The following is a 126,596-nucleotide window of genomic DNA, read 5'->3' as shown; positions in this document are numbered from 1 at the left end:
GAATCCCTCTAGGCAAAACCTTAAGTTACAAAAAGAGACAAAAACAGGGATATACATTCCATCCAGCACAGCTTATTTTACCAGCCATGAAACAAAAGGAAATCAAATGCATTTCTAGCTAGATTACTTACTAACAGTTGTAAGGCTGCATTCCTGATCTGTTCCCAGCAAAACCATCCCACAGACAGACGAACCCTTTGTTCCCCACCTCCAGATTTGAAAGTATCTTGTCTCCTCATTGGTCATTTTGATCAGGTGCCAGTGAGGTTATCTTAGCTTCTTCACCCTTTACAGGTGAAAGGGTTTTGCCTCTGGCCAGGAGGGATTTTATAGCACTGTATACAGAAAGGTAGTTACCCTTCCCTTTATATTTATGACCCTTCCCTTTATATTTATGACACAGCCGTTGACGATACACAGCAAGGCCCAGCTAACCCGCCTGCATGGCACATCAGGAGTAGGTGGCCCAGTGTGACAGGGGCTTTAATCATGCCCGTCCAGCAGAACTCAGTGAGTGACGACGGGTAACTGCTCCTCCTTGCCCAAGGCTCTCACCAGGCCCCACATGGCTCCATGCTATCCTGCTTCTCTTCAATGTCTATGTGACACCACAGGGAGAGATCCTGAGAAGCCAAGGGCTTAGCTGCCAACGGGATGCTGATGACACTCAACTCGATGGCTCATTCTCCGCCGCTCCTCAAATGTCAGACTGCCTTGGGGAGCCTGGCTAGTGGCTGGAGAGCCGATGGCTCAAGCAGAAGCCAGGCAAGACCGAAGTGATGCTGGCTGGAGAGGGGAAAAGCTGGGCAGAGCTGGCTCCACCTTCCACTGAAGGCACACAGTCCCCACTGGTTAAAGTGGTTGTGACGCTCTCCTGAGGTCACCTCCCTTGGCATGAAGCAGGCTTGTCTGTGCCTGCTGTGGACCATCTCCCTGAAACCACAGCCTCTGGGAGCACAAGCATTGCCTCGTTCTCTGTACGGGTAGCAACAGGCCCCCACCAGCCCCCAAGTCCTTGGAGCGTCTCTGTCCTTTCTCCACTGGACACTCACGGAACTGCCAGGCCTGCTGTTCCCAACGGAGCAGGACACACCAGCTTCTAAGGTCCAAGTCAGCACCAGCACCTTGCCTCACAGCACAGCACTGAGATAGACGGATAGTGAAAAGAAGAACAGGTTTATTGTCAAAGACTGGAGAGCCAAGGGATAGTGAACGAGGATATAGGAAACAAATGGCTACATGCGAAACGAAATCAGACCATGCTTTCAAGACACCAGACTTAACTAACAAGTCACGCTCTTGTCTAAAGAAGCTTATCGCACCCAAAGGTCTCTCCAGTGTTCTCAGCCAAGCCTGGCTGAGACCCCTTTCTCCTTAAGCAAAATTACTGCCCTTTTACTTCCTCGGTGAAGGCTGCCTCGGTCTCCCTTTTGTCTCCCCAAATATATTCAAGCAAACCGTTGATGTACGCTCCACGAAGGGCTTCCCCCCAGCTGCTTATCTCATCCTGTTAGTTTCTTTTTGAAGTCCTCACGCTCCTTCATTTGCAGTCAGTTCAAGCTGGTGATAAGGGGCCCCACTGCGAACCAGACAATAGTCAATTTACATGTAAACAGGTAGATGGATGGACATCTCCCGTGTGACAGAAAACCTGTTTGTCACCTCTGCTGCTGACCTTGATGCAGACTTTAAGAATATTTTCGGTATACGTCCGCAACTCCTTACATAGTATCTGTGCGTATCTTTCACAATAGTATTGATGACCAGCGTGACACCGGCTTTCATTAGAGGTGTCACAAGACATTCCTTGGTGCACCAGAATGTACACAGCAGACTCAGGAGATTCCAGCACCCCCTTGCCTGTTGGCATAAAGGGGTGCTTAGGCCACCGTCATGCAAATCCTCGGGTTCCTATTGAACTCCTCACTATACTTGTATGACCAGGTAGTTTCAGTCTCCAAAATGCCTCCTTTCACCTCCAGATCTCTAGGAAACCTTGTCCCTTCCTCCTAGAGAAGGTCCTGGCCACAGCAGTCCATGCATGTGTCCGATCCAGGCTGGACCACTGTAATTCACTGTTTCTGCCGCTGAACGTGAAGAAGATGCAAAGGGTCCAGCCGGTACATGGCTGCCCACCTTCGTCCTGGCTCAGGCTGCTGCGAGCATGTTAGGCCTGTGCTCCAGTCCTTCCCCTAGCTCCTGCTCAGCTTCCGACCCCTGTTAAATTCTTTGGTCCTAATCTTCAAAGCAACTAATGGCTAAAGCCCCCCAATGTTGCTTGATGAAGCACCCTGGCAGCTGCGCTCCTCTGGAACATTGCAGGCCACAGAGTCTAGGACGAAGCACATGACAGCTGGGGCCAAAGCATCCTCTGTCGCGGGGTTCAGGCTGTGGAACAGACTTCCAGAGATCGGGCACATCCCAAGTGCGGCCATACTTAGGAAACCCTGCAAAACCCCTCTCTCTTTGACAAGCCTTCCCTCTGGGACCCTTCCAAGATTGAGCACCCCCTTTCCCTCAAAAATCCCAACCAAGACCATAAGAAAATGGGTGAAATCTAAAATACCCTTAACCCACAGCCCTACCCCCCGCCCCCGCAGAGTTTAGGCCCCTGTGATGGGCTTACCGCTTGGATCCACTCTATTTCTGGGTGGGCCCTTTCAATTTTCTGGCCCCAGCTCCACCTGGCTTGGCTGCCAGCCTTTCCAGATCAAAAATGACTTAAAACTCAAACCTGGATACCAAAGGTCCTTCTGCCCCATGTTCCTCCTCGGTGGGGTGGCCTTTGACTCCGCCTCCCCAGCCTGGACAGGAGAACCCAGGTCGTCCCTTTCCATCTCAGTGAGAGTAGGGGGGCTTACGTAGGCTGCTCGTCCTCCAGGGGTTTGGTCTGACCAGGTGGGGGATTGACTGGAGGGGAGCCCCTCCCCTGCTCCCCCCCCCCCCGACTTCACTACAAGGTTCCTGGCTCCGGGGTCTTAAAGAAACAGTCACCTCTTCTTGCTGAGTCTCATTTCTAACCCAGGACCACTTCTCTCTCTGCATCTGCCCCTGCTCTCCCCAGAGTTTTTGTATGGTGGGGGCAACTTGGAAGGGAATAACTGGGACCCCATCCAGCCCAGTTCCTCTTTCCTTAAAGGGATAGTGGGGGCAGGGGCAGAAGAGCCAGAGACTCCACAAAGACCACTCAGGACTTTGCTGTTGCTAGTCATTTTACATGGACGTCGCCCAGATGCTATGGGGATGGGCAGCAGTATCATACCCTAAGAGAGAGCCAGAAAGAGATTTCCTGAGTCCCAGTCTAGTGCCGTAACCACAGGGCAGAACCATCCATCACGGCCTCGGGTGTAATCTCAAAGCCATCCCACAAATTCCTTTGACTGGGTTGGGAGCGCTCTTGCTTCTCTGTTAGCAGCTCATCGATGAAGGCCGACAATGAGGACTCGTCCTTAACGCTGCCCCAGTGAGGCATTGCTTGGCAAGCGTTACACTGCAGAGTCATTCAGAGAAGATCCAAAGGGATGCTACTGTAGCACATTCTGCCCAAGAAGTAACCCACACATCCTGGTACTCAGACACTGTCCGCCTGGGCTGAGATGCCAGGGGACTAAACATCCAGCACAGACCTGCATGAGTTTAACTAATTGATGTTTTCAGTGTTGTTGTAGCCAGGTCAGCCCCAGGATATTACAGAGACAAGGTGGGCCAGGTAAAGCTTTTATTGGACCAGCTTCTGTGGGGGAGAGAGAAGAGCTCTGTGTAAGCTCGAAAGCTTGTCTCTTCCACCCACAGAAGCTGGTCCAATAGCAGATATTACCTCCCCCACCTTGTACCTCTGAGTCTAACTAAATCAGTTTTAAAACAGCTTTAGCTAAACCGATGTGAGCATGGGCAAGGCCTGAGGGGCTTGTTGGAAAGCGAGGATCCACCCGAAAGAGCACTTCCAGCGGGGTGGGTTTACAATGAACAAATCCTGCCAGGCAAACGTGATCATTTCCCGGCAGAGATTCTGCGCCGTTCGTGGATGAAGGGACAGCAGCAGATCTGGATTTTGGAGAAGTGTTGGAGGAAGCATCCTGGAACCCCCCGGGAAAGCTGCATTCAGATTGGCTTGTCAGGTGGGCAACAAGCTGGCTGAGGGATCCCAAGCAAAGGCTAATGATGAGTGGAGCTGGCTGGGTGGGAAGAGTATTCAGTGGGGTTATAATTAAATACTAGCTTCTGGCCAGCATCGGAGACAGGACACTGGACTAGCTGGACCTTGGGGCTGATCCAACCAGGCAATGCCCGTGTTCCTGTCTATTGCTAAATTGGAGGGAGGTGCCGGCTAGATCCCAGGTCCATGGGTTTGGGAAAGGTTGAGAGCCACTGAGCTGGACAGTGCAAACAGAAGGCTAAGGCATGGGGTAGCAGTAGGAATAAATAAAGTAGTGAGTGACCCCCCCCACCATCTCAGAATTCCTCTTTCCTGCCACTCCGACAATCCCAGCATTCCCTTGGCTCTGTGCAAACTTCAACCCACGTCCCAACTCAGCATTCAGGCAGCAGCCGCTGTTGATTATTTTCGGCCACCATCGCACCCTGTAATTCAATGGCCTCTCCAGCCAACTCGATTTAGCTTGGTTTCCTGATCTGATTTCCTGCTCTGAAGTCTTCTTTCTCCTCCTCTTTGGACTGGATGAACGACACCTGTGAGACCATGCTGTTGTCTTGACAGGGCAAGGGGTCAGTAACGAACAGAGCCACATTCCGGGTTCTTCCTTTAAACAAACAAACCCTCACCGCCTGCCTCACTCACGTAAAGAGAGTCGACGTGCTGCGCAGGGCAAAAAATCACCCAGAACATTTAGTGCTTCTTTAAAAAGCAAACAGAACACTGAGAGCAGCATTATTCATGACATCTGGAGCACAAGAAAATGGAATTTTAATTAAAAACTCATGGGTTGGCTGCTATAAATACATCGTCTTGCTGTAAGTTATTCACCCACCAGAAACCAAGGGACTGATCCTGGGCTCAGTGAACCGAATGGGATTCTATCCATTGACGTCAATGGGACCTGATCTAAAACCCATTGAAGCCAATGGAAAGACTCTCATTCATTTCAGGGAAGTGCTGGTCTTACTCTAAACCCAGGCACAGGTACATCTTTGTCACAACTCCCACTGAGGACTTCACTATCCGGAGAGCTAGAGGGGACAGTTTCTCTCTGAGAGTGATTGACAACCTCTGTTCAACTTGATGACTCGTTAACTCTGAAGTCTAATGATCACAGTGGGGGAGAGTCTGTGGTGTTCTGTTTTTGTTTTGTGTGAGCCTGTGTTTTTCTTGACAGGAGCTTAGACTGGAAGGTTATGACAGATACAAAGGTAGCAGTGGTAGTGACCCAAGGAATGGAAGAGACAAAGAAGATGACCAGAGGTGGAAGCTACAAGATGTACATTATCCTGGAGTGGGTACCCAAAAAGAGCTTCGTTTGTATGAAGTGCCACCTGATAGAGCTGGTGGAAGAGAAGATCCGAGGTTTGAAGATGCAGGTGGAAATGAGGTTGAGTTTCAAAGGGGATTCGAGTGGAGGATGGAGAGAAGGTGAGAGAAGGCTGAAGGGAAAAGTCAAGACTTGGAGGTACAAGCTGGACTGCAGAACCGTGAGGGTAGGCTGCTGGGTGAAGAAAGTGGCCAGTGGAAGCATGTGACTACGAGAACCAGGCAGAGGACAAGACCTGTGAGTGAAGGACGAATACAGCTCAGGAATAGGTTTGCTGAGCTGGAGAATGAAGAAAGGGCACAGCAAGCTGTAACTGAAGGTGGGAGGGCCAGGAAGAAGAGAAGAGTGGCTAGTCCTGTAAGAAGAGGGGGAAAGTCAATGGAGATAGCTACATTTGGAGCCCAGGAGGATAGAGGATGACTCACAGAAGATGGCAAGGGAGAACAAAAGACAAGAAGACTTGCAGCCAGAAACAACAGGAGGAAGGCCGGAGAATCGCACCACCATCACAATGAGGCAGGTCTATGTGACTGAGGACTCCCGCCTGAGAAGGATGGACAGGCCTGTCACCAGAGCTGCTGGTGTGCTGTCTGAGAAGAGCTAAGATACGGGATGTGAACCTGAGGCTGAAGAGGATCCTAATGGGAGCAGGAAAAAAATCCGCTGGTTGTCCTTCACGTGGGAACAAACGATCCTGCTAGATTCTCGCTGGAACACATCAAGGGAGACTGTGGCAGGCTGGGGAGATACTTAAAGAAATGGAGGCTCAGGTGATCGTCAGTGGGATTCTACCTGTCCCTGGAGGAGGATAATGAAGGCGAGACAAGATTATGATGCTCAACAGATGGCTCGGGCAGTGGTGCTTTCAGGAGAGCTTTGGGATGTTTGACCACTGGGAGGCATTCACGGACAGAGAACTGTTCCCTTGGGATGGACTCCACCTGAGTAGGGAGGGAAATCGACTTCTGGGATGTTGGCGCAACTGATTAAAAGAGCTTAAAACGAGGAACTCGGGGGAGATGGCTGGGAGATGCTCATGTAATCTCCACGCCTGATTCTAATAGAGAGCCGGAGGCAAATCAAGTAAGAGAGGGCACAGCAATGGAGAAAGGACCAGCGGAGGGTAGGAGAATGGACAAGAGGAAAGGTAGCGCTGATACCAGTGACACTAACAGTCTGGTGGGTGATACTGGCAGTAGAATGACTGGACCCGATCGGGGAGGAGTCTGGGCAAAGCCGAGCAGAAACAACGAAGACGTCTGCGCACCAATGCAAGGAGTCCGGGTAGCAACATGGGGGAGCTCGAATTCCTGGTGCAGGAAGTGAACCCAGATATTTTAGGGATAACAGAAACAAGGTGGAACTGTAGTCACGACTGGCGTGCAGGGATTGAAGGGTACGTGCTGTTCAGGAAAGACAGAACTCCAGGTAAAGGTGGCGGAGCAGCAGTGTATATTAATGATGCGGCAGACTGCAAAGAAATGGGACGTGATGGAATGGGTAAAACAGAATCCGTTTGGGTCCGAATCACTTGGGGAAGAAGGCCACCGGAGGCTGCACTGGACACTGCTCGGGATCTGCTACAGTGCTTTCAATTTTACTAATTTAGGCCAGAGGAGCAGCACTCGCGGACCAGGACCCTGTTGTGGTAGGAGCTGTATAAACACAGAACAAAAGGACCGTGGGCAGCGGGTATCAGAGGCCAGGGAGGCTAAACCTCCCATAACCCAGGCGTGGCCCCACCTATGCTCCACCCCAAGGCCACCCCTCTCCCCCGAAGCCAATGGAGGTTCAGCTCTGGCCAGCAGCGGGCCGGGATGACTCGGGGCTGGCCGGTGGCCTGGGGGTTGGGCTGGCTGGCGCAGCTGGGGTGGGCTGGCCAGCGGCCCAGGGGCTGGGCTGGTTTGGCCACAGCTCCTCCTGCCATGGTGGAGGGCTCCAGGTTCTGGAAAGCGAGGGGGGCGGAAGGGGAAGGGCCTTGGGCGGAAGGGGAGAGGCCAGCAGGCTTGCTTCTCCGAAGAGGTGGTTTATGCACCAGCCATGAAAAGGACAGTTCCTGCCTGTGACACCCTGAAATCTCAATATTCACCACTGTCATGTAATTAGGTTATGTTCTGTACAAAGTCTGCCTTGTGAGGTGTCATTCTAAAAGTCTTGATCTGCTTGAGGGCCTGGCTCAGCAGCACATGGTGGGGGAGCCCAGGCTGGTGGAATGGGCAGTCTCAGTGGTACCCCAGTACATCAGGTGGCATCCCGGAGGTGGGCAACCTGTCACACTGCCCTAAAAAGCTTCTAGTCTAAGTACTCTGTTTTTAAAGGGTTACTGGAGGGGTATAATAAATAATTTTGATATTTTATAGCACATTCCATCCAAGGAGCTTAAAGCACCTACTGCTGAGATGTACTAAGCACAGACGGTAGTGCTGTCAGCACTCTACCATTTAACCTACTTATTTGGTAGCAGTAGTAGGTTGTTATCCCCCATGTGGCCCAGCCACTAGAGAGGAACATAACACACCCATAGCCAGCTGGTGTCCCTTCCAGGCCAGAGTTAAGGAGACCCTGTGTGGTGACATTAGGCAGTTCAGGTTGTGAGAAGCCAGAAAGAACCACAGGGTCAATCTGGGTTCAGTGCCTCAGCAAAGACTCCCTTGTAAATTCATTCCAGCCACGTCTTGTCTTTGCACCTGCAGCTCACCCTGCAGTCAGTGGCAGCTGCCGGTGCTCAGCGCCTCTCCAGATTTATCCCATTCCTGAATTAATTGAAATGTACGAGTTGACAAATTCAGGCACCGGTTCCCATCTGAGTTCACATGTTCTGCTCTGAAGCAGGCAGAGCAAGGACGGGACCATGGTTATCTCCCCTCCTAGACCTGTGCGCTGATTCCCAGAAAGTGCTGAGGACCTGCTCGCTGTAAACCAGGCCCCTAGCAGGTATCTCAGGCTGGGCACTTCCAACCCGTGGCTGCCAAAATTACTGGCCCCCTTTGAGACTCTCGGCCACGGCCTCAGCACTGACACCCTTGGATCCGGCATCACATATTGCAAGGCCTTGTGGGCTACACGCTGGTTTGGGGAGGCCCAGCGACGCTGCTTGTGTTTTGCTGGTCCCCAGCTCTGACCTCTGAGCTTTCAGATCACATCCTACGATAACCAGTCAGGGTGCTTGGAGAGGAGAAAATGTTAATACGTTTCTCTGCTCTGGACAGTGGCTCCCAGCCACGGGCCTCAGCAGTACCAGTAGAAGATTAAAGCCGATTTCCATGTAATGATTTCCCCTGTGTTTGCATCTGCAAATCATTCGAGCTGCTGCTCCAGCTGCCGGGTGGCCCAGTGGCCATGGGTGCATGCAGCAGACTTTTAAGTGGAGCTAGCTGGTTCATTCATGAGCAGGTGCTGGGGACTGCAAGAGGGGTGGGGCTCCCTTTCATGCCACCCCGAGGGCCGCCCTGTGCTAACGCTAACGGCTTTCCCCCAGGCTTCACAGAGCAATCCTGGCCTGCCAAGGCCACTGGGGAGAAAAGAACAAATCGCTGTCACCAGATGGGGCTTTGCAGAGATTCAGGCGGGTTGGAAGAGAGCAGAACTGGGGTTTCTCAGGCAGCGTTCAGACCCAGGGGCCAGATCTTCAGCTGGTGAAAATCAGCATAGCCCCCCTGGTGCCCCTGCCTGAGGCTCTCAACCCAGGAGTGCAGCGAATGCGTAGGCTAATGCAGCAGCTGATATGTCCAGGATACGGACCCTGGACTTCAGGAAAGCAGACTTCGACTCCCTCAGGGAACGGATGGCCAGGATCCCCTGGGGGACTAACTTGAAGGGGAAAGGAGTCCAGGAGAGCTGGCTGTATTTCAAGGAATCCCTGTTGAGGTTACAGGGACAAACCATCCCGATGAGTCGAAAGAATAGTAAATATGGCAGGCGACCAGCTTGGCTTAATAGTGAAATCCTAGCGGATCTTAAACATAAAAAAGAAGCTTACAAGAAGTGTAAGGTTGGACATATGACCAGGGAAGAGTATAAAAATATTGCTCGGGCATGTAGGAATGATATCAGGAGGGCCAAATCGCACCTGGAGCTGCAGCTAGCAAGAGATGTCAAGAGTAACAAGAAGAGTTTCTTCAGGTATGTTGGCAACAAGAAGAAAGCCAAGGAATGTGTGGGCCCCTTACTGAATGAGGGAGGCAACCTAGTGACAGAGGATGTGGAAAAAGCTAATGTACTCAATGCTTTTTTTGCCTCTGTCTTCACTAACAAGGTCAGCTCCCAGACTGCTGCGCTGGGCATCACAAAATGGGGAAGAGATGGCCAGCCCTCTGTGGAGATAGAGGTGGTTAGGGACTATTTAGAAAAGTTGGACGTGCACAAGTCCATGGGGCCGGACGAGTTGCATCCGAGAGTGCTAAAGGAATTGGCGGCTGTGATTGCAGAGCCATTGGCCATTATCTTTGAAAACTCGTGGCGAACCGGGGAAGTCCCGGATGACTGGAAAAAGGCTAATGTAGTGCCAATCTTTAAAAAAGGGAAGAAGGAGGATCCTGGGAACTACAGGCCAGTCAGCCTCACCTCAGTCCCTGGAAAAATCATGGAGCAGGTCCTCAAAGAATCAATCCTGAAGCACTTGCATGAGAGGAAGGTGATCAGGAACAGCCAGCATGGATTCACCAAGGGAAGGTCATGCCTGACTAATCTAATTGCCTTTTATGATGAGATTACTGGTTCTGTGGATGAAGGGAAAGCAGTGGATGTATTGTTTCTTGACTTTAGCAAAGCTTTTGACACGGTCTCCCACAGTATTCTTGTCAGCAAGTTAAGGAAGTATGGGCTGGATGAATGCACTACAAGGTGGGTAGAAAGCTGGCTAGATTGTCGGGCTCAACGGGTAGTGATCAATGGCTCCGTGTCTAGTTGGCAGCCGGTATCAAGTGGAGTGCCCCAAGGGTCGGTCCTGGGGCCGGTTTTGTTCAATATCTTCATAAATGATCTGGAGGATGGTGTGGATTGCACTCTCAGCAAATTTGCGGATGATACTAAACTGGGAGGAGTGGTAGATACGCTGGAGGGGAGGGATAGGATACAGAAGGACCTAGACAAATTGGAGGATTGGGCCAAAAGAAATCTGATGAGGTTCAATAAGGATAAGTGCAGGGTCCTGCACTTAGGATGGAAGAATCCAATGCACCGCTACAGACTAGGGACCGAATGGCTAGGCAGCAGTTCTGCGGAAAAGGACCTAGGGGTGACAGTGGACGAGAAGCTGGATATGAGTCAGCAGTGTGCCCTTGTTGCCAAGAAGGCCAATGGCATTTTGGGATGTATAAGTAGGGGCATAGCGAGCAGATCGAGGGACGTGATCGTTCCCCTCTATTCAACATTGGTGAGGCCTCATCTGGAGTACTGTGTCCAGTTTTGGGCCCCACACTACAAGAAGGATGTGGATAAATTGGAGAGAGTCCAGCGAAGGGCAACAAAAATGATTAGGGTCTGGAACACATGACTTATGAGGAGAGGCTGAGGGAGCTGGGATTGTTTAGCCTGCAGAAGAGAAGAATGAGGGGGGATTTGATAACTGCTTTCAACTACCTGAAAGGGGGTTCCAAAGAGGATGGCTCTAGACTGTTCTCAATGGTAGCAGATGACAGAACGAGGAGCAATGGTCTCAAGTTGCAGTGGGGGAGGTTTAGGTTGGATATTCGGAAAAACTTTTTCACTAGGAGCGTGGTGAAACACTGGAATGCGTTACCTAGGGAGGTGGTAGAATCTCCTTCCTTAGAGGTTTTTAAGGTCAGGCTTGACAAAGCCCTGGCTGGGATGATTTAACTGGGAATTGGTCCTGCTTTGAGCAGGGGGTTGGACTAGATGACCTTCTGGGGTCCCTTCCAACCCTGATATTCTATGATTCTATGATTCTATGTGACCAGCCGTCACTGGCGCACAGCCTTGGACTCTAGAACACATCGCACTGAATGTTGTCGGGGTTCCTGACCCCTCCGGGTTCCTGACCAGGGCTGGGGAGCCCCCAGAGAACAGACTGCCCCCAGGCATACCCTGAGCAAGGCGTGGGGAGCTGAACCAGGGCCGCGGGGCTGCCAGTGCAGACAGGTTCAGTGACGGCTCAGCCCTTACCCAATGCCCTCCCTTGGGTCTGTGCTCTCTGGATCCATTTTGGGTGCACACGAGTCCCAGACTCCACCCCAGGCCTGCGTGCTCCCGGCGGATCCATCCAGACACCTGAGCAGTTGCTCTCCCTGGTGCTACGGACGCATTCAACTTCTCCGGTAAAGAGCAGCAGCACTGGACGTAAAACTCCCAGGCTAATGTGTGCTCTGGGCTGGGTAACCAGGGAGCCTAGACACAGCTGTTCTCATCTCCCAGGGGAATTGCTTGACACCAGCCTGGCTGCCTCCCCAAAGCACTCCCTACTGGAACAGCTGACAGAGCAGAAGAGGAGCCTTGCCCTGGGGAACTGCAGTAGCCCGTTCCTACCATCCTTTTCTCGGCCAACTTACCTCTAGTCTAGCCTTTACCTTCAGTGGAACCAAACAGGCCAGATCAAAGGGCTTCAAAGGCCGTTACGTACCTACGCACAAGTTAGACATCTATGTACCTTCGAGGATCTGGGCCACAGCTCCTCTCAAGGGAAGGCACGCATGTCCTTTAAGAATGAGGCATGCTCGGAGCTGTCTCTCTAGGGTATAAAGCCCAGCCTTTGGTGGAGGAAAGGCTTGAAGTGAGTGGCTGACTTGTTCTTCTCACTTGGGATGGCAGCTGCCTCTTTGCCAGGAGCTCCAGGTTCCTTCGTGTTCGTGCTGCCTTCATCTTCTGCCCTTCATGGGACCTGCTCAGCAGGAATCTCCTCTGTGAGACACAGCTGTGCGGGGGTCAGAGTTCAGATGCCATGGTGATGAGGGCCACCGTAGTACCCGGAGAGCAAGAGACTGCCAGGGTGCTGGCATTCCTGCTGAAGAGTTTAAGCCCAGTTCTAGCTAGAGCACACCTGTGGGAGCGAGCGAGAGCACTGCTGGGAATCCCTGCCCTGCAAAATAGCATTCGCAGGTGCTCCGGAGTCCTTGAGCCAGACAGCACCCGAGGGTGATGTTAACGTGACACTCACAATGGTGGGGAGACCTGGAAAGTCACCTGCTTTGCCTGGTCTCTGGGGTGTTTTGCAAAGTTCACGTGCAAGCCTGCTGCGTGTGCGAGCTTTCCGAAGAGTGCTCCTGCTTCTAAAAACGAACCCGCACATCCTTACAGCGTGCGCTGCCGGCCCTCGTGGGAAGAGGCTGTCCTCAACGTTGTCCAGGGGAACAGATGTGCTGCTCGGCCTGCCACATCCAACTGTTCATAAAAGTCAGCTGAGGTTTGGAGCCGAACTGGGATTGTTGAGGTTGAGAGAACCATGCGCAGGGGTCTGCAGGGCTCCTGGGAAAGGCCCGGGTTGGCATGACAATGAGGCAAAGGGGAGGAAAGGGTTATCGCTGAAATTACCGAAACGTGTTTCAATTGGTTAATGCTAATAGGATGAGGCAGACAGTGCTTTTTGGACATTGTTTATCGGCAAGACAAGTAGACTGGAAGGAGTGAGCGTCACCCTCACGGGCGCCACCCCAGCCTCCCCTGGGACCCTGGGATTCACCATGGCACTATGGGGCCTTCATCATCCTGGTCTGAAAGGCACCCTGGGAGGGAAGCAGATGACATTGCCACAGGCTCCAGCTAAATCCCAAACCCCTGGGATGCGAGATTTGGGTTCCTGCAGTCAGCCCCTCCCTCGTGTATTATTTTCCTTCCCCGCTTTTTTCCCGTCTCTCTCTTCTTGCCTTCCATGTAACAAGAATCTGGCTCATCCCGCCAAGACAACTCCACCTTTTGCAGCAGCCCGTGACCAGCCAGGCCGCTAAAGGCAATGCCTTAAACAGCCCAACCGTGGTCCGCATTTACCAGGTCTTGGCGTAGCTGGCGTGGCCATGTCCTGTGCCCATGTGTCCCCAGCAGCGAGATTGTAAGTGAGAGTGACAGACACTGCATCTTCTATCTTTTCTTTTCTTTTCTTTTCTTTTCTTTTCTTTTCTTTTCTTTTCTTTTCTTTTCTTTCACTCTTTGGGTGTGTTTGTCTTAAGAGCAGCGGATCAAACTTCAGCAAGCTCAGCTTCAGACCATCTCAACTCCCTTCTTGTTTTTTCCTGACAAAGGACAGGTAATACCATCTAAAAGGCTGTGACTTTTCCTATTTAAAAACAAAACATTTCTCTACGCTTGGGCTCCCAAGAAGTGAAATGTTTCCAAAACACGCTGGAGATTTTAAAGGCAGGAGGGGAAGCAGGATTCGGGTCACTGTGACCCCTGGGCAGGAGAAGTCAAAACTTCGACCAGAGCAGTCCCTCTCGCAGGGACAGTGGCATTGTGGGATTGTTGCTGGAGGACTCTTTGTGCCAGTGCAAATAATTCAGCATCCACACAAGCACAGTGCTTGCCAGCAGAGGGCTTATGCCATGCTTGGAACTGTTTTAACTTCACTGGCAGAAGTTCGGGGTTTTGGCAGCAGGCCTGAAAACAGAGTGTAGGAGAACCAGTAGGAGAACACTTCAATCTCCCTGGTCAGTCAATAACAGACCTAAAAGTGGCAATTCTTCAACCAAAAAACTTCAAAAACAGACTCCAGTGAGAAACTACAGAACTGGAATTAATTTGAAAACTGGACACCATCAAATTGGGCCTGAATAAAGACTGGGAGTGGATGAGTCACTACAAAAACTAATTTCCCCCTGCTGATACTCACCCCTTCTTGTCAACTGTTTGAAATGGCCCACCTTGATTACACTGGCCTCATTAGCAGTACAAAAGTGATTTACACCCCTTCTTGTCAACTGCTGAAAATAGCCCCCTTCCACCTTAATTGGATTGACTCGTTAGCACTGACCCCACACTTGGTAAGGCAACTCCCATCTTTTCATATGCTGTGTATTTATACCTGCTACTGTATTTTCCACTCCATGCATCTGATGAAGTGGGTTCCAGCCCACGAAAGCTTATGCCCAAATAAATTGGTTAGTCCCTAAGGTGGCACAAGGATGCCTCGTTGTTTTTGCTGATACAGACTAACACAGCTACCCCTCTGAAACCTGTTTTCAGAAAGAAATTTGGGTTTTCAAATACATAAATAATTGGGTAAGAAGCATCTGCTTTCTGAAGAAAATTTTGATATTTCAGCTGCAAACCAATATATTTTGATAGGGAGAGGATGGCACGGTGCCTGTTGGTCGTTGTAGTTTGGTTACCTCCTGTCCCATTCTCCTCTATGTGCCAGGCTCCCCAGCCAGACTACATCTTCCATAAGCCACTATGGCCAGGGAGTCCCAGGATGAACCATCACCCCTCTTGAAGAGATGTATTATGGGAGATGTAGTCCAACTACAGAGCCAAGCCCATAGAGGAGAATGGGCGCATGAGACCACTGACCTACAAATCCCGTGAGGCACTGTGGCAAACCGAAATATTTTGGCATGTGGATGAAATAGTTCAGCTTTCACATTTCCAATGAAAATCAAATTTTTGTGCGGGAGAGAACTCACTTTTTTGACAAGCTTTGCTAGTCAGTACTAATTCCTCTCCATTTTGCTTCCTAACATTACCACGGTCCAATGCAGAGGTTCTAAACCAGGGGGTCACAACTACCCTGCCTGTCCCATATTGCTAATGTAACACCGACAGACCCCAGTCGGCAGCGGGCAGGATCCAACCTGGGAACCTCTGGAGCTAACTGCATGAGCCTCTACTGCACGAACTAAAAGCCACAACATGGCCCGTAGCTGAGGCTGTGGCAGATTCACGAATGTCTAAGTGGTCTCGGTGCCACTAGAGGGGACAGAGCACCACACCTAGGAGGCGTGTGGGTTACACTAAGTGCGGGGGAGTCTCATGCAGATGGGAGTGAGGCCCGGGGAGCGGGTCCTGTGGTAGAAAAAGTGGTCCCAACATGGCCAGATTAAGGCAAAGACACTGTAGGCCCATGTACAGGGCCTCATCTCCGGGAGTCACATGATTCATAGAATATCAGGGTTGGAAGGGACCTCAGGAGGTATCTAGTCCAACCCCCTGCTCAAAGCAGGACCGACCCCCCAACTAAATTACATGAGAACTGTAGCTCTTTTTTGGTTTATTTCTTGAAAGAAAAAAAAGCACATGTCTAGTGCATCTGGTTGCGAAGAAAAGCTTCCAAAGGCAACCAAAATGGCAACGTCTGCCTGAGGCTGCAGACAGCCCGAGAAAACAGCTCAGAGTGGGGGAACTGCTCCAGGCATCTCCTCAGGGACCCTGCCAGCACCGTCCCCACAGACAGCTCTGGGTGTGGCAGCCAGAGACGAGAGCTGGGGTAAATACTGGGGAGCCCCCTGCCCTCATCCCAGCCTCTGTTGGCACTTCCACCACTCTGCGGGAGGAGAGGGAAGCCGCATGGGGGGGGGGCTGGCGCACTGATGGGAGAAGGGACGTGTCGGGGCCCACACCTGTGCTCCGGAGTCCCAGTATGGCAAAGGCTGAGGACCACTGGGCTAGGGAGCCCTGCCTCCGATCTAATCCAGGCTGTGGCAATGCCTGGCTGCGAGGAGCCCCTTAGCGCCTTCTTGCTTTCCCTCCTCTCTGAAAGAGCAGTAATCATTCTGACAGGCTGCCCAGCAGGGACGCGGCACAGAGTCTTTAATGAACGGCTGCAAAGCGCTTTGAAAATTAGAAAGGGTTATTTAAATGCTAGGCTGGATGTTATCCCTCGGTGTTCGCCCTCTTCAAACGCTCGTGGGCGCTTGTCGTGTCCCCATCAGGAATCGTTTCACCTGGCGAGAACGGAGTGCTTTTAATCTAGCCCCACGAATCAATTCTTCCAGGCTGCTTAATAATTTGCGTCGCCCTTCTCCAAGCTCCGCCGCCGTTCGCCTGGCGCGCCGGGAATGAGACGCTCAGAGAACTGTGTGATGGAGACACTGGGCCGGATTCTCCGCTGGGGAAAACGGACATAGCTCCCGGGAAGTCCCCTGCAGTGCCTTTACTATGGGCGAGCTAGAAAGAGCCCCAGGGAGTCGGATCCCAGGCTGAGATACCAGGGCGGGTTAGTGGAGAGACTGTGGCTTTGCTTGTAAACCCAAACAATGCTTGATATGGAAGGGGACTAAGATGACCCCATGATGCCACTTCTCCAGAGTCACCTTTGGGAGCCCAGAGGCACTGTTACAAACCAAGGGGGGCCTGATTCTGACAGGTACTGAGCCCTTCCTGGCTTTCAACGGGCTCAGCCACTCAGCCTGTGCCCCAACCCAGCCTAGATAAATACCATCTTCAGCCCCAGCTGCAAAGAAGCACAAAAATCTAAAGTTTTCTTATGAAATGTTTATTAAAACCCAAACTCAGCCAGCTCCTCCGTCAGATAAAAGCCATCTTCCATAGACAGTATCGCCACGGACTTGTCAGAGGACTTAATTTCATTTTAATTGCTCTGCAGTTATTCCAATGACATCATCGCTTTCCTCCTGTCTAGAATAATTACCTTTTTTGTTGTGTAGCTTGCCAAGAGACATAAAATGGTCTGAACCATCGCATGGAGGCAACCTATAAACAATGAATGTCCGCCCGAATGAATCCGCATAAGGGACTTTTGCAGTGTCATCCTCCCCTGAAAGGATATTTTATTGGCTAGTTGGATGGAAAGCCTTGGAATAATAACACAAATGGGCTATTTTAAGGGATAAATGCACAAAAAAACCCATGGTTCTGCCAAACTCCATAGAGTTTGAACTCCATAGAGCGCATTGGTTCAACTGAAAACAATCCCAGTTGCCCAATTTAGGAAAAACTATATGCACTGAGATTCCACCATGGGCTTTGTTTCCCAGATCCACTTCGTTGTACACCACCCCACAATCGAATCATAGAATCATAGAGTATCAGGGTTGAAAGGAGGTCATCTAGTCCAACCCCCTGCTCAAAGCAGGACCTAATCCCCAACTAAATCATCCCAGCCAGGGCTTTGTCAAGCCTCCAGGCATCTTGCAAGTATTTCATAATAGAAACAGCAGCCACCATTCCCAGTCTGTTTCCCAGCCTGTAGGAGAAGCTCACCTGGCTTAGTGGTGGGTTGTTCGCCTGGTGATTGTGTGAAGTGAGTGAATGTGCCCTGGGGTCTGTGCGTGAAGACACTGAGGGACGGCTGAGTCCAGGAGATGGGCTTTGCGTTCGCTTCTGAGGCCTGGGCCTGTTTTCCTCTCTTGTGGCAATGAGTTCCATGGGCTTGGCCCACTCACGCATCCTGCCACTGGTGGGTGAGTCTATTGTTCTGGTGGATCGCAGCTGTGGTGGGCGGTCCTGGTTGAGGAGCGGGCAGTGTCTCTCACATAGCCCAGGCTGGGAAGGTTTTGTACATCAGGGCAGAGACCTAGCCTGGCCTCTTTGTTACATGGGGAGCCAATGCAGGAGTGACATGCTGCTGAGCAGGTGGGCTCCTGCGTTCTGTCCCAGCTGAGGTTGTTTAGGCCACACGGCTTCGTTCCTAGATAGAACGAGCTGCAGTAATCGAGCCTAGAGGTCGCGAACGCTTGTCTCAGCACGGCCCGGTCCGTGTCAGGTGCGGCAGGGCTCCATCTTCTGGCCAGTTGCAGGTGGACGTGGGAACTTTTCACTGCTGAGCCTATTTGGGCTTCCAGTAGCCTGGTGGAGTCCAAAATAGCTAAGTTTTTTAAGCAGGACCTCAAGGCTGCAGTGAGGCCTAACAAGTGGAAGGCCTTTCTAATGGGGGATACCACAGGGGAGGTGAGTTCTTTCAAACCTTCCCTCAAGCGTCACCTGAGTCTTGCCTGGGTTCAGCTTTAGCCAGCTGCTCTTCATCCGGGGGCCAGTTTCAGCTGGCATAGGCTGTGGATGCCTTTGTTTTCTGCGTACTGCACCTTTAAACCACTAAGAACTTGGCAGGCATTTTGTGCTCAGAATTGCGGTGGCCTGTACCAGAGAGACACACACACTGTGCTCTCCCATGGAAACTTTACTTTTGTTCTTTCTTGCCCCCCCCCGCCCCATCTAAAAATAAATGTCATTAGAGAAGGTACATGTTTTACTTCTGTGTAGGTAACTATAACACAAACCTCCCCACCTGGCTACCTACACATACACACTTCCCTCCAAGGTGAATAAACTTTCACCTCTCACCACACAGATGATCTAGCAAATGTAATATATTAAATATTAACACTGCCCACTTATGACGTCTCAGTGCCATCCGGTGGTTTACAGATGGGGAAGATGAGACATTTGAACATGCCCAACATCACACTGTGAGTCAGTGGCCAAACCCAGCATAGAACCCTGGCGTCCTGCTTCCCAGAAGCCTGCTATAACCATTAGGTTACACCTTTCGAATTTCAGAGAGACTCGCCTGCCTGGTCAGAGCCATGTTTCAGCCTGCCCTTTCGTGGGGAGGGGAGGGAGGAAGCCTGGTTTTGTTTTACATGAATGTGGAGCACAGATAATCAGCTGGTGATTTTCCACAGTATCCCTAGGGCGTTTATAGGCACACTCTAATAAAAGGCTATGCTGGAAGCATTCCAGACGTGTGGAGAGAAGCAAAACAAACAAACCCAAAGCACCAGAGACCTCTGCTGCGACATGCCTCCCTTAAGGCCGATTCTCTGCTTGGGCTGAAGGCTGTTTGCAACTGACACCTTCCAGAACGCAATTCCACACGAATATATCCAGGGAGAGTGGAAGACACACCCAGTGATTGACAAAGCAACCTGTCACCCTTTTGTCCTGTGCTGAGCCATAAAGAACGACAAGCCCAATTCATCTCAGTTATCCTACGTCAAACCAGGGGGAAACTGCATCAAAGTCAACAGCTTCAAGCTAACATATGAGAGGAGCTTTAGTTATGTTTGCAACAACAGCCAGACAAGAAGATGTCATATAGCATTAAAGAGCTTCTAATGGTAACAACCACGCCTTGGTTCATCAGTTGGATTTGAGCCTGAGCACGCCAGAACCACAGCACAGCCGTCTCCCCCGTCAGCTAACCTTGTCAGCAGGCAGCAGTAGGAGGCTGTTATCCTCGATGTGAACCAGTGACTAGACAGGAACAGGACACACACTTTACAAAATGTGTGACATAATCACTACTGTGTGGCAAGTTACAAAGCACAGTAAATCACTAATTAGCAATAATTAATCATCATCTAGACCATGGATTCTGGACCTAGGGGTCATAGGGTTGCTCCTCCCTCCACTTGCTATGTGGTGTGGAGGGGAAAGAGGCTTGGAAATGAGAGATTGGACGCGTCTGGTCTCCCTGTTTCTCAACACAAGAGCCAGGGGACCTGCAGCTAATCGAAAGAAGCACTTGGTCACTCAGTGTGTAATTAGACTGTGGAACTCATTGCCACAGGAAGTCACTGATAGCAAGACTCGAAGAGAGACTGGACATTTATATGGATATCAAGAATAACCAGAGCTATAACAAAAAACTGGAAAGGAATATTATACCTCCTGCCTCAGGGCTTAACCGGTCCCTGGCTCTGAAGTGTTGGAAGGAGGCCTACATGGGGCACAGGAGGTCTCACACATCTGGCTTTCTCGCACCGTCCTCTGAAGAATACGGCACTCGCCAGTGTCAGAGCCAAGACAGTGGACTCGATGGACGTTGGCGCTGAACCAGGCTGTGTCCCTATTTATTGCTAACTGTGGGGAGGTGCCGGCTAGATCCCTGATACCTGAGAGGGGAGTCCCGGCGCAGGAAAGACTGATCGCCACACAGTGTAAATTAGAAGGTCAAGAACAGGGGGAGAGGTGGGAATAAAGAAAGTGGTGACTGACCCCACAATGCCAGTGTTTCCCACCCCCCGCACCCAGAGATGTTCTTCTAGTGCAAGCAAGGGGTGGAGCCGTGCAAAGGTGGGGTGAGACTTTGCACTCCCTGGCTCCTGCCGCTGGTCACCTGTGCTCTGTCTGGGCTTCAGCAGCCACGGGGAGCTGAACATGCAGCCAGACCTCGGGGTAGCCCGGAGGTTTCCTGGCCAGGCGCCTTCTCCCTGCTGCACCATGGGGGAAGAGCTGCTATGCCAGGCCTGACTCCTGGAGGAGTCCCCAGACGCCAGCCGACCACTGGTGGCGGGCTACAAAGCAGCAGTGCCCTTCTGGAGAGTCTGGCCCGTTTCGAACCCACTTTGGGATCTTCGGCTGAGAGGCGTCGTATAAAATGTCCACCATTAAAGATATGGGCCTGCTCCGCAGCTAGTGCAAACTGGCTTGGCTCCGGGGACTGCAGGGGAGTGAAACCAGTTCACATCAGCAAGGCTTCTGCCCCAGGCTCTGGGCTCACTTGCACGGGCTCTGCTCCAGAGTACTTAGCTAGGGGTCGCTCCTGATTTACACCAGTATGAGATCAGAGGCAGGTGTCCCTGCGTACGGGACATTTGGGGCCAACTTCTGCTCTCTGCTGTGAATCCAGTGGGTTTGCACTGCTGGAACCTGACTGGCTTGCTCTTGATTTACAGAGGGTGTGATGGAGATCCCGATCGGAGCCTGGTGTGAACGAGAGCATAATGCAGCCAGGGCACGAATCCTCCCCTGAATACATCCACTCTCATTCCTTACAGCTATAGGGGCGGCAGCATGTCCAGCAACCCCAGTGCATCAGGCTGCAGTTACACAAACCTGGTTATTTTAAGTGACTGAGCCAGTTGGCCCGATTGTCCTGGAGATGTTACAACATTTGGGAGTGCGTTGTGCAGTGTCACCATCCGCCCCGGGAACAAGCTGCTAAAAATAGCCGAGCCCGCTCCCACGCAGAGCAGCAATAGCCCTCACTGATTTACGACGTGTTCCCCCGGCCTTGGCGTCCGCTGCAGGATTCACAGGCTGCTCCCGGGGCTCCCCAGCCACCAAAGTCTGGGAGTTTTCAGGGTCTGTGGACGGGGAGCCCAGAACATGCGGAAGGATAGACCTGCCTGCATGGGACACCCATTGAACTGGAGAGGCAGCGTAGCCTAGTGGGACCGGGCACCGGCACGGCAATCGGGCTGTGTCACTGAGCTGCTCTGTGACGTGACCTTGGGCACGTCTGTGCCTCTGTTTCCCCTCCCATTCTCAGGCTGCCTTGTCCACTTGGACTGTAAGCTCTTGTGGCAGGGACTGTCTCTGTCTTTGTGTTTGGGCACCGCCCAGGATAATGGGCCTTTGGCCTTCGTTAGGGCCTCGAAGCACTAATAACAGTAACATAAATAACACTCATTCTTAAGTAACAAACTTGCATAGCGTGACCGTGTGGGACTGGTCCCACATCAAACTCCCACACAAATCAAACTATGCTGGGCCCAGCCATACACCACCCTGATCTCATCCACTTTCCATCAGCGTGACCCCACTGACTTCAGCAAAATTGCTCCAGATTGACCCCAGCATTGGTACGGTCAGAGTCGGGCGTTAGAGCAAAGTGATTTTATAGAACCCAAGGCCAGAGGAGACCATTGTGGTAAACTAGTCTGACCCCCTGCGTAGCACAGGCCAGAGACCTGTCCCGGATTTTAAAATGGTCAGTGATGGAGAATCCACCACGACCCCTGGGGCATTGTTCCAATGGTTAATTACTCTCATAGGTAAAAATGTACATCTTATTTCCAGTCTGACTTTGCTTAGCTTCAGCTTCCAGCCATTGGAAGGTCGGGGAAAGCGTGGGCCCCTTGCTGAATGGGGGAGGCAACCTAGTGACAGAGGATGTGGAAAAAGCTAATGTACTCAATGCTTTTTTTGCCTCGGTCTTCACAGACAAGGCCAGCTCCCAGACTACTGCACTGGGCAGCACAGCATGGGGAGGAGGTGACCAGCCTGCAGTGGTGAAAGAACAGGTTCAGGACTATTTAGAAAGGCTGGACATGCACAAGTCCTTGGGGCCGGATGCACTGCATCCCAGGTGCTGGGGGAGTTGGCAGATGTGATTGCAGAGCCATTGGCCATTATCTTTGAAAACTCATGGAGATTGGGGGAGGTCCCGGACAATTGGAAAGAGGCCAATGTAGTGCCCATCTTTAAAAAAGGGAAGAAGGAGTATCCGGGGAACTGTAGACTGGTCAGCCTCACCTCAGTCCCTGGAAAAATCCTGGAGCAGGTCCTCAAGGAATCCATTTTGAAGCACTTGGAGGAGAGGAAGGTGATCAGGAACAGTCACCATGGATTCACCAAGGGCAAGTCATGCCGGACCAACCTGATTGCCTTCGATGATGAGATAACTGGCTCTGTGGATAGGGAAAGTAGTGGATGTGATATATCTTGACTTTAGAAAAGCTTTTGACACGGTCTCCCACAGTATTCTTGCCAGCAAGTTAAAGAAGTATGGGCTGGATGAATGGACTATAAGGTGGACGGAAAGCTGGCTAGATCATCGGGCTCAACGGGTTGGACTAGATGACCTGAGCTCTCTTCCAACCCTAATCTCCTATGATTCTATGGGGATGGAGCAGCTGCAAGCCCGGGCACTGCTGTTTGTCACCCCTCCTCCAGGGCATTTTTAGTAAAAGTCAGGGACAGGTTGTGGGCTCCCATGAACTTTTGTTCATTGCCCGCAACCTGTCTGTGATTTTTACTAAAAATACCCACGAGAAAATCTTAGCCTTACTTATAGACAGTGACCAAGTCCCTCCTTAACCTCAGGCAAGACAGGCAAAGGGAGAGATGGGGAAACTGAGGCAGAGCGAGGGGAAATGACTTGCCTAAGTTCACACAGCAGGTCAGTGGCAGAGCCAAGAACAGAATCAGGTCTCCCCACGCCCCCCCGTTGTCCTCTCTCCCCAAACCAATCCCTTCCCCCGCATCACAGTGTGACACGGTCTTCAGCAGTTGTCGCATTTGCAACAGTACTTTCCCATCCTAGCCCATTGCTGCCAATTAGCCAGCATCAGTGCAGCCTTACCCAGTGCATTCGTGAAAGCCACGCCGTGCAGGGTAGGGGAGATGAGCTGGGTATATAATCAAAGTCCATTACACTCTCACAGGGGCTGGTTTAATGTACGATAACTTTGGCCTGGCTGCGAGCGCAGCATTCCCTGTGCCACTGAGTCATCCCTCCCCTGCAGTGACATTTCCTGACTTCACAATTGATTTCAGGCTGCCTTCTCTGGCTGAGCCTCCTTCCATTATTTCCCATCACCGGAGGCTGGTGCTCAGCTCCAGCTGCTGGATCAATTTCCTTGCTGTGACAGCAGCAGCCCGGGCATCAGAATGCTTTGGCCCGTGATGCCCCTTTTCACTCCGTCCCTTGCCAGCTCACCCCAGCAACCTGGGCACCTGCCCACCTACCTCCCAGCCGGGATCACTGTCAGGGCTCCGGCCCAGTTCCAATGGGAGTTAGGCACCTAAATGCCTTTAAGGATTTGGCCCTATATCTACTCTTGTAAAGCTGCTATCAGGGCTGCTGCAGGAACACCCCCCAATTTAGGAGCACTCCTTGGCAGACATAAATGGGCCTTGCTGGCTCTCCGCCCCACACCGCAGGCGTCCTTCATGGAAGTGGCCAGCTGGCGAGATGGGGCTGTGGAGTTCCCACGCTCCGGCTATTCCTGGAGTTCCCATGCTCCAGCTATTCCCGCAGGGATGAGATAGGGCAGCCTCTGAGGCCCCCCAAACTCGCCCCCAGCACTGAGGAGAGGCAAAGGTGCCGGGACCCAAAGGAGAGGCCGTCGCCCCACCTCCTCGTCTCCATGCCAGTCTCAGCTCAGGCCTGGGGATGACCTGGGCCCTGCGAACTTTGGTGACGTTAGCCCCGATCTGTGTCAGCCTGAGGCAGGCCGGACGCTTGAGGGAGGCTGGGGGAGAAGCCACTTCCCCTGCCAGCTGATGGGCTGCCCTGGCTGCTCAGATTGCTGCAGGACATGGCGCTCAGACTCTGCCCCCAGCCGTATCCTCTAGGGCTGGGGTGGGGAGCTGGTGGTATGAAGCTGGCTGTCCTGGCTTCATGCCCCTGGGGGATTCCCTGGCTTGGCTAACAGCGCTGCTCTTGGGCCCTTTGTTGCAAGGTCTGAGGCCTGTTTCTGCAGCCACATTAGGACAGCAGCAGCTATGAGCCAAGTAGAAAGTCACATCCTCACGTTCCCTCAAAGTATATTCAAACAATGTAATATTGGGCCCTGTCGGAGATGCTCCTGTCCTAATGGCCCCCCCCACCACCAGATAAAGAAACAGATCGTAAGATGGTTAAAGAAAACTTTGTTTGATAGCATTCTGTCTGGCAAGGAATCACTTATCAACAGCTGTGAGTGTGAAATCCCTACCTTTTTACTGTTTTGCCTTTATGGTCCCTACTTCTCTATTGTTTATCTGTAGGGTCTCTGTCTGGTTCTTTGATTGGTTCTGTCTGTTGCATAACGAGTTTTGCAAGATTTAAATCAGCTAAGGTGGTGGGGTCTGATTGGTTAAAGAATTGTTTCATAATGGCTAGGATTGGTAAAAAAAAAAACAGTTTTGTAGCACTTTAGTTTAAAATGATTGGTTAAGGTACAGCTAAGCAGGACTCAAGTCTCACTATATAAACTGGGGTCCAAAAGGAAGTACTTTGAACCCTAACTCCAGGACACAGCCCAAGACCTGAGCTGCCAGACCTCAACACCCTGCCAACCATACGGTGCAGAAGTTGGAGTCCCCAGATGAGCCGATCCTGACTGGTCCCCGGAAAAGTTCGTCGGCCTTATGGGGCGTGATGAGCATTGTATTTGTAGTGTGTAACTGTTAATACATGGAGGTTAAGGATATTACTGTGTAAGGCTCTTTCAAAGGCCCCACAAACCCACAGAAGATTATGCCCTGAGCCCTGGGAACTTGGAAAAGGTGGGGGAGCTGAAATTCACCAGAAAGGTAAAGGTGGGGGTGCTTAGAGTGGGTGGGGAACATTGTGACCCTGGCACAGCACTAAGTGGACAGAGCCGTCGGCCAGCATGAGGCCTGTTGTTATGAGTCACGGTTTGACCCTCATTTGATCGATGGAATTATCCGCGACCAGCATCTGACGCTGCTGACGGCCCCACAGCTGGGGTGGAAACCAGCAAGGGATGCCAGGGCCTCGTCCAACCTGGAGCTTTGCAAAACCACCCCCACTGCCCGTGCTCTGCCTCCTTCACTGTGCAGAGAAACTGGGCGAGCAGCTTTCCCCCCCTGAGTCCCGGCTGGGAGCAGGCAGCTGGCGCTACCTTTGCATCACGTTGCTGCAAGAGCGCAGCCTCTCAGGAGTGGTGCCATTAACAGAGGGGGGGAAGAAATGTTTTCGGTGGAAACTCCGATCCCCTGGAGACGGCTGCCGCTGATGACAAGCTCTGGCTCCTGCATGGTGGCTAATCGACAGCGGCTTTGAAGCCACCCGCCCCATGCTGCAGATCCTCCCCTCCGCCGTTCTTTCCTGGTGGGCCTGTGCAAGACCCAAGGTGCCACCTCAGAGAGCTGGGAAGAAACAAATCAAGCTGCCAGTCATTCCTGCCGTTGCGTGCAATCCCAGGCCCCATTTGCATGAGGCACCGATTTGCCTGTGTCACTTGCAGCTGGAATACGGATCTATTTCCATCTCCTCCTCCACGCCCTGCGCGGACGGTGCGGCTCCTCAGCCGGCGGTGTAAACCAACGCCACAGGAGGTCTGCGGGTGGGGGAGCTGCCCCAAACTTTCTGACGAGAGCTCGGAAGAGCTGGAGCGCGGCTGAACTTTGCGAAGACCAGACGGTGGGTCGTTTAAATACCAGGCCCCTTGGAGGCAGGCAGGCGTGGACGGGAAAATATTCCAGGCTCCATTTGCGTCGGCCAGGGAGCCTCTGACATTTGCTGTCATGGCTTCCAGGGGGCTGCACGCCAAGAGAGCGACAGAGCCAAGGGAGCAGGGCGTGAAGCAGGTGTGATCCAGTGAACTGGGCCGAGCACAGGGAGTCTCAAGAGCTCGGTCCACTCATCAGCTTTGACCTACTGTATGGCCAGTAGCAAGCCTGTGCCTCAGTTTCCCCATCTAATGGTGATGCTGGGTGCCAAGTGCTTTGAGATCTGGTGTGTGTTGCTGCTGCCACTCAGAGGTTGGACTCCAGCTTCTGTCTCTTGGTTTCCATGCCTGGGGCTCCAGAGCCCGAATGGGAAGGAAGGTATTTATTTTGAATAAACCCTCATGCAAGGAGTGCCATGAACGAGGCTCCAAAAGGAACTCCGCTCAGTTCTCCTGGTCAGAGGAGAGTCACTGCCCTGTGAGGTGTAAACACAGGTCGGGAGCCGGAGCGGGGTGGACAGGAGCAGGGGAAGAGAGCCCCAGGCAGTGTCAGTCTGGATCGCTATAGTAGGGTGACCAGATGTCCCAATATTAGGGGCTTTGTCTTATATACGCAACTATTCCCCCCCACACTCTGAAAAAAAAAATGGCTAAATTTTTCACACTTGCTATCTGGTCACCCTACCCTACGCTAGAAGGGCTGCCAGCCTCTGGGGAGGAACAGAGCTGCCTTCCATCTCAAGGGATTCCACATGCCTTGCAAGCTGCATAAATACAGCCCCATGAAATGCAACCACCTCTGGGGAGGAGGGCAGCAGCGAATCGGCATGCACCTCCACACAAAACAGGGAGGGGAGTGTCACGGGGCAATTTCAGGCAATTTCAATGAAGGGGACTTAGGGCCCATGGAGGGCCAAGCAAACATTCAGTCTGAGCCTCCTGGCTGGGACAGACAATAACAGTTGGGGGGCTCTGACCCTCTGGGCAGGGCAAAGCAAACAATCAGTCTTTGGCTGTAGCCCCCAATAGCCGCCCCTAGTGGCAAGTGCGCGGGTCAGGGTAGGGGAACCCAGGCCCACCCTACTCTGCTGGGTTCCAACCCAGGGCCCTGTGAATCCGGGAAATTCCCAGTTAAGGGTTCAAGCATCAGCTTCTAATACATTCCTTGGGTCACTTCCTGCCACAAGGCTCATCTTAGGCATCTCCTCGGCGGGCAGCAGTGCCATGTCCCAGTCAGTCTCCACGACCAGCTGGTCATCCGCAGCCTAGCCCGGACCCGCGGGTCCCACCATCTGGAGAGTTGCAGCACTCCACCGGGAGCCGGCAGCAAACGTCCTTCCTCCCCGCCAGCCAGCCCAGACGGAGCTGGGCTGCCTCCTTTTATCTGTCCCTTCCCGCTGACGCAGCAGGGGCAAGGGGGCATGGTCTCCTGGGCCCGCAGTGATTGGTCAGGCCCCGGGGGCCCCGGGCGGGGTTGGTCGCAGGGAGGGCTGTGGGACATTGGCCCCAAAGAAGGTGACGGGACTTTTCAAAGGGGAATAGATGGAACCTTGAATTGAATCCTCGGTGTCAAAATCTCAGTCTGCCAGGTGCCATGGCTGACTCTAGATACAGGACCTGATCCTGCCGACATTCCTCCCCTGACTGTGGTCCATGTACACAGCAGCTGGCCACAGCCAGCAGGGCTAGACGGAGGAGTCTGCTCAGGTTCGCACGCTTCAAACTAGCAGCCTGGCGGTGGCGGCTGACGCTAGCCACCTCCATACATGCTCAGGGGCCAGGCGGGTGTGCACTCAGGCAGCTAGCCCATGGAGCCGGGGCCACGCTGCTACATTTAGCACCCCAGTTCAAACAGAGCTAGCGCGTCTGTTTGCCCACCCTGGGAAGCACTCCCCTAAGCTCGCTGAAAGCAATGAGGCTGCTTCTGTAAGGAGGGGACAAACAGGGAATGTACCTCACTGCTTGGCTGGAATGGTTGTGCAGTGTTGCTGTCTCCTCGCAGCCAACGTTGCACTCCAGAAGTGGCTGCATTTCAGTGGGAACTAAGGTGATTCCTGTTCAATGGATTCCCATGAGGCTGCTCACCGTCAGAAGTGCGACGCATGGCAGTAGGGACTGGGCTCTGGCACCTTGTGTCGTCATTTACACAGGGGCACCCTGGGTGCAAAATGCTATTAAGCCAGAGTGGTACCATTTTGCACAGACATTGCACTGGTGCAATGGACTGTGCTCGGTGCAGGGCCCCCATGCTTTCCAGCCAGGGCCCTGGCCTCTGAGGAGTGCGGTGAGAAGCAACAGGAGATGTTCATCACTCCCACGTCCCTCACCCACCGCAGTCGTGTCGGGTTATTCCTCTAGTGACATAAACAAGCATCAGAAATGCCTCCAAGAACCAAATGATCCGAGTGAATTATTATTTCCTTTGCTGTTACAGTAATGTGCTGTGAAGCCCAGAGGAGACATTTCACAGCACCAGAGAGCTCGCCTCCTGGCTGCCTCATCATACTCTCTCGCTAGCAAGTGCGGGTATGCTGGAGGGGAGGGGATGGTGTTTTGATTTTCTTTGTACAAATTGCCTCCCAATGGAAGCCGGCTCCGCTGAGTCCAGGCGAAACGGATGCACTTACTGTTGCCAGTCTTCCCAAGCAGGGGACGCAGTTTTTCCTCTTCAAGATTGTCAAGGCTCCTTCCCCACTCTGAACTCTAGGGTACAGATGTGGGGACCCGCATGAAAGAACCCATAAGCTTATTCTTACCAGCTTAGGTTAGAACTTCCCCAAGGCACAAAGTCTTTGCCCTTGGATTAGGTAAAACGCTGCCACCACCAAGTGTTTTAGACAAAGAACAGGGAAAGGACCACTTGGAGTCCTATTCCCCCCAAATATTGCCCCAAGCCCTACACCCCCCTTCCTGGGGAAGGCTTGATAAAAATCCTCACCACTTGGTACAGGTGAACCCAGACCCAAACCCTTGGATCTTAAGAACAATGAAAAATTAATCAGGTTCTTAAAGGAAGAATTTTATTTAAAGAAAAGGTAAAAGAATCACCTTTGTAAAATCAGGATGGTAAATACTTTACAGGGTAATCAGATTCAAAACATAGAGAATCCCTCTAGACAAAACCTTAAATTACAAAAAGACACAAAAACAGGAATACACATTCCCTCCAGCACAGCGAATTTACAAGCCAAAACAAAAAAACCCTAACGCATTTTCTAGCTAGATTACTTACTAACTTTAAAGGAGTTGGAGGGCTTGCATCCTTCATCTGTTCCCAGCAAAGGAATCACACAGACAGACAAAACCCTTTGTCCCCCCCTCCAGATTTGAAAGTGTTTTGTCCCCTTATTGGCCATTGTGGGTCAGATGCCAGGGAGGTTACCTTAGCTTCTTAACCCTTTACAGGTGAAAGGGTTTTGCCTCTGGCCAGGAGGGATTTTATAGCATTGTATAAAGAAAGGTGGTTACCCTTCCCTTTTTATTTATGACAAAGATCATTAGGATAAAAGCAAAAAGGTCCCAGTTACGGCTCGCACCAGTCAGCTTCACTTTATTATGTGGGGCCTATGGTCTGCCACTACAGAGGGAGAAAAAGCTTCCCATGCCCCAGATAGCATCTGCCCTTACATTGTCTCGCAATGCCAGCGGTGGCATGAAATCAAACCCAAACACTCCTCGTCTTGTCTACGTGCAGCGAAAAGACGTTGTGCTAATTGCTGCCCCCAGAGAAGTAGGATGTCACTGGATCAAAGCTTGGATGACAGACTTTTGAGGACTTGCAGCTTGATGTCTAGATTGCTCAGCCATCTGACTCTTGCACTGTGGAGGGGAGCAAGGTGCACCCTCCAGTCTTCTCATTGTGAACTCCTCCACCACATGTTTGACCATCTTCATTGTTGCCCCGCAGTCACACTAGGAAGATTGCACTGAGCCAAATTTCGGCGTGGCGGCCGTCAGCAGCCTTCTCAAGTCTACTGCAGAACCTGCATCCCAGGTTGCAAAGAGGTGGATGTAAGTAAGGGCTTCTGAAATTCATCAGCTTGCCCGTCTCTGTATCCCAGAGCTGCTGCCACTCTCTGAGGACATAGCTGTCAGCCCTGGTATGCTGTCGATCATCTGAGGCTGGCACCAAAAGGGTGCTGCAGAGTCATTTGGGGCAGCAACTCAGCAAGAGCTGCAGGGGTAGCTGTTTTCTTCTGGAGGCAGGCGCGTCTTCTTGTCAGTCTTGCTTGCTTGCACCTCGTGGAACCACTGTCCACCTTGTGTGCAGCAGGTGGTTTCAGTCAGTCATACCCCTCCGTGCTGTTTTAAGTGAATGGCAGCTTGTTAATGTTTTGGAGGACGTGTCTACCGCCTTCGTGTCGCACCCCCCAGCAGTAGTGTAAACCAAACCAGAAGCAGACAAAATGTGGCACGCTGGCTGGCGTCCTAAGCAACAAACCCCAGGAAGGGGTGTTGGTTCTTCAGTGGGTGGTGCTCTTCACTCGGGGTCAGTTCTGTCTGAATAGCCCAGCCTGGTGCCAGGGGCACGGTGTCATTGGAAGGGCTGTCTGCACCGAATGGGAAACGTGTCTACTTTGCAGTCATTAAAGAGCTGGTGGCATTTTCTGCAGGAGTAGAGGTGAACCACTCCGTGGAGTTGAATAGAGAAATGTAGATAGAGTTTTATAAGATGGTTCAAAATACCCCATGGACAGGATCTCATTCTCTTAAGAACATAGCAGGTTTTGAAAGTTGTTTCCTCCACAGAACTTTATTAAATCCCACAGCACTTTCCCATACATCTTGGCAAATTCCAAGTCAGAATAATTATATTCTGCCTCTCTATGTTTCCCTGTAGTTTCCAGCGGATATAGAACAGAAGTGGGCAAACTACGGCCTGCGGGCCAGATCCGGCCTGCGGGACCGTCCTGCCTGGCCCCTGAGCTCCTGGCCGGGGAGGCTAGCCCCTGGCCCCTCCCCCACTGTTCCCCCTCGCCCGCAGCCTCAGCGCGCTGCACAGCCAGGGCAGTGGCGTGGCTGTGAGCTCCTGCCACTCTGAGCAGCGTGGTAAGGGGGCGGGGAGCAGGGGGGGGGTTGGATAAGGGGCATGGGGTCCTGGGGGGGCAGGCAGGGGACGGGGAGCAGGGGGCGGTTGGATGGGGCAGAGGTTCGGGGGGAGATGGCCAGGGGAAGGGGAGCAGGGGGTTTGGATAGGGGGTGGGGTGTGGATAGGGGTCGGGGAAGTCAGGGGACAGGGAGCAGGGTGGGTTGGATAGGGGGTGGGAGTCCCGGGAGGCCTGTCAGGGGGCAGGGGTGTGGATAGGGGGCGGGGCAGTTGGGGGACAGTGAGCAGGGGAGGTTGGATAGGAGGTGGGGTCCCAGGGGGCAGTTAGGGGCAGAGGTCCCGGGAGGGGGCGGTCAGGGAATAAGGAGCAGGGGGGGATGGATGGGTCAGGGGTTCTGAGGGGTGCAGTCAGGGGTGAGAAGTGGGAGGGGGTGGATGGGGGGGGTCTAGGCTGTTTGGGGAGGCACAGCCTTCCCTACCCAGCCCTCCATAAAGTTTAGCAACCCGGATGTGGCCCTCGGGCCAAAAAGTTTGCCCACCCCTGACATAGAATGTATGTCACTTCCTGTCTGAAACCGTCATGCCCTGGTGCTGTCTACTGTTAAACATCTGCCTCTGTTCCACTCAAGACGTGTCTGCGTTTACGTTGTGGGTAAGGTGATTCCTAATCCATGGCTCTCAGTGAGGCTGCTCACAGTAGGAAGTGCAATGCATGGCAGAGAGTGTTTGCAGGATCTGGGCCTTGGTTTGTAAAGGAAAAAATAAGCTAAATAGATGTAAAATAGTTATGGCACGGGCCAGAAAATGTTCCATATTCTTGCTGGCTCTTGAGCATTCAAGTAATTGTACAGTCTTTGCAGACATCTGGACTGTTGTTGGTTTTGTGAGGCAGGTTCTGGTTGGGGATCTGTTGCAAACAGCATGAGAGTTTGCTATCTGCTCAGTCTCTCTAATTAAAGCCAACTCTTGAGGCAGAGTTGCTTCCTGGGAACCAGGCACTGGTGTTTGGCCTGCGATTCCTGACAGGGGATTGCCTTTAGGCTGTTTGTATCACCTCTGTTGAAGGTCTGGTGCACACAGTGCCAATAAACAAGGTACACTAAGAAAATACCCTGAGTCAGCATCACTGATTTCTCCTCCAGTGAAACTGACCTCCAAGGCCCCCAGCTCCGTTTGGCAACAGGGTGACAATATTATACTACATAATACTGTACTGCTGGCCCTACATGATAACAAAGTAGAACATTAAAAGTACATGATCAAGGTTGCAAAGCAAAGTGCTCAAAATTTAAGAAATGCCAGAATTAAGGGTGTCCGGGTAACCTTCATTCTGCCTCCTTGGGTGTATGAATTAGGAGTCAGTCTTTAATTATATGGTCATCCATAACGTCTGTCCACAGGACTCATGGCTCGTTCCACAAACAGACACCTCTGTAAGCAAATGTAAGAACAGGTGGGGGCCCCTAGGCAAAGGCATCCTAGGAGTTAGAGCAGCATGTCACCATTTAAAGGGACAGTGTCAGGAGTCTGTGAAAATTACTATTAAAATATTATAATCTGTCAGGGGACTGTCATGCAGCTCCTAAATATCTATTAAGTGTCACTAAGACGTCATTGTGTTGGCTGAGGTTTAATTTGAGTTTCTATGCGTAACAAAGAGCCCCACGGAAGAATGGAAGAAAGAATGGCCAAAACTATAACAGGGTTCAAAAAAGAACTAGCTAAGTTCATGGAGGATAGGTCCATCAATGGCTATTAGCGCCAGGATGGGCTGGGATGGTGTCCCTAGCCTCTGTTTGCCAGAAGCTGGGAGTGGATGACAGAGGATGGATCACTCAATAATTCCCTTGTTCTGTTAATTTCCTCTGGGGCACCTGGCATTGGCCACTGTTGGAAGACAGGACACTGGGCTAGATGGACCTTTGGTCTGACCCAGTGTGGCCGCTCTGATGTTCTGATGGAAAAGGTGGAAGTTTGAAATGTTGCACTGTTCATTTCTTTAATAGATTTGGTCTATTCTTGGTGGTGTAGTCAGACACTAGACGGCCTAACAAGCTGGGGTCTCTGTGCAATTGAGCAACGTTTTGCTCCAAGGGAGGAAGGAGGATCCTGGGAACTACAGGCCAGTCAACCTCACCTCAGTCCCCGGAAAAATCATGGAGCAGGTCCTCAAAGAATCAATCCTGAAGCACTTACATGAGAGGAAAGTGATCAGGAACAGTCAGCATGGATTCACCAAGGGAAGGTCATGCCTGACTAATCTAATCGCCTTCTATGATGAGATTACTGGTTCTGTGGATGAAGGGAAAGCAGTGGATGTATTGTTTCTTGACTTTAGCAAAGCTTTTGACACGGTCTCCCACAGTATTCTTGCCAGCAAGTTAAAGAAGTATGGGCTGGATGAATGCACTATAAGGTGGGTAGAAAGTTGGCTAGATTGTCGGGCTCAACGGGTAGTGATCAATGGCTCCATGTCTAGTTGGCAGCCGGTGTCAAGTGGAGTGCCCCAGGGGTCAGTCCTGGGGCCGGTTTTGTTCAATATCTTCATAAATGATCTGGAGGATGGTGTGGATTGCACTCTCAGCAAATTTGCGGATGATACTAAACTGGGAGGAGTGGTAGATACGCTGGAGGGCAGGGATAGGATACAGAGGGACCTAGACAAATTGGAGGATTGGGCCAAAAGAAATCTGATGAGGTTCAATAAGGATAAGTGCAGGGTCCTGCACTTAGGACGGAAGAACCCAATGCACCGCTACAGACTAGGGACCGAATGGCTAGGCAGCAGTTCTGCAGAAAAGGACCTAGGGGTGACAGTGGACGAGAAGCTGGATATGAGTCAGCAATGTGCCCTTGTTGCCAAGAAGGCCAATGGCATTTTGGGATGTATAAGTAGGGGCATAGCGAGCAGATCGAGGGACGTGATCGTCCCCCTCTATTCGACATTGGTGAGGCCTCATCTGGAGTACTGTGTCCAGTTTTGGGCCCCACACTACAAGAAGGATGTGGATAAATTGGAGAGAGTCCAGCGAAGGGCAACAAAAATGATTAGGGGTCTGGAACACATGACTTATGAGGAGAGGCTGAGGGAACTGGGATTGTTTAGTGTGTGGAAGAGAAGAACGAGGGGGGATTTGATAGCTGCTTTCAACTACCTGAGAGGTGGTTCCAGAGAGGATTGTTCTAGTCTATTCTCAGTGGTGGAAGAGGACAGGACAAGGAATAATGGTCTCAAGTTGCAGTGGGGGAGGTTTAGGTTGGATATTAGGAAAAACTTTTTCACTAGGAGCGTGGTGAAACATTGGAATGCGTTACCTAGGGAGGTGGTGGAATCTCCTTCCTTAGAAGTTTTTAAGGTCAGGCTTGACAAAGCCCTGGCTGGGATGATTTAATTGGGGATTGGTCCTGCTTTGAGCAGGGGGTTGGACTAGATGACCTCCTGAGGTCCCTTCCAACCCTGATATTCTATGATTCTATGATGATTCTATGAACGTCAGACTGCAAGTGCTACATGGGTTTATTTAAAGCCCAACACTGTTTTTGTTGCGGCTACCGTCAGTCTGAGTTTGTACCCGATAAACCGGGTCCCCAGTAAAGCTCTGTTTGGAAATAAAACCCCGACGTGCGGCCAGTCACGAAGTTTGGACACAGCGTGTGCCTTCTGCGCGGGGGGAGGATTAAACAACAACAGTGCAGAATAACGCGCTTTCAAAACCAAGCTCAGCCCCAATAAAATGTCTGGCCTCAGATGTTGTTATTCTACTTGTCAATATATTTCCCTGCCAGGCTCAGTGCTTGAGGTACCTAGTACCTTTTGATGGTGCACTGCAGTATGCCAAGGACGCTCAAATTGAAGGCTGGGATTTTGGCAGTGAAGACAGAAATCTCTGCCCTAAATTTGTTGGGAGGACTGTAATGACAAAGGCTGATGGCATAACAGGAGAGACCAGCTGGGAAGCTCATTCCATTGCAAACATAATGATCTAGGGATAGTAACAGCATTGCGGGAATACACTGATCAGCGCTACCCACAGCTACGGTTCCAGGCTCCTGCATTTCTGCTGGAAACAGCAGGTTGAGTCTCAAACGAGTGACGTATGCTGCCGAGTTTTAAGGATAGTGAACTTCTGCACCACATGGCACCTTCCATCTCAAAGGCTCGCCCAGTGCTTCGCAAGCTGTCCTGGGCCCACTGAAATCCTGCCACCTGAAATGCAGCAGCTGTTCGATGACATCCAGCCACGCCACCCAGGGGGTTCAGACAGGAAGGGACGAGGAAGTCCTTATTCAACTGAAACCACAGGGGGAGCAGAATATAATTACCCAGTGTCGAATTTAGCCAGGAGGCCAGAATTAACACCCCTCTGCTTACAAAGGGTGCCCCGCAAGTGGGCCGTGACCTCAGTTACACAGCAGGCCACACCTGTAGCAACCCAGCGCCCCGTGATGGTATGACGGGGAATTAGCTCAGCACTGCTGTGAAGAAAAGCGCCTCTTACCTCCATGCTGGTACTTTGGAAACAGCAACCACTCAGAGGGAAACCTGGCAGCTCCTGCGGCCCCCACAGCCCGCTCTGCAACACAGCAGGGCAGTACGGCCTTAGCGGGAACAGCACCGTTGCCCTGCAATAAGTAGGTTCCCAGTGGCAGTTCCCCATCCAAGCACAGTCCCGGGCTGACCCTGTTTACTTATGAGAGCTGACAGGATCACAGCACCAGCTCGCACAGCTGCAGGCTCCAGAGATGCTGCGGCCCTGGCTGTGTCAGCTGGTGGTTGCTTTGGTAATCGGCGGCCATGCAAAGAAAGTCCTGTCTCAGAAAGGGAAGGCATCTGCCCAGACAGCCTTCCTGCAATAGTGAGAGGGAAAGAGACGAGGTAAATGGCACCGTTTGAATCAGCAGAGAAAGAGACGGCGAAGAGTGAGAAATCAGACAGCACTTACAGCGGCTGCAATTACCAAGAAAAGTAGCGTTAACAATCAGAGCTTCGACTCCAGCACCTGCTCTGTGATTCATAACATCATAGCGAACGTCTCCTCTGCCGAGGACTGGGAGGTGGAGCAGGGAAATAAACACAGATGGGCATTATTACTGTTATTTGCATTTCAGTAGAACCAAACAGGGTCTAACGGAGATCAGGGCCCCCTGGGGCACAGAAACGGAGCAAGAGACAGCGCCTGTGTGAGAGTAAGCCACACACCTGCTGGGTGTGGTGTTCTGGCCCAGCTAGCGGCCCCAAGACCACCTAAAGAGAGAGTTAAAATGAGTCTGCGCTACAGACTTGACTAACAGCCAGTCGGCTCTGAGCTCACGCGGTAGAGGCTCACGCACTAAGCTCCAGAGGTCCCAGGTTCGATCCCTCCCGCTGACGACTGGGGTCTGTTGCTTTTACAAGTTATGGGCTCTGAATCTCAGGACGCGCTTCCTCAGCGAGGGGAAGTATGTGACCCACACACCTCCCGAGTGTGGTGTTCTGTCCCATCTAGTGGCTCTTGGAGCGTTAAATGAGTTTGCTCTACAGCCTTAGCTAAGAGCCAGTTGGCTCATGCACTAAGCTCCAGAGGTCCCCGGTTCGATCGCGCCCACCGATGACCAGGGTCTGTCGGTAGATGCTCCAGGGAGCATTGTCTCTATTTCTCACATGAGTCACAGACACCCCAGTTCAGGACAGCACTTAACGGCTGCACTTCACCGGAATAAGGCTTTAAAAGGCTTTCCCAAATCAGGACCGTACAGTTTAAGGCCAGAAGGGACGTTCTTATCATCTAGTCTGACCTTCTCTATATTGCAGGCCAACAGAACCTGCCCGCTAAATCCATCAATCAAACCACCAATGGCTGGGGGACTTATCCAACATTACCCAGCAAGTCTGTGATGAAGGCAGGAATTGAACTTGCTTCCCGTAAGTCCCACGCTGCTGCGTTAACCACAAGTCCTGCCCTCCTCTCCAGAACCGCTGCTGATCAAATATTCATTGCAACAAAACTCCCCTGTTAATTTAGCCCTTTTTTCTGTTCGCCCACCTGTGCTGCTTTGTGGGAATGGCATTGTTATTTGTAAGTATTGTTATTATTTATCGTCTGTACAGCTGTAATTCCCAGAGGCACAGAGCCCAGCAAATCAGTGGATAGCCATGGACCATGTTGCGGATCACAGATGGATGCAGATCCAAATTTTACATCTAGAGCCCTACAATCTGGAGATATCCACTTTATATCCATGCACCAGGTTTGTGGATCACAGACTGGATGCGGATCCAAATTGGGTATCCGCGCAGGGATCTATGGAGGCACCCCCTCAGGATCAGGGTGGCATTGCGCTAGGTGCTGTACAGATACCCAGTCCTTGCTCCAAAGTGCTTACTCTCTACGAGGACAATGGTTTATGAAAACTAATCCTAGCCTATGGGCTGTTGGTGAACTCTCTGGCTCTATGCAGTGTGTGACTGATCACTTACGTCACGTGCTTTTGTTGCTGCTCACTGAGCGGACAACAGAAACTTCTTAAAGAGGTCTAGATGATACTTAGTCCTGCCATGAGTGCAGGGGGTTGGGCTAGATGACCTCTCGAGGTCCCTTCCAGTCCTACAATTCTATAATGGGGAATACTATATCATACAAATTGAAGAATAGTTAATACCTTTGTCTGCATGTTAATCATCTAGCAGAAATCTAACAGGCCCCGTTTGCCACTAGAGTTAAGGTCATTTGCATTTTAATGAAGATAATTAATAGTAATGATAATAATAAATTATTTTCATGTGGCACTTATCTACTGGGACGTCTCACATCCCACGGCGCACTAAACCAGTCGGCGAGGCATTAAAATGTGATTTAAACTATTGTAATTCCATGCTAACGGCCTTAGGAAGCTCAAAGTGACTTCAAGCCTCTCTTAAAAGTGGAAAGGAGGGTCACGTTTTGTAGGGTTTTTTGGAAACTGGTGGGGGGCTTTTCTGTAACATTGTGCCTGACTTGCCACTGCATGGCCGGCCCCTGGTGGGCGGGCCAGAGGGCACCAATGACCAGCTGTAACTGGCATAGCGGTGGAACGCGGCGGCTGGGGAGGGTCTGGGTGAACGCTGTCAAGGATGTTCCCAGGGGTTCTGCAACACCCGCCCGCACAAATACCTGCACACGCAAGCCAAGAGCTCCACACCGACATGCTCAAATACCAACCACATCCCTGCTGCCCCCCCCCCAAATACATGCACCCTCGCAATGGAAGGGAGTGCATACCCCAGGGAAGGGGTCCAATTCTCCTCTCACTCACCCTGCTGTGAATGAGGAGCAATTCCAAGGAAGTCAGTGGCGCGAGAGAGAGGCCCAGTTAGTGAAAGCGGGAGAAGGGCCCCAGACATCACATGGATCTGGCCTACACTCCCACACACAGCCCCCTTTACTAGCATTTCTCCTGAACTCAATCCTCGTGCCTTGGTAATGGCAATCGAGACCAGCTGGGTAATCCAGACTCCAGGGACCAGGGCAGGACATTCAGGGGAAGGTCCCAACCAAGCTCAAGTCTGTTGATCTTTTGGGCCCATCTGTTTATCCAGGCTTTAGCCGGGTGTCTTGGTGATGGCAGGGAAGGATCTCAGTGTGACACGGCCGTACTGCAGTGTGATGTACCGCGGCACCGTTGGGACTCGGGCACAACTGCTGCAGCAAAAACAAAGCAACCCCGCTAACCGGCTCCTCGGTGTAGCTTCTTCAGCCGTGTGTGGGCATGGGCCGGACTGGCCTGCACGGCCAGGAAGTGCTAATCCCACCGGCTGTCCCAGCACATTGGCTACCCGAGAACTTCTGGGGCTGTGCTCCAAAATGAGCTGCGTCCGTACATGGGCTACATGCAGAGTCAAGCCCAAAGGCAGGGTGCTGGGAAATAAAGGATCTGTGGGTCGACTGTCATAGAATCATAGAAGATTAGGTTTGGAAGGGACCTCAGGAGGTCAGCTAGTCCAACCCCCTGCTCAAAGCAGGACCAACCCCAACTAAATCATCCCAGCCAGGGCTTTGTCAAGCCGGGCCTTAAATACCTCTACAGATGGAGATTCCACCACCTCCCTAGGGAACCCATTCCAGTGTTTCACCACCCTCCTAGTGAAAACGTTTTTCCTAACATCCAACCTAGACCTCCCCCACTGCAACTTGAGACCGTTGCTCCTTGTTCTGTCATCTGCCACCACTGAGAACAGCTGAGCTCCATCCTCTTTGGAACCCCCTTCAAGTAGTTGAAGGCTGCTATCAAATCCCCCCCCATTCTTCTCTTCCGCAGACCAAATAAACCCAGTTCCCTCAGCCTCTCTTCATAAGTCATGTGCTCCAGTCCCCTGATCATGTTCGTTGCCGTCTGCTGGACTCTCTCCAATTTGTACCTCCCAGGCTGGAGACAAACCTGCTGTCTGTTCAGTGTGTTGGTGGGCATCCTTCTGGTAATTAACAGTAATAGGATGTGTCCACCGCATATGAGGAAATCACCCGCAGCATTACAATTATGGCAAACAGAATCCTAATCAAGGCATTTCACGTGGAGGAGCCATCTCAGCATGAGCTGAGAGTGATACAGGATTTTATACTGGTTTCAGAGGAACAGCCGTGTTAGTCTGTATTCGCAAAAAGAAAAGGAGTACTTGTGGCACCTTAGAGACTAACCAATTTATTTGAGCATGAGCTTTCGTGAGCTACAGCTCACTTCATCAGATGTAGCTCACGAAAGCTCATGCTCAAATAAATTGGTTAGTCTCTAAGGTGCCACAAGTACTCCTTTTCTTTTTGAGGATTTTATACTGTGCTTCCATGTAAGCCAAGGCAGCTGTGAACAAACAAATAGATTTCAGGATGGAGTTCTGCACCACAGCTGAGCTGTGGAATTCAAAGGGCCTCATTCTTATCTGCCTTTTAGCTTGGCCTGTCCAATGTGGGTGTTTAATGCTACCACTGGTGTGAGCGGAGAACTCGGATCCGGTAGCGCTTTACATCCAATTGGTCATCTGGGCAAACTTCATCAGTGATGATTTTACGTTTTCTTCCACATCATTGATAAAGATGTTAAATAGCATAGGGCCAAAAGACTCTTCCCTCCGGGACCACACAGGAAGCAGACCTGCTTGATGGCAAGTCCCCTATCAGTTAGTCAGTTTTGAATGCATTTAATGTGTGCCATATTAATTTAATATTCTAGATTTTTAAATCAGTGTTGTGCAGTACCACATTAAACACCTTACAGACGTCTCAGTATATTATATCAATTCAACACTGTTACCTCTATCAACCAACCTTGTAATCTCATTAAAAAAAGATAAAGTTATTTTGACTGGCTCTATTTTTCATAAACCCATGTTGATTTGCAGTAATTACATTACCTCCTTTAGTTCTTTATTAATCAAGTCCCATATCAGCTGCTCCATTATCTTGCCTGGGAGCGATGTCAGGCTGACTAAAAACTGGCACAATATTAGCTTTCTTCCAGTCTTCTGGAACTTCCCCAGGGCTCCAAGACTTACTGAAAAATCAACATTGATAGTCCAGTGAGCTCCCCAGCCAGCTCTTTAAAAATTCTTGGATTCAAGTTATCTGGAACCACTGATTTAAAAATGTCTAACTTTAGTAGCTACTGTTTAACCACCTCCAGAAATACTAGTGAAATAGAAAGAGTTGTTACCAATCACCATATGATGAGATTGCATTATGTGTTTTTTCCCCCAGATAGAAAACAAATATTTATTGAACCCTTTTGCCTTATCTGTATTATTATTGATAATCCTATCATTTCCATCTAGTAGTGGACCAGTACCATGGTCAGCATTTTTTTTGTTCCTAATATATTTTAAATACTCCTTTTTTTTGTCCTTAACTCCGCTGTCCAGAAATTTCTCCTTGTGTCATTTTGCTTTCCTTATCAACTTCCTACAATTCCTAGCTTCTGATTTATATAAATTACTATCAACTTTCCCTGTCTTCTATTTGTTATACATTATATATATAAATTTATTTTTTTTTACAGCTGCCTTCACTTCTCCTCTAAACCAGGTTGGTTTTTTAACCAGCACAGATTTCTTCTTCAGTTATGAGATTGTGGTGTTTTTGGCATCTAGGGAGGTGTTCTTAAATAATTCCCAGTTATCATTCACATTTTTTCTGATTAAAGTCTTCCTCCCAACTGATTTGGCTCAATTATTTTCAGTTTTAGAAAACTGGCCCTAATAAAGCACCAAGTATACATATTACTGGTCTGGACTTTATTCCGCTTGCACATTATAAAAGTTATACCTTATACCTAAGCTAGCATTAACTTTTAGTTCTGAGATCAGTGCCTCTTTATCTGTTAGGATAAGGTCTAATATAGAATTCCTCCATGTTGACTGCAACACTTTTTGAGTTAGGAAATTATCACCTATATGTGTAGAAATTGCAAGGATATTTTAGTACTGGCAACATGAGACCTACAACATCTGGTGCTCAGACTGAAGTCCCCCTTGATCATGCAGGCTTTATTCCCTGTGCATTATAGACTGCTGCATAAGGAGTCTATCATCATGTTCACTAGTGTAGCACAAACCAGTACCCCATCTTGTGCTTTAGCTGATCGGACATTGATCCATAAGCATTCAAGCACTTGTTACCTTGCCATATTCATCACTATTAATCACATATGCACCATCATCGCTGACTCTTGGGAATCCCAAAATCACAGAGAGACTTTGCATCTGAGCATATCCTCTCCCCTTTGTCACTAATTATCTCATCGACCCTGTTTAGCAAAATCTTGCTTCCTAATTTGCCATCAAGAAGCTTTGCTGGCTCAGGTGTGTTCACAAGATGTGTAATCACTTAAGCAGAGCGTATGCTGTGTTCTTTCAATAGGAAATAGATTGTGTTAGAAAGTCGGAAGGGACAGCGGGGGAGAGGGGCCCTGGGTCCAGCTATTTCTTTGTGACTTTTCTCTTTGAACGTAAGACTCCAGATAGCAGTGCCTTCTTACACGGGCGCCGAGTTTCCAAGTGCTCGATCCCCACCTTTGCCCCAGGCCCCAACCCCGCTCCACCCCTTCCCCCAAGGCCCTGCCTCTTCCCACCCCCGCTTCACCCCCACCCCGCCTCTTCCTGCCCAGTTCTGCCCCCTTCTCTGAGCCCATGCTACATCCCTACTCCTCCCCGCTCCCTCCCAGCCTGCTGCACGCTGCGACACAGCTGACTGTGGCGGGTGGGAGGCACGGGGAGGGAGAGGGAGGCACTGATTGGCGGGGGCCAGCAGCAGGCAGGAGGCGCTGGGGGGAGGGGGAGGTGCTGATGGGCTCATTTTTCCCCCATGGGTGCTCCAGCCCCAGAGCACCCACGGAGTCGGTGCCTATGTCTTCTTAATGGAAGCTGTTTGATATTCATAAGAAATATCAGCACTTTACTAGTTCCCAGCACATCATTCTAGCAGAAACTGCCAGTTATTCTTGGATTGCAGAGTCATGGATCCACAGGCTCTGTGCTATGCTTCTACTATGAAAGAGTCTGTGGGAGGCACCCCTTCGGTGGGCCAAGAGTAGGGGCCCAGGCAGAGACCGATGCATCCTGGAGGTGAATGCCTGACTGCGAAGATGGCGTTGCCAGGAGAGCTTTGGCTTCGTTGACCACGGGATGCTGTTCCAGGAAGAAGGACTGCTAAGCACGGATGGGGTCCACCTATCGAGGAAGGGAAAGAGTATATTTGGCTACACACTGGCTAACCTCGTGAGGAGGGCTTTAAACTAGGTTCGAAGGGGGCAGGTGACCAAAGCCCACAGGTAAGTCAAGAACATGGAGACCTGGGGAAAGGGTCAGAATTTGTGGGGAGCCTGGGCTGTTATAGCAGGGAAAAAAGAGAGACAAGACAGAACTGGGGGAGGGGAATCAAATCAGGATCTCAGATGTCTGTATACTAATGTGAGAAGTATGGGGAATAAGCAGGAAGAACTCAAAATGCTAGTAAATAAACACAACTATGACATAGTTGGCATCACAGAGACCTGGTGGGATAATATGAATGACTGGAATATTGGTATAGAAGGGTACAGCTTGTTCAGGAAGGACAGGCAGGGGGGAAAGGGAGCAGATGTTGCCTTATATATTAAAATGCATACACTTGGACTGAGGTTGAGATAGAAATAGGAGACAGACTTGTTGAAAGTCTCTGGGTAAGGATAAAAGGGGTAAAAACCAAGGGTGATGTCATGGTCGGGGTCTACTACAGGCCACCTAACCAGGAAGAAGAGGTGGATGAGGCTTCCTTTAAGCAACTAACAAAATCATCCAAAGCCCAGGACTTGGCGGTGATGGGGGACTTTAGCTACCCAGACATCTGCTGGGAAAATAACCCAGCAGGGCACAGATTATCCAACAAGTTCTTGGAACGTACTGGAGACAATTTTTTATTTCAGAAGGTGCAGAAAGCTACCAGGGGAGAGGCTGTTCTAGATTTGATTTTGACAAATAGGGAGGAACTGGGTGAGAATTTGAAAGTGGAAGGCAGCTTGGGTGAAAGTGATCATGAAATGGTCGAGTTCATGATTCTAAGGAATGGTAGGAGGGAGAACAGCACAATAAAGACAATGGATTTCAAGAAGACAGACTTCAGCAAACTCAGGGAGTTGGTAGGTAAGATCCCACGGGAAGCAAGTCTAAGGGGAAGAACAATAGAAGACAGCTGGCAGTTTTTCAAAGAGACATTATTAAGGGCACAAGAGCAAACTATCCCACTACGTAGAAAAGACAGGAAGTCTGGCAAGAGACCAGGCTGGCTTACCCAGGAAATCTTCAATGATCTAAAAATCAAAAAAGAGTCCTACAAAAAGTGGAAACTAGGTCAAATTACAAAAGATGAATATAAACAACTAACACAAGCATGTAGGGACAAAATTAGAAAGGCCAAGGCACAAAACAAGATCAAACTAGCTAAAGACATAAAGGGTAACAAGAAAACATTCTACAACTACATTAGAAGCAAGAGGAAGACCCAGGACAGGGTAGGCCCGTTACTCAATGAGGGGGAAAAAACAATAACAGAAAATGTGGAAATGGCAGAGGTGCTTAATGACTTCTTTGTTTCAGTTTTCAGCAAGAAGTTTGGTGGTGTTTGGGCATCTAACATAGTGAATGCCAGTGAAAATGAGGTAGGATCAAAGGCTAAAATAGGAAAAGAACAAATTAAAAATCACTTAGACTAGCTAGATGTCTTCAAATCACCAGGGCCTGATGAAATGCATTCTGGAATACTCAAGGAGCTGACTAAGGATATATCTGAGCCATTAGCGATTATCTTTGAAAAGTCATGGAAGACGAGAGAGATTCCAGAAGACTGGAAAAGGGCAAATATAGTGCCCATCTATAAAAAGGGAAATAAGGACAACCCAGGGAATTACAGACCAGTCAGCTTAACTTCTTCCGTTGGAAAGACTAGATGACCTCTCGAGGTCCCTTCCAGGCCTATGATTCTATGACTCTACGCAGCTGTTACGAGAGAACTGGACTCGACATAACCACAGCCATTTTGTGTACTCAGCCACCATTAATTGGAAGTGAAAACACCATGTAGTCAGGAATAATTTGGCCTTTACCTAAGCAGGCAAATAGCTGCATAGCTGCAGTGTCGCTAATACGGACAGATAAAGTGACAGATTCATGAGAATGGGAGGAAGTGTAGATAATGTAAATGGGAAGTGTAGATTTGAGAGTCTGACTCTGTGTTTCTTGCTGGGAGTTGCTTTGCTGATAAGTGGAAATAGGAGTTATTTTGCTGATGCTAGGAAAATTGTTAGCCCTGTAGGGGTTATTATGAGATATGTGCTTTGTTTTGAGCAACCCAACTAATCTCTTTCTGGAAAGCGTAATTTGGAGAAATTTTTCAATGACCTAGGAGACAAACATCCAGTTCTCCAGTGGCTAGGAAGAAGGCTGATCACCAGAAACCTGCTTCTGACCACTCAACACCATCTCTGACTTTGGGTAACTCTATCTGGGGTGCTCTAAACAATTATTAATTAAAAACAAGGATTTTTTGGGTGAAAGCACTCTTGTGTGTACCAATCATTCATCAGATGGAGGAGCTGTGTTCCCACTGATTTATATCCTGAAACTGCCTTAAAAAAAAGACTAGTTACCATAGTTTCACGTTAAGAAAACCCCAGGTAACACAGCCTCAAAGCCTCTGAGACTGAGCCTCTGTTGCCAGCACTCCTATTTCACACCATGAGCTCTGTTGAGAGACCTTTCCCCTCTGCAGGGGTCAATGCACCTCAGCAAATACTTTCAGTGACACTAGGCAGCCTTTTAAAACAGAGTATGGTTTGTTAGTCAACTGGAATGCAGCATCAGGAAGTTGTTAGGTTAGCACAGAGAAGCAAAGGTGAAGACAGCTCACACAGGCCAAGCCCAGGATCTCGTGAGCCACGCTGCTGTAGGAACCATCCTGGTTTCCTTTCTCTGCCTCTTTGTCTTAGTTCCAGGTGGGCCTGCAGCTCTCCCTGCTCTGCACCCTGTTCTTCTTATGGCCTCCTGTCACCTCCTCCTCTTGTCTTCCTCCTGACTTCACGTGCGCTCCACGCAGCCAAGCTGGGAGCCTTCCATTGATTGGTGTCAACTTGGGGTGTCCTTTGTCTCTATAAGGTCTTCCATTGACCTGGGTTGGTCCCTGCCAGTCCTAAATGACCCATTCCTGTCACCCCAGACTGTTATGTGACAAGACACCTCATGTCTCCTGCTCTTTACTCAGCACATAGTAATACTAGGCACAGAGGGAAACTGAAGCACTTATTGGAATAAAGAACTATCACCCAAACTCCCACATTCATCACATGGGGCAGACATTAAGAAGAGGATCACTATTTTGCCCCCCTTCACTCTGATCTCATTTTGGACAAATTGTACCTTGAAATCCACAACTCACAGACTGCTTGCACATGATACGTCTCCCAACATAAATGGTAGCAATGGTGGGGTGGAAGTGCTGATGTAGACTGGCCCTGGGTCAGAGCAGAAGGATGTTGAAAGTTTGGAAAGGTTGCCAAGAACAGCCACTAAAATGATCTGAGGACTTGGAAAATACCCTATACTTAGAGATCTGAAGAGCTCAAAGGGGTCACTTGATCCATGTACAGGCACCTTCATGGGGAGAAAACGCCAGTTATTACCAGGCTCTTGAATCTATTGGAGAAAAACAGAACAAGAACCAACGGCTGGAAGCTGAAGCCAGACATATTTAAATTTGAAATAAGGTATGATTAAGTCCAGGCAGATATTATGGTTGTGTGCAAAGTTCCTATCAGATTATAAATAATCCACTTGTATGCAAAAGTTGCATGGTGCTTGGCATTGCAAATTTTGTGCCCCTTATATCCTGTGTGCTTGTCTCTAGACAAGGGGTCTGTTATCCCCTTTGTGTGTTCATGGAGCAGCCGTTGGCACAAAACTCCTAAGAATGCGAATACCTCGGGGAGGACAGATCCCATGCTTGGCAGGGCCTGGTTTTTGACAGTTTTTTCTGGGGTAGTTTCCTGCTTTTTTACCTAAGCTGAAGATGACCCCAAACTCACCAGCAGTACAGAGGCTGCCATTGACAAGACTGCTAAAAATAGGAAGAAAGCAACTAATGCGTGAGACGTGAAATACAGCCGAAATGCCACATTCCTGTTGTGCCAGGGGGTGGGCTGCAGGTGTTCCTTGGGGCACTGTGCAGGGAGGCATTGTCAGGGGGCCAGAGATCCACTGGTTCAAAACCCCACTAAGAAGGTGATGCAGGGAGTCCTGGAACACGTTACCTAGGGAGGTTGTGGAACCTATGGCACTGGAGGGTCTTTAAGAACAGGTTGGACAAATGGCTGTCAGGGATGGTCTAGCTAATATTCAGTCCTGCCATGAGTGCAGGGGACTGGACTAGATGGCCTCTCAAGGTCCCTTCCAGTGCTATGGAGGAGGGCAGATTATCCCACATCTGTCTGCTGCAGAGTTTTTGCATCTTCATTCGAAGCAGCTGGTGCTGAGACAGGGCACTGGGCCAGGTGGATTGTCGGGCTGAGCGATTCCTACGCTCCACCACTCCTCTGACTGTGACACCTTTGTTCAGACACTGACACAGGTCGTCCCACTGACCTGAAGACAGAACGGAACCATCCATCAGGCCTTGTCTGCCCTGGGATATTAGCCACCTTGTGCAGACACAATTTACACAAGGGCAGAGCAATCTCCACCTGGAGACACTGCACTGGTGTAAACTGTCTGTACACTAGGCCTTTGCACCATTGGCTAAAATCTCAGTGTAAACGTGGCCTTGACCTCTCTTAGGGCCTGATCCAAGAGCAGCTGAAGATATCCGTGATATCAATGGGAGCTGGATTCGGCCCCTCACCATTTAAAAGCCGCTTTGCGCCGTCCCGCTTTTTAATCTAATCTCTATATTTATAAGATGCCAGCCACCATCCTCCCGTTCCTTCCGAGCCAGTGCTGTGTGTCTGCTATATACGCAGCGAGCTTGCTTTCCAAACCCATCAATAATAAGCTATTTAAACGGTGCTGTGTTTGGGGTAATAGCATTAGAGAGTCTGGAGGGGAATTAGAAAAACAACACCCGGCTTTATTAAGAAGCTTAATTCAATTACACTGGCAGGAGAGTTTAAGCTTAGTTCTTTGATCTCCACCCCCACCGCTCTCCCCGTAGGATACAGGGTGACAACAACGAAACAGGCGAGAGAAGCCGCTTGAGCAGAGAAATCTCTCTGGGAATATTTCCAAAGTGGCTGGACGCTGTGCACCTGTGGCCAGGCCAAGACACGCTTCCTGAATGATGTACAGGGCGAGGGCTGATACAAGTCTGAGTAACTTCTGGGGAACAGGATCTGCCGTTGGGGGAGGCATCCGTCAAGCTATATGGTCAGCAGCACCCCGGCTCTTGCATTCCACTCTGAAGTGCAGGCAAGCAGGCAGGTACGGGAGCAAGTTATGTATCATCTTTCCAGCACTGTGGGAGGTCAGCATATAATTCAAGAGTAGTAGGTAACACAGTGCCCTCGATTGCATTTTCTATGCATCCTCATAGCAAAAGCGGAGTAAGCCCAACAGGGCCGTCCCTAAAGGGGACAAAGGGTTACATGTCGGGACAGTCCAGATTTCATCAAAGTGCGGGGCCCAGGGCAATCACCCGGTTTTGCCCTTCCCAAGGGACAGCTCGGAAGCCCAATAACACTTCCTCTAGCTCAGGAAATGGACAGCAGGCTGGCCAGCTTTTCAGTGCTTTGCCTCACTGGTTTGAATCCAGGCCAGGTCCATCAGGGTCATGCACTTGCTAGCTAGAAAGAACGAAGGATGCATGGGGAAGGCTGTACGGGTACGGGCAGGGGCCCACCGCGTAGCCAAGAGCCCTGAGCGTTAATGCGTGTAGGTTTCCCCTTTGCTGGTGGAAAGGCTGCGGCCGATACGCTACTGGAAAGGGGTATTTTTATACCTAGTACGCCTCTTGTTTTGAAGCTAACGTCTCCTCCCGTGGCACGGCCCAGAGATACTGTCACACTGCGGCCGATGTCTGTAAGTGAGATCTTGTTAACATGGGAGGGCTGAAGAGGGCAGCCCCGCCAAGGAGCCAGCTCTCAGGGAGACTCAGACGATGAAGTACCCTCTTCATCAGCCCTCACCTTGCGAGGAATGGGCTGAGCTGCTTTCGGAGGACAAGCGGGGCTGTGTGGAGGGCAGCTGGGCTGGGCCAGGTCCCCTGCTGGTGACGGAGTAGGTGAGCGACACTCCATGGAAAACAAGGGAGATGCACCAGTTCACACCAGCTGCTGTATTTCTCTCCTCCAGTTGCATTAAGGGTGTATGCATGAAAACAGGATTGACTCCTCTGACCTGCTGGGCAGGCTCTTCTCCCGCACCCATCACCGCGGCGTTTGATCACCTGTCCTATCCATCCGCTCACTTTGCTGCTCCGATCTGCATCCCACCTCTCCGCTCTCTCACCCCTTGTAACCTGCTCACCCCACGCGCTGACTTCACCCCCCACCTCTTCTCCACTCCTCACATCCCCGCCCCATCCCGCTGACTTCCCATCCCAACGCCACAGGGGTCACCCAGGCCTCAGCCCGCATCCCTGACCTCAGAGTTACCCCTCTGTTCATGCGTCCCACCTCACACCCGGTGTCCAGCTCCCAACGGCTTTGCTGCCTCAGCCTCCCGACGGTACCACTAAGGGCAGGTCTACACGCAATAACAAACCCCCAGCAGCGAGTCTCAGAGTCTGGGTCAACTGACTCAGGCCCATGCTATGGGGTTAAACAGAGCAGTGTATGGATTTGGGCTTGGGCTGGAGCTGGGAAGGGTCTCCAAGCCCGGGATCCAGCCTGAACCCAAATGTCTACATGGATATTTTTAGCCCGAGTCAGCTGACCTGGGCTCTGAGACTTGCTGCTGAGGATCTTTTATTGCAGTGTAGACATACCGCGAGTCCCTGAGTTACTGGAAACCTCGCCCGAAAACTTTTCTCTCTTCCTTAATTCACAACTTGATCCCCCCTGTAGAGCATGTTGTGACCCTGTGCACAAGGGAGGTTACTGCATTGTGTCACTGGGCCAGAGCCTGACCCTAGGGACACTGGAGTAGACCCAGAACGGCTCCGTTAATATCAAGGGAGGCAGTCTAATCTCATGGGTAAGGCACTGGACTGGGATCCAGGAGACCTGGGTGCTCTTCATTGACCTGTTTGTGACCTTGGGTTCTTTAGTTCCCCTCTCGCTGCCTGTTTCCTCTTTCCTCCTTTGTCTTGTCCATTTAGATGAGTGGTTCTCGGCCTGCAGTCCACAGGCCACTTGCGGCCCAATCAGCACACCGCTGCAACCATGTGCCATCCTCGGCAGTACATATATTGTGTGGCTGCAGCCCAGATCACACAAATAGAGCTGCACATGCGGCCCACAATGGTCAATAGGTTGAGGGCCACTGATTTAGATTGTCAGGGCTTTGGGCCAGGGACTGTCTCAGGCTGTGTCAACACTGGAAAGGATTTGCCAGTATAAATACACCAGTCTAGCTCAACCAGCAAACCCTCCTAATGGAGACGTTGCTTGTACCAGTTCCCCAAAGGTAATAAGCTCGACTGGCAAAAGGACTTTTTAGCTGGGATAACCATGTCCTCACACCCCTCACTGACATCACTATGCCAGCAAAGCTTTTAAGTGTAGACCAGGCCTCTTGCTATCTGTCTGTACAGCACCTAACGCAACAGGCCCCCGATTTCAGCCGTGGCCTCGCAGGCCTCTACATGAGACTCTAACACAAATGCAAATAGCAATAAAGTCACGTTTTTCTGGATTTACACTGCTGTGTAGCTGGTACCAGGATCGGATCCTTTATTTCCTTAAAGCCTCCATCTCGTGTGGCATATCCCACATCTCGTGATGCATCAACCCACGATTTACTCCGTGCTGGCTGGTTATGGAGCTTCTGCCCAAAGCGCTATCTGTGGGGAGGAATATGTGGCAGGTGTCAGTGGGTTTCTCTGAGTAACACACAGGGCAGAAGGGCGGGGGGGGGGGGCATTTGGGCCTAGAAGGGGGCCACATTTTCTACAATACATCAGCTCATCTTTTAAAAAAACCCTCCCCTCCTGTGTGTTAGGCAGAACTGCAGAGGAGGACTTATGGGAGCGAACTGGCGTTGCAATAAACCAAGCTTTGGTTTGCAAGCAAACAAGCAGCAAAGAACAAAGAAGAAACACAGAGTATACGCCTTGCAGCCCGGGGACAGCCAGCCCCATGCTAAGGCTTGGATCCTTTAAGAACGGTCATGCTGGGACTTGTAGTTCCTCCCAGGGCTGTGGCGAACCCTGCTGACCAGAGGAGGTGCTGTTTGAGCATGGGAGGGCTGAAGGAACTGTATCCAGACCCCAAGAGGGGGACCGTCTTTGAAACCTCCAGGTGTGCCTGAGTTCATCTGAGGGGGAAACTGAGGCTGGAGTGTTGCCATACTGAGAGGTGGAGATTGTGCTGGACCAGCACCTGCAACAGCATCCAGCATGAGGCTTCTAATCTTTTGAGGGCAGGGACTCTGGGTTGGTACAGCGCCCAGTACAATGCAACCCCAGTCGTGACTGGGTGGTCTCCAAGCGCTAGTGTGGTCTAAATAATATTTCCACCGAATCACCGGAATGATAATAAACAACAGCTCGTATGTAGCACTTTTCAACCCTCTTCTATTCCTGTTCTCTTCTGCGTAGGTTCTTATCCCTCTCATCACTGTGGGATCTGAGTCGTGTCCCTGAGTAGCTGGACATGAAAGGGGAGGTATTTAGTAAATGGACATTCTTTAGATCACAGTGGAAAAATTGCAAGGGGTCTGGATAAAGAAGAAAACAAAATAACGGCAGCCATTAGCTGTGAAGGGCAAAGGCTGCACGTGTTCAGGCAGCAGCTGGGTACGTCAGCAGAAGGAGCCGTGTAAAATCTTAGAAGCGCCTGAAGTGCGTTTTCAACCCACAAAAAGAGTCCCCAATGAAAGGTGCTTTTTCACCGCTCTGGAGTGACAACAGCCCCTTGTATTGCCAGACTGCACCAAGTGGCCAGCTCAGGTGCTCCTCAAATCTTAAAAGATTGACTAATTTGGGATAAGTTACTCCTAGGGACAAAAGCAGCAGGAGATCAAAGGAGAACACACAGAGGACCCACACAAAGTCTACCAGGAGCAATAGATACGCACAAATCTAGTGGAAAAGCTCCCATCCAAATGCAGAGAATAAATGCAGCAGACACAGGGATAATTCACCAAGAGGCACAAAGTCCAAGGAAAAATACACCAAAATGTTGCAAAAATCAAACTGAATATATGGCAAGCCACTGCTGAATGGAGAAACGCGCCCACTGAAGGCGTTAATAGCAGACCGGTACAATGCTTTTAATGTCACGACTGTCACAGGGGAGCAGGACCAGCTCTTCTGGGTCAGAGCAAGTGGGCCCAACTGAGCCAATGAAAGGGCGGGGTGCCCCGGGGGCTACAAAGGCCTCTCAAAGGGCAGGAAGAGGAGGCCGTGCAGGGGAGAGGAACCGCAGAGTCATGGAGCTCACTCTGGTGAGGAGTCCCGGAACGAAGGGCCAGGGGCTCAGAGATGCAGCTCTGGGGCCGGCATTCAGGAAGGGGAACAGAGCTGGCTGCATGAGAACTGGCTGTGAGAAGGGACCTGGCTGGCACAGGATTACTGGAGACCCCTGGCAGGGGAGGCCAGGAAATCCTAGGACAAAGAGTGAGCTGAGGAACTGGTTTTGTCTCTTTATGTGCTTATATTTGGACAAATAACCTACTTAAAGGCGACTAGGCATGGCAGTGAGCTTGTCGAGCTGGGGAGAACATAAGAGCTGCCATATTGGGTCAGACCAACGGTCCATCTAGCCCAGTATCCTGTCTTCCGACAGTGGCCAGTGCCAGGTGCCCCAGAGGGAATGAACAGAACACTGCAATTTTGGAGAGACTCACCCCTGTCTTCTCCTCCTGGCTTCTTGCAAAGAGAGGTTTAGGGTCACTCTGAGCATGGGCTTACATCCCTGACCACCTAGGTGATAGCCATTGACAGACCTATCCTCCAGGAACTTATCCACTTCTCTTTTTAACCCAGGTATACTTTTGGTCATCACAACATCCCAAGGCAATGAGTTCCACAGGTTAATTGGGTGTTGTGTGAAAAAAATACCTCCTCTTATTTGTATTAAACCTGCTGCCTCTTAATTTTGTCCTAGTTTTTGGAGGATAGGAAAGGGTAAATAACACTTCTCTATTCACGTTTTCTACACCGTTCATGATTCTATCAGATCCCCCCCATTCATCATTTTTTTTTCTAAGCTGAATAACTCTAATCTTTTTAGACTCTCCTCATCTGGAAGCCGCTCCATATCCTCGATCATCTTTGCTGCCCTTCTCTGAACCTTTTCTGGTTTCATTATACCCTTTTGGAGATGGGCAACCAGAACTGGACACAGTAATCAAGGTGTGGGTGCAGTCAGGATTTATATAGTGGCACTGTGATATTTTTCTGTCTTATTTTCTATCCCTTTCCTAATGGTTCCTAACATTCTGTTCGCTTTTTTGCCTGCTGCTGAATAATTGAATGGATGTTTGCAGAGAACTATCCACGGTGACGCCAAGATCGCTTTCGTGAATGGTGACAGCTCACTGAGCCCCCGGCACTGCATTCATGTCTTTGAGATTGTTTTCTCCAATCTGCATTTCTTTGCATTTATCACTGCTGAGAAGCCCTGCCACATCACAGGCAGGGAGAATGCAGGCGCATTGATTGGCCCTGGTACAAGGGGAGAGCAAAGTGGCTCTTTGGTGCCCCGTAAAGAGGAAATGAAGTGTGACTCTCAGGGGATGTTCACACTGCAATTAAAAACCCACGGCTGGCCTGTGCCAGCTGACTTGTGCTGGCTCGGGCTAAGGGGCTGGTGAATTGCAGTGTAGGCATGCAAGCTCCGGCTGCAGCCCGAGCTCTGGCACCCTCCCACCTTGCGGGGTCCAGCCTGAGCCCAAACGTCTACCCCACAATATCACAGCCCTTTAGCTCGAGGCCCGCAAGCCCGAGTCAGCCGGCACGGGCCAGCCGCAGGTGTCCAATCGCAGTGTAGACGTCCCCTAAGAGCCACCATTGCGTCCCTAGGCTGCTCCTGGGACAGTGGTTTCCAATACAGCGTGGGTCAGGCGGATCGTGAGTCAGCGTGGGTCGGAAAGGGGAGGCCTAGAAAAGCATTTCTATGCTGGGCACTTATTTTTTGCCCAGCTAACATAAGTCTCTCTGAATGGTCCACAAAGACTGTGTGTTCGGCTGTCAGAAAGCACTCTTAGCTTGTGGGGAGGAGGGGCTCAGCTGCAGTAGCCAGGGGTGGGATCCAAACAGCTCCAAGAGCTCGGCCTGGCTGCAGAGGGGTCTTTCTAAAGCAGCTGTCACGGCAGCATCGAAGCACTGTGCAAGGAGTAGACTGCCCAGCCCTGCAGTGGGGGGTCCCCGTGCTCCAGGGCAAAGACCGGGGAGAAGCAGAATGCCTCCTGCACTCCCGCTGAGCATAGGGAGCGCAGCCATGGCTGGTTCTTCCATGGGCCGTGCGTGGGGGCAGGGCTCCTTGCTCCCTCTCCTCACACTCCGGTGGTGCAAAAGGGACTTAATGCTGCCCTAACTGGCCAGTTCTGGCCTGGGGCAATATCTGCCTGATCGAGAGCTGGCATAAGTGCTCCATACCATCCCTGCTCCTCCCCGCAGCACGCAGAGCTCTGCTGAAAATCTGGCCCCTAAGGGATAAAGTCAGCACCTTCCATCCCACCCTGCTTGCAGCTCCCATTGGCTTTAGCTGGAGTGGTGAGTTGTCAGCCGCTTCGCACACCAGGCCCCAGGCACCCAAACAAGCAGGCCTGCAAAACAAGCGGCAGCTTTTGAAACTTGTGAGCAAAGTGACTTGCCTGTGGCCGTGGCCGAGTCAGTGGCGGAGCTGGGATTAGAATTTGGACATTTCCAGCACCCAGCACCATACTCAGATCATTAGCCCTGCCTCTCGTCACAACAAGGGAGCAGCGGGCCAGCCAGAATGTCAGGGGCTGATTGCCAAGAGAAAGGGGGAAAACCAAACTCTGCTTTGATAGAGGTTTAATAAACCCTCCGGCAGGACTGGCGAGGAGCATCTGCCTGAGACATGTCGTAAATCTGGATTAAGGGATCTGACGCTGGTGAGTTTTGAAATCATAATAATGCAAAAGAAGTGACGACACAGTGGTGACATTTCATAACCCGATTCTGCAACGGACGCAGGAAGCAAACAGATTAATCTCCAGGGAACCAAAATATACAGGAGGCAGTGAGTGTGTGTGTGTGTCATGTTTATACAGCTTGATCCACGCTGCCCTGCTCCCCCCAGAACTGCAGAATAGCTGAGCGACCTGTTTGGGCTACATCAGTGACCTTCAACCCCCTTTGAGTGACAGATGCCAGACAAGCATCCAGTGGCAGATTTAGAGTTAGTGGGGCCTGTGCTCAGCTTCATGCTGGGGACCCCTCCTTGGGACCCAGCCAAGAAAAAGAGCAGTCTCTCTTATCTCCCCTCCGACCCTGGTTTTATTCTTTTTTCTTCATCCTCCTCCTGTAAGTAATAGGAAGTAAATGAAAGTAAAGTGAGGGACCTTGTTTGTTTTTGTAGTTGAACTCATTTTCCCACAGACCACTTGAAAAATCGCTGAGAGTCTCGGCGGGCCACTTAATGATCTCTCCAGTTATAGTTCGTATTGTTAGCTAACTATTGTAAAGTGCTTTGGATAAGAGCTTTATAAAACAAACGTAGAAAAGCATTGGGGGTGCGGGGTCTGGGAGGGAGTTAGGGTGTGGGAGCAGGCTGGGGGTTGGGGTGCAGGGTCTGCTCAGGAGCTGGGGTGCGGGAGGGGGCTCAGGGCTGGGACAGGGGGTTGGAATGTGGAGTGCTTACCTGGGACAGCTCCCGTTTGGTGCGAGGGGTGCAGGTGGGGATGTGGGAGGGGGTGCAGGAGTCAGGGAGGGCAGGGGGCTGGGAGGTGTGAGAGGGTTCAGGAGACAGGGCTGGAGGGGCAGGGTCTGGGAGGGAGTCGGGGTGCAGGGTCTGGCCAGGAGTCAGGATGCAGAAAGGGGTCAGGGTTGGGGCAGGAGGTTGGGGTGTCGAGCGCTTACCTGGGGCAGCTCCCATTTGGTGCGAGGGGTGCAGATGAGAATGTGGGGGGTTTGCAGGAGCTCCCGTTTGGTGCTCAGAGTGGAGGGGATGTGAGGGGTCCAGGAGTCAGGGAGGGCAGGGGGTTGGGGTCATAGGGGTGCTCCCAATCCCCTGCCCCACCCCAGACCCCTGCCCTGAGCAGCTCACAGCAGGGGGTGGGGTATGTGTGGGGGGAGTTAGGGGGCCCCGCCTTTGCTCTGTCCTGCCCCATTTTCACCCCCTTCCCCAAGGCCCCGCCCCCACCTCTTCTCCGTCTCCTCCCGCAAGTGCACTGCGGCCCCACTCCTCCCCCTCCCTCCTGGAGCAACCTGAGCACCGGTAAACAGCTGTTTGGTGGTGGGGGAAGCGCTGGGAGGGGCGGGAAGGCGACGCACCCAGGGAAGAGGCAGGGGCGGGGGGAGCTTGGCTGCCGGTGGGTGTGGGTGGAGCCTGCAGCAGGAGCCCCTGGAACCGGCCGAACCAAGCTTCTGCCCCCACAGCTGCCTGGCTCTGGGGCCCCCTCTCGTTGGGGGGCCCCCTGTAGCTGGCACCCTGTGTTTCACCGTAAGTCCGCCTCTGCAAGCATCTTACCAGCACCCTTCCATACCCACTGGCTGCGCACTTTGGTTGACTTGCCTTTGGGCCTGCTGGGGTGGGTGGGGTAACATGCTTAGTTCTTTCTCCTGGCAGAGCTGGCTTCTTCAACAACTGGGCAGTGAAAACAGCCCTCCTGCCTCCTATTTGGAATCGGGGGTTATCCCAGTGAAATATGGCACCTGGGAAAAACAGCGCCCCCTGTGGAGAGATGCAAACAATGAGAATCGTTGAGTCATTTCTGGTGATCACTAAAGCAAGGTGGTCATTTGATCTGATTTTTTCAGAGCTTCTGCGGAAAATCAAGCCAGGTTTTAATGCCCCAGAAGGAATTTGTTTCTCTGTTGGATGAATTCACAGCAATCACTGAAAAGAGAAATGCATCTTCCACATTTTCCTTTTATTCTCTTCCAATTTACCTCGCTCTAAAAGCAACAACAGCATCTAAATACGAGTGTCTACAGGCATGAATGGCCTCTTCTCCCTGCCACTTCCTCGAGCGCCTCTTTCATAAAGAGAAAACTCTAATTGCTTTATTACTACATTGGAGGAGGGAGGGGAAATAGATCCAAACTGTTTTAGTCTCCTGGATGAAAACATCTCGGGGAAGCTGTCATTTCTTTACACTCTGCCATATGGTTTCATTTTCTGGACATCTGTACAACAAAAAATCTAATCAGGAGAATTTTCAGATCCCTTCACGCATGGAGGCTCAGCGAAAAAGCTGTGAAGAATTACAACACGTCAGCCGCCTCTGAGATGGACAAAGCTCACTGTATCTTTCTCCCTCCATGCTCTGTACTGGACGGTAAGAGATAAAGAAAGGCAGGGGTTGTAAGAAAGGGCCATGCTAGCTGGCCAGCTCAACACTTCTGATCCATTCCAAGTTTCTTTTCCCATGAACTGCACCATCAGCAGAACTGGCAAGGGAGAAAGACAGTAACTAGCCCCTTCCCCACCTCCAAACTGGGCTTCTGCCACAGCTGATGAACCTCAGTTCCACCTGTCCCCCACGCCTTCCCGCATTGCACTCCTTAGGACCTTACCAGGGTAGCTTGCCCTTTAGCTGGGGAGCCTGGGGCCAAGCCAGTCCTGATTGCATGAGGAGCCCCACCTCAGGGGAATCAAGTGATCCCAGGCCAAGGGGAGGGAGAGTAACTGAGACTGCAGGAAGCAGGAGAAAGTGCTGCAAGGAGCGGGGGGATTGGGGACACCCTGCCCAAGAAGCAGGAGAGAGACTGACAGACAGACAGACCGACTCTCAGGGAGGAGGGGGCCATGCCCAGCTGAACCTGGAGTGAAGACTGTATACGTTTGTGTTGTGTGTTGAAAGGCTGCTGGGAACCAGAGACTGACCTAGGGCTGGGGCTTGGAGGGCCCCTGGCCCCCTGAGGACTGAATAAACGGGATCCCTTCTGGGGGCTGTTTGATTAACTTGGTGAACTGCGAGTCCTTAAAGAGCCCCCGAAGAGACGGGATGGCCAGAGGCAGGGTGCTGTAGAGCAACCTCCATCCACGAGGGGGCGCTTGAGAGGCAATAAGGAGACCACAGGAGACCACAGCTCCCCCAGCGCATCTGAGATGTTGACGCCTACACTGCAGGGGACACTTCTGCACTGGCCAGGCAGAGGGGCTGGATAACCCAACAGGGCTTTTCCTGTCGAGTAGCTCTGGCCTGAAACATTCCCTTTGGCCTGTCTAGGGCCTCTCTGGGCTCCAGGCTGTGAGCCCTATTCAATTTGGGGATGGCTCTGTGATGGGGTCCTTGGGGGATCCCTTTCATTTCAGCTTTGGTCTCAGGCAGGATTTGAACTTGGGCTTCCAGGGAGTGATTTTTGTTGTTGTTGTTAATGCAGATTTCACCAGCCATTCATGTCTTTTAATTGTGATAATGCAGGCGGGCTAGGTTAGAACCAGAGAGACTGGAGAAATGCATCCAGCATGTTCCAAGCATCGTACTAGGGTGGAGTCTAAATTCCTCACCCAGCTCCCTTGACAAGCACACTGTAGAAATAAACTTTTCCCAAGTGCAGTACATCTGTAATATGTTCACTTGCAGTACATTATTCAGTCACTAGGTGTCTCTGTGTACAAAGCTTCAGGGAGGGTGTGGTTCTTGGTAAACAACACAGACAAAGCTGGGACTCAAGCTGTGTAGAAGCCTGTTTGCTTGTGGCTATAGTTTGTAGTTGTTTGAGTTGGACAGTTATTCAGTATGTCATGACAACATCGAGAGCTCAGGTACCAGCTGCGACAGGCCAATCTGAGCCAGAAAGGATTGTATTATGTTATAGTCTATATAGGTTCTTATACCACACTCATCACTGGTAACTGAATGCCTTCCAGGAGGGCTTTAAATAAGGTGACCAACATCTGTCTCGTGTTTGTTCTCTTGCACTTCTCCCCCTGAGGTGAGGATATGTGGTGAAGGATCACGTTTTGGAATTTGTATTCAGCAGACTTGGGCTAGCCCCTGAGGAAATTCTGTCTCCTGGACAGACGAGCTTTCCCCTGATTGCTGAGAGACCTGTTATGCCAGAGGAGCTGAGCTATTGACCACGTTTTTGGCATGGAGCTTTAGGCTGTTGTAGATACTCTGGGCCCAGACCATGGAAGGAGATTGAAGAGGAAGACTGAGACCTTGGTTCTCTCTTCTCTGGGAAGCCGGCATAGAGAGCAGAAGACAGATGTGATGTGCGGGCGGTCACCTGTGTTGCTGAGGAGACAAGTTGTCGTGCTGAAGTCTTTGGGCCCCGGTCTGTGGCGTTGCTGTAGTTCGGCCAAGAGGGGATGAAGGTGTGACTCACCCCACACCTACACGGCATTTAAACCCCCGCAGCTCTGCGCTTTGTTACCAAACAGGACAGGACAGGCAAAGAACATCCTGCTCTAAGAGCCAAAATGCAAAGACAGTCGGGCTTCCCTCTGCCAAAGGACAGGGGTGTGCGATGGAAACCCCACCTCCGAGCGCCTTCTTCCCTACCGCCCTGCCGAACTCACCTCTCCACCACCTAGCACTGTGTGCCAGGCCTTATGTGTGCCGGACGGGTGTACGATGATCCCACCGGTGTGCATGAAGAGTTGGCACAGGGGCAAACGAGTCCCCTGAGAATGTGCATCTGGGTCCATCCCTGCTACCCTGCAGATCCCTCCAACCACAGTGCCCGCTCTAACAAAATGCTCCCTGCCGCCCGCGTGCTGGGGTGCGGATGGCCCTCGCAGCGGTGCAGTCATGAGCTGGAGGGTCGGGCAATGCCCAGGCTCCCTGTCCCATCCTGCCATGACCAGGCAGTTTTGCATTCTTTCTCCCTGCTTTAAAAAAATATTGTTTATTTGTGGGGTTGGTAGAAAAGGACAGGCTGCAGGATTCTGCGAAGCACCTAACTCTGCCCTGCAGTCACTAACCTGGAGCCCCAGCTTTGCCTATGATGTCGCCTATGGGAATCTAAACTACTGTCTTCTGGAGTTATGGGACAGGTGTGTGTACCGTGTCTCTTGTAGTGGCTGAACCAGATAGTGGATAACAGCCTACTACTGCTACCAATTAATGGAATTACTCCTTTAACTCAAGTAATGGAGGTCTGTGGTGCGGTGCTGATGGTCCTTCCGATCGCTGATGACCTCTGGCGGGGGGTCGTTACACTTCTTTATCTAGGCTCTCATGTAGTGTCCATCACCATGGGTTCTGGAGGCTTGTGTTGATGGCTGCTGGAGACACGCCTAAGATACATAGACAGACAGATGGACAAATCTGCAAACCTTTCTTTTCTGTAGTGTAAACCCATCTCCTCTCCCAAATGTAAAAACAAATTAGACTAGCTAGATTGTATGCTGTGTGGACAGGATCTCTGCCCCTCTATCACAGTAGCATTGGAGCACCTTGCTTTTTTAAATGTATTTAGCCTCATGACCCCCCTGTGAGGCAAGGCACTCATCCTCATTGTACACGTGGGGAAACTGAGGCATTGAATGCCTGGGAGACGTTTCCGGGGGTCACACAAGAAGTCTATGGAAGAGCAGAGTCTTGAACCCAGCTCTCTTGAGTCCCGGACTACTGGCTCATCCATTCTGTCATTCTCCCAAGCCCTGTATATGCCACGTACACTGCACCAACTTCACCCTGGGGGAAGCACCAGTGACCTCAAGGGAGTTACGGCAGGGAAGGTGAATCAGGGTTCCCCCTGTTGCTGCTGTTCCCTTAGAGGGAGAGAGGGAAAAATCTGTCTGCTCCTATTCCCATTCTCTTTGCACCCCTTGGATTTTTCGCTCCTCTTCCCCCAGCTCCATGCTCCTTTTTCTCAGTTTCCCTCTTCTTCTTTTGGACGATCCCTCAATCCCCACTTCTCGCTCGAGGTTTTTCACGGGGTACTTCTCCTCCGTTCCATCTCTCTAATGGGACATCAACCCAGTAATGGTCCAGTTCACAACAAAGGGCCAAGCCCAGGGCATTTAGGTGGCTACGAACAGCTGCATGAATGGTCCCTACCACCTCCTACCCCAAATCTATACTGGACAGGAAGAAGTACAGGGCTGAATAAATACCAGCACCAACCCCAAAGAGCGACTCTGGGGGGCCAGCTATTGGAAAGCATGGATATTTCCAATAGTGGAAGAAATCACCCCTTCTTTTTTAAATGGCCCTCCACTGTTCCCAATTCCCATTCCCCCGGGGTCAGCTGGCGTTCCTCACACTGCCTCCCCGGCATATGACAATCAACAGACGTTGCCTTGCTCTGCCAGACGACCTCTCTGTGTGAAGCCGAAGGCAGGGGCTTGCAGCCAGAGAAGGGAACAGTCGGTACGGAAAGGAGACGGACACAGAGGAACGGAGAGACCTGCCCTTTGAACATGAAACAGAGAGCAACAAACTAATCCCTCGAGGGGCTTAATGCATGGAAAATTTCTGCTCTGTGTTAGCTCTGGAGGGAAGCTGGATGATTCGGGTCTGGGAAGGAAGCTCCATAACATTGGAACTGAGGCCAGGGTCTCGTGAGGGGGCTGGCGCAGGAAGAGCATCTCTTAAGGTCAACGGTCAAGGAGATTTTCAAGGATCTAGAGTAGCAGTGAGCCTGGAAAACACTGAGGCCCAGCCACTGGCATGGGGCAGGCCAGGTGCATGTGTCTCTGGAAGGAAGGTTACAAGGAAGGGGGCAAAGTGGTCTGCAGAGCCTCTTCCCAACCTGCACTGAGCTACGCAATGCTGGGGGCGGTGGACGGATTTGATAGAGCGATGCCTTCCTTTGCTCAAGGGCAGCCTACGTCTGTGGTCCTCCGAGCAGGTTCCCAGAGCAGTGGCTGGTTGGCCGGGTGTTTCCAGCAGAGGTGCTCCGCTGTGGAAGAGCCCGGCATGGGCCGTGGAGTTACATGATCTCAGCATGCGTGATCTTTGGTGCCTGTGGCTCCCACACTGAAATCCAGGCTTATGGGGATCACATACCCCTCCCACACTGGTCGTTCCAATTGGAGGAGCGGGGCTGCAAACCCTGCCCCTCGCTGCTCCCCGAAGGAACAAGGATCCTGTGGACACTTGGCAAAGGGAGCCTCACAAATTGTATTGTCTGCCCCCATTTTAGTTTTCTCCCCGTTAGAGGAGATCTGGCCCCTTAAGAGTGCAAATGTTTCCTTACATCCAGAGACAAAGCCATCTACCACCTCGCTAAGCTCTCTGAATCCTATCCATCCCGTTCAAACTGGGCTGTTTTCCGCGCAGGTCTTCCCGATGACCATTTGGATGGATATCACCTCTTAGCTCCATTCCAGGCAATTGCGTGTCATGATTTCTGTGTTAGGATAACGGTGGCCCTAAAGCGCCGTTCATCAGTTCCTCTCAGATGGGATCGACTCCATTCAGGACAACGTGGGGTTTTCCATTCTCCATCTGTTACATCGATTTCTTATCCGGTGCGCCTGGAAACGCACGGTTCTCCGCATCAGCGGCACAGGATATGTTGGCAAGGAGGTTCCTAGGGAGAGCAGAGTGCTTCCAGAACTAGCTCTGGGCGGGGACGCACCCAGGATGCAATCAGGGGGGGCCGTAGATGGGGTTGTATTGACTCCAGGGGAATGCGGATCAGGCCTTTAGATACTAAAGCGATGGACACTGTAGCAGGGGCAGTGGAAGCTTTCTAAAAGTGGGGGGAAGCACCGGCGTCCGAGCCGTGGCCCTGCCCCCTGCACCGTCCTTTCCGCCCAAGGGCCCGCCCCTCCTGTGCCCTTCCCTGAGGCCCTGCCTCTACCCTGCCCCTTCTCCCCAAAGCTCTGCCCCGCACTGCCCCTTCTCTCTGAGCCCCCACCCTCGCACCATACCTTCCCCTGAGGCCCTGCTCCCATGCACCTCTTTCCCCCAGACCCCAACCACCACTTGCTCTTCTCACCCCCCTCTCCCGCTTGCCCTTACGGCTGGTAAAAAGTGGGGGGCCTTGGCCCCCCGATTCTGGTGCCCCTGAGGTATAGGAAATCCTAAGGCGTGGTCTACACTTACAAATTAGATCGACTTAGCTAGGGCACTCACGGCTGGGAAAAATTTTGCCACTTGAACTCTGCAATTAGGTCAGCCTCCGCCCCAGTGCAGATGGGGATCGGCTGTTGGAAGAATTCTTCGGTCTACCTTGCTCCTACCTCTTGGAGAGACGGATTCATGGCGTCAGTGGCAAACCCGCTTGCGTCACTGCAGGAAGCGTCTACGGTATGGCGCTATGTCGGCACGGCTCAGCTCAGTAGCCGTGCCGTGGAAGCCTTTCTGGTGCAGACGCCCGCTCCGGCCTGAATGCACGAAAGGAGCTGGGCCTTGGGACACGGCGCGTCCCCATGGCTAGCTGTTAGATGCCTCGAAAATGGCTGTGATCCACAGACCCTGAGTGAGGCTCCTATACAATGACTGGGGAGAGAGAGGCACCGCAGCCTGCGATCCACAGAAGCCACGTTTGCGAGGCAGGGAGCCGCCTAAGCTAGCCAGCGGGGGATGCCAAGGAGAGGGGGGTGATCTAAGTGCTGTAACAGCCAGCTGTAGAGTCAGTGTGGGGTGTTTGAGCCCTAGAGGCCACGCCCCTGTCATGGTGCCCAAGGAAGAGCACTAGCTTTGAATCCTGCCCTCCCCTATGCCCCTTTGCCCTACTGCATCCACATGCCAGCTACAGCCCATGCATTGCAAGCTGACTGCTTAGGGCAGGGATCTCAGACTCTAATCACCACGAGGGGCACATGAGGACTAGTGCATTGGCCTGAGGGCCGCATCAGAGAAACCTTTTCATGCAAAGATACAAAAGCTCCCCACACCCCCGCCCCAGCCCTGCCCCCCCTCCACCCTTTCCATGAGGCCCCGCCCCGCCTCTTCCCCGCCCCCATTCCAAACCCTTTCCCAAAGTCCCCGCCCCAACTCTGCCCCCTCCCTGCCCCATTCCAACCCGTTCCACAAATCTCCGCCCCGGCCCCGCCTCTTCTCCGCCTCCTTCCCTGGGTGCGCCACATCCCCACTCCTCCCTCCTGGAAAGTCCTAAGCACCACCAAACAGCTGTTTGGTGGTGAGAAGCGCTGGGAGGTAGGTGGAGGAGCAGGGATGTGGCGTGCTCGGGGTGGGGGACGAGGCAGGGGTGTGGGGGTGAGGGGAGCTTGGCTGCCGGTGGAGTTGGCCCCTATGGCGGGCTGCGGGAAATAACTCCGTGGGCCTCATGCAGCCTGCAGGCTTGAGACTCCTGGCTTAGGGTATGTGACGTTATTGACATAAACTGTGACCACATGGATCCTTGTTGCAACCAAGGTCCCATAGTTGCACCAAATCTTGTACAAAGGAGGTCAAGTGAGGTGTCTATGAAAAGGTTGTAATTTCCTCGTTATGAATATGCTGTCTGTATGTGTGTGTCATTTTTGTATTTGAAGTTATGAATATTGGCTATGTACTTGTATCTCAGTGTGTTTGATTCTACGTAGCGTCAGTGAAGCAATTGGTCAGCTTCTTGAGAAAGAACTATTCTGAGTAAGTGCCCAGTCAAGAAACACTTAACTGACAATGGACCTTGGGAGGCTCCAATCCACATTTGAGGAGCCTTCCTGGGAACATTCAAGGGAGCATGTGAGCAATGGCTGCCGCCTGCAAACTGAGTCATGCATGGACATGTGACTTGCCCATGTGACTCCAAACTCCATCTTGCTGCTGTGATTTTCCACAGGATACATCTACACTGCAGTTAGACGCCGGGGCTGGCCTGTGCCAGCAGACTCAGGCTCATGGGGCTTGGGCTAAAGGGGCTGTTTAACTGCAGTGTAGACATTCAGGCTTAGGCTGGAGCCTGAGCTCTGGGACCCTTCCACCTCACAGGGTCCTTGTTGCAAAGGCTAAGGAGGAGAAAGGGTCTAAGCACCAACATCCCTACAATTGTAGGATCGCTGGACGCCATACAACTGACCAGCAAGTTCTTTCCGAACAGCACATTCGAGCCATGGAAAGTGTTCTGTGCGTGGATTGCAATGACAACGCTAGGGGGAGTGAGCACTTGACGACAGACCTGCCCGTCTGGAAGAATGTCTGTGGTTTCAACAAAGTGATGCACAAGTACCTTGCAGCACTTCAGTGCTGGGCTTAAAATGACTGTTAGCTGCTCACTGATGTTTGCCACCATCCATGTGTAAGTGGGGGAATAGCCCCGCTCTTGTGGGGAACTTTCCTGGCTTCTGCACTACCCCGGTGAAGTGGGCTAGCGAAAGGATCTGAGTCCTCGCTCCCACTTCCTTTACCCAGTGGCCTCCCTGCCCTTGAGGACTCCCCTTCCACTCTCCTGTCTGGCAGAGTCCTCGTAACCCCAACAAGGCTGGGCCCAGGATTCCTGAGGGGCTCGACCCCCAACCCTGCTGTGGTCACCGAGGACAGGGGCTAGGGTGTCCCCACTCCGGGGTACTCTCTCTGCACTGGGCACTTCTCTGACCCACTGACCATTACATACAAGTTAAAGCAAATGCAAGTTATTTAATCAACAATTAATTTTAAAACGAATAAGGAATAATGGGAAAGGTTAAAGGAAACACATCACCCCGCTCTGTGGCAGGGAACATCACAAACAGCGTCTCTGGAACGTCCGGGCAGTTCACAGTCTGCTCCTTGTAAGTCCGAGGCCTCCTGCTCCGGCCCTGGCTGTGCTGCAGGGAGGCTGCGGGTCGGACACTTGCTCTGGTGGTGGCCACACGCTCTCAGGCTCTAAGTCGCAGGACCCTTCTGCCCAGTGTCGCCCCCGCCCTGTCGGGGTTACGATCCAAGCCTGGCCTGCAGAGCCCCTTGGCTGAGGCATCTCCCTGTGCTGGGCCCGCTGCCCAGGGTCCCCCTCGGTCTCCCCAGCTGCTCACCGCACCCAGCTCTGGGCTGCTCCAGCCCCAGCTGCACCATTCGGTCTCAGCCAGGCTGCTGCTGCTGCTCTGCCTCCAGCTCCCTGGGCTGCTTCTCTGGCCCCTCTGGCTCTGGTTGCTGCAGCTCCGCTCCCAGGACAGGTCTGCTCGGCAGGCTGCTTCTCTGACTCTGCTCCCAGCACTGACCTGCTCCCTGGGCTGCTTCTCTGGCCCCTCTGGCTCTGGCTGCTGCAGCTCCGCTCCCAGGACAGGTCTGCTCGGCAGGCTGCTTCTCTGACTCTGCTCCCAGCACTGACCTGCTCTCTAGGCTGCTCTTCTGGCCCCTCTGGCTCTGGTTGCTGCAGCTCCGCTCCCAGGACAGGTCTGCTCGGCAGGCTACTTCTCTGACTTTGCTCCCAGCACTGACCTGCTCCCTGGGCTGCTCTTCTGGCCCCTCTGGCTCTGGTTGCTGCAGCTCCGCTCCCAGGGCAAGTCTGCTCTCCCTGGGCTGTGCCTCTGGCTTTGGGGCTGCAGCTCTGCTCCCAGGACAGGGTCTGCTCTCTCTGGGCTGCTTTTCTGGTCCCTCTGGATCTGGCCCAGCTCTGCCCCCCAGCTTAGCTTGGGCCCCTGCTTTCTCCTTAGCTCGGCTCCACTCTGTCTGACCCAGGCAAATCCAGCTCACACAGAGGATGGGACCTTCCTGGCCTCCTGACTCCCTGATTAGCCTGCCTGCCCTGTCACTCAGGCTGACCTGGAGCATGGGCCTCTCCCCATTGTACCTGGGGGCTGTCAGTCTCAGGGTCCTGATTCCCCATCGACCCTTCCCCCTTTTTAGAACTGGGAGCTAGAAAACCAAAACACCCCACTGAATGTTAGTAAGGGGGCAACAGTCCCCTTACACATGGAAATTAATTTAAAATGTAGCCAGGCCAACCACTATGGAAATAAGAGGCAGGTGGTACTAAATGACTGACGGTATTTCATTTTAAAGTAATTACATCTTCACAGCATGAATCTTTCTTTATTTTTTTTTTGTCATAAAGCACTTTTCGTCGGTTTGCATGCTGTAAGGGTTAAAGACGTTATTAGGCCATTTGTGTGTCTGTCTCTAAAAGCGATTATTCAACGGGGGCTCGCTAATAGTTACCATACAGATATGATAGGAGAAATGTTCAGAACCACAGATAGATTTATTACAATGCTACAACAAAGGTTAGGATTTTTAAATATTGGCATCTTAACTGTTTAATAAGAAATGGGGGGAGGGATAGCTCAGTGGTTTGAGCATTGGCCTGCTAAACCTAGGGTTGTGAGTTCAATCCTTGAGAGGGCCATTTAGGGATCTGGGGCAAAAATTGGGGATTGGTCCTGCTTTGAGCAGGGGTTGGACTAGATGACCTCCTGAGGTCCCTTCCAACCCTGATATTCTATGATTAAATAAGGCATATGCTCTTTCTAGTGAGGGTAATTAACGATTCTCAGGGTCAGGCTAGTCATGGATGAAAATCTGCTGATACAGTTTGCCTGTGACACAAAGATTGGTGTGTTGGTCAATAAAGACAAGGACAAATCATTGATACCAAGCGATCTGGATCAGGTGGCAACCTGAGTACAAACAATCATGTTTTAATGCAGCCAGACGCAAGGTCATAGTTTGACAGATGGCAGTTTCCTGCAATATCTTTGGGAGATATTACTATGTCATGCATATGTATCATTGTGGGCCAGGGCTTGTATGTAATTCCATGGGGGAGGGTGACCATACTTCCTCCAGGAATTCAGAGCAGTGGGGGGTGATTAGGCAAATTCGCTTAGGTTGTAACAGCTACTAGGAGAAAAGAAGGGCTTGTAGCACCTTAGAGACTAACCAATTTATTATAGCATAAGCTTTCGTGAGCTACAGCTCACTTCACCGATGAAGTGAGCTCACGAAAGCTCATGCTCAAATAAATTGGTTAGTCTCTAAGGTGCCACAAGTCCTCCTTTTCTTTTTGCGGATACAGACTAACAGGGCTGCTGCTCTGAAACCAGCTACTAGGAGGCATCCCACCGGGAGAGACTCACATAAACTAGTTCTTAAAACAAAAAAACTTCAAATCCAGACTCCAGCGAGAAACTGCTGAATTGGAATTCATTTGCAAATTGGATACTATTAATTTAGGCTTAAATAGAGACTTGGAGTGGCTAAGTCATTATGCAAGGTAGCCTATTTCCTCTTGTTTTTTCCTACCCCCCCCCCCCCCAGATGTTCTGGTTTAACTTGAATTTAAACTTGGAGAGTGGTCAGTTTGGATGAGCTATTACCAGCAGGAGAGTGAGTTTGTGTGTGTATGGGGGTGGGGAGGATGTGAGAAAACCTGGATTTGTGCTGGAAATGGCCCACCTTAATTATGCACATTGTAGGGAGAATGGTCACTTTGGATGAGCTATTACCAGCAGGATAGTGAGTTTGTGTGTGTGGTTTTTGGGAGGGGGGTGAGGGGGTGAGAGAACCTGGATTTGTGCAGGAAATGGCCCAACTTCATTATCATGCACATTGTGTAAAGAGTTGTCACTTTGGATGGGCTATCACCAGCAGGAGAGTGAATTTGTGTGGGGGGGTGGAGGGTGAGAAAACCTGGATTTGTGCTGGAAATGGCCCAACCTGATGATCACTTTAGATAAGCTATTACCAGCAGGACAGTGGGGTGGGAGGAGGTATTTTTTCATATTCTCTGTGTATAAATAAAGTCTGCTGCAGTTTCCACGGCATGCATCCGATGAAGTGAGCTGTAGCTCACGAAAGCTCATGCTCAAATAAATTGGTTAGTCTCTAAGGTGCCACAAGTCCTCCTTTTCTTTTCACATAAACTAGTTCAGACTGGATTCTCCAGTGACCCACAGATAAACAGCCTGAGTTTAAATTGACTCAAGGCCTTCTTTCTGAGCCAGCAAATGGACAGAACCTTCTGTCCAAGGGGAGCCCCAATCTTTCCTGGGAAGAGTTGGAAGGACTTTGACCTGCAGATCTCCATAAGACTGATGGGTGATCTCTGGTCAGCGTCTAGCGTGTGTATATGAACTTTCATTGTTTTTAACATATGTTCTCAGTAATGCTTTCGATTTAGGAATAAATGTGCTTGTTTATAGAGGGCTGAGCGGTCACTTGTAACAGCTAGTAATTATGCTGGCCAAAGTCTCCGGGCTCCATGCAGGAATCTCTGGCCCATTCTGTGCTCTTCAAATCTGTTCATAGATCCCAAGGCCAGAAGGGGCCATTGTGGTCATCTAGTCTGACCTCCTGTATAACATAGGCCAGAGACCTGCCCCACAGTAATTCCCAGAGCAGAGCTTTTAGAAAAACAGCCTATCTTGAGTTAAAAACGATCACTGATGGAGAATCCACCATCACCCTATGAATCGATGCATCCATGGGCAGTGGGTATAATAGGCCAGGAGAGGCTGAGCCTCCCTTAACACGGGCCGTGCCCCCGTCACTCCATTCGGAGGCCCCACCCTCACTCCCCCTCCCTGCTGAAGCCAGCAGGAGCTTAGCTCGGGCCAGTGGCCTGGAGCTGAGATTGGCCAGCTGGCAGCCTGCGGTGGCTTGGGCCAGCCTGGGGATTGGAGCAGGCAGGCTGGTGCACCCAGAGCAGTTTGGCCGGGGCTCCTCCGGCCACGGCGAGGGGGCACTCAGGCCTCTGGCAGGCAAAACGCGGAGTGGAAGGGGCTGGACTGGGGGGCTTCAGGGTTCATGCCTCACCTATGGGTGCATCTATTTGCACATTCAGTCTTCAAGTAAGATTACTCCAGGAGCTAGTATCTGGTGTCACCTCACTCGGCTCTGGGGTTCAGACTCAATAAATGGTTGCCGCTTTCAGGAAAAGCCTCTTGTCTTTTGCGGGAATCTGCAATACGTGAGCGGGGTGGCGTTTCTCATTGACTGAATGTGACCCAAATGTCCTGCTGCTGGATAATGCAAACGCACACACGCATTACAGCTCCGGCTGTAGGAGGAGATCATCTAGCACACTGGGTTATTAGAGACTATAGAGGGCTATATATTATACAGGGTTATCTGTATGTGACACTTCATTATAGGGGTCATTACACATGCACATATCCTTGGAAGAGGCCATTTATACACACACAGAGGGGGGGATATTTACATAGGCAGTGTGTGGGGGTTGTTAGTGTTTAAAGTCCTGTAGTCTGCAACAAGTGGGGGTCTGTTATCACCCCACCCCTGCCCAGCAATTAATTCTGCCCCCAAATCAATCCCGTCCCCCCTGTCCCATTATCCCCTCTGTCCCGCTCCCCATCAATTCTGCAACCCTCGCATGACATCAGGCCTTGGTTTTTTGGTTGCCAAGGTTACCAACAGTCACACGGAAGCCTGGTGCCGCCTGTACCCCAGGCAGGGGCATGGGCCAGGGCTGGCGCCCGTCCATGCGGCACGAGGAGCTGGAGGAGTATCAGGTCGGGGGGGGGGGGGGGGGGTTGTGCTCTCTGCCTCACCCCACCCGCCTCTCGTCAAGGGCAGCTCTTGTGTGGGGCATCGTCAGCCTGGCCACCGTCCCTCCCCACCGGGGCGGCCAGTGTCCGTCTGATGGGATGAATCCCCGGGCCAAGAATCCACATTCCATGCAGCACAGACGTAGTGTCTGACGGGACCAACCCAACCCACGCTCCCTGCCATGGTGGCCCTAGGACACACCTGGCATCTGACGGGACCAACCCACGTTCCATGCCGCGGTGGCCACGGCACAGACACCCCGTGCCAGACCATGGTGATGTGTGACACGAGGCTGAGTGTGAACACCCCTCCCCAGCCACACTCATGACGATCCCAGAAATCTCAGCAATGGGCACTTAGCCCAGTGCTCCGTTTCAGCACAGTCCTCTTCCCCCAGTGACTCTAAGCCCAGATCCTCCAAGGGATTTGGGTACTGAACTCCCCTTGCCTAGCTCCCATTGATTTCCGTGGGAGTTAGGCACCTGTGTCCTTTGAGGATCTGGGCTGCAGGGTCTTGTCCTGAGAGCCCAGGGATCCAGTGGCAGCTGACGGCACTCAGGGCCTCACAGAAGCAGGGCTGTTGCCTTTAGGACACTAGCAAGTCCCCAAGGGTTTGACCCCTTGAGGGATGGAGCCACAAGAGGGTGCTGTGTGTCGGGGGGGTTCCATCCACTTTAGGTACGGGACTCCAAGCCTCATCCAGCTTCCTCCCTGCCAGGGACGGCTCCCTCGGCCCCTTTCCCGCTGTGCCCTACACCTTCCGTTCCTGGTTCTCTGGCTGAAATTAACAGGCCCTGGCAGGCTGAGAACTTGCAGAGGAGAAATCTCTGGTATGGCACAGTAAGGCCAGGGACAGAGGGAACCTGGCGAGGGGCGGTAGAGAGGTCAGGTTGGCAGCCAGGGGGCAGAAGGCAAAGAGATTGAGGCTGCCATCCCGGTAGGAGGGCAGGGGAGAGGGAGTTCAGCCTGCCAATCCCTAGGAGAGGACTAGGGAGGTATCCTAGGGATTGGGAGCAGGAGGGAAGGCAGGTGCCCTGCTGGGGTGCCTGGAGAGACAGGAGCTTTGGTCCTCAGGGTGGGAATTCAATCATTCTCCAGTGCATTTGCTGTAATGCTTTCTCTTCCCGGCCCTAGACAGTGTGGGCTCTGAGACCCCGGAAGCCTGTGGAATAGCATACCTGTGAGTGGGGTGGGGCCAGAGGGCATCCGGGGAGAACCACAAGCTCTCTGCGCTCCAATCCCTAGGTAGGAAAAACCCCTGCCTTTGACACAGACCCTGCAAATTCCAGGCTCCCCAGGGCACCTTTCGACAGCACCAGTCACATCCCAGTGGCATCTGGGGAGAGACTCAGGCACTCGTGTTTGTGTAATACTGTAGGGACACAGGATCGGTCGCGCTGGATCAAACCCATGGCCCATCATCTCCACTATCCCATCTTCTGTGTATGAAGCAACAGGGGAAGGCAAAAAGAAAAAAAATCCTCTCCCATAATGCACCTGACCCATTAGGAAATGCTATAGATGGGAAGGGAAGGGAAATCCCCTTCCTGAGCACTCTGTGCCCTGAAGCTTGAGGTTTGATGAGCCCAACCTCACTACAGATGACTGCAAATATTACAGTGGATATGTGTGATTACAGCAATTACTGCGAGTCAGAAAGTTACCTGGCTCCCTTTGCAATGTCACTATGGCATGTGACTCCATCTTTCAACTACTCATGTTCTTATATTCAGGCCTCACTCAGGCAAAACTCCCACTGACCCCATGGATAGCCTAAGGCTCAGCGGTGTGAGCCCACATACAGGCTATTGTAGGTGGACATTTAAATGGGTTAGTTACTTTTTGAGTTCCAATCGCACCCAGAGGCACTGGCTGAGATTGGGGGCCCCTAGTGCTGGGCACTGAACAGTCACATAGTGAGAGACAGCCCCTGCCCTAAACAGCTCATGCTCTAAATAGATAAGCCAGACAAAGAGTGGGAAGGAAAGTACTGTCATCCCCATTGTCCAGAGGGGAAACTGAGGCACAGAGTAGGTAAGTGACTTGCCCAGGGTCTTGCATGAAGCCTGTAGCAGAGCCAAGAATTGAACCACGATCTTTTGAGTCCAGGTCCAGTGCTGTAACCCACAAGATGACCTCCCGTCTAGCCAGTTTGCACCATGTCTATACACGCAGGGGACTTAGATTACAGCTATTTTGGGATCTCTAGCTTTGTATGCCCTGACTTTTCTGAGAGTCAAGACTTGGCTTTTTTGAGGTCTACATACATGGGTGTGTCTGTGTGTCCATTAATCTATTAAGCCATTAATTCAACTCCTCGCACTATGCACTTTTCCATGGACTATCCGGGGCCCTAGCTGACGTCCCCCTGGTGCCAGTGTTCCCATTAGAGGTGACTAATGCATCCATACAGCAGCTTGCTGTGCAGGAGATGAAAGGCAGGGCGCAGGTTGCATACGAACTTGCTAGGTTTGTACCCCCCTCACATAGCTCTAATTTATTGCAGGCATTCACGTTCCTGACAAGCGAGGAAATTGTACGGTAAGTGAATCTTTAGGCTTTTTCCTTTCACTCCATCACTGCTGCCAGGCTGTGGATGTCACTTCTTCGGAGTGAATTTAGTATTCACAGCCCTGTAGAATGAAACCCGAGGCTTAGCCAGACACGGGGGCTGCACAGACCGCGGCTGCACCCCTAGTGAACTTGTCTCAACCCTCACCCGGTGGACACTTCGAGAAGAGTATTAAAAATATTAGGACCATTTAGGGGTCTCCATTTAGGGGTGTCCATTGACGTCAGTGGGCTTTGGATCAAGCCCGTAGACACAGGCGCCGAGTCCATGGCTGCACTGGCACTGGAGCATCCATGGGAAAGAATAGTGGGTGCTCAGCACCCACCGGCAACCCCGCGGATCAGCGCCTCCCCCTCCCCCCAGCACCTCCCGCCCGCTGCGGATCAGCTGTTGAGTGGTATGCAGGAGGCGCTGGCGGGGGAGGGGAAGGAGCAAGGGTGGGGTGAGCTCGGGGGAGGGGACTGGTGACCTGAATTTATGGGCTAGTATACTATGGCTCGCCACTGATCTGATCAGAAGATATTTTCGGATCTTGTCCCAATTCAGGCTACAGGGATAGAGAGCACAGAGAGTTCAGTATCGTGAGAGGACTCTCGGGGTGTATGGCAAGGACACTTATACCGAGGACAATTCAAACTTGTTATTGTTATTAAAATGAATGAAAGAAGAAGAAACGTTGCAAAACACAGAGTCACAAAGAAGTAATACAATTCTATGGCACCGAGTGGTAACATCTCTATTCTAAAAGACTACTTAAACTAGCATACTCACACCCTTCCCTGGAGACCTGGTAGTAGGAGACAGAGGACCAGCCTCGTCTCTGGCCGGCCCGAGGAACTGATGGTCCAGGCTCCCCAAGTTGGCAGGGATTAGGTTCGAGTGTTGAGTAGCTGGGCTGTAGTGCGAAGCTGAGCTGGAAGCGTGATAGAAGATCGGAAAAAGTGACCCCTTTGCATGATTGTTTGCCCTCTTATAGGGTCCCGGTACTGCCCACTGCCGGAATCTAGGCCCAACCTACCATGCCCAAATCTTATTTCCTCACCCACATAAATCTTCGGGGGCACTTGCTCTGTAGGTTAACAAATTATGACATATATCCATACCTATTAGTATCAATTATCTCATTCCTGAAGCCGTTACCCTTGGCCTAACTCATGACTTCCATGTTCTGCAGTGTCCCTGCGGTTACCGGTCTGCTCCAGACCTCAGGTAAACAGATTCACTTCTTTGTTCGGTTCCCCGTTCAGTTCCCCAAAGTTAAGGGGGGCGACCGGTAGGCCATCTATCTATGCTAAAGGTTACAAACACTCATATTGACTTGCTCAAGCTAATCATACAGGATATAGGCCTGTAGGTTGCTTGCGTTACAGCCAACAATTATGAATAACCATGAATAACTCTTATGAATACCATAAACTGGAATTTAACATAAACAAAACCCAAGAAAATACTATGATTCACTAATAATAGGATATGATAACAAAATAAGATAAATCAAATCAATAAAGAAAACACATTATGCAATATAGGAAGCTAGCAAACTGGCCTTATGGGCTACAGGACAGAACAGGGTGGAGCGTGGATGGGAAGAGGTGGGGGACGGGGCAGGGCGGGGGCAGGGCTTGGGGGAAAGGGAAGAGTGGGGGCGGGCCTGGGGCCGAGCACCCCCCGACTGCTCCTATGCCCTTAGATACCATGGATAGAAACAGATGTAACAATATAGGTTCTTATCCTGCCCTCACTACCAGTATCCGAGCCCGTTTCATGCATGCTTTAAATGATACAACTAACATCTGCTCCTCCTCCCGCACAGGGAGAACTGGGTGTGCCCTGGTTTGTTCCGGTAGGGTTTTGTATGTGGGGAGGGGATTATTTTGACCAATGCACTTATTGCTCTGTGTTACACGAGAGAAGAAAGGTGCCTGCAGCTTGGAGGGGAAGATGGGCCAGTTTGGGGTGGTCCTTCGTTTCCCGGGGATTTTGTTCCACAGTCTGGGATCGGCCCCCGAGGGGGTGCTGCCTGCCACACGGAGAAGCTTTACTCTGATGGTCTGGAGTTCATTGGTTGCATGCCCATCTAATCCTTGGCCTCTCTTGCTAACTAATGGCAATCATGGTGGTAGATTTTGGGATATGGACACTTGTATGGTGGACTAAAACCCATCAAACTCATTTCACCTAGGCCCTCTGCTACCAGGTGACCTGCCCCTTGGAGAGGAGAGGGGGTGAGCCATCCCTGTGCTGTAATTAATTCACTGCTTCCCAACCTAAGGGGGTGGGACTAAGGAGGGTCAGGTGAGAGATAATGGATACCTGGACCTTAAAAGGGGGCTGAGAAAGCTCAGTGTGGAGACTTGAGTCATAAGGGATGGGCAGGCTCTTAGGGGAAGGCTGTGAGCCAGGATCTGGGAACAGGGCCTATGGGGTGGGCCGAAGAGATGCCCTGAAGGGCAGAAGAATCTTTTGGTTGTTTGGACTTTTGCTGCCCTGGAAGGAGATATTTTTGTTCTGACTTAGTTGGAGGGCTAAGCCATATCTCCAGCCAAAACCAGTCTGGGGAGACCTTGGTGAAGGAAACTGAGGCAGAGACTACTGGCAGTGTCACACTCCCATAGCTGGGGGGATGAGGCAGCCACGCCCCATGGAAGAGTCATGAGATGGTGACTCCTTTTGGTCATTGCTGACCAGTGCTGGATTCAAACTAATGCCAAAGAGGTAAAAGACTGTAGCTTATTGTCAGTTGTCACTTGTGCTGTTCCCCATTGTGAGAGATCATGTTTACAGGGACACCAGATATTAGAATGGAGGTAAATGCATGATCCATTAAACATCTGAATCTTGATTTTAGACTGGCTTTCCTCACCATGAGCTCAAAGATAGCTCGGTCAGTTTCACTGACAACTACAAACTGTTTTGTTAAATATTAACACTCCTCATTTCACCAGCGTCAGGGTATCTTGACTCAATTCAGAGATGGGAGATGGTTCATTTCAGAACCATACTCAGCATTGATTTCAGTGGGTAACAGGTCACTCTCCCTAATTTGCTGTCTTCTTTTTCAGCATTCATAACACTTTCAGGAGTTGGTGTCCAGAACTGAAAGATCCTAGAGAAGAGAAACTGACGTTGGAGCAGATATGCACCTGGCCAGAATTAAAGGTAAGCCTGCAGTGTCGATTCAGACAGGCTTGAAAACACGAGGAACAGAAAACAACTTACATCCAGCGATGGGAAAGTAGCATCAGAACCTCCATCTACAGAGCCTCCAAAGATCAACAGGAGTCCAGGCTGCTCTGTCCCTTGCAGTGAGTGGCTCTTGTAGTTAAAACCGAGCCTGGGAGTAAGACAATCTGGGTTCTCTTCCTGGCTCTATCACAAACTCCTCATGTGATCGTGAGTGGGTCACATTGCTGCTCTGTGCCTCAGTTTCCTCTCCTGGAAAAGGGGGGATAATGAGACCTGCTTCTGAGGGCTGTTGTCAGGTTCAACTCATTGATGTTTGTCAAGGATTTGGGGATCCTCGGATGGCAGGTGCTAGAGAAATACACCATATTGTGGGCTCATTTACACCTGAGCGGCACAGACCTGCAGCGGGGGCTGCGCAGAGCCGCACAATCCCAGCCAAAGTGTTGGCAGGCACAGCCCCTCCGGAAGCATCAAGGTGTGCAGTGGGAGTGCATGAACATCATGCCCCTTCGGTCCCCCTCTTTACAGCTGCTAGCTCCACCTCGTGTCTCTGATCCTTTAGGGGTGGCTTGTTCCTCTGCTTGGGAGACCCCAGAAGTTGCCTTTGATGGCAGGGAATAGCTTTATTAGTCCTCTTTCTCACCTGAGCTGCAGCCTGGCACAATCAGGCATGTAGCCTCCAATCTCTGTGCAATAGCTACTAGTCCACAGCTGTTTCCAACACCCACCCACCCACCTTTCTCTAACTTGGACATAAAAACTGGCTCTGTGCTTAAAGATGTCACATGAGATGCCAGGCCAGGGACAATATTTATTTTCAAAATGATAAACAAAAAAGCAGGCTCAGTTCTTTATTATGATAGTACCCTGGTGGGCCCAATAAAGGATCGGGGCCTCTAATGGGATGATCTGCATCTTTAAGGGCTAGAGGCCAGCCCTGTACAATTAGCCCAGCTGTCACTTTTGAACTCTTTGACAGGAAATGACGAAGTGGAACAGTATTTGTTCAGAATCAAAGGCTTGACTTTGCTTTTCAACAACTGCAAAATATTTTAAAGTCCAAAACTTGATTTTTCCCCCCACTTTCTTGCCACTAAATTCAATAGAATCATGTCCAGTATTGGGGTGTCTCCCCCTTTTTTTCTTTTCCTTCTCCTGCTCTGTAACTCTTCAAAATGTTGCCAGCTTTGGGGAAGTTAGAGAGCGGCAAAAGGAACAATGGCAAAGGTCCTGTGGTACCTTATAGACTAACAGACGTATTGGAGCGTGCGCTTTCGTGGGTGAATACCCACTTCGTCGGATGCCTGCAGTGGAAATTTCCAGAGGCAGGTATAAATATGCAGGCAAGAATCAGGCTCGGGATAACGAGGTTAGTTCAATCAGGGAGGTTGAGGCCCTCTTCTAGCCGTGGAGGTGTGAACACCAAGGGAGGAGAAACAGCTTGTGTAGTTGGCGAGCCAGTCACAGTCTTTGTTTAATCCTGAGCTGATGGGGTCAAATTTGCAAATAAACTGAAGCTCAGAAAAAAGAACAGGAGGACTTGTGGCACCTTAGAGACTAACAAATTTATTTGAGCACAAGCTTTCGTGAGCATCCGATGAAGTGAGCTGTAGCTCACAAAAGCTTATGCTCAAATGAATTTGTTAGTCTCTAAGGTGCCACAAATCCTCCTTTTCTTTTTGCGGATACAGACTAACACGGCTGCTACTCTGAAGCTCAGCAGTTTCTCTTTGATGTCTGGTCCTGAAGTCATTTTGCTGCAGGATGGCTACCTTTAAATCTGCTATTATGTGTCCAGGGAGGTTGAAGTGTTTCCCTGCAGGTTTTTGTATATTGCCATTCCTAATATCTGATTTGTGTCCATTTATCCTTTTACGAAGGGACCGTCCAGTTTGGCCGATGTACATAGCAGAGGGGCTCTGCTGGCACATGATGGCGTAGATTATATTGGTGGACATGCAGGATAATGAACCGGTGATGGTGTGGCTGATCTGCTTAGGTCCTGTGATGGTGTGGCTGGGGTAGATATGTGGGCAGAGCTGGCATCGAGGTTTGTGGTATGGATTGGTTCCCGAGTTAGAGTTACTATGGTGCGGTGTGTAGTTGCTGGTGAGAAAATGCTTTAGGTTGGCAGGCTGTCCATGGGCGAGGACTGGCCTGCCTCCCAAGGCCTGTGAAAGTGAGGGATCTTTGTCCAGGACGGGTTGTACGTCACGGATGATGCGTTGGAGAGGTTTTAGCTGAGGACTGTATGTGATGGCCAGTGGAGTTCTGTTGGTTTCTTTCTTGGGCTTGTCTCGCAGCAGGAGGCTTCTGGGTACACGTCTGGCTCTGTTGATCTGTTTCCTTATTTCCTCGTGTGGGCATCGTAGTTCTGAGACTGCTTGGTGAAGATCTAGTAGGTGTTGGTCTCTGTCTGAGGGGTTGGAGCAAATGCGGTTGTACCGCAGAGCTTGGCTGTAGACGATGGACCGTGTGGAGGAACAGCAGCACCCCCGTTATTTTATCAGCGGAGGCCATTTGAAAACATTCCTGGGTTTTTCTGGCCAGCTCAAATTGACCTGCTTCAATCTTGGCTCTGACTGTTACCGTCACTTTCCCACATTTGCTGTCATCCATCAGAGCTGTGCAGAGCCCGGGTAAGCCCGACAATGCGTCCAGGTCGGGGGCAGAGCACTGGAGTTTGTACATCGTATGCCAAGCGTGTGTGTGTGTGTGAAGTTTTGTCCAACAGCTGCTAGTGATCCCCCCCCACCTCCCCCACTGTGTAATTAGACACCTCCATTATCAGCAGCCTGCTCCTTTCCCAAGGTGCTGGGCACAATACGTCCAGATCACTGTAATCACCATCTCCTTTCATTACGGTCTCTCCGTGGCATAGACAGCGCGAGGGGCTGGGAGGGGAAAGCAGCTGTTCATTTTGAGCCCCAGTGCATGAGGGAGGCTGGTACCTTGGCGTCTGAGCTGGGCTCCCAGGCGGACAATTGGACTAGGAATAGATTATTTCTTCTTTCCCCTGGACACGCCACCCAGTGGTAACAACTAGCTAAACTTTCAGCCGGGCTAGGACATTGCTCTAATTGTCTAGCAATTACGGTTGCTAATGTACATGTCCTAATTACATGGATTTATACTAATTAGAAAAACTAGAATGCGCTGGGGGGACAGTAACCATTTTGACCCACCCAGCAACTTTGCTGCAACAGCACTGAGCGCTCTAGAAACAGGGCAGAGACACAGACAGAGTGGAAATGCTCAGGGCTGAAGCCCCCTTCTCCAGTTTGCCACCCAGGCCACACGCTTAAGTCTTGGACCTCGTCTGCTATGAAGACTTGCCCTGATTCCAATTGTGCCACTTCCTAGTGTAGACAAGGTGCCTGTTTCCAGCAGGAGCCAGTTCCAGCAGTGCAAATCATGGCTCATCTTGTCTACATGAGCTAGGCTGGGGGCTGGACTCGCCAGTGCAGACGTGGGTCAATACTTTTGCTGCTGCTTTCTCTTCTCCGGCAGCCTTCACCTTCTGCACTGGGGGAGTGCACAGCCTTCTGGCTATCTCAGAGACGGCCTCCTTCTCCAGCCCTGGACCCCTCAGAGTAGAGCTCCCCCCCCCGCTCCCGATTCCAGTCACCGGTGCCCCCTTTCCATCATTCCAGGGCTGAAATGGAGGATTCTTGGCTTTGGAGGGTCTGGCACCTTTTAGGACATGATACCTTTGTGACTCTTCCTTAACTATGGGGGGGCTTCCTGGGAGGGGGCAGAGGGGGGGGCTGTTTAGTGCTAATGCTAATCAGGGTTAACATCAATGGAATTTCACCAGTGTAAACGAGATTGGAAGATAGCCCTATGTTTCCAGCATTTGGAAGTATGTGGAAAATAGCTTTGTTTTTTTCCATCATGGTCGGTCGCGGGTAGTTAGTAAAGCGTATGTGGGCAGTGTTCTTATGCTCATCTCAACTTCTCCATCATCTTGTTTCTCTGTAACCCATATTAATAGCAGTGTGGATCTTTGTCTCCTTCTAATGACTGGACCGCGTAAAGACACTTCCGTCTGCTCCTCCTCCAAGAGCCCTGCAAATCTGTGGCTATCCGCTTTATAGCCACGGGCCATGTTTGCAGCTCGGACGCAGATTCAGAGTTTGCATCCACGCAGGGCTCTGCCGCACAGAGTCACCCGGCCCTCAGGCCGCAGCTCGGCTCTCTCAATCATGCTGTGATGTGGGGCACAACCCCGCTGGGCATTCTGGGAGGCGTAGTCCCCAGCTCGCATGGCCCGGACGGAGGAGGTAAACTACAGTTCCCGGAAGGTAGCTCGGCCATGTGCTGCTGTGCAGTGAGCCAAGCGCCATTTTGAAAGAGGTGTCGTCGTACTTTAGACTCCCAGGCAACAAGGATGGGCACTGTGGGTGTCAGAGCCGCCGCGGCTGCGTAGGAGTGTCAAAGACCCCCAACGGGAGGGCAGTGCTGCATGGGAGGGCCCAGGATCGTAGCCTCCCTGGCCGGAGCGGGGAAGATGGTATGGTGGGGGCGGAGCGGGTGGCGGGTCAGGAGGTCTCTGGGGAGAAGTGGGGAGTGGTTGGGGGTCAGGGGCTTCGGACAGCTCTGCGTCCCCTGCTGCGCGGCAACTTGTAGAGCCCTGCAAATCTGCAGATGCCCACTTTATAGCCGCAGATCTCTGCATCCGCGGACAGGTTTTGCAGGTCGCGGCTCGGATGCAGATACAAATTTTGTATCCATGCAGGGCTCTGTTAATGACTCTTCTGCACTAACTGAACAGGGTTTAAATTGTGGTTGAGTCTAGAAGCTAAACGCCTCTAGATATTTTAAATGAGAGACTGAATTTCCTCTTGTACAAGCAGGGGAATTCCAAGCGGGAGTGGGGAGGCGGTATTCTCTCTGTTTCAAGACTTAGTAAGACCAGGTTCAGGAACACTGCATCCAGTTCTGGTGTCCACACTTCAACCAGGATTTTGAGAAATTGGAAAGGGTTCAGGAAACAGCCAAAGAATGAGCTGCAGTCTGGAAATCATGCTTCATAGTGAGAGACTTAAGAAGCTCTATATGGTTAGTTTACCCAAGAGAGGGTGAACAGGGGATTATTTTTCCCAGTCTGCAAGTACCTGCATGGGAAAGAGATTTCTGACTCTAGGTAGCTCTGCCATCTACCAAAAAAGGCATAACAAGATCCAGTTCTGGAAGCTGAAACTAGACAAATTCAGACGAGAGAAAAAAGTGCAAATTTTCATCAGCGAGAGTAATTAAGCATTGGAACAGGGCAGCAGCAGATTCTCCATCGCTTGGAGTCTCTCTAGCAAGGCTGGATGGCTTTCTAAACGGTACACTCTGGCTCAAGTAGAAGTTATGGGCTTGATACAAAAATGATTGGGTGAGTCTCTCTGGTCTGTGTTATACAGGAGGTAAGATGTGACAAGCGTAATGGTCCCTTCTGGCATTAAAATCTGACTGGAAGGCGTTCTCTAGCTCAAGCATTGGTGGCTTATGCATTTAGCACTAAAGGTTCTGGGTTCAATCCCCACAGCTGAGCTAGCCAGGAGTTTACGGCAGGTCCATCTGGAATTGTCTATAGTATCCCCGGTGGGAGTATCTAAGCACTACTTAAAATTACTGCTGTGGTTTCTTTGTTTCAAGGCTGATGCTGTATTCTTCGGGTCTTTTAATGCTAACAAAATTATATCCTTTGTAATACAACCAGTGAGCAACTTTCACGTTGCCAAATCAGTATGTCACAAAATACACTTTTGCTAGGACCCATTCAGATGTACTTCCAGGATCACAAGGACCCATCTTGAATTCCCAACCCCAATCATGCTTAATTATATAGACACGAGTGTCTTTACTGCCCACCTGTGTCCGTGGCATAGGAAATACTTTCCTCTTTCCCAGAGAATAGAGAGTAAAAAAAACCAAAAAACAAAAAACGGAGTGAGTTGTACTTAAAGAATCAAATGACTGCTTGGGTGGGTTTGATTAAAATCCAAGAATTAAACGTATTTAGATACACAGTTGCATACTTGCCGTATGTTTTATTTTTACATGTTTAATTAAAGTCATTTGCCTGGAGGGCTGCACACAGTAGCTGTGTGTATTCATCGAGTCTGAGGAACAACTTTGCTCTGCCAGCACCTGGAGTGGATGTTTTATAAGAAACATTTTGATTGTCAAAAAAATTCAGCCAGGTGAAAAACTGAAGAAACGTTGACAAAGGTTTTCAGGGGGGGCTCCAATACAAAGTTTTTATTTTTCAATACAAAAAAATCATTACACTCAAAAGGCTGGAAAATTCAGCCAGCTGTGAAAATAACTCTTTGGTGCCATCATGACAGTAAAGGTGGGCAAACAGGTTTTGTGTCTGGGCGAGTACATTTTGATTTTGCAAGGCTGTGCTCTGGGATATAGATTCCATGGCATACAGGGACCACAGTGATCATCTAGGTGGACCCCCTGTATTGCACAGGCCAAAGAATTTCCCTAAAATACTTTCTAGAGCAGGTCTCTTAGAGAAACACCCAGTCTTGATTTAAAAATGGCCTGTGATGGAGAATCCACCATGATCTCTAGTGTTTTGTTCCAGTGGTTCATTACCCTCACTGTTAATTTATGCCCTAGACTGAAGAGCCCATTATTAAATATTTGTTCCCCAGTGGATACTTACAGACTGTGATCAAGTCACCCCTTTAACCTTCTTTGTTACACTAAATAGATCAAGCTCCTTGCATGTCTCACTATAAGGCAGGTTTCTAATCCCTTAATCATTCTCGTGGCTCCTCTCTAAACCTTCTCCAATTTATCTACATCCTTCTTGAATAGTGGACACCAGAAGAGGATGCAGAATTCCAACAGGCAGTGCCAAATTCAGAGGTAAAATAACCTCTCTCCTCCTATTCAAGATTCCCCTGTTAATGCATCGAGGGATGGCATTAGCCCTTTTGATGACAGCATTGCCCTGGGAGCTCACGTTCAGATGCCTATCCACAAGGCCCTCCACATCTTTTTCCAAAGTCACTGCTTCCCAGGTTAGAGTCCCCTGTTGTGTAGGTATGGCCTGCAGTCTTTGTTCCTAGATGTATACGTTTACATATAGCCGTATTAAAACACGCATTGTTTGCTTGCACCAATCCAGATTGCTCTGTATCAGTGACCTGTTTTCTCCATTATTTACCACTCCCCCTATCTTTGTGTCCTCTGCAAACCTTCTCAGTGATGATTTTGTTTTCTTTGGGGATCATGGATAAAAATGTTACGTAGCGTAGGGCCGAGGACCAAACTCTGCAGGTCCCCACTAGAAACACACACGCTCGGTGATGATTCCCTGTTTTACAATTACATGTTGAGACCTATCAGTCAATTTTAAGTCCATTTAATGGCGTGCCGTGTTAGTTTTGTATTGTGCTAGTTTTTTAATCAAAATGTTGTGTGGTACCAAGTCCAATGCCTTACCGAAGTCTATGTCTATGACGTCAGCACTGCTACCATTATCAACCAAGCTTGTAATCTCATAAAAAATAATTGAGCTGTTTGACAATATATATGTTCTATAAACCCATGGTGATTGGCATTAACTATATTACCTTTGTATTATTGTATATTACCTTTGTATTATATTAACTATATTACCTTTTCTTCCAGTCTTCTGAAACTTCCCTGGTGTTCCAAGACTTAATGAAAATCAACATCAATGGTCTGTGAGCGTTTCAGCCAGCTCTTTGAAAACTCTTGGAGGCAAATTATCTGGACCTGATGATTTAAAAATTTCTACCTTTAGTAGCTTCGGTTTAACACCCCGTCAAGATACTAGTAGACTGGAACGAGTGTTATCAGATGACATGACTACATCATCTGTTCTTTTTCCATATACAGAACAGAAATATGTCCTGGACTTTTCTGCCTTTTTTGAAGTATTATTGATAGTCCTACCACTTCCACCGAGTAATGGATCAGTACCATTGACAGGGTTCTTTTTGTTCCTCATATATTTAAACTTCTTGTTGTTTTTAACTCTGCTGGCCATCGAACTCTCCATGTGTCCCTTTGCTTCCCTTTTCAATTTTCTATAATTCCTAGCTTCTGATTTATATCCGTTACTATCAACTTCCCTTTTCTTCCATTTGTTCTATACCAGGGGTGGCCAAACTTACTGACCCTCCAAGACACATATGATAATCTTCAGAAGTTTGAGAGCCAGGTGCACCTGCCAGGGCTTGGGGCTTCAGCCCTGTGGGGCACACCTGCTGGGGCTCCAGGCTTCAGCCCCATTCCTGCTGAAGCCTTGAGCCCCAATAGGTGCCTGCCATGAAGCCCTGAGACACACCCCCCCAAAAAAGCCCCTAAGCCCACCACCCTTCTGCAGGGCAAAAGCCCTGAGCTTCCGCTGCCCCAGTCTGATAGGTGGAGAATGGGGGGAAGTGTGGGGGGCTCAGCGAGCCGCACTTTAACTATAAAAAGTCCATGCAGCTCACGAGCCGCAGTTTGGCCACACCTGTTCTACACTATGTTTTTTTTTATAGCTGCTTTCATTTCTCCTCTAAAACCAGGTCTGTCTTTTACCCATTACAGCCTTCTTCCTCGATGTGGGACTGTGACTTTTTGGACATCTAGTCAAATGTTCTTAAACAATTCCCAATTATCATTCACAGTTTTCTGATTAAATTCTTCCTCCCAGCTGATTTGGCTCATAAGTGTTTTAGGCTTTATGAAATTGGCCCTCTTAAAGCAGCAGGTCTATATATTACTGGGTTGGACTTTATTCAGTTTGTACATTATAAATGCGACCAAATCAGGGTCACTTGTACTGAGGCGACCATTAACTTTTAGTTCTTTGATCAGTTCCTTTTTATCTGTCAAGTTGAGGTCAAATATAGCATTCCTCTGTGTTGGCTGTAACACTGTTTGAATTAGGAATTTGTCAGCTGTAATATTAAGAAATTTCGAGGATGACTTAGTACCTGCATCATGAGACCTGCAGCATCTGTCGCTTAGACTGAAGTCCCCATGCAGATTTTTGTTCCCTACACATTGTGTTATAACCAGCTGCTCATGCACCTGCCATCCTGTTCCCCAGTGTGATTTGGTGACCTGAAGCAGACACCAACGAATACCCAAGCTTGTGCTTTATCTGTTAGGACGCTGACCCATACGCATTCAAGATCATTTTCCAAATTGTCAATGACTCGGAAACTGGTAATGCTATTTTTGATGTATTATTTCCTCCAACACCTGGAGCGTTTACCACAAAATAGAGCACACGTTTGCTAGCTAGATTTTTGTTAATTAAATCGTTTTTTGCTGAACATTCATAAGTGGAGCAAAATTAATCGTCTGACATATTTTCACTGTTTGTTATTCACCAGCATTTCTTTCCTTGACAACTTCGTCCGTTAGTAGAGCCCAACGTATGCAAAGGTTCTTTATTTAGAAAGTCAATGCATTTACTTTTAGGAAGTTAAGGGTTTTGTTGAAAAGGTGACTATGGGATGCAAATTATACCATCCCCACCCAAAAAAGATCCTCTTTTTGACTGACTTTCCACAATGTGTCGTTTGGGATGAGGGTGTTTTTTGGCTGTTTGGGGCTCTTTTGTGCAAAGGGCAAAAAATTCAGCAAGGCCTTTTGTGACTATTTCACACAGTCCTCGTGTTTCAATTACCAAGCCATTTCCTTGAGACTATGAATGCAAAGTTTCCCTCAAAACCAAGGTGTACAGGTGTTTGCAATGCAACATATGCCTCAGAAAATGTCTTTGGTATCCCCACACAGTGTCAGAAAAACTCTACTCTCTGTAGGAACGGTGATTATGGTTATCTGGATCACAAGCTCTTTCAGAGATGAAATTTAATGTCAGCTTGTGTCCTTGGTGTCTGTCCCTGGATTCTCCGTTGCTAGCTGCATCTATTCCGTGATCCTGGTGCAGACCTTAGAGCTTGTCTGCCCTTAAAAGGCTGTAACCACGCCACTGTAGCGCTTCAGTGTAGACACAACCGATGCCCACGGGAGGGGTTTCCCTGTAGGTGTCGGCAGTCCGTGTCCCCGAGAGGCGGTCGCTAAGGCAATGGAAGAATTCATTCTTTGACCTAGCACTGTCTACACCAGGGGTTAGGTCGGCCTAGCTACATCTCCCAAGCCCCTGAAAGACAGAGCTATGCCACTGTAAGACCCCAGTGTAGACCAGCCATCCGTGATAGTTTGCTTCATGGCCAGTCCAGTGTTGGCTGAGAGATCTTTCCTCCTTCCTATTACTGTCTCCGCTCCTCTTTCACTAGAGACCTGATCCAAAGTCCAATGTACTCCTCGGAAAGACTCCATTGACCTCACTGGGTTTTGGATCAAGCCCGAGATATCTTACAGCTCCGGGGACATGCTTTGTCACTTGACTTGAGCCTTACCATTTCTCTCTTGGAAGCAGCAGGAATTAGCGTGTCTTGGGGCTGGTCTACCCTGAAAACTTACATCAGCGTAGTTACATCTCTCAGGGATCCACACCCCTGAAACACATAGCTAGGCTGACCTAACCCCCGGTGTAGACAGCGCGAGGTCAACAGAAGAATTATTTCCTTGGCCGACCTATCACCTATCTGGGAGGCGGATAATCCATGCTGAGGGGAGAACCCCTCTCCTCGGCAGAGTCAGTGGAAAGCTTCAAGTCTAGACAAGCCCACGGTCTCTCTTTCTAGCTGTCCTCAGGTTGGTCTTCACCTGCACACCTCCTCGTGGCCTGAGGTTGTGCTACAGGCCGCCCACCTCAGTTTCTGCCTTTAAGGGGCTTCTTAAATAAATTCCACACAGGTTTCTTTGTCCAATAAGGCCCCCTTTCCCAAGGGTCTAATTTATTGACCGAAGACACAAAACAAAACTTAGTCCCGGGGCTTCTCTTCTCCCCGGAGTCTGCTCTCTGTAGCTCTTCCCTGCCTTGCCAGGCCACTCTCAGCCCTAGCTGGCTGAGTGTCTTTCTGCTACTGCGGAGTGGTAAGAAGTGGGGCAGAGTCGGTCAGGGCTAGTGGTCCGAGCCAGGTGTCAAGCCGAGGGTCAGAACCGGGAGTCGAGTTGGAGTCGGAAGCCAGAGGATGAGCCGGGACTGGTAGCTAGTGGTCAGGGCAGAGCGTAGGTGCAGGAGTCAGAGAGGAGGTGGGGATCAGGCATGAGGCAGGAACTGAGGGCAAGCACACAGGAGTGAGGCAGAAACCAGGAGCAGGGCAGAGCAGGATCTGGGACCAGGGGTTGAATGCAGATCACAGGAGACAGGCTAAGAATGGGGTCCGATGTGGGGCACACCACCGTCTGTGGGGTGGCTCGCACAGCCCACCCTGCAGACTTGGGTTGTGGGTGTGAGCCACTCAGGCTCCCGCCAGCCTGGGGCGTTCTGATGGGACGTCGTGTGGGGCCCAATCTTCTGGGGCTGGAGGGGTGCTGCTCTGTCTGTCTCTCTTGGTGGTATGAGGGAGTCTGAGACCCAGGGCCCCTGCAGCCCTGGGTTCTAGACCTGCACCCTCAGATCCTTATGTGATGCCTTCTGTCCTTGGCCATCTTCAGCCCCCTGGGGCTCTGGTAGCTTTCTGCTCCGTCTCTGCTCTGCTCTTCCTCTGGAGTCCCTCCCTGCTGCTCTTTGCGGGGGAATGAGCCACTCCCTGCTCAGGTGTGCTACCTCCTTAGTAACTAGGTTGGCTGGCTCCACGGCTGTAGCCCTCAAACCATCCTGTTACCCCAGACTCGGGACTTGTCTGGCCCCGGTTACCATAGTACCTCAGCCCCTCACACCCTTCACCGTCATTATTCTCACAGCCCCTCAGGAGGTAGTGCAATAACACTATCCCATTGTACAGATGGGGAACTGAGGCACCAAGAGGCTTCACTGCAGAGTGAGCCCAGGGCCGGGCACCCGGCTTAGCCTAGCCTGGGGCTGAACAGACACACTGCAAAGCCCTACCCCAATTACTGCATCCTCACTGGCACTGCGCTCCCCTGTGCGTGCCGGTAGGACCCCTGGGGCAAGGTCCTGTGGTTCTTTGTGCTGCTCCGATTCGTTGTGGGAGAACTTGCTGGTCCCTCTGGGCACGGGGGAAGGAGTGGGATTTTTCCTGTCCTCATTGCAAAGTGGGTGGCTTACACACCATTGCCAACCCTCCAGGATAGTCCTGGAATCTCCAGGAATTAAAGATTGATCTTTAATTAAAGATTATGTCATGTGATGAAATCTCCAGGAATAGATCCAACCAAAATTGGCAACCCTAGTTACCAGACGCAATGAAAGCAGAACCTGGCTTAGCCACCCTGGGCCAGGCCAGCTAGCCTGGGTTGAATGCCCCACTAAACTCAGGCCAGAGGGTTTTGTGTGTGGATGGGAGGGAGTTAAAGGAAATTCCCAGGTCAAAGGCCAGACTAACTGCAGTGAAAACAGATCCTAAGGAACATGCCAAAGGGCACCCAGGGTGTCAGTGGCAGAATGGGGAGCTGAACCTGAAGTGATCCCTGGCACCACCCCACCTCTCCTTCTGCCAAACATCATCAGTTCTATTGTATTACTGCTTGACGGGGGTCATTTCTCCAGCAGAAGTGACTCTGAGCAGGGCTCTGGAGTCAGAGAGAAAGTGTCGGTTTCCTGGTCTCCAGAATATTTATCAGCCTGAGGCCGGAATATTCCTCCGACTCAGCACATCTGTCCTCTCACTGGGTAGATTCCTTTGGCTGCTGTTTAGGACTTGGCTTTTTCTTTCTGGTGTGCCATGTGACCCCCTCTCTGATGGGTACAAGACAGACTCCTGACTTCTCTCTCTGGGTTTTTACACTGGCTGAAATACCCAGGTCCCCCCAACCTGCCTGCAGAAGTGTGCAGCTCAGAGCTAATCGTTTTCCTGTCTGAGAGCAGAACATTTACAGGGATATTGTCCATTTTGTATATTGCAATCCCTGGCTTCCCACAGCACAGCATGGAGGGGAGAAAAACCACCCAGCAAGAGCTGTGTAAAAGTGATGGCGGGTTAACGCTGCTTGAACCCCATTAACTGCCCTGCACACTCTGTGACCCCTACTTCAGGCAGTTTGCAGAATGTAGCCAGGGGCTGGCAAGCAGTAGCCATGTGGCTACCAGTCAGCCACGTGCGTTAACTGGGGAGGAGTCATCAGGGGAGTGCAAAGCAAGGATTCTTCTGCACAGTGAGCCTGGGAGCCGCTGGTTTCCTTTGCTTTTGCTAGCCTCCCCCTCTGGCTAGGGGAGGAATATTAACCGACTTTAGCTACTACAGAGTTGTGTGTTCAGAACTAGCCCTCAGCATGAGTCTTCAGGGACTGAACGACAGGAACAACTCCTCCGTAGTAGGCTTATATCCTCTTATGCAGACCGGTCACTATAGGGGTGAGTCGCCTAGGTAATATGTGCTTACCTGCCTTTTAAAGGGACCTCTGAGGTATAGACAGGTCCCCGCCATACTGCGTCTTTTTTGCTCAGGCTACAATCACTAAACAACTCCAGATCGTCTCTTTGCGTCACGCCAGATGACTCAGTCCTTTCTAATTCCAGTGATAGCAAAAGGGACATTTCATGAAGGATTTGTTCTGTCTGGCTCAGCAGATCCCTGAGCAGCCAGGCGGGCACAAAACTCTCCCTGGAACAAACCAAACTCACTTCGGGTGCTGGAAATGTCAGGGTCCATGTTTCCTGCCTTTCTTACGGATGCCGTGGCCTCTGCTCAGAGCACATGAGAGACAAGGGTCGTCTTGCCCAGTGTCCTTAATGGATCATTTCCGATGAACATTTTGTATTTGGTAAAAACTCAGTGTAAGCCGTTCACGAGGCTGCCGCTGCAGGCATTACCCTGGCTGCAAAGACAATCGAGAAGCACCCATGCACGTGTGCGTAATGGAGAAGTGGCGTTCTCCACCAGACACGTCGAGTGCTCTAGCATGTCTCAGCCTGTGTGATTTATGCAGATAGCTCTGTCAAGAAATGACCAATTATTCTCCTTTGTAGGAAAATGCTTTTTATAGAGTTGCACAGAGAACAGACAGGCTTCTGCCTCTGCGTGTCAGCTTTCACCTGGTTTTTGTTTCTGATGTTTGACAATATGGTTCTCTTTATTCTGCATTATTTGTCTGAGGCTGGCCTCCCAGCAGAGATCAGTGTCTCCTTGTGCTAGGTGCCGTACAGATCCAGGATATGGCATTTTTTGCCCTGAAGAGCTTATTATCTAAACAGAAACACGTGGGAGAGAGGAAGTATCCTGCATCTTTGAAGGGGCTTAGCCTGGATGACCCTTGCGGTCCCTAGTATCCTTAGCTCCAGTTCTCCACATAGATCTAAGGCACCAGAAGATAAAATGAATTGCCCAGGGTCATCTGAAAAGTCAACGGTCCAGCCAAGAATCACACCCACATTTCTGCCCAGTGCTGTACCCACAAAATCACCCTGCCTCTCTCTGTTGCTAATGCTGATGACCCAACCCTGCAAACACGGATTGTCAGATGCAGCGCTTGCCACCACGAGTAGCCCCATTAGCTTCAATTGCTTCCATCTGGGGCAGATGTAACCCTTCAAGGGAAAGATCAGCCTACAATGGTAGCTAAAATAAAACCACGTTTGGCTTTGTGGCCATGAATGGTGAGGTCTCGCTGCGAGAAGCACTGCTGGGCTAAGGGTGCCTGATCGGCAAACGCCTGGTGAAATGAAGTGGGTAAGAGGGGACAGTCATGACATATAACATTGCTAATAAAAAAACAAGCACAAATTGCAGGAGGGGGGAACACGGGCACCAGGTGGAGCCCCCCTTTGAGGAAGCTAGCCCCTGGCTCTGCCCCTTCTGTCCGTGCCTTCCTTTTGCCCCCGGGCTGGAGCCCCTCACTGCTCTTGCAGCCAGAGCCCTGAGACCTCCCATGCCCCCCCGTGGTGACTGGAGCAATGAGTTTCCCTCCCCACCTGGAGGAGCCCCAGGCTGGCCAAAGCCCAGGGCACTGAGCCCCCCCGCCCCTGCCTGGAGGAGCACTGGCCAAACCTCCCCCCCCCACCTGCCAGGAGGAGCCCCGAACCGCCCCACACTTGCCCGAAGGACCCCGGGGCTAGCCGCAGCTGTGCCGCACCTCCCCTCCCCTCCCTTCTCCAGCTCCCAAGGCACCTGGGAAAAGTCGCACCGCGACAGCGTCTCTTCCTGAAGAAGAACCGGAGCTTGTGCTATGCCCCATGCAGGTTCCAGGGCGGCGGAAGGGGCGGTATGCGTTACTCACCTTCCTGGGCTCCTCACCTCTTGAACAATGCGAGCTCTGGAGTCCAGGGCGATGACTGAGGAACCCAGGAAGCTGAATAGCACATGCCACCTCCTCTGCTGCCCCGGAACCTGCATGGGACATAATAAAAAGCAAAAACTTCCCCGGCCAAACCTGCATCCGATGGCAGTGGCAGGGGAGGCTTTCTACCCGCCACCCATGAGGGGGAAATGGGGTTGCCAATTTTGGCTGGTCGCCTTCCTGGAGGTGTCATCACATGACATAATCTTTCATTAAAGGTTAATCTTTAATTTCTGGAGACTCCAGGACAATCCTAGGGGCAACTAGTTCAAAGGGCAATGCCATTGCTGAGCATGAGAGCGCGCGAGAGCAGGGCTGAGGCTGGCAAACTCCACTAAATTTCCGACCTCAGCGACCGTTCCGACCTCAGCTGGTTTGCTGCGAACCGCGCTCTTCATTGTCTCATTGTTTCTTTGCTTCCCCCCTCCCTTTCCCTCTATTACATGTGTCTGTCCAAAGAACAGGCATAATCAATACTGCGATCATCCAGTCCAGGGTTCTCAAACTGGGGGTCCAGACCCCTCCGAGGGTTACAAGGTTCTAGCTGTCAGCCTCCACCCCAAACCCCACTTTGCATCCAGCATTTATAATGCTGTTTAAAAACACTTTTTTGTATATTTAATTTATAAGGGGGGGGTCACACTCAGAGGCTTGCTGTGTGAAAGGGGTCACCAGTACAAAAGTTGGAGAACCCCTGATGGAGTCTGACCTCCTGCAGGACACAGGCCAGAGAACCTCAGCCATTCATTCAGTGTCAAGCCCAGAACTTCTCGTGGAGCTACAGCATATCTTTAGAAAGAGATTTAAAGGTCCAGGCTACACTACAGACCTATTCTGATGGGATCCTCAGAGTACAACCTAGACTGTGAGACCGCTGAGTCCCCTTAAGCACGTCAGCCTGGTTTGTCTCTCTCACTGCTGTCCTAGTGACAAACAGCAAAACCCCATCCGGGTGCTGTGATCCCGCAGGCAACAGGCAGGGACACACCCAGCGAAATTGCATGAATGCTCTTAAGCCGCTCATGAATTATACAGAGAGAGACACCAGCAAATCTCCCCAAGCCTTGCACCCCAGTGATGTCCTGTCTTACCCTGCTCATGGCCTTCTCTTGAACAGTGCAAGCTCATTAATTAGTTCGCCACTTCGGCAAAGGAAAGTGGAAATGCACCAGCCTTTGTAATCTGGCCAATTTCCCCAAGCACTTTAGACAAACTCATAGGTAAGGATAAAACATTAAACTAAGAGTACTAATTACAGAAAGAGATTTTAAGTGATTATAGGTGTTAGGCACAGAGGTCAAAGTTGGGTACATAAGAAATAAAAATAGAATCGCAGTCTAAATTCTAACTTTAACAGACTAAGCAGCTTTGAATCCAACAGCTTTTCTCACCCCACTGGATGTTCCAGGCAGTTTACAGTTCTTAATACGGAGGCTGAGTTCCCTTTTCAGCCTGGGACCAATCTCCCCACTCCAAAGTCTTTGTCTTCCCAACAGTCTTCCAGGTGTTGAGATGGGGGAGGAGAGAGGCCAAATGATGATATCACTATCCCTCTTTTATACTTTCCTCCAGCTGCTAGAAAGATCCTTGCTGAGTCACAGGAGTGAGGCCCCCTCCAGCTTGTCCGTGCCCTCTGCCAAGTCTCGGGGGGGGGGGGGGGGGGCATTGGGAGAGTGGATTCCCTTTAATGGGCCATCAACGCCTCTCTGGCCAATCTAGATGTAAATCTGTCTTTTCAGGTTTCAGAGTAACAGCCCTGTTAGTCTGTATTCGCAAAAAGAAAAGGAGGACTTGTGGCACCTTAGAGACTAACCAATTTATTTGAGCATAAGCTTTCGTGAGCTACAGCTCACTTCATCGGATGCATATCGTGGAAACTGCAGCAGACTTTATATATACACAGAGAATATGAAACAATACCTCCTCCCACCCCACTCTCCTGCTGGTAATAGCTTATCTAAAGTGATCATCAAGTTGGGCCATTTCCAGCACAAATCCAGGTTTTCTCACCCTCCGCCCCCCCCCCCCCACACACAAACTCACTCTCCTGCTGGTAATAGCCCATCCAAGGTGACAACTCTTTACACAATGTGCATGATAATCAAGTTGGGCCATTTCCTGCACAAATCCAGGTTCTCTCACCCCCTCACCCCCCTCCAAAAACACACACACATAAACTCACTCTCCTGCTGGTAATAGCCCATCCAAAGTGACCACTCTCCCTACAATGTGCATGATAATCAAGGTGGGCCATTTCCAGCACAAATTCAGGTTTTCTCACCCCCCACCCCCATATACACGCAAACTCACTCTCCTGCTGGTAATAGCTCATCCAAAGTGACCACTCTCCCTACAATGTGCATGGGAGCTGGCTCTGGGTATTTCCCGCTTACCACATGTTTCAGCCGCAAACACATAGCAACACTTCATAACTTCACACAGAGTGGCAGAACACACAATTCATCAGGATAGTAACGTTCAACAGATCAAGACTTTTTGAGTGACACCTCACAGGGTGTACTCTGTACGGAACATACCATAATCCTATCGCAGGGGTGAATATGGCGGTTCCAGGGTGTGACTTAGAGGTCCCGTGTCACACCTATATTGGTATAAATACGTCACACAGGGGTGTGAAAAATTCACATCCCAGAGCAACATCGTTATACCCATGTAACCCCCTGTGTGGACACTGCTATGTTGGCGGGATTGCTTTTCCCGTCAGCACAGCCACCGCCTGCCGGGGAGGTGGATTCGCTACGCCGATGGGAGAGAGTTTCATGGAAGCATTACCGCGGTGCAGCTGCATCGGTGCAGCCTTGTGAGTGTAGACGTGCCCAAAGACTTCAAGAGATGGAGGATCCACCCTGGCCCTAGGTAAGTTGTTCCAATGGCTAATTACCCTTGCTGTTAAAAAAAATGCATGCCTTCATTCGAGTTTGAACTGGTCTGTGTTCCTCTAGTTATTATGTAGTCCTGCCTTGAGTGCAGAGGCCTGGACTAGACAGCCGACTGAGGTTCCTCCCAATCCTACCCTTCTATGATTCTTCTATGATTCCTTTTCATTTATGAACATTCCAGTTCTTCAGAGGGGGAAACCATGTAAACATTTATTCCGGAGACATAAAGTGCTCTTTGGAGAAGGGGAGTGACTCCACTGTTGGGGTTTGGCTCAACACGGCCTTCAAACCCTGTGAGAACGAAGACCCATTTCACTTTTCAATGCTGTGCATTTGAACATTTCTGCTTTGCTTGCTCTGTGGAGAGGAGTTCTATGGTAAATGCAAACCCGAACCTCGTTACTCCAAACCCCATTGGTTGGTTCCTGTATCACAGTCATGTTTCTTATGTCCGCTAAACCGTCCTACTTTTTCTGATCTCTCTCCAGGCCCTTCAGTCATTTTCCTAGCGCCTGTTTCTAGACCCCCCTCTCACTTTCTACTTGGTCCTTTTTGAGAAATGAATACAGCATTTCCCTTGAGGGCTCCTCATTCATGTCTATAATTGTGTTTAGAATGTTTTAAGTCTTCTTCCCTATCTCGTTCTTTATTCACACTAATGTTTTGTTTGCTCTGCTTTAACCACCCCCGTGCACTGAGCAGATGTTTTCATTGAACTGTCTTTAATGATAAGCCGGTCTTTCCTTTGAGTGGTTACATGTAATTCAGAGCCCATTAATCCGTATGAATTGTTCAGATTTATTCCTTCCAATGCACATCACCTTTTGCCAACTCTGAAACTCATCAGCCATGCCCTGGAGCTGTTCAGTCCTTCTGGAACAATTCATGGCCTTCTGTAGCCTTAACTAGTTTAAATAACACGTTTCATCTGGCATTTTTCACTGCTCACTCCCTGTTCCAGATCATTAATAAATATTGTTGCTCCTTTGGCCAAGCCATTAGCCAAAAGTCAGAGTCTTGAAGGGTTGTTTCTGTTAGGAGGAGACATTGCTGAGATGAGACTGGTGTATTCTTGGCATAATCAGGTCTGTTTACAAAGGACGGATCCAAAGGGTATATCTACACTGGAATCAAGAGGCATGACTGCAGCTCATATAGGCTTTTCCAAGACAACTTTGATAGCTTAGATCAAAATTAGCTCGTGTAATAATAGCAGCATAGCCAAGATAGCGGGGGGGAGTTGCATGGACTAGCCTCCCAAGTACATCCCCGCCAAGGACCTTAGGTATCTACTGGAGTGGTTAGACCATGCTATGTAGCCATGGGTGGTAAGAATTGAGGGACAGTTGGGCCTGTTCCACCCTTTATGCCCTGAAGTTGGTGGAGGAGGAGGGGTAGGGTGATGTGAGGACATCTAGGCCACAGGCCTGGCCCCAGCAGACCAAAAAAACCTGCTCTCAGAAGCATGGGACACATGTGCACCAAGGCTGGAATCCAGGTGGACAACACATCTCAAAGAACCACAGTTACGGTCAAGCAAGTAACCATTCTTTGCCTAACTCAGAAATCACCGAGTCTGCTGCTCTGTGCCCAAGAGGCTCCATCTCTTTGCATCCTCTCAGAGTCACGCTTACATTTCCTTCTCCAGGCTTTTTCCTCCAATACACACACACACACACACACACACACACACACACACACGGTCATTCAAGCCTGCCTCCAACGCCTCTGTTTGCAACCAGGGAAACCCCTCAGTCTAGGCAGCTTGGCATCTCAGATTGTTTGTTTGCAGCTGGTTTTACAGCTACTTAGAAAGAGGCATAATTGATCCTTCTGGCAAACACACATTAGCTTTAACGAGGTCTGTGATTGTCTTTGGATCCAAGCCCTCACACCCATAGCAGCTTTTAGCACCTTTCAGCATAACAACATATGGAACAACATTGCTCCTAATACAGAACTGTCCAGCCCCCTGCTGCTAACCTTTGGCCGTGAGGAAAATCCACCATTTATTTCCTGTTTCAGAGGAGCAGCCGTGTTAGTCTGTATTTGCAAAAAGAACAGGAGGACTTGTGGCACCTTAGAGACTAACCAATTTATTTGAGCATAAGCTTTCGTGAGCTACAGCTCACTTCATTGGATGCATTCAGTGGAAAATACAGTGAGGAGATTTATATACACAGAGAACATGAAACAATGGGTGTTACCGTACACACTGTAACCAGAGTGATCACTTAAGGTGAGCTATTACCAGCAGGAGAGCGGGGGGGGGGGGGTGACCTTTTGTAGTGATAATCAAAGTGGGCCATTTCCAGCAGTTGACAAGAACGTCTGAGGAACAGTGAGGGGTGGAATAAACAAGGGGAAATAGTTTTACTTTGTGTAATGACCCATCCACTCCCAGTCTCTATTCAAGCCTAAGTTAATTGTATCTAGTTTGCAAATTAATTCCAATTCAGCAGTCTCTCGTTGGAGTCTGTTTTTGAAGTTTTTTTGTTGAAGAATTGCAACTTTTAGGTCTCTAATCGAGTGACCAGAGAGATTGAAGTGTTCTCCGACTGGTTTATGAATGTTATAATTCTTGACATCTGATTTGTGTCCATTTATTCTTTTACGTAGAGACTGTCCAGTTTGACCAATGTACATGGCAGAGGGGCATTGCTGGCACATGATGGCATATATCACATTGGTGGATGTTCAGGTGAACGAGCCTCTGATAGTGTGGCTGATGTTATTAGGCCCTATGATGGTGTCCCCTGAACAGATATGTGGGCACAGTTGGCAATGGGCTTTGTTGCAAGGATAGGTTCCTGGGTTAGTGGTTCTGTTGTGTGGTGTGTGGTTGCTGGTGAGTATTTGCTTCAGGTTGGGGGGCTGTCTGTAAGCGAGGACTGGCCTGTCTGCCAAGATCTGTGAGAGTGATGGGTCGTCCTTCAGGATAGGTTGTAGATCCCTGATGATGCGTGGGAGGGGTTTTAGTTGGGGGCTGAAGGTGACGGCTAGTGGCGTTCTGTTATTTTCTTTGTTGGGCCTGTCCTGTAGTAGGTGACTTCTGGGAACTCTTCTGGCTCTATCAATCTGTTTCTTCACTTCAGCAGGTGGGTATTGTAGCTGTAAGAATGCTTGATAGAGATCTTGTAGGTGTTTGTCTCTGCCTGTCTCTTAGCCAGTTTCTGCTCCAGGACAATACTTTGCCTCTCCTCCCAGAACCATTCCATTTTCTTACTTGCATCTGGTGAGGGACTTTGTCAGAGACTCTCAAACCCAATATAAATCGCATCAGCCAGTTGTCCTTTATCCTCTGCTTTCACTCACAGTCTTCTAACAGATCAGGGAGGCAAGAATTTCCATTACAGCAGCCACGCTGTTGTCTCTCTTTATCAAGTATCAGGGGGTTGCCGTATTAGTCTGTAGTCACAAAAACAACGAGGAGTCCAGTAGCACCTAAAAGACTAACAGATTTATTTGGGCATATGCCCAAAACTGTTAATCTTTAAGATGCCACCGGACTCCTCGTCGTTCTCTTGTATCGTGATCCTTTAGGTATCTTATAGTTCTATTGCGAATTGTTTCCACCAATTTACATGACAGCCGCCCATCAAAGTGCATTGGGACAGGTTTCAGATGCATCCGATGAAGTGAGCTGTAGCTCACAAAAGCTCATGCTCAAATAAATTGGTTAGTCTCTAAGGTGCCACAAGTCCTCCTTTTCTTCTTTCAAAGTACATTAGGGCACTTTTAGTGCATGACCACAGGGTCAATCTGGCCACTTCGGGGTGGCAAGACTCCAAGCCCGGGTCAGTTGACTTGGGCTCGCTGGGCTCAGACTGCCAGGCTAAAAATAACAGGGCAGCCGTTTGGACTCAGGCTGGAGCCCAGACTCTGTAACCTGGTCAGCAGGGAGGGTCCCAGAGCCCGTGTTTGTTTTTCCTTAGTGTGTGGAAGGCTGGTGCACACCCCAGCTGGCCACACACTAAATCTCTGTATAGACAAGTTCTAATGACCAGGATCGTCCCGCCAGACATTTCAACAACAGACAGACACTTGCAGCTTCATCACTTCCACTTCAACAGACACTTGCAGCCCTCCAGCCCTCTGCTGTAGTATCCAATGTTCTGTCTGACCAGTGCTGATAGGGCCCCCATTAGCCTAGTATGGGAGCGCCTTGCAATTTCTTAGTTATATGCAACTTCTCATTAGCATAAATTATCTGCGTATATGGCCCTCAGTGCTGTGATATCTGAGCATCTCCTCCTCATTTGTGGATTTTATTTCCCCCCCGCTCCCCCTCCCACATCTCTTTGAGGCCGGGAAGTGCTGTTCTACACATTAAACCAATGGGGACCTGTGGGGTAGGGCAGAGTTAGTGACCTGGCCAAGGTCATGCCGGGAGCCTGTAGCTCAGCCAGGAACTGAACCTGGGTTCAAGCTGTTAACACCCCCAGTGTCTTCCGTTGAACATTCCACTACCACCCCCTGCAGGACTCCCGGGGGTACTGCAGCCAGCGGGAGTATCTGTTTTCGTGGAGCCATGCCGCTAGGGAGCTGGGGTGTTGATCCCCCCCACCCCGTTAAAAGCTTGCAGCACTCGCTTTTCGGGTAAGCATTTGGATGCCATCTTTACGGTAGAGTTCTGGGAAAGGTTCCTTGCAGGAGGAACACTGCCCTCTTCAGGACAATGGGGTGTGCTACTAAGATAGATGGAATATAGGGGCCCACAGAGTCCAAGATGCCCCAGCCGCTCTCCAGCATTCCACAGTGTTAAATAAATTTCGATATACAGTGACCTGACACCAACTGAAAATCCTTTGACCATTTTATTACAGACACAGAAACAGAAACAGTTAAAGCATTTCAAATGTAAAGTATTAAATAAGGTTTTCATGTTACCTACATCCCTTGTTCCCTTCCCCTTTAGCTGGAGAGCGCTTTTAGGAGCAAAAAACCCCTTGTGCGACAGTCTCTTAGAAGATACCAAAGATAGCTAGCTGTCCTGCTTGGGGAATGTAGAAGAAGTTAGTCGAGATGCACTGAAAGTGGTGGTGGTAAAGTTCGATCCCCTTTCCAAAGAATTAAAAGCAAGACAGCCACCTACAAAAGGGGAGAGAAAAGAACAGCAAAGACAGAAAATGCAGCTTCTGTCTCTGGCACTGAACCCCGCAACCTCACTGCTGCAAAAACACAGACACAGCCCACAGTCTTATATCAGCCACTCTGAAACCTGGCAAACTTATACCAGCATTGGGCTGGTTAGCACATTGCTTTTAGCTGCCTCTCTGCTCACAGGCTTACAGCAGTGTTGCAAAATATGCAGGCTTGTCTGGCTAAAACAGATTAGGAACAGTCAATGTGGATTCACCAAGGGCAAGTCATGCCTGACCAACCTGATTGCCTTCTAGGATGAGATAACTGGCTCTGTGGATAGGAAAAGCGGTGGATGTGATATACCTTGACTTTAGCAAAGCTTTTGATATGATCTTCCACAGTATTCTTGCCAGGAAATTAAAGAAGTATGGATTGGATGAATGGACTATAAAGTGGATAGAAATCTGGCTACATCATTGGGCTCAATGGGTAGTGATCAACGTCTCGATGTCTAGTTGGCAGCCGGTATCAAGTGGAGTGCCCCAGGGGTCTCTCCTGGGGCTGGTTTTGTTCAACATCTTTATTAATGATCTGGATGACGGGATGGACTGCACCCTCAGCAAGTTCACAGATGACACTAACTGGGGGGAGAGGTAGATACGCTGGAGGGTAGGGATAGGGTCCAGAGGGACCTAGACAAATCGGAGGATTGGGCCAAAAGAAATCTGATGAGGTTCAACAAGGACAAGTGCAGAATCCTGCACTTAGGACGGAAGAATCCCATGACTACAGACTAGGGACCGAATGGCTCGGCAGCAGTTCTGCAGAAAAGGACCTGGGGATTACAGTGGACGAGAAGCTGGATATGAGTCAATAGTGTGCTTTATTCCCCTCTATTCAGCACTAGTCAGGCCACATCTGGAGTATTGTGTCCAGTTTTGCCCCCCCCCCCCGATCCATCCTCTTTGGAACCCCCTTTCAGGTAGTTGAAAGCAGCTATCAAATCCCCCCCGTTTTGTTTAGTCTGCAAAAAAGAAGAATGAGGGGGGATTTGATAGCTGCTTTCAACTACCTGAAAGGGGGTTCCAAAGAGGATGGAGCTAGACTGTTCTCAGTGGTACCAGATGGCAAAACGAAGAGTAATGGTCTCAAGTTGCAGTGGGGGAGGTTTAGGTTGGATATTAGGAAAAACTTTTTCACTAGCAGGGTGGTGAAGCACTGGAATGGGTTACCTAGGGAGGTGGTGGGATCTCCATTCTTAGAGGTTTTTAAGGTCAGGCTTGACAAAGCCCTGGCTGGGATGATTTAGTTGGGGTTGGTCCTGCTTTGAGCAGGGGGTTGGACTAGATGACCTTCTGAGGTCCCTTCCAACCCTGATATTCTATGATTCTATGACAGCTATGCCGGCAAACCCTTTCCACTCCAGATAAGGTCTTGGGATCGCTGCTATTTCAAATGCTGTGTTGTCCCAGCAATTGAGGGCATTCATAGAGAGCCTCGTTCTTACATACAAATGAAGGGTCTGATCCTGCAGACACTTAAGAAGGTATCTTCACTCCCATGAGTAATCCCATTGAACTCAATGGGGTTGCTCCTGTAAGTAAATGTACTTTGCAGGCGTAAGCATTTGTGGGATGGAACCTGTAATTTTGCATTTTAAGGGTTCCCAATTAATATTACGTGGCTAAAGCTAAGCACTCAATAAACCAAACTTGGTTTTCAGCTCAGCTACAGACAACTGAATTGACTACAGGACCCTGGATGATGCTTTGAATGGCAGAGCCAAACTTTATTCAAACGAAAAACGATGAGTTAAGCAAACAGGCCTACGGTTGACACTGATGTTACCATGATACACACATCGAATGATGGAATGGTGTATCAGTGGGTGATCCACCGACAACAGCATGACCAGCCTTCTTACCCTGTAACCTAACAGTACCCTCTGGATGTTAATTGGAGTGCTCCTAATTTAGCAAGGCCACTCATTTTATTCTCCTTTGTAATACTAACTCATATTAAGCCAACCCATTACCATATTCACATTTTAGCCGCCTCTGTAGTGGCTCTTTACATCAGAAACTATTTAAATTAACATCTGTACCAAGGCTCTCCCCACACTGTCACTGTAGGGAGCATTTCAATAAAACATTCCACACCCTCAAACACTTATTACAAACTGCGCTAAAACCAGTTAGAACCAAAACATGGCCCCAGTATAAGCTGGGCCGGATCGTTGCTAACATCAGTTTTCCCATTTTACTGTCTCCAGCTTAGCTCTAACTTTTGCTCCCACTAACAAGCACAATTTCCCATACTCCTCTTTTCTTAGTCTTTCTTAGGTCAAACCCTAACATCTGCTTATTTCTTAAGAAACAGACCGAGGGGTGACAGTGGACGAGAAGCTGGACATGAGTCAACAGTGTGCCCTTGTTGCAAAGAAGGCTAATGGCATTTTGGGATGTATAAGTAGGGGCATAGCCAGCAGATCGAGGGACATGATTGTTCCCCTTTATTCGACATTGGTGAGGCCTCATCTGGAGTACTGTGTCCATTTTTGGGCCCCACACTACAAGAAGGATGTGGAAAAATTGGAAAGCATCCAGCGGAGGGTGACAAAAATGATTAGGGGACTGGAACACATGAGTTATGAGGAGAGGCTGAGGGAACTGGGATGGTTTAGTCTGCAGAAGAGAAGAATGAGGGGGGATTTGATAGCTGCTTTCAACTACGTGAAAGGGGGTTCCAAAGAGGATGGATCTAGACTGTTCTCAATGGTAGCAGATGACAGAACGAGGAGTAATGGTCTCAAGTTGCAGTGGGGGAGGTTTAGATTGGATATTAGGAAAAACTTTTTCACTAGCAGGGTGGTGAAGCACTGGAATGGGTTACCTAGGGAGGTGATGGAATCTCCTTCCTTGGAGGTTTTTAAGGCCCGGGTTGATAAAGCCCTGGCTGGGATGATTTAGTTGGGGCTTGGTCCTGCTTTGAGCAGGGGGTGGGACTAGATGACCTCCTAAGGTCCCTTCCAACCCTGGTATTCTATGATTCTATGAACCAAACACATTTTATAGGCTCCAAATCCCAACTGCTTGTGTGTGTGTGTTAGGATTGCCAAGTGTCTGGTTTTTGACTGGAACGCCAGGTCGGAAAGGGACCCTAGTGGCTCCAGTCAGCATCGCTGACCGGGCCATTAAGAGTCCAATTGGCGGCATAGTGGGGCTAAGGCAGGCTCCCTGCCTTCCCTGGCTCTGCGCACCTCCTGGAAGCAGCAACATGTCCCTGCAGCCCCTAGCTCAGGGGCAGCCAGAAAGGCTCCATGCACTGCTCCTGCCCCGAGCACCAGCTCCACAGCTCCCATTGGCTGGGAACAGTGGCCAATGGGAGCTGTTGGGGCGGCGCCTTTGGGCCAGAGCAGCGTGCGGATCCTCCCTGGTCCATAGGGGCTGCAGGGACACGTCACCACTTCTGGGAGCCACCTCAGGTAAGCACTGCTTGGAGCCCGCCCCACATTCGGAGCCCGCCCCACACCCTGAACCTCCTCCCCCAGCCCTGAGCCCCCTCCCATGCCCCAACTCCGTCACAGAGCCCGCGCCCCGCACCTCCTCCCATACCGCAACCCTCTGCCCAGCCTGGAGCCCCCTCCCACACTCCAAACCCCTCGGCTCCACCCCCCAGCCCTGAGGCCCCTCCTGCACCCCTGCCCCAGCCTGGTGAAAATGAGTGAGTGAGCAAGGGTGGGGGAGAGCGAGTGACGGAGGGAGGAGGGATGAAGTGAGCGGGGGCTGGGCCTCGGCGAAGGGGTGCGGCAGGAGCGGGGCCTCGGGCAGGGGGGCGGGGCAAGGGTGTTCGGTTGTCTGCAGTCAGAAAGTTGGCAACCCTAGTTGTGTGTGTATATGAGAGAGAGACCCTCTTGCAGGAAACATTTTTACTCTCTTTGACATGCTAGTTTTGTAACTTAACCTACTGCTGCTACTTGGGGCTGAAGTATTTGCTGTGACCACCTTGCTAGCCCCCAAAAAAGAACAGGGGGACTTGTGGCACCTTAGAGACTAACACATGTATCTGAGCATAAGCTTTCGTGGGCTACAGTTCACTGTGGTTCGAACATGTTCTCTCCATTTTTGTGAGCACTTGTATCCGGACAGCAGAAAACCATCACCCTATTTTTACTGTTGCTTAAAAAGGGAAATAAATGTTTATCGCTGTCAGCCATAGGTGCGTTTCTACCTATGTTGGTCTGGAAAAGGAAGTCCCACCCCCCACTAGATGGCAGTAGACCATCACTTGTCGTTTGCCTTTCCTCGTTTTGCTCTACAAGAACCGGTGTACCTTGCACTGCTGCGGTGCTGCCTCAGTGGACCAGGCTCCCCACGCGCACGAGATGTGGCTGAGAAATCATGAGTTTTTAATTTGGCAACACTGGAGGAAGCCCGGTCACAGTCCCAGGGCCCCAGAGTGCTGAGTGTGGCTCAGACACAGAACAAATGGTCCCCTCATCCTTTTACAGCTCTCCTCTTTGTAAGAACCCTGCTGGGGGAGGGATAGCTCAGTGGTCTGAGCATTGGTCTGCTAAACCCAGGGTTGTGAGTTCAATTCTTGAGGGGGCCATTTAGGGATCTGGGGCAACTATGGGGGTTTGGTCCTGCTTTGAGCAGGGGGTTGGACTAGATGACCTCCTGAGGTCCCTTCCAACCCTGATATTCTATGATTCTATGAATCACAGCAGATCAGGGTTGGAAGGGACCTCAGAAGGTCATCTAGTCCAACCCCCTGCTCAAAGCAGGACCGATCCCCGACTAAATCATCCCAGCCAGGGCTTTGTCAAGCCTGACCTTAAAAACATCTAAGGAAGGAGATTCCACCACCTCCCTAGGGAACCCATTCCAGCGCTTCACCACCCTCCTAGTGAAATAGTGTTTCCAAATATCCAACCTAGACCTCCCCCACTGCAACCTGAGATTGTTGCTCCTGTCTTAGTTGACGCTATGTAACGTACTCCATGGTCTGAGCCCGACGGGCTCCCAGAGTTTCATCATTCTAAAGGGGATTTGCATAAAGCTTTTCAAAGGGGTTGTGGGGGAACTATGTAAGATTTAAAAGAACAGTCACAGGTATTGCGACGCACCCGGGAATCTGTTTGATTAGCAACAACTTTATGTAACCTACACATTGTGACAAAGTTCCTGCTCTATCTTGGTGGGTCTTGCGCTTAACGGCGGATTTGCTCACCTTGGAGCTTCACGGCAGCCCTCAGCTTGGCCGTTTTTCTGAACCCACAGCCCAGGTCGACGACTCCTGTGTCTGACCAGGAGTTGGGAGGATTTGGGAGGAACCTGGGCCTGCCCTCTACTCCGGGTTCCAGCCCAGGGCCCTGTGGAATGCAGCTGTGTAGAGTGCCTCCTGGAACAGCTGGGCGACAGCTACGACTCCCTGGGCTACTTCCCCATGGCCTCCTCCCAACCGCTTCTTTATCCTCACCACAGGACCTTCCTCCTGGTGTCTGATAATGCTTGTATACCTCAGTCCTCCACATTCTCACTCTCAGCTCCTAGTGCCTCTTGCTCCCAGCTCCTCACACACACATCACAAACTGAAGTGAGCACCTTTTTAAACCCAGGTGTCCTGATTAGCCTGCCTTAATTGATTCTAGCAGCTTCTTGATTGGCTGCAGGTGTTCTAATCAGCCTGTCTTAATTGTCTCCAGAAGGTTCCTGATTGCTCTGGAACCTTCCCTGTTACCTTACCCAGGGAAAAGGGACCTGCTTAGCCTGGGGCTAATATATCTGCCTTCTATTATTCTCCTGTAGCCATCTGGCCCGACCCTGTCACAACCCTGTCTGAATGGTACAACAGATGCTATTTTCTGTCCCTGCCAGTAGATAGCACTCTCTATATAGACGAGCCATATACACTGAGGCCTGGTCTACACTGGGCGGGGGGGGTGGGGGGAGAATCGATCTAAGTTACGCAACTTCAGCTACATGAATAACGTAGCTGAAGCGGATGTACTTACATCTACTCACCGTGGTGTCTTCACTGCAGTGGGTCAACTGCTGATGCTTCCCCGTCAACTCCGCCTGCATCTCGTGCCCTGGTGGAGTACCGGAGGCGACGGGAGAGCGCTCGGCGGTCGATTTATCGCGTCTAGACTAGACGCGATAAATCAGCCCCCGCTGGATCGATCGCTGCCAGTCGATCCTGCGGGTCATGCAGCCAAGCCCTGAGACAACATTTTGTAATGGGAGGTGTGGGGGCAGGGAGAGGATGAGGATTACAGTGGTGGGAATAGATGGTTACTTGCTTATGGAAATAACGTCGTGGGTTTGTGACCTTTAAATTCCTGTCTTTGTACAAGCGGCGGGTATGGATGTATATATCCCTTACCTGCGTAGGTCTCTGGGCCACCACCGGACAAATAATACATGGTTATAAAGGATGATTTACAAATAGTGTATTTTAAAGAATACTTATCCGTAGTGCTGCTCACCCAGAAAATGAGCACCTAATCAGGGGCCAGCTGCGAAAATGCTGGTTTCAATGGCTTGCCCAGCATCACACGGGGCCTCTGTGCCAGAGACAGGGCCTGAATCTAGTTTTCCAGCAGGGCATTCAACTGTCTTACCATGAGACCCTCTTTTTTTTCTTCCCGCAATTCCCGCCTCATTCGCTGCTTATCTGCCACTTTTTTGCAGCGAGAGTCAGGGAGCCTACAAACAGCAGCCTCCTTCAGTACACAGCCCTGATCTCATTCATCCGGCCTGTGCATGGAATGGGGCAGGGGTCCTGTGGGGGAAAATGGTATGTGGTCATATACTCAAAGAGTACTGCGTAATGCCCACGGGGGCAGAGTTAAGGTTATACAATCCACATGCTTTATACTGCAGCATTTGGTACTCTGGGTCATGGGAGGAGCCAGGGATGCTCGGGCAATATTTTATAGGATGATCCCGATCCCTGGAGCACTTTGGACACAGGCTACAGATTTGTGTTTCACCAGCAACTGAGAGGCCCAGTCAGCTACTGCCCCAAGGGCTGGAAGCTGCTAGCTGGGGAGCTCCCCAGAGGGTTTGTTCGCTGCCAGGGTCCAAAGTGTTTGACAGGAGTGAGGGACACTGACATTTCTCCAGCTCTGAAGAGTCCAGGTGACTCACGATCACACTACTCCGGTCACACTGCAAAGAAGATCCACGTTTTGACGTGTGAGCTGATGTACAGAAACTGTTATGTGGAAACCTTAGGTGTGAATGTTTGAGAAAGAAACAAAAGGGGGAGAATCGGTACAAGAAACACCAGTAGACGTTACTGCCTGAAAGCTTTTGTCTACATATTCCAAACAACATTTCATATGATTTACAAGATGTGAGCATTTACTAAGAAAGTGGCTGCTGCTTCTCCATGAAGTGACTGGGAACTATGACCCTCCATTGCTCACGGTTTTACATACAATACCTCTGAAATTTAACACTGTGCAATGCCTTCTGACAAGACGGCAGTCTGGCCTATGCTTCAGCCAAGAGTTAAGCTCTGAAGAAAACAGACCCTACTATGGCCACACGATAGAGACTGATGAATCATGTCTGAGAGAAGATCAGAGAGAAATGGGTCTGTACGTGTGTGTGATAAAGTGCGTTATGTTGAAACGATGCCCTGAAATATATGTAAGACGGCAAAGTGTTGCTGTCAGTGTGAGTGACACCAGGAGATTTACAATCTAATAGCTTTTCTTTAAGCGTTAGCCAGAAGTATTCCATGGACCATTTACAGTGCTGGGTGTGTGTTAATTGGTTACTCAGAAATTGTGTCTCTCCCTTTGAAGCTGACTAGGAACTAGACTCACCTACTTTAGGTTAAACTGTGTGTAATACTTTCTGAAAAGTCATGGAAAGACAGACTCTGGCCTGTGATTCAGCAAAGGGTCAAGCTGAGGTGCAGACAAAAAAAACGGGAGCATAAAGGTACCAAAATACTGTCTCGGTACCACCTAGTCCATTACAGTTGTCCAGGTAGCCTTAATTCTGGCATTTCCTACATGTCAAGAATTCTTTTAAAAGAGGGTTTGGCTGGGACAGGGGATTGTCTGCAGTATATTATATATATATAAGCAGGGTATATTTAAACAAATCCCGCTTCTTTTCACGTAGGTGAATCCCTTTAGGGACAGAATTTGCCGAGTGTTCTCCATGGATGGCACCTTTACGTTCGGGGATGTCTTAGGCATGGCCTCTGTCTTCAGCGACAAAGCTAGTCCCCGTCTAAAAATAGAATATGCCTTTTGCATTTACGGTAAGAGGTCCCACTCCACCAGCAGCAAGATTTAACAAGCCAACAAAGCGCCAAGCCGTCCCCAGGGTGCGTGGCGAGATCGTGCAGGGTTTCATCTGGGCTCCTGGGACACAGGGTTTTACTGCACTGGTGTTGTGACGGATGAGTTAGCTTTTGACGTGTGCGTTTTAATAACCCATGCGCTTAAAGCCTGCAGCAGCTACTCATTTATGCATTGGAACAAATAGGCCAAGATTTTAAAATGTAACGAGTGATTTCGGGTGCCCGTCGTGCGCCTGCTCCCAGGGGTCAGGTTCTCAGCCAGTGCTGAGCAGCCCTTTGAAATGCAGGCAGTGACATGCCCCAGCACTTCCCCACTCCCTGCCCTTCACGTGAGGCAGGCTTGTCTGTGCCCGCTGTGGATCAGCTCCCTGAAACCAACAGCCTCTGGCAGCGCAAATGGTGCCCTCCAGGTCTCGATAGTGACAGACACTCACCAACCCCCGAGGTCTCAGAGCGTCTCTGGACCCTCACAGAACTGCCAGGCCTGCTGTTCCCAACGGAGCAGGGCACACCGGCCTGTAAGGTCCAACTCAGGATCAGCACTTTGCCGCGCACCACAGCACTGAGATAGACGGATAGTGAAAAGAAGAACAGGCTTACTGTCAAAGACTGGAGAGCCAAGGGATAGTGAACGAGGATATAGGAAACAAATGGCTACATGCGAAACGAAATCAGACCATGCTTTCTAGACACCAGACTTAACTAACAAGTCACGCTCTTGTCTAAAGAAGCTTATCGCACCCAAAGGTCTCGCCGCATCTGGCTGAGATCCTTTCTCATGAAGCAAGATCGCTGTCCTTGTTTCCCCTCAGTGAAGGGTGCCTGGGCGTCCCCTTTGCCCCTCTCACCCCCCCCCCAATATACTCAAGCAAACCTCAAGATCAGGTTCTCTTCCCCAGCCGGGTTTCTCTTCCTGTTAATTCCTTTCTGGACTTCTTTCTTACACTCCCTCATTTGCATTCAGTCCACACTGCTTATAGGGGACCCCTTGGGAACGAGACAATACTCAGTTTACATGAAAACAGATAGCGGGGAAGGCAGACGCTGCCTCTTTCATTACCTCTTTGTCACCTTGGCTGTTGCCTAATACCTCGATGCAGACTTGAAGGACGTATTTTCACCCTATGTACATAACTCCTTAGATAGGATCTGTACACACATTGCACAGTGATATCAATGGCCAGTGTCACGCCAGCTTCCATCTGAGGCCTTTCATGACGCTCTTTGGTGCACCTTACCGTACACCCAGAATTAGGAGATTCCTACAACCCCTCGGACAGGAGGCATTAAGAGGTTCTTGGGGCACACCGGCATCTTCAGTTGGGTATGTAAGCATGCAGGCACACAGAATTACCTGTCACTTTGGAAAATCTTGGCCTAAATTATTATTTATTATCTGTATTATTGTCATCACCACCATATCTACTCACCTCGCACTTATTCATGGATTTTGCTTTCTCCTGTGAAGTAGGGAAGGACTGTGATCACCACCTCACAGGTGGGGAGCTCATGCACTGGGTAGACAGCGGCCCAGATTTTTAAAGGCATTTAGGAGTTGCTATGCTCCACGTTGCAATGCCTAATACAGGGGTCAGCAACCTTTCAGAAGTGGTGTGTCGAGTCTTCATTTATTCACTTTAATTTAAGGTTTCGCATGCCAGTCATACATTTTAACCTTTTTTAGAAGGTCTCTCTCTATAAGTCTATATACTATATAACTAAACTATTGTCATATGTAAAGTAAACAAGGTTTTCAAAATGTTTAAGAAGCTTCATTTAAAATGAAATTGAAATGCTGATCTTACGCTGCCGGCCCGCTGCCAGCCTGGGGTTCCGTTCACCTAGGCCGGCAGCAGGCTGAGCGGGGCCTGCGGCCAGGACCCCAGCTGGCAAGGGGCCGGCAGTCAGAACCCCAGACAGGCAGCGGGCTGAGTGGGTCCGGCAGCTGGGACCCCCGACTGGCAGTGGGCTGAGCCGCTCAGCCTGCTGCCTCTCAGCCCGCTGCTGGTCTGGGGTTCTGTCCACCGGTTCCTGCCAGCCAGGGTCCCGGCTGCCGGCCCCGCTCAGCCTGCTGCCGGTCTGGGGTCCCGGCCCTGACCACATACAGTGGGTACCTACCTTCTCCCTGGTTCTGGCCATTCTCTTCCTCTCTCTCTGCACTAAGCTGAGGGTGGGAGTGCACTGAGCACAGGGCTGGGGGTGAAGGAGCAGGCTCGGGGTTGGGGTGCAGGGTCTGGCCAGGAGCTAGAATGAGGGCGGGGGCTCAGGGTTGGGGCAGGAGGTTTGGGTATGGAGCACTTACCTGGGCAGCTCCCATTTGGTGCAAAGGGTGCAGGTAGGAATGTGGGGGGGGGGTGCAGGAGCTCCCGTTTGGTGCTCAGGGTGGGGGTGAGAATGTGGGGGTGCAAGAGTCAAAGCACAGGGTGGGGGAGGCTGGGTATGTGTGGGGGTGCAGGAGTCAGGGCAGGGGGCTGGGGGTGTGTGAGGAGGATGCAGGAGTCAGGGCATGGAGGGGCTGGGTATGTGTGGGGGGTGCTGGAGTCAAGGCTGGGGTCGTGGGGGGTGCAGGAATCAGGGCAGAGGGCTGGGAGTGTGTGAGGAGGGTGCAGGAGTCAGGGCAGAGGGCGTGTGAGGGGGGTGCAGGAGTCAGGGCAGAGGGTGTGGGGGCTGGGTATGTGTGGGGGATGCCAGAGTTAGGGCTGGGGTCATGGGGGCATGCAGGGATCAGGGAAGAGGGCTGGGGGGGCGTGGGGGGTGCAGGGGTCAGGGCAGAGGGCTGGGGGTGTGGGCTGGGGTCATGGGGGTGTTCCCAGCCCCCCGCCCAGAGCGGCTTACGGCAGGGGGCTGGAGGGGATATGCCCTGATTCCACCCCCCTTCCCCAAGGCCCCGTCCCCACCTCTTCTCCGCCTCCTCCCCGGAGCAGCGAGCGTGCTGCGGCTCCGCTTCTCCCCCTCCCTCGCAAGGGCCATCAGCTGATCGGCAGCAGGGAGGGAGAGGAGGAGGGGCAGGACCCCAGCACAGCGGGGGGGAGGGGGGAGCCTGCCTGCCCTGCAGCAGCAGCCGGCAGGACCAAGCTTCTTCACCCTGCCCCTGCGGGGGAGGGGCGGAGATCGGGCCGGGGGGCCAGGATTTTTAATGGCACGCTGCTGCCTGCCGGGGTCCCGGCCTGGGTTCGGCAGCGGGTGCTGAGCGGGGCCGGCGGCTGGGACCCGGCAGGCAGCAGCGTGCCATTAAAAATCGGCTTGCGTGCCGTCTTGCGCCCTGGCCTAATACCTTTAAAAACCTCAGTCTAAGTGACTTGCCCAAGGTCACACAGGAAGTCTGTGGCTGAGCCCGGAATTAAACACAGGTGTCCCGAGACCAAGTCCAGCACCTGATCCACCACACCAGCCTTCTGCACCTAACATACGTTGAGTCCAATAAGCGCAAGTTGCTCCAGCAAAGCTTGGTGGGAACTTAGACTCAGAAACGTTCCGCCCCACCCATCTTTTTCTGAGGGTGTTTGGCTGTGTCCTCGTCACCCCCTTGTAGTCAGACCCTGCCTCCTTCGGAGGGGGCTACACTGTCACCACACGCATGCCACCGATGGCTCTGCAGAGTTGCCCTTGTGCTGACCAGGAGCACGTCTTCCTGGTTTCCGTTTCCAACGGGCAGGAGTTACGAGAGGAAGGGTGGCTACCTGCCTGCACGTTCTCTCTTCAGCAGGGCTATTTCTACCCCCTCTTTGGGCCCCATGCCCGCAATTCCTCTACCTCGGACTCCTCCTAAAATGGTCCCCACCTGGAGCAATTCCACAGGCGGGGAGGGATGAGTCCTGCCTTCACTCATGAATTTGCTCAGGGCCCCACCACTTCAGCCAAGTGCTGAGCTCCTAGTCATGGTGGGCCCAGGGTAGGTACCACAAAGGGAGGAGGTAGGGATCATAATGAAAGGAACAATCTTTAAACTATAAGTAGGACTGGTCAGGAAACAGGAAATCTTTTTCCCCACAGAAATCTTGATTTTTGTGGTGAAAAATTTGAAGACCAAATTATTTCAGTTCTGAAATGTTGCCGTGATGCCTTGTGGGAGCTGTAGTTGAGGGCCTCATGCTCCCTTTCTTCTCTATAGGCCAGGCTCCCTGGTTAGACTACAATTCCCATGATGCACCACAGTCTCTTCTCTTGGAGAGGGGACATGTTGTATCATAGGAGATGTATTCTGGTAGAGGAGCTCAGCCCATGGAGGAGAATGGGGTTACGGAGCACCGGAATTGCAACTCCCATGAGGCACTGCAGCAGTATATCCAAATAGTGATCAATGGCTCCATGTCTAGTTGGCAGCCGGTATCAAGTGGAGCGCCCCAAGAGTCAGTCCTGGGGCCGGTTTTGTTCAGTATCTTCATAAATGATCTGGAGGATGGCGTGGATTGCACCTTCAGCAAGTTTGCAGATTACACTAAACTGGGAGGAGAGGTAGATACGCTGGAGGGTAGGGATAGGATACAGAGGGACCTAGACAAATTGGAGGATTGGGCCAAAAGAAATCTGATGAGGTTCAACAAGGACAATTGCAGAGTCCTACACTTAGGACGAAAGAACCCCATGCACCGCTATAGACTAGGGACCGACTGGCTAGGCAGCAGTTCTGCAGAAAAGGACCTAGGGGTTACAGTGGACAAGAAGCTGGATCTGAGTCAACAGTGTGCCCTTGTTGCCAAGAAGGCCAATGGCATTTTGGGCTGTATAAGTAGGGGCATTGCCAGCAGATCGAGGGACGTGATCGTTCCCCTCTATTCGCCATTGGTGAGGCCTCATCTGGAGTACTGTGTCCAGTTTTGGGCTCCACACTACAAGAAGGATGTGGAAAAATTGGAAAGAGTTCAGCGGAGGGAAACAAAAATGATTAGGGGACTGGAACACATGACTTATGAGGAGAGGCTGAAGGAACTGGGGATGTTTTGTCTGCGGAAGAGAAGAATGAGGGGGGATTCGATAGCTGCTTTCAACTACCTGAAAGGGGGTTCCAAAGAGGATGAATCTAGACTGTTCTCAGTGGTAGCAGATGACAGGACAAGGAGTAATGGTCTCAAGTTGCAGTGGGGGAGGTTTAGGTTGGATATTAGGAAAAACTTTTTCACTAGGAGGGTGGTGAAGCACTGGAACGGGTTACCTAGGGAGGTGGTGAAATCTCCTTCCTTAGAAGTTTTTAAGGTCAGGATTGACAAAGCCCTGGCTGGGATGATTTAGTTGGGGCTTGGTCCTGCTTTGAGCAGGGGGTTGGACTAGATGACCTCCTGAGGTCCCTTCCAACCCTGTTATTCTATGATTCTATGAAATATTTTGATTTGGTAACATTTAGTTTTTCAATGAACATTCAAAATGTTCTGTAGACCCAAGACACTTTTCAAACACAAATGCATTTAACAAGGCTCCAGTCTTCCACTGAGAAACAGTTTCCACTGAAAAATATCAACCAGTCTTCATTGTCAATTCTGTTTAGCCTCTTTGGGGCAGGGAACATGGTTTTGGTCCATTTTATGCAGTGCCTAGCCCCATGGAGCTCAGGCCTCCTGCAGTCACAAATTGTAACAAAACCCCAGGTCCAATTAGTCTTCTCATTGCATTTTCAAATGGCTCTTGCCAACAGATTTCAATGAGAACGGCTTTATCAACGAGGAAGACCTGCAGAGCATCATCCAGCGACTGTTAAACAGCGACGGCCTAACGGAGGAAGAGCTCATCACACTGACAAACCATGTATGTGTCCACGTTCCTACTATATGGATTGTTCACATGGTATCCTCTGTGGCTTCACGGTGTTACCAATCACGCTGTTATCGCTCTTTCTGGGATGGATTGTTTTACCTTTAGCCTCATACCTTATAACACAACACCTGCTGGGTCTACCTGAACATAGCAGTGCTAATCCTTCTCTCCCCTCTGTGGCTTTTGTCTGTCTCTCTCCCATCCCATCCCAACAGGTGCTGGAGGAGGCCGACCTGGACAATGACAACATGCTGTCCTTCGCGGAGATTGAGCACGCCATGTCGAAATCGCCCGATTTTTTACAGTAAGTGCGATTATTGTGACAGGTGGATGAAACAGACAAGTGGGAGGGGTGGGGGGAGGACATGGGAAAAGTAAAGGAGGTCATGTTGTACAGCAGGCAGCTGGCTCCGCTTGCCTCCTGCCTAGATGTTGGATTGCACTGTTCTCTAAGCAAGGGCTTACGTGCCATTGGAACCATTTACCAAGGGTCGGGATGGATACTCCCATCACTAAACGAAAAGGAGGACTTGTGGCACCTTAGAGACTAACCAATTTATTTGAGCATAAGCTTTCGTGAGCTCATGCTCAAATAAATTGGTTAGTCTCTAAGGTGCCACAAGTCCTCCTTTTCTTTTTGCGAATACAGACTAACACGGCTGTTACTCTGAAACTCCCATCACTGGCATTTTTCAATCAAGATCGGCTGTTTATCTGAAAGCTCTGCTCTAGGAATTATGGGGGAGCAGGTCTCTGGTCGGTGCTATGCAGGAGGTCAGAACAGATGATCACGGTGGTCCCTTCTGGCCTACAAAAGTAATGCCTGATCTTGTGCTAGAAAAACAGGCTATTGAAATATTCTAGGTGTCATGGATCCACAGGATCAGTGCTACAATCTCAGCTTTGGAACGGACTTTAGGAGGAGCCCCTGCAAAGTGCCAGACCCCCTGCAATGTGCTAGACCCCCAAGGGGTCTCACTCGTCCTTTGGTGAGCATCATGTACCCTCACCACCTCCTTAGACTGAACCTCTGGGGCTCCAGCACTCCCCTTTCACACCATGAGCTCTGTTCATCGGGTCCAACTGAGCCAGACTCCTGGTAGAGACTTGTCTGCTCTTCAGGGATTAATGCGCCCAGCATTGCAGTGACTCTCAACCAGTGTTGTCAAAATAGTCAGCTGGAATCCAGCCGAGAAAGTCCGTAGGTTATCATGGAGATCGGTAGGTTAAAGCATAGCCCAAGTCCACTCTGGTTAGCCCACAGCCCAGCCAAGCTGTAGTGAACCCCATTGTTTAAGTTCTGTCTGTCTCTCCTTCTGACCCCCTTGGTCAGTTCCCAGATGAGAGCCCCGACTCCTTCCAGCAGCCAACACTTATCCCTCCACCTCACACCTTCCCAGTCCTTTGTTCTCCAGTGGGGAAATCCCTCTCCCTTAGGGTTGTTGGGGGTCAGTGTCCTGGTGACTGGCTTGGCCATTGTCTTCTCAGAACCTCCATTGATATGAGGCCGGGTTTTTTCTCAATGCTCCATTCAGGCCCAGGCAGCTAGGCGAGATTCATACCTGGGCCTCCTGGGCCTGGTCTACACTAGAAAATTCGGTCGGTTTCACTACATCAGTCAATAGTGTGAAAAATCCACACCCCCGAGTGATGCATTTAAACTGTCGTAATCCCTGGTATAGACAGTGCTAGGTCGCCAGGAGAATTCTTCCATCAACCTGGCTACCACCTCTCGGGGGGATGGTCCGGGAGAACCCCTCCCATTGGCATAGGCAGTGTCCACACCGAAGCGTTACAGCAGCACCCTGTGCCACCGGAGCATTGTAAGTGTAGACATGCCCCTAGCCTGCCCTGAGAGCAAAGAGCCTCCCCCGGCCCCGCCAACTGGGTAAGAATATGAAATATAGGGAAACTGAGGCACATATAGGCATCATAAAAATATTACAGAAAATTTCCACTTTGTCACATCTGGCAAAGGGAATCTCACCATGTGGGAGCAAATAATATTCCGAAGGTCTGATCCTGACCTCTGTACAACACTAGGCCCTCTGGGTTAAGCTGCAGGGCTGATTTCAAAGCAGCGGTTCTCAAACTGTGGATCTGGACCCCAAAGTGGGTCGTGAACCCATTTTAAAGATCCAGCATTAGACTTGCTGGGATCCAGGGCTGAAGCTGAAGCCTGAGCTCCACCCCCAGCCAAGGCGGCAGGGCTCGGGCTGTGGCCCCCTCTCCCCCCACCCAAGGCAGCAGGGCTCGGGCTGCGGCCCCCTCTCCCCCCACCCAAGGCAGCAGGGCTCGGGCTGCGGCCCCCTCTCCCCTCTCCCAAGGCGGCATGGCTCGGGCTGCGGCCCCCTCTCCGCTCTCCCAAGGCGGCAGGGCTCAGGCTGCAGCCCCCTCTCCCCCCACCCAAGGCGGCAGGGCTCGGGCTGCGGCCCCCTCTCCCCTCTCCCATGGCGGCAGGGCTCGGGCTGCAGCCCCCTCTCCCCTCTCCCATGGCGGCAGGGCTTGGGCTGCAGCCCCTTCCCGGGGTCATGTAGTAACTTTGTTGTCAGAAGGGGGTTGCGGCACAACAAAGTTTGAGACCCCCTGATTTAAAGGCTAGAGCTGGGCGAAACAAATGCAGCCAATAGCTTCCTCCTCAAGACACGCATTTGCGAATCCATATCCAGTCCACCAAATAGTTTTGACCAAACTGAGCAACGGAAATGTTTCGGTTTGGTTTTGACATTACCAAAACATTGAGAATTTTGGGGCGGGAGTCACAGCTGAAGACGGTGCCATTACCGCTTTCCTCAGACGGGCTACCCCAGGGGTTACAGCACTCACCTAGGAGGCAGGAAACGTGGGTTCAATTCCCCCCTCTGCCTGAGATAGACAAGAGGTGGGAACGTGGGTCTCTGCCAATGAAGCAGAGTGCCTTGGGCTATGGGATGTTTTGATCTGGGGCTTTCCCAATTTCTCCTGCTGATGCTAGTCCACCTTGTACGAGTGGCCCAATGACTCTTTGTTGTCATTCATAGGGGCACGGCACAGTCATTGGGCCAGGGAGTGCGTGTGAGAATGAATCTACAGCTTGGTGGTTTACAATGGCGCTTGTGTTGGTGCTGGGCCCACACTCACAAGGGGGCCCAGACCACGGACCCTGTCCCCCTGCTCCAGCCTGAGAACCTGCCCCCCGCTCAGCCTCTTCCCCCCATAGGCTCTCACCCTGCTCACTCCTCTCTGCAAGTAGCAGGCAGGGCCTCGGGGGGAAGAGGCCAAGTGGGGGCAGGGCCTCGGGGTGGCGCACAGGGGGAGCAGGGGGCCGGCCCACGGTCCAGGTGCCAGGGCCCACAAAAGATTAATCTGGGCCCGCTCACCAGCTCCAATGATTAACTCTTCTTTTGGAGTCACTGAAAGTTTGAAAAATGTCATGCCTGCGTCCTGCCAAAATGAAACTTTTCACGACTTTTCAGAGTTGCCGGCGAACCAAAAAACCCCATTATTTGCCCAGCTCTGTTAGAGGATGGACGTATCAGTTATTAGTACGCCTGGGCCGTGCTTTCCCACAACAGTGAAACAAGGGCCCAGCAAGGGCTGGTCACAAACTTGCCAGCGAAACGGTTTCTCGACGGAAAATTGGGGGTTTCGACCAGAATGAAATTTGCGGTGGTCAATTTCCGTTTCCCACAGTCAAAGAAATAAACAAACACCGTTTTCCCGGCTCTGTCCCTGCCCCGAAAGAGCTCCCAGTCTATACACAGGTTTCCCCCCAGAGGCGACGCATTGGGAGGCGTGTTTGCAGGCTCATGTCCTCCCCCCAGAGTTGCTGCTTGGCTTGTATTGAGCATGCTTACATGGACTGAGCATACTCAATAATCCTGCTAAAGTCGGCTGCCCTGAGGGTTGACAGGCAGGGGTCATCTGTCTCCCACTGAGTCTGCAGCCCTGTTTCCGGGTGATGCGGGGGTTCGCACAGGTCCACACTGCTTGTGACCCAACAGGAAGCGTGCAACTAATCACCGTCTTTCCCCAGTTCCTTTAGGATTAATTTCTGACCCCAGGGCACCGTGCAGGACCCAAGCAGGTTAAAAGGATCGCAAGGCAGCACATCGCTAAAGCCAAAACCTCTGTCAGTCCCGTGGATTGTTAGTGAGGCGTGTTTTGGATTCTGAAACAGCAAGAGAAGCAGGGGAGAGAGAGCCTACTGGACTTCAACCCTCAAAGCCCATCCTGTACTTTGGAAACTGAGCCCAATCTAATCATCTGGTGTTTGTTGTCCCCTCTCGCAGGGATCTGCCTCTGGGAACGCGGCCGGGGGGGGGAAGTAATTTACAGGTAAAGAAGCAGAGACATTTTTTCTTGATGTAAAATATCTCTGAGAGAGGAAGCGTGGTCCAGTGGTTAGGGTGCGAGGCTGGGACTTGGGAGACCTGCTCTACAACGGGATCTGGGCAAGTCACACCCAGGTCCTCACATCATTATTAATCCTGCCCCTTCCAGGGAATCCCGAGTCCAGCTCTCCTTGGGTTCAGCCCAGCTTATGGGGCATGAGGCTGCCAGTCCTTGGTGGGCCAGGCCTGCCCTCTGCTCTGGGTTCCCCACAGGACCCCATTAACCCTTTCCTGGTCAGCGTGGGGCCTGTACCCTATCACGGGCTCCTCACATCCATGGAAACCAATGGGAATTAGGCACTGTGGTGGGATATCTCCGTCGCCAGCCCCAACACTTGGCCCCCAGCCATGGACACTGCTACAGATTCACAGTCCCAGTCTTGAGTGGGGGACATATGGGGAGTGGTCCTGGCCGATCCCAGTCTCTAGGGTGGGGGGAGGTCCCGGCCACTCTCTCATCTGGAACTGGCCCTTGGGGATGGGAAAGGAGCTGATTGAAGGTGTCAGTGTCCAGCATGGCCTGGAGCAGGGTCAGCAGCTCCTCCTGGGGCTCCGGCCCCTGACGCACCCCCACACACACTTCCTCTCCCTCTTCTGTGCCCAGCCCGCTCTGGGAGGAGAGGCAGCAGCTCACAGCAATACAAAGTTAGGGAATCCCTTGCACACACCCACACACACTGCTTGGGCCCCTCCTTCGGACAATTCTGGTTCTGCTTCTGCCCTCCACACTGGCAGAGAAAGAGTTAACGGAGCCAGAGAGCAATCAGTGCACCCGTGGGCAGGTCCCTTTTAGGATTAGTTCCAGCTGAGGTAGGGTGACCATCCGTCCCCTTTTTTAAAGGGACAGTCCCATTTTTGGGGACTTTACAGGTGCCTGTTACCTTCCACCCCCGTCCCGTTTTTTCACAGTTGCTATCTGGTAACCCTAAGCTGAGGGCTCTGTTAGGGGTGGGTCCCAAGGGAGTGGAGGAAGGACAGCAGGGCAGGAGGAGGGAGCTGGCCAGGCAAAGAGAAGCTGCAGGAGTGGAGTGAGCTTGGAAAGGACCAGACCCAGGGAGGCAGGTTCTGACCAAAGAGCCATGGGCAGACAGAACTACGGGAGAGGCAACCAAGGAGCTGGGTCTGGAGGGGACGTTGCTCTGCTCCAGAGCCGTACAGAATAGGGCCGAGCCTGGGGAGGGGTGAGCCCACGAAGGGGCTGGGGAAAAGGCCCGGAGACAGGCTGAGGTGGGAAGTGGCCCAGGGAGGCTGCCAGCAGATCTGAGCTTCAGAAGGTGGTGTGAAAGGTCCCTGACTGTTGGACCCAGAGTCGGGCTGAAGACCTGGACTATTGTTTGGGCGACTCTCTGTTACCCGGGACAGGGAGACTACAAGTGAGTCATGAGGAGACGCAGACCACCGCAGGGCCAGAGTAGCTGTGGGTGGGCGGGCTGGACAGACCCTGCTATGTCACCCCAGTCACACGGGGTATTGGGAGGGTAAAGAGGGCTATCCCTTTGGTCCCCAGAGCTGATGAAAGTTCAGGGTCCTCAGGGCTGTTCCAGTTGGGAGGAGAAACTGAGGCAGGAGGCTGGTACCTGTGGCACAATCCTCTTTATTTACAAAGAACGTACAAAGCCGTGTACAAAGCCCAGGAGGCACCAAACAGCAGGACACGGCTGCCGTGCTCCCAGCACCAGCGCTCCGACCCCAAACCTCTCTAGGCTTCTCCCATAGAAGATCAGGGTTGGAAGGGACCTCAAGAGGTCATCTAGTCCAACCCCCTGCTCAGAGCAGGACCAACCCCCAATTTTTGCCAAGATCCCTAAATGGCCCCTCAAGGATTGAACTCACAACCCTGGGTTTAGCAGGCCAATGCTCAAACCACTGAGCTATCCCTCCCACACTCCAGTTCTGCAGGCTGTGGCTGCTTTTTCCTACTCGCCGGTCCCCTCCCTCCTTGTGTGTCTGGCTCCTTGTGCTGTCTGACCCTCTCCGCCTTCCGCTCCCGCCCAGACACGCTGAGTCAGCAAACACCCCTCTGCCCAGTTGTGCCTCGATCCTGGGAACTGTATCATTTCATACATGTCACCTGACGGAAAGGTGACTGTTAACCTCAGCAGTTTCATGGGGTTAACCCAAACCATAATGATCCCTTAAAGATTGTGGGGCACTCAGATACTATGGGAAAGGGGCCAGCTAAGTACCTCTGATGGATTTCTGTGTATGGCTCCCAGGGAAGGGCTCAGCCGTGCCCTCTAGCCCAAGGCTCCGGTTGGAAGCAATGCCAATGCGGAGATCCTGCCTCAGGGAGCTCCAAGCCCTCCCAGAGCAGAGGGGGGGATGCCCTTTTGGAGGTGTAGCGTACTTGCCCTTGGCTAAGTATGCACCCGGCTTGTGCTCCCCAGGCTGGTGTGGAAGGGTGATGGGGACTGGTCCCTCACCCGCCCTGTGCTAAGGCTCCAGCAGAGCTATGCTAACAAGAAATGGGAACAGGAGTTTCTGACATTAGCCCCGTTATCAGGGTCGATATCCCTGACACCTGATGGTCAGTATCGTGGTTGCCCCCCTGGGGTGTCTGGTGCCCCCCGGGGTAAGAATGGGTGCTGTGCAGATGTGCGAGAGGAACAGGAAGCTTCTTCAATACTGCAAACCCCAAGTGCTCAAAAATCATGAGTCAGGGCCCCTAAAATCATGCCTGGCCTACGAAGCATGAGATTGCTTCTCAAAACACACCCGGGGGCTTATTTGGTTTCTGCTTTTTGAGCCTTTAGGGTTTGCCTTTTCAGTCTCGGGAACTAGAAACTGACTTTCATTTTTTAAATGAAAGCTGAGTGTCTCACATGATCACCTGACTCCAGGAGCTGGGGCTTGGAGAAGGACAGCAACTATTGCTGGAGCTGGCAATGCTGCTTCTTGCCTCCTTCGGGCTTACATGAGACTCTAGAAGAACACAGGCCCTGAGCTGGCTCTGTTTGAGAGCAGCAGAGCAGGGATGTAACATCAATCAGCTGTCACTAAAAACCTGGGGAGCCTTGGTGGGCAACAAGTTCTTAGTACAGGGTATAGCTCAGTGGCTGGCAGCCTTCAGTTCATGTCTTCAGATGCTCATGACTGTCCCTTGCAAGCCAGCCCCCTTGCCTACACCTCTCAGCACAGCCTGCCCCATGACTCCTGGAGTCACTAACCAGGACTCCTGAAGCCCTGCCTGGAGCAGAGGAGATGCTCAGTTACACAGTGTGGGCACTAGTTGGTGTCTTTATTTTTAGACTGTGATTTCCAAAGGCACCTAGAGGAGTTGGGTGCCTCAATCTCATTGACAGTTAATGGGAGTTGGGCCCTCCTCTGGGCTCCTTTCCGAGTCTCAGACTTAATCCTTACAGTGAAAGAGCCAGTTTTGCTGCGTGGCGTGTGTGTGACTTGAAGCAGACACAATCTAGCCTTGTACAAATGTGTCTGCTTTCCTGAGACAGGCTCCTCCCACGGGGAGGGTCCCAGTGCCCAGGCTCCAGCCTGAGCCTGGATGTCTACACTGCAGTTTGATAGCTCCGCAAGCCCAAGCCAGCTGACCCGGGCCAGCCACTGGTGTCTATTGCAGTGCGGACATACACTGAAAGAGCTCCAGCTGTTTGGCTCAGCAAAAAGATTGAAAGGTGACTCGATTCCAAGGTACCAGTACCCCCCTGGAGGGGAAATATTGGGCACTTATAAGGCTCTTGAATCTAGCAGAAAAAAAATCACAAGAAGAACCAGTGGTGAGCAGCTGAAGCCAGATTGTCACAAGCTGACTATGATGGAGTCCCCTTGTAATGACTGACCCCAGCTGCAGGGGATCAGAGCGCTGGCTGTTTAACCAGAGCTGTGAACTCGGTCTCACTCCAAACTCACAAATCTGGGCGACTGGGCAACAAACGGCAGATGACAGTCAAGGCTGATAAATGTCAAGTGATGCACACTGGAAAACATCATCCCAACGATACATATAAACTGATGGGGTCTAAATTAGCTGTTCCCACTCAAGAAGGAGATCTTGGAGGCATTGTGGATGGTTCTCTGCAAACATCCACTCAATGTGCAGCGGCAGTCGAAAAAGCAAACAGAATGCTGGGAATCATTAGGAAAGGGATAGATAATAGGACAGTAAATAACATAATGCCTCTATATAAATCCATGGTACGCCCACATCTGGAATACTGCGTGCAGTTCTGGTCGCACCATCTCAAAAAATATAAATTAGAATTGGGGGAAAGTACAGAAAAGGGCAAAAAAATGATTAGGTCTGGTATGGAACAGCTTCCATATGAGGAGAGATTAATAAGACTGGGACTTTTCAACTGAGAAAAGAGATGACTAAGGGGGATATGCTAGAGGTCTATAAAATCATGAGTGATGTGGAGAAAGTGAATAAGGAAGTGTTATTTACCCCTTCACATAACACAAGAACCAGGGTTTATCCAATGAAATTAACAGCCAGCTGGTTTACAACAAACAGAGGGAAGTATTTCTTCACACAACGCACAGTTAACCTGTGGAGCTCGTTGCCAGGGGATGTTGTGAAGGCCAAAAGTATAACTGGCTTCAAAAAAGAACTAGATAAGTTCAGGGAAGATCAGTCCATCAATGGCTATTTGCCAGGATGCTCAGGGATGCAGTCCTATGCTCTGTGTGTCCCTAAGCCTCTGACAAGGGGACAGATGCTGGGACTGGACGACAGGGGATGGATCACTTGATAATTGCCCTCTTCCGTTCATTCCCTCTGAAGCACCTGGCATTGGCCACTGTCAGAAGACAGGATACTGGGCAGATGGACCTTCGGTCTGACCCAGTCTGGCCATTCTTATGTTCTGGGGAGTGCCCTTTCTGAGTAGGGCCTGGGGGAGCGAGGCTGGATCAAGGAAGGCTCCCGAGCGAGAGCACGGAGCTAGGGTTTACAAGGAGCAGGGAGATCCCTGTGGGAAGCTGCCAGAGTCCTGGGGCAGGAGACAGTGGGGGGAAAGCCTGCGAGGAGGAAGGAGCAGTGGAGAAGCTCGGCAGGGCCCAGGAACAGGGGCCAAGAAGCAGGGAATGTCAGCGAGCCCAAGAGAAGCAGACGCAGTATTATTCGGACTTTCAGTTGGACCTTTTGTTACTGCGGAAGGGGCTGAACTTAAGAAAAAGGCCCAGAGCCAGGCCAAGGAAGTGGCCACCAGAGGTTGACAGAGACAAAATCCCCTGCAAAACAGCACACTGCTAGCAGGGAGCACTCTGGCAGGAAGAGGCCCGCATTACACAGACATATTCAAATTAGAAATAAGACCACAGGGAGGGCGATTAACCGTTCGAACAAACTCCCAAGGGAAGCAGCAGCTTGTCCATCTCTCCATGTCTTCAGATCCTCACTGGTGGCCTGGTTGCAGGGCCAGGGCCAGTTGCTGGGCTCAGGATGGGGGGAATTGGGTGAAATTCTCTGGCTTGTGCGACACAGGAGGCCAGACTAGATGATCTCCTAGCCCTAGGAACTCTGAATCTGTGACCTGCCTGGGAAAGACAGCAGCATGCATCATGAGCAATAGCACCAAAGAAGAGCGATAAGGCTTAAGTTAATGGGACCCCTGACTCACAGCCAAGGGGGGTGTGGGCCTATCTCTGGGGCAGCTTCTTTCAACACTTCTGCTGCTTTACTCTCACTGTTCATCCAGGGGAAAATTGGCCTCGTACAGACGGCCCAGACAAGCCCTATGTGCTCAGGTGGGAGTTCCTGGGGCTGGTGAATTTCACCCTGTGAACCTGACAGTAAACTGAAGAGCGATGAGCGTGGGGCTGCACTGCAGTAGGTGGGCTCGTCAGACTATGCTGGTTCCTGGTCTGGCCTGAGGCTGCGGATCAGAGCAGCAACAGGCTGCATGCTGGTTCTTAGGTTTATGAGGGACTACTTTTTTACAAAACATGGAACACTTAACAGAAACCAGTTCTTATATCCTCTGTATAAATAGTTCTCCCAGGGGGTTGGCAAAGGAGTCCGTTTCCCTGCTGCCTGCCCTCTTTGCTCCAGAATCTAAGCTTTCATTTAAAAACAAGTCTCTGGCCCTTATAGTGGAGTAGAAAAGCATCCAGTTGTGACCCTGAGTCCTCAGAGAGCCTGAAACAACAACTCTGAGAGAAGCGTCAATGGTTCTATTTACGCTGGTGGGTGTTAACTCTGAAGCCTAATGGTGACCATTTAATTGTCAGCATTATTAACTATTTCTCTGCCAAAAACCTATGTGAGGAAGAGGAGAGGAAAACCTATTATGGAGGCCTGCCCACCTGCTGTGAGCGGTGCCTCTTACGAAAGAGCTGAGCCTGGATTGTTGGTCCAGTTTGAGTTGAGGGCGGAGTTTCTGCTTTGATCCCCATCTCGCGGGAGGACAATAGAAGGCTGTGCCAGCCAGAGCTGAGCCTCCACATTCTCACCGACAGCTGCTGAATCTGTTGCGTTCAGGACACACCCCACTTGTCCTTTATCTCTGTGTAAAATGTACATCTAAAGTGGCAGGCGCATGGTCTGGGACTTATTGCAGCCACACGCACAGCCTCTCCTTGCACTGCAGGTGGGTAATGAAAGAGCTGTCCTGTCTAGAAACAGCCACAGCCTGGAGAGACAATCCAGGGGGGTTGCTAACTCCCAGTGCTTTATTTCTCACCGTTCCTTCCTCATCTAGGAACCGGCGGTAGAAGGGGAACCTCTCTCCTTATGCTCTGTATTCAAAATAGCTGTCTCTGATTTCTCTCTCCTGGGAGGTCACCCTCTTCCCTGAGGGGAAGGTTTGGTACGTCCGCAGATTCTCTGGAGACACGCGGAATAAATGCCATTGGGTCTTCGCGCTCAGAGGCGGGCTGGGGAGAAGCAGAAGAGCAGAACGTGGGTTACATGGCTGGGGATCAGCCCCCGAAAGCTCAGCCCTGCCCCAGATGTGTCCCATGGGAGAGGAAGGGTGAGCAGGGGAGACATGGAGCCTTGCACAAGTGAGTTCACCGGGGTGCGTACATGCTCACTGGTGTAAATAACGATTGCACAGTCTGGCCCTAACTGCAAAAATGCTTAGGCGGGTTGGAAAGGGAAATCCAGTTGGCTATCGCAGCTGGAGTCCCATGGATCTTCTCAAGTGCTCTTGGATCACACTTGGTGGAGGACCAGAGTGTGTGTGTGTGTGTAACAGCAGGTGGTAAATTATGTGTGTATCTGCTTGCACAAACACACCCATACAGCCCTGAGTATCCTCCCATTTAATTCTACTCAGAGATGGCATGCAGCGCTCACTCGGGTGTTGGCCCTAGCCCCCCTTCCATCTACACACAGAGCCCTCTCCATCCGGTCCTTTCAACCTGGGCTAGCTCGGGGGGTGCGTTAGAGCCCCGGGGGCTGCTTTCACTGAAGCTGGCAACCCACCCACTCAAATGCTGCCAGTCCTCCAGTGCCTCCCCCCATGCAGCGTGGGTGCCCAGAAGGACAGACAAATTCTCCCACAGGTCCCTAGGAAAGAATCACAGAGCGGCTCAGCTTCCTGCGCGCAAAGACCCATGGGATGTGCCCTGTCGGAGAGCCTGCAACGCACATGGGATGCGGGGGGCCAGTGAGGAAACAGTAACTCAGGTCAGGCTTTGCAGTGCAGCCGGTGTGAAGACACGGGACAATTCACACTCTCCAAGGGCAACATACATGTTGAAGGGGCTGAAAATCAGCCCAGCCTAGTCTTCATCTTGATTCCTTTAGGCTTGTCTACATGGCAAGTTACAGTGCTGCCAGACAGGATGTGAATCTGCAGTGCACCTGACCATCAAGGTATCCCCTTCTGGGCTCTAACCCAGGGGCACCATTTCAGATTTTTTGGGGCGGACTTTAATCGTGATTCCAAAGGCTACTTAGGCACCTGAAAACTCTTGGTTTTTTTGCAGATAATAACTTAGATACAGTGCTCCTGTCAGATAATAATTTCTAATTCCTCTATAAAGAAAGAAAATTAAATAAATATTAGACCCACTTAGCTCTAATACTTGTTGTGTCAATTCACTTAAGGGACACTGGTTAGGTTTAAAAAATTAATGTATATTCTTACTTTGTTACTAGACGGGATGTTGGAGCACAGAGAGTTATTGCATGTGACTTTTGGAGACTTTACAGTCTGGTGGGGTCTGATTTTTGGAACTAAAAGATACTTGAGGCAGGCAATACAATGAACATTATCATGGCTCTGAACTAGCTTGCACATTTAACATGTTAGGAACCTGCATGCTAATAATGGTCTTGCTTCATAGTGACAAGGTGCGGGAGGTAATATCTTTTATTGGACCAACTTTGGAGGGTGAGAGAGACAAGCTTTCGAGCCACACAGAGCTCTTCCTTGGGTCTGGGAAAGGTACTGCGAGTGTCAGCTAAATACAAGGTGGAACGAATGGTTTAACATAAGTAGTAAGCACATGTTGTAAGGGACCATTCAAGGTAGAGTATGTCATAGTAACATTCTATTTCTAAATGGCTACTAAAGGGTTAATAAATGATCAATAGACATTATAGACATGAGCAGTGCATGTTATAGATGGTACTAAGCAATCTGTTGATGCCCTGATAGAGGTCTATAAAATCATGAGTGGTGTGGAGAAAGTACACAGGGAAGTGTTATTTACTCCTTCTCGTAACACAAGAACTAGAGGTCACTAAATGACATTAATAGGGAGCAGGTTTAATACAATCAAAAGGCAGTATTTCTTCACACAACGCACAGTCAACCTGTGGAACTCCTTGCCGGAGGA

The 126,596-nt window shown here is 50.9% G+C and overlaps 1 protein-coding gene and 1 long non-coding RNA gene across 2 annotated transcripts; both read left to right on the top strand.

Moving 5' to 3' along the window:
- Positions 1-42,871: 42,871 nt before the first annotated feature.
- Positions 42,872-85,414, top strand: LOC140908093 (uncharacterized). Its single transcript, XR_012157748.1, has 4 exons — positions 42,872-43,055; positions 72,881-72,915; positions 76,009-76,105; positions 83,777-85,414. It is a non-coding gene; the product is annotated as an uncharacterized LOC140908093 (long non-coding RNA).
- A 10,365-nt stretch (positions 85,415-95,779) lies between these two features.
- CIB4 (calcium and integrin binding family member 4) lies at positions 95,780-113,783 on the top strand. Its single transcript, XM_073335237.1, has 4 exons — positions 95,780-95,854; positions 107,544-107,685; positions 113,357-113,466; positions 113,691-113,783. The coding sequence occupies exons 1-4, from the start codon at positions 95,780-95,782 to the stop codon at positions 113,781-113,783; spliced, it is 420 nt and encodes a 139-aa protein (XP_073191338.1).
- The last annotated feature ends 12,813 nt before the right edge of the window (positions 113,784-126,596 follow it).

Source organism: Lepidochelys kempii, chromosome 3, assembly GCF_965140285.1.
Source record: "Lepidochelys kempii isolate rLepKem1 chromosome 3, rLepKem1.hap1, whole genome shotgun sequence".
Classification (NCBI taxonomy): Eukaryota; Metazoa; Chordata; order Testudines; family Cheloniidae; genus Lepidochelys; species Lepidochelys kempii.
The sequence above is the reverse complement of the archived record's forward strand: the minus strand, read 5'-3'. Positions and strand labels throughout refer to the sequence as shown.

Coding starts and splice junctions, on each gene's coding strand:
- CIB4 (XM_073335237.1), top strand. CDS start 95,780: ATGGGACACATGTGCACCAAGGCTGGAATCCAGGTGGACAACACATCT. Junction 95,855..107,543: donor CCACAGTTACGGTCAAGCAA/GTAACCATTCTT, acceptor CTTTTCACGTAG/GTGAATCCCTTTAGGGACAG. Junction 107,686..113,356: donor ATATGCCTTTTGCATTTACG/GTAAGAGGTCCC, acceptor TCTTGCCAACAG/ATTTCAATGAGAACGGCTTT.